This window comes from Calypte anna, chromosome 23 (assembly GCF_003957555.1).
Source record: "Calypte anna isolate BGI_N300 chromosome 23, bCalAnn1_v1.p, whole genome shotgun sequence".
NCBI lineage: Eukaryota > Metazoa > Chordata > Aves > Apodiformes > Trochilidae > Calypte > Calypte anna.
In genome coordinates this window covers 5,559,221-5,681,116 of record NC_044268.1, presented here as the reverse complement: position 1 = coordinate 5,681,116, position 121,896 = coordinate 5,559,221, and the positions used below count along the sequence as shown (strand labels likewise).

Genomic DNA, 121,896 nt, shown 5'->3' with positions numbered 1-121,896 from the left:
GGAAGGAGGGAGCCCAAGGCCGTTCCCCAGCGGGCTGTCCCTTTAACATGGAGGCTTCCCCTCAGAACTACCGCTCCCAGCCCGCACCGCCGGCGCCAGAGCGGAGCACGCCGGGGGCTGTAGTTCCCTCACGGCTTCGTGGGGAAGGGGAGTGGAAAAGGCGAGGGGGGGGACAACATGAAGGGTAAAACCCCCCCAAACTGTGCAGGGCTGGGAAAGGAGGCGGGGGGGAGGCAGAGCCGCTTCCACCGCGCTCTGGTGCGGGCCCCCGGGGCAGGGGGGCTGCAGGTGGGGTGCGGGGCTGCTTGGGTCAGACTGCGACTCAGCCCGATGCAGGCTGCGGATCGGTGATACCGGGCACGGCCTCTCGCCGCCGCGGTGCGGGGTCGTGGGGGAAGGGAAGGGAAGGGAAGGGAAGGCCCGGCCCGACCCGGGGAACGCGGCCCCGGCGCGGCTTGGAGCGGCCTCGCCTTCCCGGCGTGCAGCGCGGCGCCGTCCCCGCCGGGCCGCCATGTTGTCGGAGTGAAAGGCAGGGGGAGAGGCAGGCGGCGAGCGGCCTGGGGGGGGCCGAGATCCGTCTTCATCCTACCGCTCCGCCCGTGAGTATCGCCACCGGACCGGGCCCCAGGCGTGCCGCGCACCTCAGCGGAGCCACCGATGGGGCCATATTGGTAGGGGGAGCGGGCGGAGCGGCGTTAGGCCGCCCTGAAGGCCAGCGGCGGCGGGGCGCTGCGCTCGGCTCTCCCGCCCGGCTCCTTGTCGGCGCTCGGGTGCCGGGGCCTGGCGTCTATTGTTACCGGGGAGGGGGCGTGCGGCGGATCCCCCTTCCCGTGAGGGGCTCCCCGGCTGCTTTCTCTCCCCCCCCTCGCCGCCGGGTAGGGAGGTTGTGTTGTTGTGAGGGGGGGCCTTGGCCCATCCCGGTCGGGCGGTGGCTGCGCCCCCCGCCTGCACCCCCCGAGCCCGGCCCGGCGCGGGGGGACCCCCCGGGGCTCTCCCTTCTCCCGCGGGGGCACAGCCCGGCCCGCCGGGGAGGGTCGTCGAGGCTCCGCTTTGTTGCCCCGGGGAGCCCGGCCCTGGCTGGCCGTGGTGGGGGGGTGGTTGGGTGCCCCCCACCCCTGTTTTTTGGGGGGTCTCCGGCGCGGCTCGAGGTGGTGGTGTGGGGGGGGTTCGGTGTCTCTGGCAGGGGAGGGGACGGTGCTTGGCGGAGGGGAGGAAAAAGGAGACAATACTTTTAGATGTGCTGCGTGACCCCCTCGGGGTTTTGTGTTTGTGTGGGTTTTCCCCTTGTTTTTATCTCGTTTTCACGTAATAACAACGTTCGGCCCATTTTAATGGCAAACTTGTAATTTTCAGAGACTCTCTTGCCCCTACCTGAGAAATATTGATTTTTTTTTTTCCCCCTTCTTTTTGGTCAATGTTTAATAACTTTGCTCTGAACGGAGATTTTATTCGACAGATCATGAGTAAGGAATTTCCTTTATTAAGAGCAGGGGAGGTGGGGTACGGGACAGCATTTATTTATCTTACGATCTTTTAACGCTGGTTTAAGCAATCTGCTCCCTGATCCAATCACCCCCTTCCTGCTGCATCTCCCCAGGTTTTTCAGGAAAACACAAGGTTTAACGTGAAAAGTTCTTGTAGGCCACACAGCTCTGGAACAATGGCTGTGCTTTATTTTCCAGTATTAACTTTCAGAAAAAAAACAAACCAAACCAAACCAGAAACCCAAGCCGTTTCCCAAACCAACCCAAGCTCTGTTACAGTTCCTGACTGAACTTTTGGAAACGCTCATCTTGTCTGGGCATTATTTTTTAATATTGCCTGTTGTTTTTAGAGGTTATATTGAACCAGAGCAGGGAAGCTGGGGCCGTGGGGCTGTGCTGGAAGTGGATTAAAGCTGCTTTCTTCAGCGTTGTCCACACTTCTGCTTAAAACTTGCTCGGGGATGGCTCTCACGAAGTTTTATTTTTGTGTTGCTTGTGGAACGCCCCATAATCTAAAGCGTTTTGCTTGTACTGACAACACAGAGCAGTTTATTTACATCTGACTTTTTAGGATGGGAAAAAGAAAATGGTCCACTGTGAGCGCATTGTAGCAGTCTGGAAGCCTTTGTAAATATGTAACTCTTCCCAGCCAAGGGTTGCCCTGGGAAGAGTTGATGATGTGTATTTACTAAGAGTTTGGGAATGGAAAGGGTTGGAGTAGCCATGAGGAGCCTGGCAGCTGCCTCTTGGGTAATGAATGTGCCTTGTGTAGGTGACTTCACATATTTCTGATGCTCTGTGTGCTTTGAATGACAGGATTCAGCTGTCTGCTACATTTAACATGGCATTTCTATAAAAACACATCTTGGAACTAAACTTGAACTACCCAGAATGCTCCTTTCCCCTTTGCACCCTTTCAAAATGTCGCCTTTGCCAAGTTTTTCAGAGCTGCCTCAGCTCTGAGATGAAAGAGGAAGCTGCTGGGAGCAGGAGGCACTTGTGTGGATCTTCCTAGTACCTTGACTGAGGTTTTCTGCACCCTCTCAGCTTTTATAGAAATGCAGTTATTAACAATCTGACAGCAAATTAAACCAGAAATGGATTTGGAATTGTGTGTGTGTGTGTGTGTGTGTGTCCCCGCTTTTGTGAGCAAGGTGTCTGTGCAGACCTCCACTTGCAACGTTGTACCTTGTGCTGTTTACTGGAGCCCAGACCTGTCACTGCCTAAAGGATACTGGAAACTTTCTGTGGATTCATAGTATCTTGGTCAAGTTTTTTCAAAGCTTGGCGTCTGAGAGCTTGGAACATCTCTTTCAATAGAGGCTGCTCCAATTGCATTGTCTGCAATCAGTGTACACCTCAACTCGGTGATCTGTGAATTTCTTGCCCGTAATTACTGATTATTTGGTTTTCTTATTGCATAGAGGAGCTTTATTGCTTTATTTCATGTTGCTGAAGGAGCTGGATAATGTTTATTACAGGGAATGTAATGGGAAAATGCCATTAAATTGTAGCATTGTATTCATAAATATCAATAGAGGTTTAGAAATATCAGCTATTGTCACAGTATTTTATGAGTAGTTGGGGAAGGTTGGGATTTCCAGACTTTTTAAAAGGCAGAGAAGTTAGCTCTGCTGAATCTTACTGGTTCTTTAAGTTGTGAAGGTGTTTGAATGTATAAAAAGCCTTGTAGAGCTGCTTGTTTCCTGGCCATGGAGGCTGTGTGAGTCAACAAATGCATCTTGTAGGTGCAAGTAAAATCTTATCTTTGCTGTTCTCTTCTGAATCTCAGCACTGTTCTTAATTACTGGGACAAACTTGAGTAAGTTTCAAAGACAGGATTTGAATTTTTGCAATGTCAACTCTTTCCACTGTTAGAAAATTGTTCTTGGAAGTTACTTGGAGTAGTTGACTTGTTCAAAACTCCTGTGATGAGCAGAGAGGCAGCTGCCTTTCAGGCTGTCAGAGCTGCTGGCAGGATTAGGGCCAAGGTTTACAGCCACCAAGGTACACCAGTAAAAAGCATTCCAGTGCTGGTGTGCAGCTGTGCTGTGAGTCTGCACGGGCTGAACAGCCACCCCAGTTCCATCCTTGCAGCTCTGTGCTGTTTGTGGGGAGCCATGGGGGTGACTGAAGTCATCAACTAGCAATCTTTTAAGAGAAAGAATAATTCTGACTTTACTGTGCCCTTAAAACCAGATTTGGTCTGAGCACTGTGTAATGGGGGAAGGTGTTGTTCTGTGTGATGGCTCTGGTGCCCCCAGGAGCAGCTCATGGTGTTGTCTTAAAACAACAAACAGGGTTTGGGCTTGTGCTGCTGGGCTCCTGTCAGGATATCTGGGGGGACAGTGAGTTTGCCAGCCTAGTCTGTGGGTTGTCCTCCTGTGTGTAGATGATTTTGGGTGTATGCAAAGCATCTTCAGTGTTGGGCAGTTTCTGTGACTTGTGGAGGTTTCCCCTGGTGCTGTTGGCAGTGGGACTGGTGCTGCTGGCTGGTCTGGCTCTGGAAGGTTCTGCTGAGCTCCCAGACACCAAACTGTTCTTCCTCCAGGGAACCTCGTACAGAACATACTGCTGTGCTTTATCATCTCATGACCAGAGCCAGCTTTTGAGTTAGCAGAAAGTGCACCTTGTGTTTGTGACTTCCTTAACTGTACAAGATGAAACTCAGTATTTTAAGTTAGCAATTTAAAAAAAAAAAATAACCAAACCCAAACCCCAAACAACTGTTGCCTTGATGTTTTGCATGACTGAGTGAACACATCGTGGTGCAACGGGACTCGAGTCTTGATGGAAGATCTGCCTGTAGTTTGTAAGGTGTGAACAAGCACAGCAGGCACTCGTGGTGTTATTTGTGTTCCACTGGGGTTTTGGGAGGACTTTTTTTTTTTTTTTTTCTAGCAGTTTTCTGTGGCAGCACTCCAGTTGGGGTTTTGTCCATCACCTAAATTGTCATTCTGATTTCAGTGTAAGGGGCACCCGACAGGAGTCTTGCATATGCTAATATGTTATTGCATATGCTAATAACACTTTACAGCACAAAATATGGGTTTTTTTGGGTTCTTTTTGTTTTTTAGCTAGTGTGGCTTGTTAAATGATATTTAAGTGGTAGGTTAGCAGAGCAAATACCCATGCTGACAGGAGTTAGATCTGGCATGGTGATGCTTCCCTGCCAGTCACGAGAGGGGTGTGTTATTTACTATATAAAGCCGAAGCTGCAAGGATTTAATGTTTCCCTTCTCTCTTTCTCCCCATCTCTCCCCTTTTCCCCTCACCCCCCCCAGGTGTTGGTGGAATGAGCGTTGCGTGTGTGTTGAAGAGAAAAGCAGTACTCTGGCAGGACTCCTTCAGCCCCCACCTGAAACAGCACACTCAAGATACAGCTAATCCCACCATGCCTGTTGTACTGACATCTGGAACAGGGTCCCAGGCTCAGCCCCAGCCAGCTGCAAACCAAACCCTTGCAGCAGGGACACACTCCAGTCCTGTCCCTGGATCCATAGGAGTTGCAGGCCGCTCCCAGGACGACGCTATGGTGGATTACTTCTTCCAGAGGCAGCATGGTGAGCAGCTTGGGGGAGGAGGAAGTGGTGGAGGCGGCTATAATAACAGCAAACATCGCTGGCCTACTGGGGATAACATTCATGCAGAACATCAGGTAAAAAAAAAACAAAAACCAAACAAGTTCAATGTTTTCCAAACTCCACACGTGAATGCGTTGGCTTTATGATGGATGCTTTGAATGATGCTTTTTGAAGGCTTAAACTGCTGCTTGTGGGGTTGGAAGGGCAGCAGCCCTGCTTTGTGTTTTCTCTTTTTCAGGACTGCCATGCCTTGGTTGCTATAAGCTGAAATATTTCTGCTCTTGGGAGTATTGAAATCCCAGTCCACTCTCTGTGACAGTCAATGCATGTTTGTGAAATTCATTATTCCCTCTATTGATTTATTAATTTTTTTTTTTAATGCCTGGATCAGTGTAGCAGTGTCTGCTGCTGCTTTTCAAATCTGTTGCTGTAGTTAAATAATTCTTATGTAATGGTATTACAAAACTGCCAATGCATGTAGGTTGGGCTTTCACCATTCCCAATATTGAAAAACACAGGTCAGGAAGTTGCTGGTAATGCTTTTAACTGGGTTTCTTTGCTTGTTTGGTTTGGGTGGTGGGGTTTTTTTGGTTTTGTTTTTCATTGTAATTGGGAGGGGAAGGTGCTATTCATGTGCTTAGCTGAGCTGAGGGAAAAACAGCCTTAAGAATGTCATGAAACAGTGCTTTTATAAACTTCTTACAGTGACTTAAACATTTTTAAAAGGCTGTTGGGCCAAAATATATCTTGGTAGTAGTGTTTACTAGAAGTCTTTTTAGGAGTTGCATTTTCAGAGATTCTGGGAGTTAAATGAGTGCATGACTCACCCCAGCTTTCTGCCTCTGACCTGTAAGTAACTTGACAGAGAAGTGCTTCCTCTGCTAAAGGAGCAGAGCTTGTAAGCACATTTTTAATTCAAATGATTACCACAGATACTGTCAGGGCAGCAGACACAAAGCATTTGAAGCCTTTATGGAGATCTCCTGCCTCTTGGTTTTTCCAATAAAGTGGACAAACCCTTGTTCTTTTGCTCTGCCCACCCAGACCATTTAAAAGCAAACAGTGCAGTGGGTTTTGCAACCTCACTCTGTTAGTATGTAATCAACAAAGAAGTAAACACAAGTTCCCTGTGAACTACTGCGAAAGAAATCACGTAAAGCACTGTGGTGTGTACTGAGCAGCTAGAATAATATTGTAGTGGTTTCCTTATGTGGAAACACACTATTTAGTTTAAAAGCAATAACTGTGTTGAAATTAGATGAAATTTTTCTATTACCCAAGTTTTCAATCACTAAATTTCAGTCACTTGTTTCAGGGGACGTGGATGAAAGAGATTTTAGTGCTGAGTTGGGTAAGAAACAAAGTAACTATTTCTTACTGAAAGGCTGCAACTTCTAGGTTTTTCAAATAAAAAGCTGTGGTCTGGTGCAGAGCTAGTTGGGCAGGGACTTTTTTTTGTAGACATTTTGTGGCAAGATGACTTCATGAATTAAAATGAACATCATAAAATTATTCATCCCTATTTCCTCCAACTCATACTTTCATCATTCTTTTTCTGAAAATCCCTAAAGGCAAAGACAACAAAATCCACTGCAGACTGAGGAGGCAAGGGCCTGGACAACCAAACCCTGCAGTCATTACAAATGATGCTGCTTTTTGACCATTTTTAACCACGTTCTCTATTAACCAGAAGACTTAAACTTTCATTCAAACTAAAGAATCCTGCCTGATGGAGAGGCTTGCCCTCATGGCAGTAGCCATGTTGCTCTTCCCCAGCTTCAGTAACTCCTTGAAAGCTACTATTAATGGTTGTACCACTTAATGAAAGAAAAACTCATTAACTTATATTAGCTTGAATTAAATGTAAAAAAAATAATGCATGCACTCTTTGGAGTCAGGGCACTTCTGAAGCTGGATGGACAAAATGCACTCTCAGGATTCAGCTTGTTAGGTTCTGTGTGTTGCTTTCTCTGTTGTTTTCTTTGTGTTCTGTGATTTGAGGCTCAAGAAGTACCCACTGTAATGTAATTCATGTTGGAACCTTCTCTGCTCTACCTCCTGGTAGTTTGTACATCAGCTGTGGTGTGTCATGCAGTCCTGGTGTTGTATTCAGTGTGCTGCTGGAAACCAGTATTTGTTTCATTCCTTCCAAGCCAACTTTGAGATGGAGCAAGAAACCCTTCTGTTTTTATGTGTTTTATTTGCTACTGCAGACTCCAGTGGTGGCTGGGCAGTTTTATCTGTGTATTTCTTGCTCCAGCCTTTCTTGAGTGCCTCTTTTTCCATGGTGCTCTGTTTGCCTTGGGCTTTTACTCCTGGGAAGCAGAATGCAGGATGTATGTAATCCTAATACTGCCATTCCTTTTGACTTTCTGGTCACTTCTGCATCTGCTTCTTCACTTATAAATTCTTTGGTGCAAGATGATGCAAAATGATTTAATTCAGTTAGGGCATAGATGGAATAGAACAGAATTTGTCCTGCAGGAGTAAAAGTGGTACAAAGTGCTGGTACATGCAGAGAGGTGCGGAATCATTATGGATGGCTGCTAATTCCCTGTTTCTTACAGCTAGCTTTATGTTGCTGTACTTTTGGGTTTAGACTTTCAGAGACATTACAGAGGGGCCCTTGCTTTGTTGCCTTGAAGACTGGTTAGGAAACTCAGTAGCTGTAAGATCATGGAAAGTCAGACAAAATAATTATAGGGTAATCCAGGTTAATGCCTGCCTAGAGCTTGGGAGGTCGTAATTAAAGGTAGAGGGATTTTTTTAAATTGTTGAATCCCAGTTTCTTCTTTGATATAAATATACAGACAGGCATCTATCTCTGCTGATAATGCTCCAGTGATTTTTACCAAATGAGAGCATTTTTTCATGTGTTACTTAATACCTGGGAGTGCTGTGAGTCCAAACTTATTTATGGGATCCTTGCTTTTCATTTTTTATCATACTGGCTGTTCCTCCCTGCTGATGGTTCATGGACAGCAGCTCTGAATTGTTGAATGGCTTTAGTAGGGGTGACTTAGGACAAAGTTTCTGTGCTCCCAAGGAAATGGATAATGTCCTCTTGTTGTGAAGGGGAGGAAGATGCTGGTTCTCTTTATATATTACCTAGGAATTTTCTCTTCCCTTGGCATTTCCCCCTTTTCCAGAAGATGGGGTAAAATATGTTTTTGTTTAAAATCAAGTAATGAAAGATGCTACTGTCATTTTGCATATTTAGGTGTCAAAGATAAACCATCCCCACAAATAGTGCATATTATAGATTTCTCTTTGTTCTTGCAGACACTGAAGTAATGGTGAAATCAGACATTTTTTTCCTAGACTGGAATCATGGAACTCCTAAGCAACTTTCAGCTGTTTGCAGCTACAAATACTTAATCACCAAACTTCCTGCTACAGGGAAGACACTTCCATCAGTCAGGTTTGACTGCAAAACAGTCTTCTCTTTATTCACAAAGGCAGCAAGATGAGGTTAAATTACTCACCACCAGTAATTTAAAGGTTAAAACTGAAGAGGTTTAGGCTGTTGTTCATCTCTGGTGCTTGATAACTCTTAAAGCTGTTGGGGCACACAGTCATGCCAGCTGTACTAGAGGGAATTTTTGCTGTTTTTCCTGAAGAATATAGGTAGAGATCAGAGCCTTACTTGAAGTAGGTGAGTGAGGAGGTCTGAGATGGCTGCTGTGGAGTGTAATGGCCTAGGTTGGATTTGTCTTGGTTGTGAAAGGTTGTGTATCTGATTACAGATCCACACAGCCATCTACTGCTCCTGAGAGGAGTGAAAAGACAGTTGAGATATTCAGCTGGGGGAAATTATCAGCACTGAGCAGGCTTTTAGGAAAATTGGCTGGGTTCTCTTGGATTTGGTCTCCTGTGGCTTGTGCATGCAAGTATGTTCTTGAACTAGAGTGAAGGGAGTTTCTCTGGTGGTGGTCCCTCCTGAATCACACTGCATGCATATACTTAGACTGTCTGGATTGCAGTTAGGGTAATATGGGAGTTACTTAGTAGAACCAAATGATTTTAGGCATTTACTTTCTTTGAGAGCATGTTTAATTAATAATCAGAGACAATAGAACTCTGTGGGGATTGTCTTGTTGAATGTGGGGGATTTTTCACATATAGCTGGTGAAGAATAGTGAGAGCAACAGGGCTGAGGCTGTGTTTTGTGCTTTGATTTTGCCTTTTGGCAATGAGACCATGTTGCTTCTTAACTGGGAACTTGGATTTAACTGGAGACAGAAGGTAATTTTCCTGGCAGCTGCCCTTTCAGAGCACTGCCACTCAAACTGTGCTGCTTGATGCTGGGAAAGTGTCTGGATTTGAGGTTGTTTGACAGTGTTTGGTGCCTGCTGGCAAGCACTGTGACCAAGGCTTGCCTTGCAGTCATGGCAGGGGCCTCTATAAAGATCCTGGAAGGTGATGGAGCAGAAGCCCTAACATTTGTTATTCCAAAGTGCATTCCCAGTTAAGTGACAGCTCACTCTTCAGGACAGAGATTTCATGATCTGTCTGTGGAAAGCACCTGGTGTATGAGAGCCACTGTGGTCTAAATCATCTGACTTGTTGCCTGGGCTAGAGCTGAAGGCATGGAGCAAGTCCTTAATCACATACACCACCTGATACAACCCGTGGCTCTGTTCCTGGAGAGCATTTTCTGATGCAGCTTTCATTAAATCTGTTGAATTTTCATGGGTATTTCCTTGTGTCACAGGGAACTGGTTAGGGCTTTTCTCACGTTGACACTGAAATGGCTGTGCTAATATGATATCCTCATAATTTAGAACATAATACCAAGCTGAAATGTCTAGTTTGGCTGATTTGTTTTGCAGAGAATTTCTCTATAATAAGGCAGTATTTTGGGCAAGGGGAATTGGAACATTTAATTTAGTTTCTCTGCTTTGTGTTGCCCCTTGAAAATACCTCCTGAGATAGAAGGACCACAAATAGATTGGCCAAGCTGGATGTTTAAGGTTGTGTATTGGAAAATCCTTTTCTTGTACAGGGGAAAAAAACCCAAACACTTTGAAATCCTCAGAAAGTCAGCTTAACTCTGCTTCCTCTGAATCTGGGGTTTTGCTGTCCCTCACAGACTCTTGCAAGATATCTGGCCTTAGTTGGGATTGCACAAGCTACTTGATGTACTGGCTTTGGAACTTCTCTGTGGTGTATGTCCTCGGTGGACATACTACTTCCTTGTTCTGGTGCTTGTTCAGGACAGCAAAGATGTTTCCACACCATTGAGTTTGTGATTTTCAGTGCTTCAAGAAGACTTCCAAGTATTTCACTGTCCCCAGGTGTGGTTTGCATAGATTATTGGAGTGTAGCTTCTGCTTGTTTTCTTCCTTGCCTCTCCCCAACTATGCTTTCCCCTTTATCAGCTCTTTTGTGGCCTGCTGAGTTGGTGTGACCTATCTGTGCTGTTCAGAGCAGGTTGTGATGCTCACAGCATTTCTGTAAATGGCTGAAATTTCCCAGAAGATACAAATCACCCACCCCCAGTAGCCTCTTCCTTGCGAAGTGGCACCTCAGTTCATTTCCACTGCTGGTTGGAAATCCTCAACAAAGCTCTTCCAGAGCACTGAATTTAGTGTTGCTGTGTCCAAAAACTTGCTTGTAAGTGTGTGCTGTGGCAACTTCAAAGCTCTTGTCTCTGAATGATGAACAAACCCACCTTTGTGTGCAGATATCCTCTGGTGCTGTGCTCCTCCCATCAGCTGATCTGCTCTCAGGTGTCCTGTTCCTGCTCTGGCTTTGTTCTGGGTAACTTTTGTTCTGGGGCAGTTGTTGTTATTGGGAGCATCTGGACACATTGCTGACCCTGCACTGAAGCTGTGGTTTAGACCTTGATGCTTCTCTGGGGTGAAACTTGACTGGTATTTAACCCTCAAATGAGCCTTTGGCCCTGCTTGGGGCCACTTGCATCTGTTCCTGACAGGAGTACTGAGCTTGGCACTGGAGTGGGACATTGTGCAGCCCTTCTTACACCATTTTCCCTCTGAGTTTAAACCTCAGAGTATCAGAGGAGAGGTGGTAGTGACAGGAAGAGCTTTCCCAGGGGTCAGGCGAGCCAGATCTTAGTGTGTCCCTGAGTGCCTGCAGCAAAGCAGTGATCCACATACATGCTGCTGGGAAGCAGAGGATGGTTTTCCCAAGGCATTACAAGCTCCAGTGAGGCAAAATTCAGGTTGCTTCTTCTGTAAGCCAGTATTTTGGGAAGGCTGTACCCCAACAATATGTGCCCAAGGCATAGCAGAGTAACCTAAATTCTGCAGTAATGAAGCACTTCCCTCGGTGAAGGAAATCTAAAGGAAAACATAATTAGCAAAGTGATCTGAGTCCTTCTGAAAGGCTGCCTTTCTTGGGTTTATTTCTGTACCCTGAATCATTAATTATCTTGGCTAAATGCCACAGAAAGCATTAGCCAATCTGCAAGTTCAATAGCTTTTTGCTTAGAATCCAAATGGTAGTAGCAATTCTACTGATGAATCCTTTACTACTAAAATAGTGGCTAAACCACCTAATCCTGTCTAATACTTGTGACTTCACATTCTTTCTTTCCTGACTATTGTTATAGGAAGGCACTAAAAATGGTGCTGTAATCAGGTGGTGGAACAAGGTATTTTAACCCTGGATCTCGTTGTTGGTGGCCAGCCTGTTGCTGACAGTGTGCACTGCTTTTTTTACTCTCAGCTGGTAAATACTTTATTTGCTCTCCTGGATACTACATGTGTGTGGATCCTTTGTAAGTTACATTCTGTTTGAGCTGCTCCAAGGCAGACAAAGGCAGGCAGTCTCCCACAGCCAAGGAGCTGAAGTTTATAAACCTTTGGTTAATTTAAAAAGCCTTAACAACTTGTATATAAATGATCCAGCCCTTTTAATTTTTTCTCCTCTCCGTTCTAAGGTTGTTTTATTTAGGTTTTTTGTATTTGTGTTTTATTGCTTGATGACTGGTCTTATAGTAATGCTGACTTTTCTTTTTTTAAGGAATATTTTACTAGAGGATAAAAAGATTTTATTTTCTCTTTTTCCACTTCAAACTGATCAAGTATTAAAATGTGGAGAATGAATGGATGGAAACTTTACACATCACTTGCCTTTTCACACTTGCAGGGTGCAAGAGTTAAAAATAAACAAATATCCAAGTAATAACCATGTTCTCTAGTTAAGCACTTCTAATGTACCTGTGCAGCCAAGGAGAGGTTGTTCCATCCTATCTCTTGTCTTCTCAGAGAAACAAACAAATGCTGTTCAAGGAGCTGGGAAGTCAGAACATTTCAATCTCTCCCAACATGTAGAACATTAACACAGTTTCCTGCAGGGCTCTGCATGAGTAGGAAAGCACCTGGTAGCAGGGTGGTCCCATCATGCTGTGCAGGGCTGGAATTGTCAGCAGGATCCCTGTCAGCAGGATCAGGAGCTCAGGCAGCATCAGCAATGCCAGAGGATTGAGCTCTCCCTGTGGATTTGTGGTCCCAGCACCCAGCTCCTGTCTGGGCTTTGGTTTGCCAGGCTGGCAAATAAGTTCAGGGGGCTTTGGCCAGAATTCCTCCGTGGGATACCCTGGAGTTCATTTGCCTGGCTGGCAGGACTGAAGGCTGCAGTTGGCCCTTTACTTTACTGTAGATGAAAGAAATTCTGAAATGGGCTGTTTACATGTTCCAGCTTCCCCAAATCCTGGCTTTGCAGGGCTCCTCCTGCCTTGGGTGGGGCAGATGCTGTCCTGGGGGTTTTGCCTCCTGGTCAGGAGTTGAACTGGGGGAAAGAGGTAGTGGGAAAGTAAATGCCCTCATGTATGGAGGGTCAGCTGGGGGCTGGGTGGATGCTGGGGAAGGAAAAAAGCAGCTTTTGGAATGAGGCCTCTGTTAGAAAAAGGGGAAACAAAGATAGTGGAGAGCTGAGGGTTACAGAGGCAGCCCTCTAGTTTGCTTTGGTTACCCTGTTTGACATAACTAGCTTGATAGGAAGAGTTTAACTTCTCTTCAGTTGCTGTTACCACTAATAAGTGCAGGTATTTGATCTGTTTAATATTGTCCAACATCAACAAATAAAATAAGAATCATAAACCCTCAGGCTTCTTGGTGTGCTTTTTAGGGACTTTCTTTGGATCATCAGCTACAGTATTTCTCAGATGGTTATTTCTCAGCTTTTTTTTTTTTTTCTCCAAGGGACCTTCTAGTTTGTTTCTTTGATTGCTTTTTCTCCTGTGTCTGTCTTTTTTTTTGTTTTGTTTCTTTCCTCTGTTTAATTCTGCCTGTCCTTTTTTATCAAGAAGCATCACTTGTATAAGGAGGAAGCAAAAAATCCTTTGTGATTAAGAAAACCTTTGATACTTTTGCTGTGTGTCTGTCTAGGTGAATATAAATTCTACATAAAGGAGGATTCCTCAATGTATAAGGCTAGTGTACAATCCCCTGAGATCCCTGCAGATCATGAAATGTGATACAGCATTACACTTTGACTTTATAGGTAAAGGTCATATTAGCAACAGTATTTGCTTAATGTAAGGTGCAGTAATAACACTGATTGTTGACATTCATGTTTACTTAAAACTACAGTTCAGCCACTTTGCTGCTGGCTATCAGTTTGGTAGGAAAAAAAAAACCACCTTGGATTATTCTAGAACAAAATATGGTACTGGAAATCCAAAAGGTAAATACGCTGGAGCTCTCATGTTAATTTGTTAGATCCTTTTAATCCCTGTTCAGTAACCATCAGGACAGCTCAGGGCCCCAGTTCCTGGTCATTTCACTGACTGCAGAATTCCTTTTGACAAGTGCCACTTAGCCCTGTGGGCCTGGTTTGCTGGGTTAAATTAACTGGAGTTTGCAGTGCAGTGTTTCCTGCCAGGTGCTTGGGTTTGGTGCTTCTTTCTCTGGGCATGCTGATGCTTTTGCTGTTTCCCTGTTCATCCTTTGCTGCCCTGCAGCTTTTTAGCTCTGGGGACATCAGAGCCTGGCTGGGGATGGCTTGTTGGAGGGGTAACAGCAGAGGTTTGGTCCTGCTCTGTCTGGAAGTTGGTTCTCTGCTCTTGTCCTCTGATGGGGGATTCAGACCTTTGGGTCTTTGGTGCCTGGGATGATTGTCTGAGTCTGCTTTGCTCTTCTATGAGAAAAACCTTCTGAAACTTCTGAATACTGGCTGTATCTGCAACAGAAGATGTTTTGGGGAGGCAGGGAAAAGTGTCTTGCCTGGGTTTGTGGTGTGATAGGGGAGCAGCAGATCCAGTACCAAATGGTACCAGTGTATAGAACATCTGTAGCTGCTGAGTATTGTTCTTTCTGTTTCTGGTACAGCTGTATAGATTCAAAAGTGTTCTAGATACAGACAAGGATGGCTGGATGTGGTGATCTTAGAGCTCTGTTCCAACCATGACAGTCCTGTGATTCTGTGAAAGAGCTGGTATATGGACATGGTAGTGTATGTGAATTTGAGACCAGGAGAGCATTTGCTTCTGAGTTGCTGCCATTGGATTTTGCAGTGGTGAGGCCCTCTAACATTATCTAAAAATAATAAATAAATATAATAAATAAATAATAAAGTAATAAAAATAAAATAATAAAAAAAATAACTGTGACTGGCTACCTGACACTGAGCTTCTCATGGGGCTAGAAAATCCACAGTGAATATGTTAGATGTGAAGTCACTGAGGAGCTCTTCTGCTGCATGGGAAGAGGAGTTCTGAAAGTGGCCATTGACCTGGAGAGAGATTTGTTGGTGCTGATGCAGTCTGCAGCAGGGGAGAGCAGAAAGCACCTTGTGCTTGGATATTACTCTTCTTGAATGAGGTTCTCATCAGTTTTGCTGGGATTTACAGAATTTCTGAGTGCATGCAGTGTTAAACGTGAAGGGGAAGAACATTCTTATGCAGTGGAATTCCTGTGGAACTCATGCAGTAGTGGTGTTGCTGATGCACAGAGCCTTAATTGTGTTAAATAGACTTGAAAAGCAAGCATGTAGGTTTTCTGCTCTCTGGAGATGAAGGTTTGCTCTTGGTGGTTGGTGGGGGTGTCCATGCTGCGTTTTGCTTTGCAGTGGCAGCACACCTGGAAGAGGCTGACATGGTGCTGCTGGCTGAGAGCAGGAGTCAAGTTTTGTTGGGTCATTTAGGAGGTGTTTGGGACTAGAACTGACCTCTCTCCATGAGGTTCCTGAGGTTTCTTGAGATCACCTCTTCCTCCAAGCAGCCAGGTTGTCATGTCCTATCCAGATGTCAGGACATCACTTCCTCCTGCACCCAATTTATCTTGTTGTTGTTTTCTGGATTTTTTTCAAACCTTGGGTTCAGTGGTGAACCAGATTTTATGGGAATCAAATCTCATTGACATGAGCATTCATCTGTGAAGAAGTTCTCTCTCTTTGTGGACTTCTTGTTTCTAGTGTTTACACCACTGAGACTCTGCTCTGTGTCTCTGGGTTGGTTCTAGGTCAGAGCTACTTAACAGGAATAGATCCTCATCACGTGGTGGATCATCTGTATCAGGGAATAACCATCTGAGAGTACTGCCTGCCTTTTGGAATACAAAAGTGTAGGAAGTAAGGACTTTGACTCCATGTTCTGTTCTCTCAGAAACTATTTGTTCTTCTTGCCCAGGGAAATGAAGGAGCTCTGTGATGTTTGTGCAATCCCACGTAAGAAAATGAGGTGAAGAGGTGTTGTGATTTAATGTTATGGAGTGGGGAAATGAGAAGAGGACCTTCTGGGTACAGTCTTTGAAAACTGAATAATAACTGACCTGTGTTACAAATAAATATGCAGTGATCAGTGGAGAAAGGAATTATGCAACTAAGAGAGGGGAGCTCAGAATTGGTGGTTCTGTAAAGTCTGTACAGTGCCTGAAAGTCAGGCATGAAAACCTGAAACAGGAAATGTTTTTACCCATCATTGGTAGGATAGATGAAAAGGAGATGATTAGGGTTGTGACTTAAAGATCTGTAATGAATAATTTCTTGTTATCTGACCTCTGCTAGTGGATAGAGGAGCCAGTATTTTTTTCTGCTTTTGATAGTGACTGGAGTAGTGTATTTGAGAAGGAGCTGGAGGCTGCCCATTTCTACTGTGTGTGATTTAACTGGGAGGTTAGGATGACAATTTGCAATCCAAGACATGTTTGAAGAACAGCTTCCTTTAGACCCTTGAGAGGAGTAAAGATAATAATGCTGTGTTTGGTGTGCAGTTAAACCAGCCAGGTCTGAAAGAGCTGGAGTGTGTTTTGTTTTCATGTTTATCCTGTTTTTTTTTTGCTTTTTTACCATTCATCTTCTCTTGGTCTGTATCACCTCTGTGGTAATCAACTCTCATGGCATTGTCTGAAGACAAACAAGCTTTTCTGTGCTGGCAATGGACAACTGGTCCAGCCTGGGGAAAGCAGTGCAGGAATTGCTCAGTTTGGTTTCTGGTGGAGCACCATGAACTTGCATTGAAGGCTTTGGCCATGTTGGAAATTATACCCTTGTTAGTAGTTGCTCCAGCTCTAGCTTCTCCACCAAGAATTCAGGTCAGCATGACAGCACAGCTTCACACCAGGATGTAAATCACATTTTTTGGAGCTCATTTGTTGGGGGGCACACACTGAAGCAGCAGCCTCTGTTTCTGCACCAGCACTGTGCTGGCTCAGTGCCACCATGGCTGTAGCTTGCTGGGATATGGCTTTAGCAGTTAGAGTCATGAACATCACCTTCTGAATCTCTTGCTGTATCTTCTTTATTCTGCAGATGTCTCACTAAAAATAATAATTTGCTGCTGTTTAGCTTTTGTGGCTTAGAATGTGTCAGGGCTGCAGCACTTTCCATGAGTTCAGCTTGAAATGCTTCACGGAAGAATTTGGTGTATTTAACTTCTTGTCCCACATGAGTCAACTGAGAGATTTTGGCTGGCAGGGCAGTGATGGAGTTGACACTAAAGGAAAGTCTCTGGTGCTGTAGTGTCTGGAAGGTGGGATCCTGCTTTCACTCTCTGTGAGAAGTGTCACCATAGGAGGTGGCAAGGCTGAGGCATAACTGCAAATTACTTGGAGCTGAGATACAGTAATGAGAGGATACCTTATTTTTAAACTGTGTGACTGGCCACTGAGGATTTGTGAGTTAGATAAACATGTGTTAGATAAGTTAGCAGTTTGTTACCAATCTTTTGCAGAGTAGTGTTGTCACAGAATAGCAGAAGAATGATCTTTAAGGCCCCTGCCAACCTGAACCATTCTGTGATTTTATGACTTCAGACTGGAGAGGACTTCTGGAGGTTATGTGTGGTGCTTTGCTTACATCTGACATCCTTCAGTGGGATCTATTGAATCTTCTCTTTAAGTAGAAATAAATTGTAAACATAACAAAGTCTTAGTTCTGCTGGGAGTGGTGTATCAGAAACCAGGGTGGTCAGTGCTTTACAGCACCAGTTCCTGGCAGCATAGTAGTGCATTAGCATCCAAACCAGTTTTTGGTTCTGCTCTAGCAGAAAGGTGTGTGAGAGCTGTTGGGTTTTGTGTAAACATTGAGTAGGAGGTGTGTAGTATTGCCTATGTGCTATCCTAAGTGTTTGTGGCTGCTGGAATAAGTCCTGCTCTGGTACAGGTGTTAGAATACAGGGCAAGAATTCACTCTGAATCCCAGCACGTGGTTCAACCTCTGTGCTTTGTCCTCAAGTCCATAGTTGTGGTTTTATTCTTTGCTTCTGCTCACGTGCTCAGTGGCTGCAGCTGTAAGGACTTGCCTGGATGAGATACAGAAATGAGACTCAAGTGTTTTCTTGCATTTTCAACACCCAGTTTTAAATTGCTGCTTTTGATGTTCTAATTGAATCTGTTTTCATCAAACCATGATCCAAACAGCAAAAGGCACAGCTCTGAATTCCATCCTGTGCTGTCATGCAAGGCCACTGTCACCTCCAGGGGCTGCTCCCCTGCCCTGTGTGGCTTTTCTGAAGGTGTTTGTGATTCTGGGTTCCCACTTCCAGACATTGTTGTGGGGACAGTAACTAAAATAGGCAGCTGATCTCAAGGCATTGCTTTCTCCCTTTTCTTCATCCTCTTCCCCCCAACTTCAAGTGGCAGTTTTAAATGTAATTTGCTTTTGTTTCTACCACTGGGTTTTTCTCTTCCATATCAATGTAACTTGAATTTAACTTTTCCTGGTTTTATGCTAGGATTTTAACTTGATTTTCACCTGAATGGAAATGATGTTGATGTGCTTGCTTATTTATTGACTTCCTCACTAGAAATCATGCACCTCGCTGTGAAATATTGGTCTCTGCAATGTGCTTAGCAAAGGCAGTTGCATTAGATTTTGTGTGTCTTAAAAGTAATTGCTAGTTTTTCCTTTTTTATGCATGTGTAAATCTAACACTATGAATGTTTTAGCTTCTGGGACTCTTAAAGGTAAGTCATCTTTTGGAGCTCAGTGACCTTGTTATATGCTGTAATATGGAATGTAGCTCTCAGCTGCTATCAGAATAAATGCTATAAAGTATTATTAAGAGAAATCCAAGCATTTCCTCATGTGTTCTTCTTGCCCATCTGTAAACAGGTGCGTTCCATGGATGAACTGAATCATGATTTTCAAGCACTTGCTCTGGAAGGACGGGCTATGGGAGAGGTAAGGGAAAGGCCTATAGAAAAATAAATCTGTGTATTTGGGGGGGGAGGAGGAAAATAAAAGGTTTTGTGGCTGCTGGAGTGATTTTGGGCTTGAGTGTTCTCCATTATGACTGTGAAGTGTGTGTGTGTGTGTGTGTGTGCTTTAACAAAATCAAAACTTGCCAGGCTGGAATACATCTTAGTAGGAGGAACAGCTAAGCCCTCCACCTGTTGTATCACCAAACAGTAAAATGGTGGTTGTAAAAGAAGGGTTAGAAATCCATCTTGTGACAAGTGTTACAATACTTGTAGTGTGTTTATTTTGGGATCCAGTGATCTCAGACCCCATAGTATTGTGGGTTTAGCTGTTTGGCATTGCCTGCTGCCCTGTTTCCACTCCTGGCCACCTTTGGGCTTTTGTCAGAAAGCACAGGAGTGTGTTTAATGTATAAAGGAGCTGGGCAATGTAATCCAGGGCTGCAGAAGTGACAAGTGCTTTGGACAGGTCAAAAGGACCCCACAGAAGTTGCCAGATAACAGGTCCTTCAATTCTAGCTTGATAAAAACCTGAGGGAGGGTTATTTTGATCTCATAGGGTAGTAAGGATGTGCCAGATTTGTGGAAATGGTGGAAATGGTCAGTGGGCTGCTTTGAAAAAAAGAGAACTTACTTATTTTTAGAGTGACTTGAAAGGATAGCAAATTATTCTGTTAGGTTCCTGAAAGTTGGGATAGGAGACCCTTTTTTTCTTTGCCTCTTCCCTTTTCCTTTGTAGTCATTCCCTTTAGAGGCTGTGGAAGAACAGAGGTGAAAACATCATGTCTTGTAGGTGGATGTTAATGTAAGGCACAGCTTGATACAGGTCTGTTGTTTTGGAGAGCCTTCCTGTTTGCATTCCTGTCTGTCAAGTTCCAAGCTAGTTTATTTTCTTCACCTTTAGTCCATCTATCTCTGTTACCTAGTTTATGAGACAAGTTAAAAAAACAAAAATAAATCCCTAGAACCCGAAAATGATTGTTTTGTAGACAACAGCAAACTATTGTGTGGTGGGATTCATAAGCAGGTGCTCTGTCAGGTGGAAGACCTAGCTTCCCTTCTCACCTTCTTTCCTTACTTCTCTGGGATGATGGCAATATTGAGTTGCATTTTGATTTGACAGAGCTTGAGAGGCAAATCTCTGTTTCTCTGGGTTATATTAATCTACATTGAGCTTGTTGACTAAGTTGATGAAAATGCTGCACAGTGGAGAAAACATGCCATAAAACAATCCATCTGAAGCTGCTGAACAGTGTGCCTCCATGTGGAGCATGCCAGTGGAGTGGTGGGGGTGTGGATGTTCTCTGAATATTATTTTTAACACCTCACTGGGGCAAGACTTCATTTTCAGACACAGAGCATTCAAACTTTTTGAAAGCCTGGTAGGAGGAAGCACATCACTTGTTTGTACTTAACGTGCCATTAGGTCATCTTAGCTGCAGTGCCTCAAGGCATTCCTAAATATGCTGATTTTTACCAGCCCTACTTACCTGTCTCCTGAGAGAAGTGAATCCAGGTTTGTTTTTTGGAGGATGTGAGGTTTGCCTTCCAGTAATAACTTATCATAACCCCCACCCCTCTTTCTTGTAACTGGGATGCAGGTAGTTTTGGAGCTGGCACCCTTTTGTCACTGGCCTTTTCTTCTTACTAGAACATGCATGTTCTTCCAGGAAAGGTGAGGTTTCACCCTTCACTTTAAGTTAAGCCACTGTTTGTTGTTTCTCCTGGGGTTTTTCTCCCTCAGTTCCACCATTTCCTTTCTTTATCCACTGAATTATCTCTGTACTTCCCCAAGGTATTTTTCAACACAGATCCAGCTGGCTGATCTAAGGAACTATGTAAATTGAGATCCCCGAGGGATAATGTGTGTGTTGGCTTTTAAGACCCTGTTCTTCAACTACAGACTGATTTTGTGCAGCATGCCCAATCCTCCCCCTCTCCTGCTCCTGGAATGTGAAGGAAACTGAGGGAGAAAGTCAGTTTACTAAGAAAAAAAAAAGAGTCTGAAATAAATCAGGAAAAAAGCAAATTTGATTTGTATTGCTTGATTTTGTGTCTTCTGAGCCTTACCTGCAGAAAGGGTCAGTAATTTCACACTTGGAGTTGATAGTGAAAAACCTGGAGGAGAAAGATGAGGATGAGTCTGTATGCATTTAATGTATCTCTCTCTTCCTGTTTTCTTGCTTCTGAATAAGCAGCATTGTCACAATTTCAATGATTTAAGGAGTTTGTGCCTCTGAACACATCAGAGCTTTTTTTTTAGAGGGTGCTGTCAAGCAATTAAACCTCATCTGTGTTTTGACAGCATGAGAGATAATATTTGGTGTTGAGCAGATACCCTAATCTAGGAAAATTAGGAGTAGCTTGGAAAAAAACCCCAACACATTTACATCTTCCTTATGGCTATTTTCATCTTTGACATCCCTCCCTTCCTCACTGCAAGCAGCCCTCTAAGTCCCTAAATTTCAGTCTGAGTGGAAGTGCAATACTTCCTCAAGTGTGAGATGTGACAAAAGCCACAGAAACCCTTTTTCTCTTCTCTCAAATGGAAAGATGAGGGCTGTTGATAGAAGCATGGCTGATGATGTTGGAAGTAGCCTTCTAAAAGGGTTCTCCCCCTTTTTTTAGCACTTTGTCCAGGCTGTTAGCTGCAATGAAGGAAATAATGTTAGTGTAGTGTAGCTCCCAACTCTGGCCCAAAAGTGAAATTCCTACAGCCCCCATGTCTTTTTCTCTCAGAACCCCGAGCCATCCCAGCCTGAAGCAATAGGTATTCAACTTTTCCATGGTTTTGTCCCCTTGATGCAATGGGTTGGGTCCTAGATAAACCCCTGCCTCTCCCCTGCCCAGCCCTGCTTTTAATGCAGAGTGGTTGTGACACTGGGTCTGGACGTTCCTCTATCTGAATTAAAAAAACCCAAACAAAAAGCAACCAAAAAACCTCCCAAACCAACTTATAAAAGCTCCACATGACTGCTTGCCCTGCTAATGATATCTTTACTGTCTCCTCATAAATTTATGATTCGTTGGCTGCTGGGCTGGGCAGCATTGACAGTTTTGAATAATGCTTCTGTTCAGTGTTTTTTGGTTTAGTTGTCTGTTTGTTTTTCCCCCTTCAATTCATCTAGTGCTAGCAGGATTAGAAATGGGAGGATTGAAGCTGTGTTTGTGGAGCTTGATGGTGGCAGAGCAGCTACACTGCACATCAGGATGGTGCCAGGATGAGCTGAAGCTGGGCAGGAGCTGGGTAGGAACACACCAGGGATTGTTCAGTGGTCACTGGCAGCTTCAGAAGGGCTGCAGAGTCAGTGAAATGCAGCTAGACAGCTCAGCAGCTTGTTGTCTTTGCAGGATGGAGATTTACTAATTTATTAACCTGTCCTGCTCCTTTATTTTGTGCTCTCAGACCCTCCTAGCTCCCTGAGGCAGCAGAAAGCTGTCCTTGCTTCAGCAATCCAAGCTTGGATTGCTTGTTGTGTGCTCAGTCTCCTTATCTGGTTTGTTTTTTAGATGGCAACTTTTTTTTTTTTTTTTTAGGGTAGATAACATCTTAGTGTTTGTAAACTTGCAGTGCTGCCCCACTGTGACTTGTAAATACAGGCTCTGCCTTCTCCTACCTGTTGGGGCAGATAAACTCAATTCTCCAGCTGCACAGATGGCTTCTTCTATCTTCATATTTACTTTGTCTGAAGGGGATCAGTTTACTTAATTTGTCTAATTCCTAATCTCATCTCAGTGGGATCTGGAAGTGCAGGCTCTGGACTTGCTGGTTGTAGAATTGCTTTTGTTGATGTGTAAGTTGTCCCCTCTCCTCCTCCCTGCTCTGCTAAATTGGATATTGGCCTGAGTCTCTAAGTCCTCTGTAAGAGGGCCTAGCAGGATTATTTTCATACTGGATAGGGTCAATTTTAATAAAAACTGGGGAACAAATAAACAAGTCTGGTTATAAACCACTGCGTGTTCGTTTTTAATTTCCAACCTGAAGGAATGGGTGATGCTCACTTAAGATAATTAAGATAACAGTTGTTTGTATATTTTTTTCCTATTGCAACAAATGACTTCCCCTGAAGAAATGCTTGTTGTCTTGGCAGTCTGTTGCATAATTCAGGACAGATGATTCCTGCTTGATAAACCTCTAGTTCAGGTTGAAGCAGTGCTTGAAAGAACAAGGCCCCCCCATTGCCATCTCTTCATACTGTTTTGGGTATTCTCCTCCCTAATATCTGTAAATACATCCAGAATCTGTCTGTAAAATGAACAGTTCTGTTTCTTTTTGCTCATGGTACAAAGCTGCTGATTGGAAACTTTCTTCTTTTGGGAAGGAAGAGATTAGACTCTGGGAGACAAAGCTGCAGTTGTTTGTACAGTAAGGGTGTGTGTGTGCATGAGATAGTATTAGAAGTTGTTTTTAACCCTTCTCTGTGACTGTTAAACCATAGGAAGCTATTTGGGTGCAGTTCTTCAGGATCTTGCTGGAAAGTGGGTGTGCTTTGACCCTCAAGAAAAAGGTGAAAGAAGAAGAAACTGAATCAGTCTCCAGTTGCCCTCCAGCCAGAGGAAATGGTCTTGCCACCTCTTGCAGTAGTGACCTAATTTGTATGGTCAGGAAAACTGAAATATTTGTTTAAATGAGCAACCAGATTACAAATAAGAGCTTGGTCTGTGAATTCCCCTTCATAACACAGCTTTATGCTGTGGTTTATAAACACATACTGGGGTGAAGTGTTTATTTTCCTTATCTTTGGGTTAGGAGTGTACACCTGGACCAAGTGTCTGAACCTGGTGCCTCGTGTCTGGGGATGATCCTTTCCACATCTTTGTAGAATTTTGTTGTAATTGGGAGCTGAAAGGGTTTTGTGGGATGCAGCTGGCAGCACTGGTGACACGGGGGGGGGAAATATCTTTGCCTGGGGTTGCTGTTGAATCCAAGCAGGGTTTTAGTTGAGGAATCTTTCTGGTGCTGCTGGTTTGGAAATGTCATTAAAATTGTAAAAAGCTGGAAACAAATCTTACTCTGTTGCTGCTGTTTATATTGCATGAGAAAGTGAGTACCTCCAAGTACTAAAACCAAGCAGGGAGGCTGGGTGTGCAGATTTCCTCAGGAGAAGTAACTCCTGAGCCTTTATGCATGTTTGCTTCAGGTTTTAGGGTTGCTTTAAAAATGTTGAGGTTACCTATTGCTGTGACCATACTTGCCAGGCAGTTGCTGGGCTCTCTCCTGCCTTCCAGATGCAGATTTTCCCATAGGTTTGCATTATTTTTTTGCTTAATTTCCATTTTACCTAATACCTTGAAGTAGAAAATGTCATAAGTGTAGAATTCACTGTTGCCTTCTTGCATATATCAGGAAAACTTTTTAGCATTTTGGAAACTCAAGATCTTATGAAAGGAGTTGAATTTTCCTGTAGGCTAAAGATTGCTCTCCTTGAAAAGAAAATTATTCTGCTTGCTCTTAACCCATCTCCTTTTATCAAGCCTTTATTATCTGTATTTTCTCAAGCCTTTATAATCTCCTTTATTTGAGGTGTGACTGCAGGACACACTAAGGTATTGTCATAGGAAATAAGAAGTGTTTAGTTGCAGATAGAATCCTGTTTAAGGCGTTCATTATTCCTTCCTTATTCAAAATCCTTTAAGTGGAGTGAGGAGGAAAGTAGTGATTTTCCTGGGGTAGCAGCAGCAGGGGGGTAAAGCTGCAATAAAAGTAACATGGGAATGACAGAAGCTTGAAAAAATTGTCACACACCTGATGTGTTTATGTTTATAAATACCAGAGAGTACTGGTTTGACTTTTATCTCCTTAAAGTCACCCCATGGTGCAGATGGAGGAACAGGTTAAACTGTGTGTTCTGAAATAAGTTTTGCTGATGTCCTGACAATTTCCTTCAGTTGTTTTTGGAGTGCAGTGTGAGTCTCCCTGCATTAATCCTTCAGTTGGGAGACTCCTGAGCAATCCTGTGTTTTATTTATGATGCCAGGAGAAATCCTCAAGTCACAGGCACATTACCACAAAGCAAGTGGTGTAGCAGCATCTCACCGTGTTTCTTCTGGGTGCAGAAAAGCAGCAGCTGGGGAAAACACTTGAGTTTTCTATTCAGTGGTTTGAGAGTTAAAAGAACAAGTTGAGTCCTGTTCTCTCAGTAGGAAGAAGACAATAAAACTCCAGAGATAGCTTAGCACTGGGATTAAAATACTGACTTCAAAGTTTAACCTTGAGAGGTTTGGGTGGAAATGACTTGCTGAAAAAGATTGAAGTAGAATGGGGTACCTTATAGAGAAAATAGGCAATTAAATGGCCTTACATGGACAGACTGTGTGCAGGGTGCAGAGGTTGGAGGTGTGGATGATGTGCCTATTACTGAAGAATTGGGGAAAACAAAAGCTTGGTGTTTCTGTGCTGAAAAGTTTTGATACTCCAAGACAGTGCTTTGAATGAATATTTGACTAAGGAAAGGAAGGAGAAACTTCTTGGACTTAAGGAAAAGATTCTTTGGTGTGAGGATGCTGAGCCCCTGACCCAGGTTGTCTGGAGGAGCTGTGGCTGCCCCATCCCTGGCAGTCTCAGCCCAGGTTGGATGGGGCTTGGAGCAACCTGAAAGATGCTGAGATGATGTCCCTGCTCATCACTGGAGGAGGTGGATTAGGTGATCTTTGAAAGTCCCTTCCAACCCAAACCATTTGGTAATTCTAGACTCTGCCTCTGTAATGACTTGTGAGCAGGGTCCTGGGTGTCCCTGACACTTTCTCTACAGCTCTTTCACCTGCCCTGGGGCCAGCCCAGGTCCTGATGTCCATCCCTCTGCCTAGGGTTGAAGTGCATCTGCCTTTGCAGGGCTTTGGAGTAAACTGCACTGAGCTTGGGCATAGAAGGTTCATCTCATCCTTAGTTTGAAAATCAGTCAGAAGAGTTCTGCTTTTAGCTTAGCAGAAGGATCTTAGGAGTTGGAAGAGGAGGTTAAGGTGGGGAAGCAAGTTACACAAGTGTGTTCTTTGATCTGGAGGAAAACTGCAGTGCAGGTAAGCAAGAGGATTGGCCCCAAGAGGAGCATTCCTGGCACATGTTATCCTTAAATTGGACCTGTTCTGTGTTAGTTTGAGATGTTGAATCAACCTCTGTAGGCAAGGATTGCTTTGTTTTACATTCCTCTGTGCTTGTACAGACAACGTGCAGGGCTCTTGGAGGAGCTGGAACTGTGTTTCTGCTGCTCTCAACCTTGCACTTGTACAGCCCCAGGTCTGCCTGGGAGCCCCTCGAGAGACTTCTGCTGCTCCCAGGCCTGCCTTCCATCTCCTGCCTGTACAGGATTGTTTTTCCCAAAGGGATTGCATTCTTTTATTTATTTTCCCATGTAGCCTGACAGCCTGTTGAAGTCCTATTGATCTCCTGCTCTACTGATCTCCATGCAAAAACATGATTATTTTTCATCAACAGCAACTTGGGTGTTAGTGAAGTAGATGAATGTAATTGCTCCCTTACCTGTTGTGTTTGGGTTGCTTTTCCTGTTGAGGGGTTTTTATTTATTTTCTCCATTATTTATTTATTTTTATTAGAATTTGGAAGGAATTCTGCTTTTCAGAATACCTGTCTTCTCTGTAATCTCTCCAGTTATCCACATCCAGTTAAACCTCAGGTTTAACCTCATACCTCCAGACCTGCTTTGCAATACATTTGTGTCAACACAAAAAGCAAATGGTGAGCTTAAGTTTCTTGTCCTCAAGCAGAGTACACTGCAGGCTGGGAGCTCTTAAATCATCCTGTAAAGGAGTAGCCTATTTACTCTGTTATGCCATAGCCTTAAATATGCATGTCTAATGCTGGAGTACAGAGTTATCAGCACTTGTGGTGTAGAGGAGACACTGCTAAGCTGATGGTTCTTGCTTCCTCCATGGTAATTTCAAAACAGATGAAAGTACTTACTAATCTTCCTCTTCTTTTAGTTTTATTCCAACTTCAGCAGGCAAGGCTCATTTATTTTGTTAATTTGCTCTGAATGTGTTGTTGTTTCCTGTCTGGATTGCATCTCTCTTGTTCAGCCTGAAGATTTTCATTTGAAGATTGGCTGCTTGACCTCTGAGGCACTTGAGCAGGGCTCCAAATTCCCCTTCCAGCTCCCCATGCCACGCTGCAGGTGTTGCCTGGGTGAAGCTGGTGGTTCCAAACCCCATCTAAATAGGGCAGACTGTTCTTTCTGCTGTGTTCTCAACTTCAGAACAATCTTCCTTGGATTGATCCAAGCCAGGGATAACTTTGTCTCCTTCTCAGTAAGTGCAAAGCCTTTTTTTCTTCAGTCCTGCAGGAGCAGCACACGTGTGGCAGGTGCAGTGGCCCAAAGCCCTTGACTCTTGTTGATGTTTACAAATAACCTGGGTGGCATGGGGAGTCCTGCCCTCAGCAGTCATTAAAAAGTAAGAAACCAGAGCTCTTGGCACCTCTCTGCTCTGTTTTGTCCCTGCTGGCATCACCACCTCAGTATTTGAAGGCAAGGGTTTGTGCTGCCCGTGGTTTTCGAGGTATCCTCAGGGCTGAGGTGGAAGTGATGATAATGTTCTGATCAGAACAGGGGTTTTTCTGCTAGGATTTTTCTTTGCAGGTAGCCCTCGTGCTGAGAGGCTGGAGGATGCCAGGTCTGTGTGTGTGTGGTGACGTGTGTGGGGTTCCTAAAGCAGTTAAGAGTGTAAGAGGATTGCAGAGCCTGAGTCATTATCTGGGTTGCTGTGTGGCTTTCACCCTAGCAGTGTATAAATATGTTGATTATGGAGCATGTGTATCAGTTTGTTTTTAATGATTGATTCACGTTTAGAAAAGAGCTTATGGTTTATGTTTGCATTTTATACTTATTTTAATCATGCTTTGTATTTTTGTTTGTTTTGTTTTCTTTTTGTTGTGTTTTTTTTAATTGCAGCAGCTGTTGCCGGGTAAAAAGTTTTGGGAATCTGATGATTCCAGCAAAGATGGACCAAAAGGGATATTTCTGGGAGATCAGTGGAGAGACAGTGCTTGGGGAACATCAGGTAGCTCAATTATTTACTTAATTTAGTTGGGGGTTGAATACAGAATTGTGCAACTTACCTGCTCAACATCGCTGGCTGCTCTGGCTGACACAGCTTGTAAAAGGTTTTGAAAACCATCTGGGTTATTAATAGCAGACTAATAGAAAACCTCACACTGCTTTGTGGTAGAGCTAAAAGATGTCCATAGTTAGAAAAAGATTGTCTAATGGGAACAGGTGTACCCTTGTGTTTATCTGCTTAAAAAATGTTGATTTCCATTAAAATTTCAGTTTAAGCTTTCTGATGTCTTTTCTGTCTTGGGATGGATTTCTTGAAGTTTGGACAAATACTAGAGAACAAAATTATTAATAAAAACAACCCAAACCAAACAAAAAACCCACCCCACTATTTTTAAATACTAAACCAACCAAGCAAAACACAGCCACATTCAGTTTAAAGAAAGGAAAAAAATATGAAGTTTTGGGTTAGTAGTGTTGAAGTTTATCTGTCAAGAATATTGCTCCTTATCAGAGACCATCCCTTACTTGGAATTTGAGGGGAGAGTGTTCAGGTTGATTTTTAGTTAAATGTCAAAAGAAAATCACATGCATGTGCTGAATTTGAAATGCTAACCTTTTACTTTTTATTTTCTGTGCTTTCTACGTGTACTGAATATGGGCCTTGAACACTTGAGTATCTCCTGCAGCTTCCAAACAACTGCAGAGAACTCCAGCTCCAGGGGAGCTGTGATCCAGAGCACTTGCTCCTGTGTTTTGTTTCATTTTGGTTTTTTCCCCCTGCCAAAAATATCCATTATTAGAGTGAAGGTACTGAGATAATGGTAAGGGCATTTTTTATGATTTAAATGTCAAAACAGCTGTGAAAAAAAAAAAAGGGAATAAAGCTTCTCAAAATCTGATGGGCTGAACCTTGCTGAGTCTGGCTGGGTACTGGGGAGATTTTTGGGGAGGCTCCAGCTGTCTGTTAGCAGCAGTGCCCACATCCAGTCCTCAGCAGCAGTTAGTGCTGGTTTTACTGGTATAAACTGAAGCTGAGGGTGGATTAAAGGGCTGAGCCTCTGAATAGCAGCAGCTGAGGAAACTTTCTCCTCCTCTGCCTCTGTTGTTGGGCTGGTTACATCCAGCAGACAGGCAGGGCAGACATCTGGGGGAGGTAATCTCCTCCTCTGCCTGATCACAGATCTATCTCCATGAGTCAAAGCTCTTTGCCTCATCTCTTCCTTTGTTTATTCTCAATTATTCCTGTGCACCTTACAGCCTTTATTCCTCAGCATGGCCTGCACTGCTCCCTGGGACTAAGGGGAGGCACACTTTTCCCTTTTGCTCATCTAAAATGAAGAGCAGAGCAATGATTTAAGCAGTTTGCACAAGGTGGCTGCCCCAGGGCAAGGAGCACAACTTGGAGGTGGGGTGTGGAAGTGTCCTTGGCCGGAAGACTGGTTTGTTCCACAAACTGGGGAGCTAATAAAGCCTGGTTTTTGTAAGCTATCCTTTGCTCCATCCATTTCCCTTTCTCTCTGTGTCCACTCTATGCAGCACCCTCCTGGATGGCCTTGGCTCTTCACTGCTCTGCCTTCAAGTTGTAGTTTTAAAGCATTTAAAGCCACTACCACTAAAACAACCAGTCCTGTCTGCCACAAGCCACTGCTGCTTTCTTCCCCTCCTGCTGATACAAGCAGTTACACAGCAGTGCAGTGATACCTGCTAGGGAACTGAGCTGAGTCAAAACCAGTTTTTCTCTTTGCTTTGTTAACTTTATCCCCAGAAAAGGCTCCCCAGTCCACATCACTTTGTGGCTACAAAGATGCTTGTGCTGGCTTGAAGGAGAAGGCAGGAAAATGCAGCCAGGAGCAATGCCAGAATGACAGGAGAATGACAGGAGCTTGGACAGCTTATGCCTTCTTTCTAAGGAACCTACAGCAGCAATATCATTGCCTGTCCCTTCCAGCATCCCCTGCTCTTTCTGCTGCCTGTTGTTGGTGTCTCACTGGCTCTTCAGAGCAGGCAGGAGTGGAGAACTTCTTCCCTTGCTGGGGATGTAAGGTCTGCTGCTGCCCAGCCAGTGGTTTTTCCAGAGCCTTTTGCAGACATTCATCCCTGGTCTGTTCTGGTTGGATCTCAAACCCTCAGGCTGCAGGGATGATGAAGCACTGGGGCTGATGGAGGAGGACAGGGCATCAGGAAGAAGAAATGAAGTTCTCATGAACTTTTCTAGAGGAAATACCAGCCAAGAGAAACTCTGATCATGACATGAAAATGGCATTTCATGAGACCAATAAAATGTAGGTTGGTACAACAGCAGGATGGTGTTTTAAATGACAAACCCCGACTGATTGTTTTGCCACTGTACTAATGCAAGAGTTTTAGTAAAACCAAAAGCAGAACTTTTGGGTTTTTAAAATGTTAACCCTTACCTAGAGACTTAAATTTCTGGAATTTTATTATTTTAGATTTAAAATATAGTTGTCATTTCTGCTAATATTATAGTGTAGTATTTAAAAAATGAGGAAGACATCATCAGAGTCAAGAAGTTGTCACTTAGTACAATTGAGACCTTAGAGATTATGTATTTAATGGCTTCCTTCCTTTGATCAGTTGGATCTATTTGTAAGAATTACCCATGTTTTTGTTCCAGATCACTCTGTTTCCCAACCAATTATGGTTCAGAGAAGACCTGGTCAGGGGTTTCATGTGAATAGTGAAGTCAACTCAGTGCTTTCACCACGGTCAGAGAGTGGAGGACTTGGAGTTAGCATGGTGGAGTATGTGTTGAGCTCATCTCCTGGAGATTCCTGCCTAAGGAAAGGAGGATTTGTAAGTGTGCCCAATTCTGACCATTTGAGTTCCCATTATGTTCTTTTCTTCATTTGCTGCTTGGTTGGTTTGTTTGTTAATCCATTAGAGGCAACTGTTTCTTATTCTTTTTATTTATTTTTATTTTATTAAAGCTACCTTTAAAATGGGTCAGCTAGCAGTTCAACACTTCTTGATTTAGGGGATGCAGTCTGGGAGGTTCTGTAAAGGCAGCTGCCAGTCCCTGGTCCTTCACCCCCATCTGAGCTTGACTTTGCAGAAGTATTACAGATACACCTCAGGGTTTTTTGTGGCTGCTTTATTGCTGGCTAAGAAGAAAAAGCTCCATGGAATGATGCTAGGAACCTACCATAGCTCCAAAAGCCACTCCAGCTGGGGAATGCTTTGTGGGGTGGGGAGCAGAGTTGCTGCTGCCTCAGCTCTGAGGATGTGGTGTGAGGGGCATAATCAAAACCTCTCCCTGTAGTGGGGGGGAAAAGGGGGCTGCATCTCAGCTCTACCTCATCAGCCATGTGCTGGGTCAGGGATTGTTGAAAAGCATAAAAGTGTAGAGCAGGTTTGTTACTGTACAGCTGCTGTGCTCATCTCTTCAGGGAGCTGATTTGTGCTTTCCTTGATCCATCCTCTTATTTTTGTACCTCATTAGTGGGCATGGGATAACCTTGTTGAACCCTGAGAAAGATGATTTTTGAGGAATGAACAATCTGTGGAAGGGTCCAATTTATCATCCAAATTGGGGGTTAGAGAGGTGTCTGCTCTGCAGAATTCATCATCAGGATGCCAGTTGTGAAACGAAGGGGCTTGCTGGTGAATAGCACATTCTTTGGCTGAGGATTGGGCTCCAAATTTGTGTTTAGAATTAGCATTTCCAAGTCTGCTCTTCAGTATTAAGGAAGCATGACTTAACAAGAAGCATCAGAAAATTATTGCTTTCACGACTATGTATTTTAATCTAAATATGGGGGAAAATCCCCTCCCTCCAAATAGGGAGAATGGAAAAACAATTTAGTTGATAGAGGGTCCAAATGCCCTGTTTTGTGCAGAGCACTTTTCTCTCAAATGAAGCAGCAGACAGGGTCTGAATGTCTCTCTTTGTGACAGCACCAAAGCTGTCTGATAAATGTGTTTATATGCCCCTTGCTGTTTTTTATCATAAATTAAGTTGTTTTTCCTCTCCCTTTTGTTGTTCAAAACTCTGCCCCTGGCATAATCACCCTTTATTCTTCTCCCAAATGAAGTAAAATGAAAACATTAAGGGCAGGAATGCTGCAGATGTAATACCACTTGTAAAATGCTCAGCAGAACAGAAACTCTTTTTTATCTTTTCTTTCATTTCACCCCCCCCCCTCCCCTTAAAATGCTCTTTAGGATTATATGAACCAGTGATTGAGACAGTGATGGTTCTGAGTGCTCTGAAATGAGCTGGACCTTGGAATTTGCTGTACAAATCTCAGCAGTGCCCCCCAAAACTGAGGTGATTCTGTTCTGCTCAAATGCATCCACTTGTCTCATCAATTACTGCATCTTTGACACTGAGACAGAGGCCTTAGGAGGTTCATTTTAGACCTCTTCAGTACATGCTGTCTTATTTAAAAGTTCCTGAGTTAATTTTGAAGGGCTTAAGCCTTGTCTAGAAAGAGGATTTGAATTAAGTATTCTATAAAATGATTTTGGGGTGGGATTTCTAAAGAGCCTGTAGAAGCAGAGCCTGAATTACTAAGTGGAAGAAAAGTGAGTAAGTAGATAAAACCTCCCTTGGAAGAGTGAGAACTCATTTCTTTGGTTAGGATTGACTGTTTTGCTTTTTTACATTTTTATTTGTAAGCACTAATGTTTGCAAGTGAGTCACTTGATTGTGCCATGTTTCTTTGGTCTGTTACCATCTGGGAATAAAAGCAAAAGGGATCTGGGAGCTAAGCTTGTTAAAATAATGTCTCTTTTTGCCTAGGGGCCAAGGGATGCTGAGAATGATGAGAATGACAAAGGGGACAAGAAAAACAAGGGCACATTTGATGGTGATAAATTAGGAGATCTGAAGGAGGAGGGGGATGTGATGGATAAAACAAATGGTTTGCCAGTGCAGAATGGAATCGATGCAGATGTCAAAGACTTCAGGTATGTGCATGATTAGTTAATAATTAATCAGTGCCACACTTAACAGTTTTGGAAAGATATTCCATGCTGTTATGAAAAAACCCTTGACTCATTGCAGCAGTGTCACAAGGAGGTTGTAATGTGGCCAGGGAAGAACTGTTGAGAGAAGGTGAAGGGTGACATCTGACAGCTCTCATCTGTGCAGCTCTAGCTCTGTAGATTGTAATCTTGTTTTATTTTCATACCTGGTTTTAATTACTCTTTGGGATTCCTATGGAAATACCTCCTGAAGATATGGGCTCTGCTTATGCACACGTCCAATTTTAGTTGGGCTTTTGGAGTTTTCTTGTAGCTCTCAAGAGATGAAAGCTTTCTGAAATTGTGATTATTGATATAATCAATGTATTTGTGTTTCTTGGTAGTTTACCTGCTCATCCTGCTGACATGCAGGAAGACTGTAAAAGCAAAACAAATGTGCTGTGGGGCCTGTCCTGGCCCTTGCAGTGAAAGGAACCATTTCCCACTTGAGTCCAGTCCTGAATTAGGACATTATGGCAGCTATTTTAGGAAGGTTTCAAGTGAGATGCAGTGTCAGAGTGTTACCTGGTTAATAATTACCAAATAGCTTTATGAATAAATAAAATTACTGAAATCCTGTCTTGTTATGGTTGACTCTGCTCAGCTGAGGAGAAAAAATATAAATAGAAAATAAAAATGGACCGTGACATACTGCTATTGTAACAGGTCTTTGAGGTGAGGGGACTGAGGGTTTTGTGGATTATTTGGTGTGGGTTTTTTTTTTGTGTGTTAAACACACAGCATTGAGTACAATTCATTTAAGGAACTATTTCAGACCATTTTTTATTTTTTTTTTTTGTCTTCCTTTACAATGACATCTAGCAGCAGTTCTGGTGTGTGCTGGTGGCTGCTGGTGCTAAGCAGTGCTGTGTGACACAGTGCTGAGGGGACATTCTTGGTGACAAATGTCTTTTTCTTTCTCCACAGCCGTACCCCTGGTAACTGCCAGAACTCTGCCAGTGAAGTGGATCTTCTGGGTCCAAACCAGAATGGTTCAGAGGGCTTAGCCCAGCTGGCGAGTACTAACGGTGCCAAACCAGTGGAGGATTTCTCCAACATTGAATCCCAGAGTGTCCCCCTGGATCCCATGGAGCACGTGGGCATGGAGCCTCTTCAGTTTGATTATTCTGGCACTCAGGTACCCGTGGACTCAGCCGCAGCCACCGTGGGGCTCTTTGATTACAATTCCCAACAGCAGGTAAAGTGTCAGCCCTTGCTCCTACCTCACTGCTCTGCTGTGTCCAGGAGAGTCTTTTTGGGGTTAGCCTGAGCTCAGGCTCCTTTTGGGGAGGGGGATGAAGGCTTTGGAACAGTTTTCTCATCTCTCTGCCATCTCTAGAGTGCTGCATGTGTCCATCTCGTGAGCTCGAGGCAGCAGATCTGCTCCACATGGCCACACTTAACAGCAGTCTTGGGGACCTGTAATTAACAGCAGGTTTCTGGGTAGTGATCCTCTTTAGCTTGAGTAAATTTGCATTGGAGAAGAGCTTTAAAACCAGTAAAACTGCTAAACAAAAAACCAGCCATCCAAAGAGCAACCCATCCTTGAGCCCTTAAAATGATTTAAAGGTCAAAGGACTTTCCAGCCTCAGTGTTGCAGCCCTGCTTTGGGATCTCTGCCTTACCCAGCTGGAGCAAGAATCATGAGTTTAAACACAGACTTGTGCATGATTTCAGACCTGAGGTCAGAGTCCAACACTACAGAACTTGATCTCAGCCCAGTGGGTTTGACCTTTTTTCCCCACACAAGCAGCCCAAGTTTCTCCTCCTGGACAAGCCAGGCAAATCCTTGCTCTGCTCTTGGCTCCTGCTGAATGCTGGGCCCAGATCCAGCCATCAACTTGTAATCCACTCTTGTTCCTTCTAGTTTGGGCAGTGATTGTAAACTTTTATTGCCTTCCTTTTGTAACTATGATATCCCTGAAAGAAGAATAAAATCCTTTGTTGGAGCTGATTGCAGGAGTATAGAACTAGCCCTGGGCTTCCTGAAATACCTGATCTGTTTTTAGCAAGGTAGCCTGCTGGCACTCTGTGTTGAGGAAAGGCTGTTGCTAGGTTGGTGCTAAAAGCCCACAGTCAGAGTTATGATAGTCCTAAAAGCAGTGTAAATATCTGTGTTATAGCTTAATTGGTAGTTATGTTGTATGTTAGGGAGGTTAATGATGGACAGTTTTTTAATGATTAAACTAAAGAGCCCTCTCCAGTCATCTGTCAGAAGGAAAGAGGCCCTGAACCAAAGGATCTCATCTGGACAAGTGCCTTTCTCAGCCTGTTGGGAAGCAATGTGGGCTGGGGAGGGATTACTGCAGCTAAAAGCAATATTAAGAAGGGATGTGTAATCTGATTAGAGATGTCAGATGTTTATATTGCAGGGAAAAACTGGCTTATGGAGATGTCATCTTAGGATGGTCCCATAACTGCAGGGCACAGAGGGGATGCTCTGGGTGCTTCGAGTTCTCTCAGTCAAGCCTGGGTGCTGCAAATGATGCTTTAGTTGTGGGCATGTGTGGAAAGAGGTTTGTTTTTCTGTCATGTGGGGTGATCCTACTGAACTCCTCTGAAACTATGTCAGTAGTTCCTAGGTTTTCATTCTGGATGTGTTTCCTAACAGTTTAAATTGCTCCAGGCATAGATTTCTGTCATTTCAGCCTCACTTTGTAAATTCCAGTTCATATTTCCATTAAAGAGGTTTCTTTTCCTTTTCCCACTCACTGGAGCCCACAGTTCAGTACTGATAGACAGTTTAACCTTCTTTGCATATGCAGGAGGGTTCCAGATAAGATGACTGAAAGCTATAATGGAACATTTTTGCCTTTTGTTTCCTGGAACCCAGGCCTTTGCTGTCAGTAGATGGGGACAGTGTGTTGGGGCTTTATTAATGCAGAGTTATTAAATACACAGAAATGATGATTCCCAGAGCTCCTGTGGCATAGGGGGTAATCTGGCTAAGTAAAGCCTGAAGTTGTAATCATTTTTATTGGCTCTACTTCCTTTTATATGCTACAGGGAGTATGAAAGCAGCAGCTGCACAAAATCCTTCCTGCTTGCAATTTCTTCTCTGTAAGTTGAGTCTAGAGCTTGGGTTTGCAGCCTTGCAGAAACTGTCACTGAAAGCTGGCAGAGGGTGAGGCTGGTGGTTTGAATTGCTGCCTGGCTTTAGGTATCAGCCTTTTCCTGAGCTTTCTTTGGAGGGGAAACTCCATAGAGGTGTGAGAGGAGATCAGCTGCAGGTGGGAGCTGCTGGCGTGTGCTTGGGAAGCAGCTCAGGAATATTGACTGAGGGAGTGAGCTGGGGCTAAGTCTTCAGGAGTCTTTGACTTGAGGATGCAGATATACTCATCTGGAGGAGATGAAAGGACTTTGCCTAGCCTGCTCTTTATTCCTCCCTTCTGTCATACCAGGAGTATTAGGGAAGGGAGCATCTTTTCAGTCTCCCTCTGAGTCTGGAGGTGAGGTCTGGCAGCTGCTGACAGCAGCCATTTGCAGAGTGGTTTTGGTAGCATGGCTTGATTTCAGCAAAAGCAAAATGCACAAAGCTAGTGTGGGTCCTTGTGTGTCTGAAAGTCAAATTTAGCAGTCATCAGCTGTGCTCACAAGAGAGAGTGAGCAGACAAGAAAAAATACAACAGCAGCAGGTGAAATATTCATGCTTTGAGTAGCTGTGTATCTTTTGATAGTACTTCTAATTTAGAAATGAATCATTGGGATACGTTTGGGAGGTGTGGAAGTCATCACACATGTGAACTGGGCACAAGGAAAAAATATTTTCAGAGAAGATAAGTGCTTTTTTGCCCTCAAGACAGGCAACTAATAATCTAGCCTTTTCCTCTGCTCTTCAGCTTGACAGAATACACATTAACAGACTGGAAAAACAGATCCCAGGGATGCAAAACAGTGTGAAAATTAAAGGTTTTGGTGAAGTATTTGCAGCTGAAGAAAGAGAAACTATTGGGTTGCTGAACTCAATGCAAAAGCAGACCACAAACCCAAACAGAGCTGTTCTAGAGGTGTTTCTATCCAGCAGTTTAGGGGTTATAGAATTTCTTTTGGCCATATCTGCTGATGAGTGAACAAGATGCTGCTGGAGCCTCCTACAGAGCCAGTATTCCTCATTCCATTTTCTGTAGGTCACCTTGTCCACGGTGCCCTTGCTTTTTTTAAACTAGAAGATGTCAGTAGAGGATTTGATCCAGCTCCTAATGACAGATGGGATATTAACAAAGATTACACCCATTATAAACACTGAGCTTTGTGTAAGCATCAAGTATTGTTGAGTGACCTGGTCAAAAAAAGTAACAGAAGGTGTGGTCTGCATAAAGACTGCCAGGAATGTTGTAGGGCCCTCCTGATGTTAGGTCCAGGGAGGTGATAACATTACTGTGTGTGTGACTGTTGCTCCATAAGCAGTGTTATGATACACCTTGGATAGATGGAGGGGCCTCAAAGGGGGGAGCAGACTTTGGGAAAAGCAGTTGTGGGCAGGTTGCTGGCACATGGAGGATCAATTCTGGATCCTCTAAGTGCTGAGTTCCACATTTCAAATCTGATACTGAGCCCTGACATGTTTTTTTCCTCCTCCTTTTGAACTTGTGAAAAGACAAGAAAATAGAGGTAGGCTACCTGCCTTTTTTCCTATTTTCTGTCTAAATAGTGCAGTTGCTTGTCTGCTCTCAGGAGAACTGATTCCAATTTTTGCCTATAAAAATCACCCCTCATTTTCTAAATGATTCCATGCTTCATGATGGTTGGGAGTTTCTGCCAAAAATTTGGACAGAATTATTATTGCTGCTTCTGACAGCTCCAAGTGGCTCCCTTGTCTTGCCTGAAAGGAGGGCAGAGATAATAGGTGTGAAAATTGTATAGCATTTAGGACCAATTCTTTTTCCAAGTGAGTGGAGAGAGAAAACCTTTATCACAGTGGCTTGTGGAGTAGTTCACACCTCAGAAATGATCACTTTTGGAATTCAGCAGGGTGAACATTGCTCCTGCATAGTTTCAGAGTGGCTGCTCAGCTTGGGTACCCCTAAAGGTTTTAATTGGAATGAGGGATGGGCAGATAATGGATTGACTCAGGGAGGGTTTCACTCAGGTAGAAGCCTCTGCTGTGGCATAAGAAGCTGGGGAAGGAAACTTGAGAAGGACCTGGATGAATGGAAAGAAAAAAAGCAAAAATACTTTTTCTTCACAAATTAATTATTTATTGAGAAGGACTTCTCAGTGGCATTGCCCATTGCTCCCTAAGCACTGGTACATACTTTGGATGACTTAACCAAAACATCCCCAGCTCTGCTTTCTGTCTGGGGTCAAAGAAGAGTTCACACTCCTTGTCTGATGATCCTCTGTCTCACACAGGGGATGCTGGAGGTGGAAGGGAAGCATTTTATCCAGGGGTTGGGGAACTCCAGAGCCTGGCTGCCCATCTGATGACTCTTGGAGCCATCTCAGGAGCATCATTTCCCCGTGCCTTGCTCTGCAGCCTGCCTGCCACCCCCCTTCACCCCTGCAGTCCATCTGGGAGAGCCACACAGGTTGTTCACTGGTGCAACTGGGATTTCACTGGACACAGTGGTGGTCAAGAGTTGGGAGTGCTTGTGGCAGCTCCTGGTGATCCACAGGCTGCAGTTTGGGGCTGTTTGTGGAGGAGACAATGGCATCCAGGCATTGTTCAGAGAAAACCCTGGCTGGGGTTTAGCTGTGTTTCAGAAATAGTTTTTTTTTTTCCCTGTAATAGGTGGATTATCTCAGGCAATTGATTCTGTGGAGGTTTAGGGGTTTTTTTTTTCAGTTCCTTTTGAAACGCTTCCCTTGAAAGAGGAGTGTCTGTAACATGGATCTAGTGTCTGAAAATAAACCTAGTGTAAAGGAATTGCTTTAAAAGGAAGTAAGAGAATGCTTTTTCTGCATGAGTAAAGGCCCATATTTGTGCTTTTGTCCCTTTTAGCTGTTCCAAAGACCCAATGCACTTGCTGTGCAACAGCTGACAGCAGCCCAGCAGCAGCAGTATGCCCTGGCAGCTGCCCACCAGCCTCACATAGGTAAGTCTTGCATTTAATACCTTAGATTTACTGGAATTTAATACCTTAGATTTTACTGGTCTTCTGTTAGCCCTCAGAAATACATTGGGGAAAACAGCAGGGAGAAAGGCTTGGTAGGTTTTAGAGAATCCTAAATTGTGTGTTTGCAACTGGCAATCGACACGTAAGCAGAAGTGTGGTGTGTGAAGATCTGCTTGAAAAACTTTGGAGGTATCAGTTGCACACTTTCAAAGCTCTAGAGCTCTCATGTCTGGCAGGAATGACATTTCTCCCCTTCTTGAGAGTGCTGTTCAGTAATGAAAGCATTTTGAAGTACTTGCTCTGAGTGAGGCATGAATTGAGGTGAGCAGCACGGTGAAGGGAGGGAAAAATGCACAGTTGTGTATACAGCTGAACGTGCCTCCTGGGGTTCAGCTGCCTGAAGTCTGACTAAGTTAAAGATGTAATTTATGCAAACCCATGGTTCATATTATTGAACCAGTGTAGATTAACTTGGAAGGATACTTTATCCTGTGTGTACAAAACCAGATCTGTAGAAGGGCTACTTGGGGATGACTGGAGTTAAACTATTTTAAACATTTTTAGCACAATGAGCACTTTGAGTTGTAGTTCTGCCTACCCAAAGCCCACCACCAACATTCTGAGACTCTCCCAGCTCTGTGCAGTGCACTTGTGTCCTTACTGGAGTTCAGCAATGGACTTGAATTAAAATTATTTAGCTTTTTCACTAACTCCTCTCCACCTCCCCTGCTGCCCACACAGGGCAGTGGGAGTGCCCTGCCATGTTGCCTCTACACTCCTGAGCTCCTTCCAAACTAATGAATTGAAGTGTTAGTGTTGTGTAGTGGGCATGAACTCAGAGAGTAGGATAAACTAGTTCTTGATTAACTTCCCATAGGAAATATGGAATAGTAACAAGTGATAAAATAATGTTAATATCTAGCTGGTCACCTAAACAGCAAGGGTGTATCTGCACTGCAGAGATACCTGAGCCAGTCTGGGTGTTGTGTACAGACAATTTTACCACTTCAACTTCCCTTGGAATTAGCTTTCTTCTCTGGAGGATACATCCTGTAGGTTCTACAATCTACAACCCTGTAGATTGTTCTCTTAAGAGGCTGGGAAATGAAGTGGTTGCTCACTGCTGGGAGAAACCAACCTGCAAAAAGCTCAAAAAATACTTTTGTGTTCACCCCCTGGGTAGCCAGAGGTGTTTTTGGTAGGGCTTGAGTTCTAGTGAAGTTTGTTCTTACTGACAGGTATGTTTTCAGCAGGTTTAGCTCCTGCTGCCTTTGTCCCCAACCCATACATCATCAGTGCTGCACCTCCAGGAACGGATCCCTACGCAGCTGGACTCGCGGCCGCTGCCACGTTAGGTGAGATACTTCAGTTGTCTGCATTGCATTTGTGACCATTTTCTGTATCAAAACTGCTCTTTACCTTGTGCCTGGTGAAACTAAATAGCAGTACATTGTCATTTCTGGAGAGAGAGACTGGGGTGTCATTGAGTTGGGAGAGGATTTGTCTTGGAAATGTGATTTTCTGTGGATGAAATGTGATAATTAGTGTCTAACACTTGGGCTCCCTCTCTTTGGAGGATAAACAACAGGAACAAATCTGAAATGAAACACTTGCAGATGTAAAAGTTGATACCTTTGGGGTTTTTTTTGATAACTGACAGTAGCTAGAGAACTCTGAAATTAAACTACTTAGATGTGAGATGTGTTTTCCTGCCAGGACAGTTGTATCTCTTTGCTGATTTAGCTTGATTTTCTGTAGTGCACCAGAGCACTTGCCCTTTTGCTAGAGCCTGTTAGGAACTGATGCTTTTTAGGTTCTCTAGGTAAAACCACTGCCACTAGGCCTGCTGTGAGGCTTGGATTATGAACCTGCAGTTTTCCAGATGGCAAACAAGGATGGTGACTCTGACAAGCCATGCAAGGCCTTTCTCTGGATGTTCATATCATGGAATCATAGAACTGGCTGGGTTGTAAGGGAGCTCAGAGATCATCAAGTCCAACCCTTGATCCACTCCTGCTGCAGTTCCCAGCCCATGGCACTCAGTGCCACATCCAGGCTCTTTGGAAAGATCTCCAGACACGGAGAATCCACTACTTCCCTGGGCAGCCCATTCCAATGCCTGATCATCCTCTCCAGAAAGAAATTCTTTCTAATCTCCAACCTAAACCTCCCCTGGCACAACTTGAGACCCTGCCCTGACTGTCCTAGCCAAAACTGTTGTTTCTTGACATGCCAGCTTGGTACAACAGCTTATCAGGCAGTGTGAAGAACACATTGTACATTGAACTTCTGCTGTGTGTGCCATGAAGTCCATGCCTAAGCATTGAGGGCAAAAGAAGAATGTACTTTTATAATATTTTTATAGCCATCCTCTTCTTTCTGGAAGCCACCAGGAGAGGAAACCACCTCCATTTGAAATAAAAACTGATTTTTAGTGGAGCCTGCGTGCTGTTTCCACACTCCACTTCCAACTGGGATACCCATTGAAGATCTCTTTCATTGTGGGATAGTTTGTACCAAATCAAAACCATAAAACATTGGTTGTAGGTGAATACAGAGCTCTGCCAGAGGCTGCTGTGGTTTGGTACATGGCTTTATGGCATGTTGAACAGCTCTTGCATAACTCCTGCTTAGCTTTTAAGCTTTGAGGCCAGTATCAGGTCAAGGTCTGAAATGAGATTTCAGCAACTGTTACCCAGTTGGATGGTGTTTTTTGTGGATCATATGGAAATATGTAAAGAATCAAGATTATATGGGCTTTGGATTTAGTGGCTTTTTGTGAATTTTGTGCACTGATTGCATAAGAACAAGGCAAGATTAAGGTAACAGCATATTGTTGGCAAACAAATGATGCTGTGATTAAATGGAAGACAGCCAAGAGCTAGAGTACAAGGATATTTCTAATAGTCCAGAAGTTGATAAACTATCATGTGATGATGAATGTGTGGCAGTGAATGAATGACCTGAACTCTTGCTGGCAGATAGAAGTAGGAAGCTTCAGGCAGGACTTAGTTGGGGAAGATTAGCAAGTCCAGTCAGGAGAGGGGCTTTGTAAACAAATGCTACACAAAGAGGATTCTGGTTGGCCTTTTTGTATCACCTCAGTGCTTCTACACCCAGTGCTCATTCTTCAGTAACACTGATATTTAGTGGAGCAGGAGGTCAGTGTCTTGGTTTTGTAGAAAGATGCAACTGCTGCCACGTTCTGAGGAAACAGCAAACCTGTTTGCCACAGCTTTACTTTTTCTAAGCAATATTGAAGCTGCAGCTGCTTGAATATTTGAACCTTATGGTTTGAAGTAGGAAATAACACACCCCAGGATACCTCAAAGCATCCCAAAATTGGCATCAAGGTCTTGACTTCAGAAAATTTTTAAACTTTGGCTCTTGAAAGCAAAACAGCAGAAGGTGTAATGTGCTGCAGTGTAGTGTTACACCACTGAGAACCAGGAGTCACTTCATCTGTCTCATTGGGCTTTGGACCCTAGAAATGGCAATACAACAAACTTCACTCCTTGCTGATGTTTGCTTTAGGAAAAGCACCTTTTCTGTCTAGACCTGAGTGGTTTTGTCTCTTCAGTGACTGTAGCAGTGAAGGGGTGTGGGGCAGTTCAGATGTTCAGAGTTCTGTATAAAGTCAGAAAGTCCTCCCTGATGTGTATGGGAGTATGGGGAGGGCTTGGAGAAATGTATGAGATGGAAGAAATGAGCTTAGAGTTGTTGCCAGTTTATTCCTTGCAGTTACTCTTGGAATGGAGAGGAAACTTTGTGTGTTTCAGTGGCGATAATTCTGTCAGTTAATATTCTGCCATTCTGGCAGCTTTTTCATGACTGTAAGCCTGCCAGCCCTGTGATGGTCCTCTCTTCTACCCAGCAACAGTAGGGATTTGAAGAACAAATCTGAACGCAATGGGAAGGGTTTCTGAGACTCAAGAAGGGACAAGTTGGGACGTGTTGATGCCCTCTGAGGTCCTGTGTTTCAGGTAGAAATGTGGTTTTGTTCCTTGTAGAGAAGTGGATACTGGAATAATCTGCAGGAAGGAGGAACACAGTGCTCCTGCACTGAAGGTGGAACAGGTTTGGCTGTGTTTGCACTCTGCTTCTCAAGCCTGGGGTTCTTAGAAGCCTCTTTCACTGGGTGCTGCCTTGTGTCCTGTGCAGAGTGGGCTCAGAGCTGGCAGCAGGTATGGGTACATGCACATCATCCCCAGGCCTGGCTGTGGGGAGCCCCTGGGGCTGGCTGTACCCCAGCCAGGGGCAGGATGCTGGGCAGGGCTGCCCCCTCCCTGTGCTCCCCCCTGTGCTGTGCTCTGCAGCAGGGTTTTTGCATGGGGTTTGCAGCAGAGCTGGTTCAGTTCAGATGTTTCTCACCCTCATCCTTACAAATCAGCACTTCTCAGGTATCTGCAGTTCCCATGAGGCTGCTGGGAAGGGGTCAGCTCACCAGGAGCTGGTAACTGGTGAAGCTGCTGTTTGCAGTGCTGGTCAGAGCTGAGCTTCTGGAGGTTGGCTAACCCACTGGTCACTGAGCCCTCATCCTTGGCAGGAGGGAGTGGCTCTCCCTGCAGAGAGCTGGCCCAGCTTCTGCTTACAGAGATTTGAGTCTGAACGCTGAGATTAAACCCAAAAAACTTGGTTCTGAACACACTTACACGTGGTCTTCCTAATATTTCTTGAAAGGAAGGTTTGGGGGTGTCTGTGGCCAATGTGTGAGACACAGTCGTGGGAATACTTGATTTCAAAGGCAGTGGAGTGAATTTATTTTCTGGTGTGTAAGTTAATAAGTGTAAAAGCAGGTGCAATATCTCCTGAAGTAAAGAAACACTCTGCCTCTTTCTTTCTGAGTCTGGCAATGATGACACACTTGCCCTCACTGAGAGCACAGCTCAATAATGAGCCTCACCATGTGCGCAATGAGCTGAGCCAGACTCGCAGCTCTTTTAAACCCAGCTGCCTGCTAACTTCAAAGGCTTTGTGTCTCTTCTTTCAAATACCTTAGGCTTCTTGCAGATCTCATGAGCAACCCCTAACTAGGAAAAAAACCCAACAAACCAACCATCTAGACTATGCTTGTTTGATAATTAGCACGGAGATTAAAATAACCCAGAGAAATACCCAAATTTTTGCCTGGATAAAGGGGGTTGCAGCAACTTCCTGATAGGCTGAGGGCAAACACTGACTAATTACTTGCATAAAATGGAGCAGTTGCAACTATTTTCCTGTTGGGTGCAGGAGCAGTCTCACAGTTGGCATCTGGTCTGCACTGACTGCATATGAAGAGGTTTTAATGCCCCAGTTAGCTTTGTGTCTGTAACCAGTTAGTCCAGGGCAGGCAGTACCACTGTGGCACTGCTTAATCTTCTGCAGGGTTTTAAATATTACCTACAGCTGCTCATGAGTTTCCAGGTTGGAAGGTAAGAAACAAACAAGTGGTTGGTGCTCCAAGGCTAATCTGAGCCAAGACAGACAAGGTACCTGCTCTGATGGATGGCACAGAGGAAATCCTGCAAGGCTGGAGGTGGCAGAGCTTGAGTGGGAGATGGAAATCCAGCTGCTCAGCATTTATTGCTCAAATCCATGCTGGGAGACACCAGGCTGCTGGGATCATCTCCTGCTGAACTGGGCAGGTGGGGTAATGGTGAAACACAACGTTTGGAGAGAATGCAGTGGTTACAGGAAATAATAAAGGAGAGTAATGATTACACTTTTGAAATATGAATTAAATACTAAATTAATCTCCTAAGTGCTGCTGAATCTCCTGAGTCCTCAGTATTGCTTGTGGGAGTCTCAGCCAGGCTGAAGTGCAGACCTGGTGCACAGTGAATTGTTGTGTTTGACTTCATCTGAGGCAGACACGTGTTACTGTATAAAAACCAAACCAAACCAAAACCCCACAACCAAACAAAAAAAACACCCAAAAAAACCCCCTAAAAACCAAACTAACCAACAACAAAAAAACAAAACCAAAAAACCAACCAAAACCCCAAAGAAACAAACACTTCTGAATTTTTCCCTCTTTGTCATACCCAAGCTCATGCTCAGCAGTGTCTTTTTGCAGCTCCCTTTTTTACTGTCATCCCTCAGTTTTGGGGGAATAGTTTTTAAGTCTCTTGGGACAAACACTCATGTCCTTCCTGTGCATGGCACTTCTTCTCTTTTTAGTGTCTCACTGAGATGTAACTCACGTCAGTTCTGAAGTGACTTGGTTAGAAATACCATCTCTTGAGTAGGAAGTAAAAATAACTTCTATTTTAAGAACAAGGGTGTGGTTCAAATTAATTCAAGCCCTGTTTATTCCCCACACATGGCTGGGGCACTTTACCTGAAAAAAGCCACGAGTTACTGTGGGGAGGAGCCCACTGTGATAGGTGATGGATTTGAAAGGCAAAGGAAATATTTCTCCTTTTCTTCTGACCTTTCCACAAGATATAGAACAGGCATATTAAAAATATTATTGAATTCACCTAGGTATTGCTGGGTGGGAGGGACTCCCCCAGTCAGTGCAGAGCACTTGCTGCTTCCTCAGCATTATGCCAGCTGGAATTCTCTCAGGATGTGGGCTGCCATTCTGCTAGCACCAGATTAAATGTGTGGTGTCCTGAGACTTGATAAAACACAATGGATCCTCAAATGGAAAGCTTTTTTTTTTTTTTTTTTTCCTGGTGCTCTCCAAGATTTGCTTTTTTTTTTTTTCTTTTTAAAGCCTCAAGTTGGAGGGGGAGGGAGTGTGAAAAGACACAGGATCATACAGCCTCTTCTGGTGACAAAACAGGACTGAGTGGCTAGAAAAATAACATTAAACACTTGAGAATTGATGCTTTGCAGATGCAAAGAGGTTTTAATGATAGAGATAAATCACAGCTGTTACTGAGCTGTGGATGTCTAGATTAGAAGGGACCTGGTTTGCTCTGTTTAAACCAAGTTACCTTCTTCTCTTTAGTTAAAGTTTCAGTCCTTCACAATAAAATTAGGACACAGCAATAAAAGAAATTTACCTCCTCCAATAAGGCAAAAGCAACTCAAGAGGATACTTCAGGTCTGACTTCAAAGCTTTTATAAAATGAAGAGCACAAATGCCAGAACCCCTTTGTGTTTGCAAAAGACTCAAAGCAGATCACCTTGTGATAGGATTTGCCAAACCAACCCTGAGGAGCAGGTACTTTTGGTGACTGTGTGCTGTGTAACTCGTGTCCTGCTCCAGCAGCTGACTGCCTGATCCCCTTTGCATTTCAGGCCCAGCAGTGGTTCCTCACCAGTACTATGGAGTTACTCCCTGGGGAGTTTATCCTGCCAGCCTCTTCCAGCAGCAAGCGGCCGCCGCTGCCGCTGCAACAAATTCTGCAAATCAGCAGACAACTCAGCAAACCCAGCAGGGCCAGCAGCAGGTAAGGGAGAGGATCCTTTGTACATCAGATCATTTACAGGGAAGCTTGGGATTTGGTGTTTTTTTTTTTCTTTTTGTTTCAGTGACCACTCCTGAGCAGCCCCAGGCTCAGACACTCCCTGGGCTGCAGAGTTCACATTGAGGTGTTGGCAGTGACAGCAAACTCAGGGATGCAAATCTCATTTTTTTAACTTCAGGATCCTAACCCAATCTCTCGGTGCTCAGAGCCATTATTGCCTTGTACTGACTTTCTCAGCTGACACACACACACACACTGGTGCTTTTGGTCACCAGGCATGCTGGGTACCAAAGGACAGCTTGTTTAATTAGCTGACCTCTCTCCTGGGTGCAGGCTCTTGCATCACCACTTGGAGTAAAAAGGCTTTTGCAAACAAAGCCCATCACAGGTAATTACAGGAAAGGTCAGGCTGCCATCTTCCCTTTGCAGAGCAACCAAGGCATGTTTAAACCACAAGAGTCCCATGTTAAAGGAGATGTGTGATCTTGGGTCATTATTTCCAGTGAGTCAGTGTCATGTCACTGGGTCACTGTTTTCTATGAGGGCTGGCTTGGAAAAACCTACATCACCTTGTGTCTTCAGCCCCCAGCTCCCTAGGTGGGTTTTTAAGGCTTCTGGTCAAGTGGGATTTCAGTGATGTTTTTGAGGCTGTGACCAAGTGTTAGCTGGGATGGAGCAGGTGGTTTGCCAGCACTCCTTACAGAGGATGAGTACTGAAGGAACATCAAGAAATGAGAGAGTTCAGGTGATGAAGGGCTTCCAGATCATGCTCAGGAGGCCTGAGATGTATTGATTAAATGCAGTCTTCTGCATTTGTTTGTGGTAGCAGTGTGAGGCTTGTGGTGGCAGAGGCAGCTCTGCCCTGGGTTAAGAGGTGAGGATGTCACACACCAGTGATGCAAGAACTGCAGCTGAATCACTGCTGATTCTCCTGCAGGTGTCTGATGCTCGTGGCTTGCTCCTGGGTCCCAAAAATAAACAGATCCATCTTCTTCTCTCTTCCAGGTTCTCCGTGGAGGAGCCAGTCAGCGTCCTTTGACCCCAAACCAGAACCAGCAGGGACAGCAGACTGATCCACTGGTGGCTGCTGCAGCTGTCAACTCTGCCCTTGCCTTTGGACAAGGGCTGGCAGCAGGGATGCCAGGTAGGGATTCCAGGGGAGCTGCAACATCTCCAGTGCCCAGGGAGGTCTGCAGAAAGTCTGCCCTGTGTCTCTGTGTGGTGTCACATTTACCTGGTGTTCAGCAGTGGTTTAATTGTTTTGCAGTTTTAGTCTGTGGCTGTACAAGGCCTTTTCAGCTATTAGATGTGAACCTAACTGCCCGTGCAGCATTTAAGTTAAATCAGGGTTTAGGTCCCTGTGCCACGGGTGAAAGGGAATTTTATTACCTGTATTGCTGTAGAGATGCATTAGTTGCTTGTTTACTCAAAAGAGGTGATGTCTCTGCTTGCAAACTGCCTCAGATTTTTCTGTGGATTATGCTGGCTTATGTGATCTTTAATTTAAAACCTCAGAGATATCTTAGTCCCATTAATTAGCATTAGCTCTCTATCCCTGCCACGTGCTTGGCTCCACCAGATAGAGACTTCCCCTTCATGACTTCTTCCAGGCAAATACTAGGAGCTTAAAAATAAGAAACAAGGCTGTGTAGTACAAATGCTTTTGACATTCAGTTGTACAGAATATTATTGCAATGGCAAAGGGCAAACTGAAGTATTTTTTTAATAATGTGCAAGAATCTCTCACTGGTCCAGTAACAGGGTTATTGTGATCTCAGGTCTCCCCAGTAGAAGTGTCACACAGTTGCTATGTAGGGTTTTTAATGGCTTAAGTTACAAATAATGTGTGTTTCCAAGCAATCCATCAGCATTATTGATGCTTTGAGGTTAGATTTGCAGAAGTATTATATTTTAAAGCTACATTTGCCAAGCAGGTATTCACAGGGAACATTCTGTTTGTGACCCCAACATGGGGAATCACTTCCCTTCTTTCCTGAAAGTTTTATTTCACCTAAACAGTGATACTATGATGCTGAAAGTTTGTTGCTTTGTGTATCACCAGCATGCTTAAGAGGTTTTATTTATATATATTAAAGAATGCTTAATGGTACATAGCTTCAAAAATACATAACCTTAAGTTTTTTCTTGTTTGCATGAGTCTGCACACCAAACAGGATGGAAAAGAAAAATAGTGCTTTTGTATTCTAAGACCTTTTTGTATCAGTATAACTGAATTAACTCAGGGCAACGTGCATATAGCAGGTTTGGGAAAAAGAAATTTTCTCTACCTGAAAGTCTTGCTAAAGATTTTCATAGCCTGTTAAAATGAGTTTTAATTCTCCTTCAGGAGAGGCAGAGCTGTTGCTGCGTTTCCTTTTTCCCATTCAGATTTTCCTTTCAAAATCCTATTGCACTGCACTGAGGGTGATTGATCCTCTGGGTGCTGGGTTTCTTGTTTCCCTTACCTCTTCACCCATCATTTTTCCCTCTTCAGGTTACCCAGTGCTGGCTCCTGCTGCTTACTATGACCAAACTGGTGCTCTGGTGGTGAATGCAGGGGCCAGGAATGGCCTGGGGGCTCCTGTCCGCCTGGTGGCTCCTGCTCCTGTCATCATCAGCTCCTCTGCAGCTCAAGCAGGTGAGTCCTGGTCCTGGCAAGTGAAAAATCTGCTCCATCCCCAGCAGAAAGTGGAGCTGAGAACCTCTGGGCTCTGCTGGCAATGATGACACACTTGCCCTCACTGAGATCCATTGCAGGGATTGTTGTAGAGAACATCCCCTATATGCTCATAGGGCTGAGCCTCCAGAGCAGCCTCACAGAGGGACCATTACACAAACTTTCTTCTCTAACAGGGTTTCATTTTATTTAAATTTAGCTGCTGGCATCTAGTTTCTCATGTAATAAAGGGGTTTTAGCCTGTGAAGAACTCCCAGTTGATCACCTTGTAGAAAATGTTACATGCCTGGCCTCTGCTAGGAGTTGTTTTGGCTTTTATTGAGGTTCTTTGGTAGTTCAAGGCTTTGAAAGGGTTTTTTTGTTTTTTGGGGGGTTTTTTTGGTTTTTTATAGCCAAAATCTGTGCATGTACATAGTCCTTGCCAGTGTTAGTAACAGATTATGAAATGGGCTATTTACTTATTGCCTTGTAGCTCCTGTTTATTTTGCTTTTACTTTGGAACTGGATGAAAACCAACAAGTACTTACTTGGTGTTCACAGCACAGGATTGCATCTCGTGCAGTAAAAGACAATTTTACTTGTTTCAAAACTTGTGTTTCTTAATGGGACATTGCTGAGCGTGTGGCTGTATTGATTTGAGTCACATCTTAGGAGAAAGGGAACATGTTTGTGGGACTGATCTATGTAGCTCTAATAATACAAGCAGTAGTAGTAACTTAAGCCCTGTTGGTGCTCAGTGACTGTGCAGGACTGGAGCTGGGATACGAAGGGACTGAAGGGACTTTGTGCAGAGTTTGATGCAAAGAGAAATTTTCATCCTGTAAGAAAAAGTAATCTGTGGTAAATAAAAGGAACCTGCTAAGTTTTGACTATGCTATGAAACACATTTCTTACCCTCTGTGCCTCCACTTCCTCTCTCTCCAGCAGTTGCAGCAGCTGCAGCTTCGGCCAACGGCGCAGCGGGCGGCCTGGCAGGAACCACAAATGGACCATTTCGCCCTCTAGGAACTCAGCAGCCCCAACCCCAGCCCCAGCAGCAGCCCACCAACAACCTGGCATCCAGCTCGTTTTATGGCAACTCTCTCAGCAGCAATTCCCAGAGCAGCTCCCTCTTTTCTCAGGGCTCTGCCCAGCCTGCCAACACCTCCCTGGGGTTCGGGAGCAGCAGCTCTCTCGGTGCCACGCTGGGCTCTGCACTGGGAGGATTTGGGACAGCAGGTAAGAGCAGCAGCTGCTGGATGAGGACAGAGGAGAGGAGCAGATGGCTCTGAATGAGGGTGGTGGGGTTGGAGCTGGCTCTAGTGACTGAGCTGCTGAGCCCTCCTCTCCATCCCTCTCAGGTTAAGTGGAAATTGTCCTTTAGGGACGACTGTGGCTTTCAAAAGCTACAGTGCTTTCTGATGAAAATTAATCTAGTTAAGTGCTTCATTAGAAGTAACAGAGTAATGAATCTGGCTTGTTACACCAATTATCAGTCAGCCCCTTGTTGCTGCAGATGAAGTTTTTAAACAGCTTTGGATTCCCTTGCCTTTACCTGCATGTGTTCAGGTAAGGTAGTGCACTAGCAGGAACTGGCTCCAGAGTGGTGTCTGTCTGTGTGATCTTACCTCAGAATAAAGCCTTAATAACTTTCTGTGATCTTAAAAAAAGTTGATCTGAGGGAGGGTTTCCTTTTTTTCTGGGAACTGTTTCTATAATACACCAAAAAAAGTAGTTTACTGTGGCTGCAAGAAATGTTGCCTACCTGGTTTGCTTTCATTTGCTTGTTAGGCAGTTAGAGACACAAGTATTTTTTTCTTTTTTTTTTTTGCAAAATAAAACCAAACTAGAAAATGTTAGTGGGCTCTTTTTTTTTCCTTAGGTTTTGGGTTTTTTTTTTTTTTGAAGTAGAACAATTATTTTAATTACTGCTTAGTCTCAGAGGTAGTAGTTATGTCCTGTACTTGCCTGCTTTCATCAGTGCAAAGGGCAAGTTAAAACATGCCTTTTGAGCCTGCTCCATCAGAAAAGACTGAGGGACATACTCAGTGAGTCAAATCACAGTGGGAAGTAAAAGTTATTCTAAATATTTTTTCTAAACCCAGCCTCAGAATCTGAACCATCTCGGATTCAGGTAAACACAGCATTTTTTTCTTTCACTTCTGTTTATTTAAGTAATTGAATTCAATTACTAGTTTGCTCAATGCCAAGATGCTCAAATATGTTTTCCCTCACTGTGGAATGGGCTGGAACTTGTGTACTATCATGAAAAATGATTAGTTCAATACAGTTAGCAATATCACTATTTGTTAAACAAGATTTTAATGCAAAATTGATTTTTTCCCCCCTCAAGTTGACAGTGCCTTTAAAGAGTTTGTATTTGACTATTGAGAAAACTCTTAAAAACATTGGGGTTTTGTGTTAAATTGAATTTCTGATTTCCATCTCTATAAAGCTTGGTGCAAACAGGAGCTGTTTTCTAATATAATGAAAGTGAGCACAAGGATTTCAAGTAAATGTACACGGAGCTGCACATGCTGCTAAGTAAACAAGAACAGAGAAAATCTCATGTTGGGTTAGTTTTAGTCCTAATGGACAAAGAGTACATACGAGGCAATGCTTGTAGGGTGATGTAATATCTTCTGTTAAAAGTTATGTGCTTGGGGGAAAAGCTGTGAAGAACACAAATCTTCTTGAGAAGGTTCAGGAGCAAAGCTTTGGGTCTGCCCAAAAGCCACCACCACAGTCACTGTGATTTCCTTCTTTTTATCTTTCACTTGCTTTTTATCTTCTTGATTTCTATCAGAACTACACAGATTTTTATCTTCTTGATTTCTCTGCTTATAGATTTCTGGAGCTGTATTTCTTGATGTGTTCTGCTGGTATAAAAACTACAGAACCATAAATTCAAACACTGGATTCCAGCTAATTTTTTTCATCAGGGTTTTCTGCCTGACGATTAGCAGCATGGCATTAATAGATGCGTTTAATTTGGGCACATGCAACACCCTTAGAAAAAAACCAACCTGATGCAGTGAAGTTGCATTGTAGGTGTCATTGTAGTGGCTCTCCAGCTCTCTGGTTGTCTTGGGCAGCTTGTTGACATCACACAACTTTCCTCTTTTTCCTTTGCAGTCGCTAACTCCAACACGGGCAGCGGCTCCCGACGAGACTCCCTTACAGGGAGCAGTGACCTGTACAAGAGGACATCCAGCAGTTTGACACCTATAGGACACAGTTTTTATAATGGCCTTGGGTTTTCCTCCTCTCCTGGACCTGTGGGAATGCCTCTGCCCAGCCAAGGACCTGGCCACTCCCAGACTCCACCACCTTCCTTATCTTCACATGGATCGTCTTCAAGTTTAAACCTGGGTAAGAGCCCCAGTGGCACTGTCAGGGAATCACAGAATTTGTTGGAAAAGACCTTTAAGATCATTAAGGCTAATGATAACCTAACTTTAACAGCTGTAACCTAATTCTACCAAGTCCAGTGCTAAACCATGTCCCTCAGCACCACATCTACGTGGCTTTGAAACGCCTCCAGGTGTGGTGATTCAGCCACCTCCCTGGGCAGCCTGAGCCAGTGTTTGATAACTCAGTGAAGAATTTTGGTCCTAGTATCCAATCTTAACCTCCCCTGGCACAACTTGAGGCTTTTTCCCCTTGTCCTGAAGTGCAGGTTGCTGCTCTGCTCTCCCGTGGTGCAGAGCTGGACACCCAGCTGTGGGTGGGGGAGGTACCTGCTGTCTCCTTGCTGCTCTGGCTCCTGTGGCAGGATCTCAGCTTTTCCAGAAGTCGTAGCTGAAACACTGAGGCAGGAACTGTAGCACTTCATGTTCTGTGTTTCTCTCTCACAGCACTTCAGCTGTCAGACAGGAAGGTTTCTGTATTGCCTCTTTGTTTCCTTATCTAAATTATGGGTAACATTCACAAATGTTTGAAAAACAAACTGGTTTTCTCACATCTCAGCAACAAGACCAGTTGTTTGGTATCCTTGAGTTAAATGGTTAGATAAAGGTAATCCTTAAACTCCTCAAAGGTTTTAAAATACCCATTATGTTTTAAATAATAAATTAATGATCTCACAACACAGTTTCTTTCAACCAAAGCATGCAACTTATCTAAAGTACTGCTTAGCTTTTAGCTGAGGACTTTGTTTGCTTTTGAAAACTTCCATCAGTGTGTCTTTATCAAAAGCACATCAGTGCTTTCTTCATTTTGATAAGATGCATTACTTCATACAAGCTACATCTTCTGGAAGACCTCTTAGTTGGCCCAGAGCTCTTAAATACAGTAAAGTAAATCTTAAAAAAACCCTAAAAATTAAGCAAATATTAAATAAATAAATGCAATGGTCATCTGAACTTCCTGAAGTGTTGGTTTCCAGGCCTCAAACAAAGGAGAGAGGTTACTCATTGTATCTATACCAGGTAATTTAGTACCTGCTCAAAAAACCCACTTTGTTTCTGTTGTCAGCTGTCTGACTAGATTGACAAAACCTTTGGCTATGAGAACAGCCTTCCATGCATATAAACACTCCTCAAATACTGTATTTATTATAGTTATTACATACATGTGTGGTAAATTTGATGGTGGCTAAAAGTTAGCATGAAATAATAATAACTGATTTCTCAAGACCAAATGAAGATTTACCAGCTTTCTTGGTTCAGAGCTGTAATAGAATGGGATGGATTTTCAGCTCTATTTATGCAGCTGACAGTTAAATAGCTACAATAAGTAACTGCTGAAGACTAACCAAATTCCACACTAGAAAAAGGTCTGTTGCCTACAGGCAAACAGAAGAATGAATCTTTAAAAACTACATCAGAGAAAGGCTAATCTGTTTGAGAATAAACTCTGGAAAGAAAGCAGTGTTACCATTTACATCACTGGGTTGTGTCCCAGAGCACTTGGCATGGGTCTCCCCATCTTGACAAAATGTTCCTCTCCTTGTGGCCAGGTTTCCTTTGTGGCTGACTAAAGGCTTGGTAATCCTGGAAGAAAAATCTTTTATGGAATAGCTCTGCATTTGTGTGGTTTTCACCTTGAAATCCTTGAATTTTTTTTTTTTTTTTTTAAGTTTCTCTTTCATGTGTGGTGGAAGACAGCATTAATTTACAACTGTAGCTTCCTGTGATTATCAAATAAGTTTTAATGCTATAAACCCAGCACAGGCAGTGTTTTTCATTATGAGAAGCTTGAAGCACACTCCTTTTATGTTTGGGAGTGTTATCAGTGCTTTGGGATAAAGAGGACAAGGAGTATTTCTACATATCTGACAAGTAAAGGCCAGAGGGGAACACCCAAACGTGGGGTTTGCAAAAAGGGAAATTAAAGCTGCTGAGTTTTGAGCCACATCCTGCATTATGTGTGTGTGGGGGACACAACCTGGGGGAGTCACATCAAGTAATTTTGCTTTCAGGGTTACACAATGACATAAGAAGTTGGCATTGAATCTGACTTGGAGTCAGCAAATCTCTGGTTGGGTGCAGTGTAAGTTGTGGGTTTGACTTTGTCACGTCCTGTGGCTGCACAAAAGTCAATCCTGGGTTGGGTTGGTGGTGTGGAAAGCTCCAGCTCTGACTCTTCTGGCTTGCTGAAAGCTCATTGCTGTGAAAAATGGGGTGTATTTATCAAGCTGGGCTTTTTTCCTGGTGTTGTAAAGTGACCTTGGGAAGTGTCTGGGCCATCACAAATACCTGAAATAACCACCCAGCCAGTCCTTAACAGAAATTGCTGCAGGAGGAGGAAGGTTGATCTAAAACATGCTTTAAACTCCAGGGGGTATGAACATGTGCAGCTGTGCATATTAAGGAGAAAGCAACTGTAAAAGCAGCTGCCCAGAGGCAGCAGGGGCTCTTCTTCCCCAGTACTGATCAGAATGATAGAATTATAAATTACTTAGATACATCTTTTATTTTTTTTTTTCATTATAAAATTTAACTTTAGCCAGCTGCATTTCCCATCAGTTCATGAAGCCCCACAAGCAGTTTTGGTAGCCCTTGTGTGCAGCTAGTGTGGTCCTAACAGAAACATTTATCACCCTGCAGCCTGGGGCTGAGTGTGTCCAGCTCTGGGTTTTCCCAGTTTGGACTGGGGATCAGGATTTGCAGCAGATGAGTAATTATTTTAATTATAGAATACACTTAGATGAGCTGCTTGGGAAAGAGCTGCCCCATACTGTGTCAGCTGGTGGTTTAAAAGGCAGGATCTGTGTCAGGAAGCTGATACAGCCATGGGAGGATTGAATTTATTAGAGATTTTTGGGGCAAAACTGCCAGAGGGGTTGATAATCAAATGGCTGTGACCAACTGGGAGGGCTGTGGGGTGCAACTGGTGGCACTGGGCTGCATGAGGTGACAGGTTGGTGAGTGACACTGGGGGTATATTGGGGATGTCTTAGAGGTGGCTGACTCCTGCCATTCCCAGCCCTGGGGAGGTGCTGTGTGGGGGTCCCCTTGGCAATTTGGGGGTCCCCTGGTGGGTGCTGCCCAGTGCCTCTGTGTGGAGCCCTGGGGAGGGCAGGGCAGTGGGGATGTCTCCTCCCCCTGCTTGCTCCCAGAGCCAGCTTTTCATCTTCCTTTCTTTCCAGTTGTTCTGGCAGTTCTCCTACTGGGAACTCCACTTTGTGGAGCAATGTGAGTGCGTTATAAAAGCCCCCTGGAAGCTTGCTAAAGAAGTGCTTTGTTTTCAGACAGCATCCTTTGTGTTTTCTTCCCCTGAGGTTTCTTTTTGACTCATCATTTCATTGTCCTTGTTCCCCCTCCCCCTGGAATCAGTAATTCTTTCAGGTCAGTGTCCATCTCGAGTGTCTCAGCAAGCACCAAGAAGATGCCTGACCATTCCCAAGTAGGAAACACCACAGTGTGAAGTCTGAGTGACTCAGCAGCCTCTGAGTCCCCAGGGAAGAGTCAGTGCTCTTTGCCCACCCCAGATAAAGATTTTTTCCTGACATATCCCAGACACTTTTAAGAAAATATGGTCACTCTCTGGTGACAGAGCCACACCACAGCTGTCCCTTCTGTAAAGCTTCCAGTCCTGCAGCACTGGTTGGTTGTTGTGTGGGTGCTGAGGGCTTTGCCTAGAAGCATGGTGGGTTTAGCACCCACCACATGGTTTGCAGACCCCTTCTCAAGTTTGTTGTGGCTGAGGATGCAGGAGAAACTGTCAGTCCTGTCCCTTCTTTGGAGTTTTTGCCCTTGTATTCTAGCCCAGTGTCTCTGAGAGATCCAGGAGCTTCCAGCCTCCATGTACTTGGAATCTACTTGGCAAAGTCTTCTCAGCCATCCATTGGCATGAAGGAGCTTGAGGTGCTCCAAGGTTTCAGGCCTTTGCTGGTTGGCAGGTGGGTTGCAGAAGTGGTTGCTTGACTTAAGAAATCTGTCCCCTACATGGTCCTTTCAGTCCCAGTGTGATGTTGGACATCTCAGGGTGACCTACACTCAGCTTCTCCATTGGCAGACAGACAGACAGACAGAAAGGTAGAAGAATGTGGAGTAGTTCGTGGTTTATTTGAAAATTCCCAAAAGATCAGAAAGTTTTTCTCAGAAAACCTCTGACAGAGAAGCTTGCACAAACTGTGCTTTCCTGCATACCTAAGAGATAAGGCAGCAGTGATAGCAGGGGGAGTGCTCAGCCCTTTCTTCTTGCAGATCAGGAACTGTGACTCTGATTTCCTCCAGGCTGGTGATTCTGAGCTCTTTGAGTTTGCTTTCCCTGAGAGGTGATTACTGTTGTTTGAATATCCTGAATATCCCTCCAGCAGTAAGGAACATCACTCTTTGGAGCTCTTGCTCAATTAGGGAGTCAGGTAGATAGAGATGCTGGCCCCACACCATTGGCAAGGCAACAGAAGAAAGATGTGAGCAAGAAGCTCTCCTCAAGGTTTGGCACCGGTTCTGGAGAAGTCAGAACACGTTTGCCCAGCACAGAGACAGGGGAACTTAATTATCAGCTATTTAATTCTCAGGGTTTCCTGCATGGGAGCTTCCTTCAGGCATTGATGGCAGAGGAGTGCAGTTCACTCTCTTTTTTTCTTTCATTTATTGTTTTTATTTCAGACACTGTCATTTGCACATCTGCCAGGAGAAAATCTGCTCTTTTTGCAGACAGCCCTACTGATGTTTGCCTTCAAGGTTTTCTTCCTTCCCAAAGACTTCCTGTAGCTGGTTTGTTGGTTTTTTTTCAGGTGCTTTCTTCATGTTGGCCTTACAGGTGCCAGGTTCCTGTGTAATAACATTTTTCTGGACAGGGTTTTGTCCCACCCCGGAAAACCTCTGCTCATTCATTGTGCAGCCTCTCACCAGCAGAGGGATCCCCAGCCCTGCAAGAGAGGGAAGAGTCCTCTGGCAGAGCTGAAGCAAATGTCAGAAAATTATAGACAAGGAAACAGTGGATGAAGCTTTAAGTGCTTATGGCTTGGTAACTGCACTACCTGTTACTGGAGAACCCAAATGCAGATGAAAATCTCCAGAGAATCTGGGAAAGCACAGCATTTTTTTAGATATATATTTGCAGTTTTGAGTTTCTTGTTAATTATTTAATAGTGATTTTATATTTTTAAAATCTGTATACTTGCTTCTTGCTGCCTTTTTCTTGTCTAATAGCATCTTAATTCTGTCCCCACACCCACTGTGTTTCTTTTCAATCTGTCCTTCACGTGGCAGCAGGATAGGGGAAAAAAAACCAGAGGATAAAGTAATTACAACCAGCAAGTTAGCAAGTGGGCTTGACAGTTTGTCTGGTTTAGACAGCTCTGAGATAGAGTGAGGACCAGAAGTTGTTACAGGCTGTTCTTTACTGAAGTCTGGAGCTGTTCCCCTCTCTGTACAACAGCACCATGCTAAGGAACAATGCTTGAACACATCCCCACCAAAATTATTTTGGAGGCAGTTCATTTAGTTTAGTTTAGTTCAAAGCCATCACTGAAACCTTTAATAACCTTTTCTCGTTCTGCCTGGCAGGAGGGCTCACAAATGGGAGTGGACGGTACATCTCTGCTGCCCCTGGAGCTGAAGCCAAGTACCGCAGTGCCAGCAGTGCCTCCAGCCTCTTCAGCCCCAGCAGCACCCTCTTCCCCTCCTCCCGCCTGCGCTATGGGATGTCGGATGTGATGCCCTCGGGCCGCAGCCGCCTGCTGGAGGATTTCCGTAACAACCGCTACCCCAACCTGCAGCTGCGGGAGATCGCGGGGCACATCATGGAGTTCTCCCAAGATCAGCACGGATCCAGGTGGGATGAAAAAAAAACCAACCTAACAACCCCGTGCCCTTGGGACAAAAGCTGTTCTCTGCTTCAGTTGTTAGCATCACATCCTAGAATCATAGAATGGGATTCTGTCTCAAGGATCATCTGGTCCAACCCTTCTCATACTGTTGTTGATGTGAGGTGACTCAGCACCCCATTGAGCTGAGACTTCCAGCTATCCCAGGTGGGGTAATCCACCACTTCCTCTGGGAGACCATTCCCATGGTCTGTCCTCAGAGTGAAAAGTTTTCCTCTGGTGTCCAATGGGAATCTCCCCAGGAGCACCTTGTGCCCATTGCCTCTTGTCTTGTCTGTGGGATTCCTTGGAAATCAGGAGTCTCCATCTGCTTTGTAGCCTCCCTTTAAGTACTGAAACATCTTGAAGCAAAGAGGTAGAATAGGGAAAAGGAGGGAACAGGGAAAAGCCAAGCAGTGTAGTTGTAACAATCACTCTGAGCCACCTTCTTGAAGATTATTGGGATACAGGTGCTGGGAACAGGAGTTCTTCCTGTAACAAGGAACTTGCTCATAATTTGCTTGCCAGTCCCATGGGTGTAGATTAACTCATTGTAAAGAGCCTTCTGGAAATACTTTGTATTTCTCTGCTTTGTTTGGAATTGAGGAGATTTTTGGGATATTGACAATGATGTGTGACCATGGATCTCATGGCAACAACCACCTTGAGGTTTCAGATCACTGGGTAGGGTAACTGTGTCTCAAAAAATGTATAAGAATGGAATGTATGAGGCTTTTGAATGGATTTGTTTTAACAAATGTGGTGAGGGTGGGGGTATGTGCCAGTGCCATCACACCAGCCCTGTTTTCCAGGTTTATTCAGCTGAAACTGGAACGTGCTACCCCAGCAGAACGTCAGCTTGTGTTCAATGAGATCCTCCAGGCAGCCTATCAGTTGATGGTTGATGTATTTGGAAATTATGTCATCCAGAAGTTCTTTGAAGTAAGTCTGCATTCCCCCACAACTTGTGCTCTCCTGGAGTGTTGGACGAGCTTGTAGAAACCCTGCTCTTTGGCTAGAATGTTGGGTTTCTGTCAACACTGATGTCATCTCCTCTCCACAGGCTGTTGCATTATTCCTGTTGGAGTGACTGAGGTGTGGGACTCGTAAAGATTCATCTGAAAAGTAAAAAAGTGCTAGAAAAAGTGTAGGAATAAATAGCAGCATATCCAGGAGATGGAAGTCCAACCAGACTTCTCTAGGATGCTGTGTGAGCTGACAGTACTCATGTATTTAGGAACAAAAGTGAAACTTTTTCAGTAAACAGCATCTGCTGGAATCAAGTGTTGTGTTTTCATACCAGGAGGCTGGGCAGATGCCCATCTCTTGAACCTGCTCTGTTCCTTCTCCACCAAACCTTGGTGGTTCTTGTATCTGGTAATTTTATAGCAACCTTGTCAAGGGTCAGTGAGTGGGCATGTGGGCCCCTGGTGGCTCCAGCACCTTTGAAGTTTTGGACACGTGTCTGACAGGCAGAGAGCAGACACCTGGCTTCTGCTTCTTCACATCTCTTGAGGTGTGGTTGGTAATTTTCAGTAGAATCATCATTAAGGTCAGAAAAGACATTTAGGACATCATGTCCAACCACCAGAACCTTTTTTAACAATTTGTTTACCACCTCAGTGTGATGGTGTGGGAGAGCTGCTGTGTCACTTGGCCACCAGAGAGGGGTTTGGGCTTGTAGTGACTGGTTTTTATCTTCCCAGTTTGGCAGCCTGGAACAGAAGTTAGCTCTGGCAGAACGTATCCGTGGCCATGTTCTGTCCCTGGCTCTGCAGATGTATGGCTGTAGGGTGATCCAGAAGGCCCTTGAGTTTATTCCCCCAGACCAGCAGGTAATTGTAAGTTTCAATTTTAACTTTCTTCTTGATGTTTAACGTTCCTTGCTGTTTGGTGACCTGGACTTCGACCTTCTGTTCCTCTTGTGGCTGCTGTTCTTTTGGTTTGGTTTGGTTTATGGCATGTCTGCTGTGTTTTATGTGCATGATAAGTCTGTGAACACCATTGCTGGGTCTTGTCCTCTCTTTGTTCCACTTAATTGGTAGTGGTCTTGGTTCTTTGTTAATTCCCTAAAATCAGGTTGTCTGTGTTAAGGAAACTGAGAATGATGGTGAATTAAAAGGTATTTTTAAATCCCTGGAACAAAGCAGTGCTGGAGTTTTGCCTTTAATATTTGCTAAGATATCATTGCTTTGATATGTGGGTCAATATTCTGCTTTCCTCCTAGTAAAGCCAAGCCTGGCACTGGGGAGATGTGGATGATAGCCAGAGTCCCACACAAAGCTCATTAATAAAGCACTTTCTCAAGGGTTTTATTAACAATGAATTGAGATGAAAAATACACTCGTCAGGCTAGCTATTAAAGGTGCTTGGAATACAAGAGTCTCAATGTAGGTTATTAAATTAAAAAACTGAGAGGCTTTAGGAATGTTTGTTCCCTTTAGGCTGAGCCTGAGCTGAGCTGCAGACTCAGTGTGTCAGCAGGGTGGAGCCCAAGCTCCAGCACTGCTGCTCCAAGCATTTATTGTCTTCCTCCAGAAGGGCATTTTTCAGCACACTCTCATCCTGAAATGCCTGTTTTTTCTACCAATTCCACAACTGAACTCACCCAGTTTTGTAGTAATCTTAAAATCCCTGAAACTGTCATTCTCTGTTTTCTGGTGGTGAAGCTTTTATCCTGCCCATGTGGTACAAGATTCACATCTGAGCTTTGTCTGTTGGGGGTCCTTAATTATCACACAGTATTTACCTTGCTTCTGTAAATTAGTAGCAAGTTCCTGTCCTGCTGCTGCCCCAAAATGTTTGTGAAGTTTGGGCATTTTAGATTTCTTTCACTTTGAGGGAAGTAGAGGAAGAAATAGGGCATGCACAGTGATGTTGCTGATCACAAAAATTCCTTAAATTTGGATAGTTGTAAAAGGACACTCAGGTTTAATGTAAGGAGTGCTGCTTTTTGTCACAGTAAGATTTTTCTTGCTGGTTTCTGTAGCACTGCAAGCTTCCTCTCTGCACTTGGCCACTGGAAAACTCCCAGTTTGGAATACAGAGATGCATCCTTCATCTCTTTCATATCCTTAACACATTTAGCAGTGAAAACTTTGCCTTTGTGAGCCATGGAGCCTGGTGGTGCTTTCTGTTTGTCTTTTTCTCCCCCTAATAGAATGAGATGGTAAGGGAGTTGGATGGCCACGTCCTCAAGTGTGTGAAAGACCAGAATGGGAACCATGTGGTGCAGAAGTGCATTGAGTGTGTGCAGCCTCAGTCCCTGCAGTTCATCATTGATGCATTTAAGGGCCAGGTAAGTCCTTGACCAAGATACTGACTCTCATTCTTCATCTTCTTGTATGTTGCCTTGAATGGGAGACTCCCTGGTCATGTCTCTGGTACTGGGTCTGTGCAGGTGTTTCACAGTAAAGCATCCTTACAGATGTGTTCTCCTGGAACATCAAGTATTTTTTGACTGGTGGAGGGAAAACCAAGCCTCTCACTAATCCATCTTCACAGGTCTGTGATGGGTGTAGTCACCTTTGATTGTCATCCCTGCCTGTCAGGATGGTTTCCTCAGACCATGGGAAGAACCTGAGTTGCATTTAGAAGGGGGCAGTTACATGTGCTTCATTCCCCACCACCACCTTTTTTTTCTTTTTTTTTTCTTGGTATCCCCTCCTGAATTGATGTCCTGGATATTAATTGTGTAGCTGGCTTTATTCTGCCCATAGTCAGCATGTCTTCCATTTCAGCAGTGCTGGTTTGGGCATTTTCAGCTTCAACTTAATTGGCTTTGGATGAGGACTTTGAAGTATTGAGGGGTTTACCACAGGGATGTGAGGATAGCCCCAGGGTTATTAGAGCAGGAACCAGGCTACAGGAGTTTGGCTGCTCCTGGAACAGCTTTGAAAGTGGGGACTTGCTTGGCTGTGTCAAAACATGCAGGATTCTAGCTGGAAACTCACTCAGCAGATCTGCTGGATCAAGTTTTGCTTTGGAACTTTCACTAGGGAGTTAGGCTGGGCAGAAATACTTCTGAGGGACTTGGGTGGTGACACTGATGTGTATTTGACCAGCCAGCCCACTTTCATCTGAACTCTCATATAGAAGATTAAATTTACCACCTCGACTGTTTTTTCTGCACTTAATTGCACTTCAAGTCTTGTTTTCCTGCACAGTTTACTCAACAGTTATTAAAATTTTGTATGCTGTCAATTAAACTGCAGTGCTGGGATTTGCTACTTAGTTAATTGTAAGCAACCAAATAGGACTTTGTGCTTTAGAGAGAAAAATGTGCAGCAATAATAAAAAGGTGTCATGTTCCTAGCAACAGATTTGGTAATGCGTTAAAAATGAGCAAGAAGCTTCTTTTGTTGTCACTTCTCCTGAGTGCAGTTAAGGCTTTGAAACAAATCCAAATAGTTGAGAAAAATCCTTTGCTGAGCACTTTGAACCTTCCTGGTTTGTACTGTTTCTTACACAGCTTCAAACAGAGCTGGCAAACAGGAGGTTGGGTTTTTTTTCTTTTGAAACAGTTTTTTAAAACAGCTTTCTAAGAAGGCTTGGCTGTCCTGGTGTTCTTTTTATTGATCAATTGGCTTTGCCATTTCTTTTCCTCTTTCCTGAATGGAGAAGCTGAAGCCTGAGCAGGGATGTGAGGTGCTTCCCACCCCCTGTGGCAGTGGGGAGCAGATGGTTCCAGTTTCACCTCACGCTCTCTGGAGCTGCTGTGCTGCAACCTGACATTCCCTGCCATGCCTGAGAAAAGCCACCATGTGTTCATTGAGTTCCAGAAGTTTTCTGGGTTTCCCAAAGGCTAACTAACAGATTTTTTGCTGCCTGTGCTTTCCTCTCTTGGTCACGTGCAGGTTTTTGCATTGTCTACACATCCCTATGGCTGTCGTGTGATCCAGAGGATCCTTGAACACTGTCTTCCTGAGCAGACCCTTCCCATCTTGGAGGAACTTCACCAGCACACTGAGCAGCTGGTTCAGGTCTGTCTGGGAAGGGGGAATTTGGGTGCTGGGTGGTGCTTTCTCAGTTACTGCTTTGTGTTAGCAGAGCTTTTGGGAAGTGGGACTGCAGCTATAGTGCTGCTGGGGTCCTGTGAACACAGGGACTGCATTTTTGAGGAGGAATGGGGAAAAAGCATGCAGACAAGAACCCATCACCACTAATTGGTTGGGCTATGTGCAAACATCAAAACTGTAGTTACTTCCTTTTTGAAAAGGCTTTTAAGGACTGAGTAGGTGGACATCCTAATATTTCACTGCAGAATCATTTTGGTTAGAAAAGACCTTTAAGATCATCAAGTCCAACCTTTAACCCAGCATTGCCAAGTAAGATCTTAAAGGAGTTGATGCAAAGAGCTGATTAACTTCTAGGAAAAGAAAATGCCAAGTAATTTGGGTTCTTAAAATGTGGTGGTTTTATGCACACCCCTTTCCTGGCTTCCTTTGCTCTTCCTTGGAGTCCTTCTGAGGGCTTGTTTTGCTAGGCCTCTGGGACTGGGGCACAAATAAACCCTGTCCTGTGTGCTCCTGTTTTTAGCACATGGAAAGTGGGAAGAGGTTGGCCATGGAGGTGAGACCTTGGGTCATGCCTCTGATGTTGTGAACTGGGAAAATAAGTATCTTGTAAATATAAACACATTCAGAATATGAGCATTCATACAGGCTGTCTCCCAGAGCCCTAGAGGACTTGTGATTTGGTACATTTGAACCTGGAGAAAGCAAAGAAACTTGAAATAAGCAGAATATTGTTGTTTCATGTTCAAGGCAATTGCTTTGAGTTTTCTGATTGGTACAAAAATGTAGCATTTTACCTCCTGGTGAGACTCCAGAATGCACATTTCTGTAGAAGTGGAAAGTATTTACATGGTGTATTCAGTAGGTATTTTACTTAAGTGTTCAGTTCAAGCTTTGAGTGTTAATAATGCACATTGGGAACTAGTTGGATATTAATGGTTCCTGTCCATGTTTTGTCACCCACTTCTGCTGTCTCTCAAACAGGATCAGTATGGGAACTATGTTATCCAGCATGTACTAGAACATGGTCGACCTGAGGATAAAAGTAAGATTGTAGCAGAAATCAGAGGCAACGTGCTGGTGTTGAGTCAACATAAATTTGCTAGGTATGAATTTGTTCCTTCAGTTGCAGTAGAGTTAAGGGTGGGGGGTAGGCAGGTGACCAGAGCTGAAAAACTTTTTGCTTAACACCAGAATGCTGTTTATAACTGCTTGTAACCTGGAAGGAGTGACTGGCAAGGTAAGTTTACCTTGTCATAAAGGAGAATGAAGATGTGGAAGGTCCAAATTCCTGAATTTGACCAAGAGGTTTTGTATATATTGGGTGTTTTGGGGGTTTTAAGTGGTTTCTATCCCTTGGTTAATGAATAACATGCCATAGGAGCATTCCACTGCCTCTGGGATACTGGGCGAATCAAATCTAGGGGCAAAATTCTTTTTCATCTCACTTTTCACAGAAAAACCTGTGATTTTTTTATATGCTAAACCTGACAGTCCTTTTTGAGGCATGTACATAGTGATACCCTCTTAGGGAAGCTGCAGCAGTCCCAGACTGTTAGCCCAGGTGCTACAGAGCATGGGTGGAAGTAAAATCCAGGCACCTCAATGGTTGTCAAGATGAAGCTGTATTTCCCACCTTTGTAAATTCCTTTTGTGTGTGGTTTTTAGCCATTTGAACATGAAGGCTGAGCTCTTCAAAGGCTCAATATTTCTCCTTTTTATGATTAATAAAATAGTGCTTTAATACTTCTGGACACAAGGGGAGTGTAACATTAACAAGAATTAGAAGAGCCTGGTCTTTAATGTTGTTATTTCAGATTCTTCTTTCCTGACTTGTCTTACTCTTTTTTCTTTTTTTTTTTTCAAACTTCTTTCCAGATGGAGTGTTAATTAGTGTGGGATGTCCCCTGGGCTGAGCACTAGCTGTGGCAAACCACTTGGTGATTTTCTGATTCAGTCAGGGAGGCAGAAGTTAAGGCTAGCAGAATTCTCCATCTCCTTTTTAGAGCTCCTGTCTAACTTGGCTCCCTGCAGAGCAGAGCCTGGGGTCAGCTCATGTAATCAGGAATTTTGGAAGTTCTCTATGTTTGAGAAGATTTTTCCTTCCTAAATAAATGTTTCCCTGTTGTTGTCACCTCAGACCTTCTTCTGGTGAGCTCCAGTAGTGAGGAAACCAAAGAACAACTCATCTGCTTCTCTAGTGGGCAGGCTCTGAATTGTCATCTCAAAGAAAACTTGGTGATTTTCTGATTCAGTCAGGGAGGCAGAAATTAAGGCTAGCAGAATTCTCCATCTCCTTTTTAGAGCTCTTAACTTGGCTCCCTGCAGAGCAGAGCCTGGGGTCAGCTCGTGTATTCAGGAATTTTGGAAGCTCTCTACGTTTTGAGGTTTTCCCTTCCTGTTTCTCTGTTGTTGTCACCTCAGACCTTCTTCTGGTGAGCTCCAATAGTGAGGAAACCAAAGAACAACTCATCTGCTTCTCTGGTGAAGCAGCCACAGCTCAAATTGTCATCCCAAAGAAAACCTGCACTGCACCTTTACCCGAATTCCCACTCAACTCCCAGCTCCCTTCATTTTCACATCGCTGAACTCTGCCAGCCTGTATGTCCCTCCTCAGTGGTCTTACCCTTGCTAGAAGCAGCAGAGATGACCTCAGGGTTGAAGGCAAAGCCCAGCAGATGTTGCCTGCTCACAACTTGTCCTTTCTGGTTGCAGCAACGTGGTGGAGAAGTGTGTGACCCACGCGTCCCGCACCGAGCGGGCCATGCTGATCGATGAGGTGTGCACTATGAATGATGGCCCTCACAGTGCCTTATACACCATGATGAAGGATCAGTATGCCAACTACGTGGTGCAGAAGATGATTGATGTGGCAGAGCCTGCGCAGAGGAAGATTGTCATGCACAAGGTAAGAGCAGCTGCCACCCGTGGGTGCAGACGGGAGGTTTGTCACAGCCACACCGAGCCCAGAGAGAAAAAAAAAAAAGAAGGCTGAGGTGATTGGTTTGCATAGAATCACAGAATGTCAGGCTGGAAGGGACCTCAAGGGTCGTCTGGTCCAACCCCTCTGATATTATTGTTCCAAACCTTCTCATATTATTGGTGATGTGAGACATCCCAGCACCCCGTTGTGCTGAGACTGAAAACTTTCCAAAGTGGGGGAATCCACCACTTCCCCTGGGAGACCATTGCAGTGGCTGACTGTCCTCAGTCAGATATTTTTGCCATCAAAATTCCCTAGTGAGAGAAGTATTTCAAAGTTGAGTATTTCAGGAGTAGCTGAAATAGGAAAAATGTGAAATAATGAGATGCCAGTTGGACTTAAAACAAGCTGATTGCTTTGAGCCATCTCTTCTGACCTAGTAACCTAGTTCTGCATTTGTAGCATAGCAAACTGCTGCAAAAGCACCAGGGCTGTGACTGCAGCAGTGCCACGGGGTGGGTGCTGTGCCAGGGTCCCCTGAAGGTCTGGCAGTGACAACACACTGAGCCCTCACTGAGCTCAGAGTTCCCTGATGAGAGCAGCAAAATGTGCTCAGTGGATCCCAGCCAGCCCCCCACACACCTGCAGCCCCAGCACCCACCCCCTGCTGCCTCTCTTGTCACCTAAGTCCCTGCTTCACAGCCCTGGGGAGGACAGCAGAGGTGGCAGAGGTGACACCATGCCAACAGGGCTTGTGCTGCTGGAGGCATCAATCAAATTCTCAGTTCTCAGTGTGGTTTTGCTGAGAAGCTCCCACGGTTTAGAGCATTGAGCTGTGGTGTTGGAGTCTGTAACCATTTCAGGATGTGATATTTGTCAAAAATAAAGACATTTTGGAATTGAAAATAAAGACATTTTGGAATTAGATACATGCTCCTGCCAATATTACCTCACCAGGCTGGATGCTTGCTGCCCCAGGGGAAGGAGACTCTAAAGATCAGCCAATGTCTCCATTTCCCTGCTTTCAGAGGTCACATTTGTGAGTCTTTAGAACTCTAATGAATGGGGAAAAATGGCTTTTAAGTGTGGAGTGGAACTGAGATTATTTGCTTCAGTCACATGGGTTTAGGGGCTGTTTGTGCAAAATACCAGCTAGATCCAGACCTCTTACTGGAAATGAAATCCTGACACACACTGGCTTGGAAAACCTGATTTTATTTTTTTTTTCTTTATAAGAGGAGCTGTGAAGTGTCAGGTATTGAAGTCCCAATGAGATCAAGTGTATTTAAGAATCCTTGAGTAAAATGGAGCAATTGATTTTTCTGTAAAAAGAAGTGGGTGTCTGTGCAAAGGTTCTGATTTTTACCTACACAGGACAGTGGAGTGGTTTACCAACAATACACCTGCAGCTGAAATAATCTTCAGGGAGGTGAATTCTCAGGTTTAGGAATCACTCAGAGTAGTTCTTTTAAACCAAAATCTCCGTTAGTCCAAAATATATTATAAAGATGATTAAATAAAACTGTGTGGCAAGGGCTGTGTGCAGTTTAACTGTAGCAGAATGACCTGGAGCTTTGCTAATCTAAGTATAGAGAGAGATTAAAAATCAAGAATGATCTTTACTGACATGTTCTTTCTCCTTAGCAGAATGATCTGTAGCTTTGCTAATATAAATATATATATATATATTTAAAAAAGCAAATCAAGAATGATCTTTACTGACTTGTTCTTTCTCTTGTCAAGTGAAGTTTTTAAAATAATAATAAAATGCTGATCAGCTTTTCAGTGTGGTTGTCAGAAGTGGGATGAGAGCTAAGTAGGACTGGCTGAAGATGAAGATCCCAGCTACATTATTATCAAGCTGAATGGAAGCCTGGGAAAGCTGAGGGTATCAACAGTTGGGTTGGGTTGGGAAAGTTTGTGTGATTGCTGAAGTCAGCACTTTTAATTAAAAGAAATAGAATAACAAAAAGGAATATTAACAGTTCTGTTAGGGAAAAAAAATCAAAAAGTCTTAAAAATGGAGAAAGAACAAAGTGTTGGAGCTGGGATTTCTCCTTAGCCTCTGAGCAGTAGTCAGACCTTCTGAGATAGGGGTGTGTGGAGAGCCAAGGCATCACTCTGTGATCCTGACGAGCTGATCCTTGGGGTGCAATTGGGATTTAAAGGGTTAGAGGCTGAGCTGCTGCCATCAGGTGAGGTTGGGATGGATTTGGTGTCAGGGTCATTCCTGGCTGAGGCAGGTGATGGATCTCCTGAGGAGCAGGGAAGGCTGGACAGCATCTTCAGGTTGGTTTGTCCCACCACAGCACTACAGATCCATTGGATTTGTGTTCTGGATGCCAGGGGTAATGAAAATGAGTTGTGTCTCGTTCCTCTGAAGCTGTCTGGGAGAACTTCAGCAGCATAATGATGTTACAGCAGCAACAGGAGCTTTGGCTACAGTCCCTACAGGGGTGGTGAGACTGAAATAGTTGTGAGTGGGTGAAGTTGGCCTCCAGACTTCTCTCCTCTGCTTAAAATAAAGATTTGAATGGTCGGGTTCAGAAATGAAACTGCTGTTCAGCCCGGGGACACTGCTTGCATCTCCTGGTAGCTGTTCAGAAGATCCTGATGAAATTCAGCAGCTTCTTGGGGCTTTTGGCAGTCCTGAGGGTCACCTGAAGCCTGGGGGAGGCTGAAGATCCTGCTGGTGTTCAGCTCAGATCCTTGAGGCCCTTCTGATGCCTTCTCTGTGTTCACCCCTAGCTGGGGGCAGAGTCAGGGCACCCCTGGGCAGCTCCAGCACCCAGGCTCGTGTCTTCCAGCCTCCTCTTGTGGGACAGAGCCTTGTAACCATCCACAGTCTTGGATCCAACTGGATTCCACTAATAGGGCTCAAGGTGATGATGCCACCTGATTGACCAGAAGTTCCTCCTAAAAATACCATCAGGGAAGGGTGAAACCTGAACTTGATTCACAGGAATTGAGGTGATAATGCAAACGGCACTTTGGGTATTTTGGGTACTTTGAGTATTTGTGAGACAGAGCCTTGTAACCATCCACAATCTTGGATCTAACTGGACTCCAGTAGTTGGGCTCAAGGTGATGATGATGCCACCTGCTTGACCAGATCCTCCTAAAAATACCATCAGGGAAGGATGAAAACCTGACCTTGATTCACAGGAATTGAGCTGATTACGCAAGCAGCACTTTGGGTATTTCAGGTGTTTTTGTGATTTTCTGCTCTTCTGCTGGTGGCCACCACTGACTGCACGATGCCAGGAGCTCCCTCAGGATGGTTGTGACCTTAAATTTGGGTTCCTGAGCTTCACTCACTGTTTTGTTTTGTTTTTTTCTCTCCTAGATCCGGCCTCACATCGCTACCCTGCGTAAATACACCTATGGCAAACACATCTTGGCCAAGCTGGAGAAGTACTACATGAAGAATGGGGTGGACCTTGGGCCCATCTGTGGCCCCCCAAATGGTATCATTTGAGGCACATGCTGGGGAGGAGCTCACTGGCCAGCAGCACCCAGAGCCAGCAACCCACAAAATCCCAGTATACAGCTCAAAAAGGTTTTGTGGTTGCTGAGCAGCTGAGAAGCAAACAAAAAGACAAAAACAAAACAAAGGAAAAAAAAACAGAAAAGCTTTTGTAAATTTCTTTAATTTTATTATGCATAACATGTACTAATTATTTTTTTTAATTAACTAATTGCCCTGCTGTTTTACTGGTGTATAGAATACTTGTACATAGGTATCAAATGTACATGGAAGGCCACATTTTTGTTCACTGTTGTATCTATATTCCAAGTATGGAAACTTTCAGGGTGGTTGGTTTGAAGAAAACAAACAAACAAAAACAACCCAAAAACCTGTTTTTAATTCATCTTGCCTCGCAGGCAACTTCTTTTGCAAATAATCTGCTCCTTCTCCTTTTAGCCCAAAAAATCAGCGAGAAGTTGGGATTTTAGTTCAAGAGCACAGAGGAGGCACTGAATGCTGGTTAGAAACCTAAACCCAAAATTCAACTTGCTAAAGCTTCAGTTTCAAAAAACAACAACAACAAAAAGAGAAGTTTTTGAAACTTTTTAATTGCTTTTTTAATTATTTTTCTTTTTTTTTTTTTTTTAGTCTAACATGCTAAAGAAGGTGGCTTGGCTGTCCTGTCCTTTTTTGGGGTAGAAAAACGTATACACCTGGAAAGATTTTAAAGCAAGGGGGTGGGAGGTGGGTGGACTTGTTTACTGCCTACTCAGTTGGTTTTGTTCACATGCAGAGACACAATTTGATTATTTAGCATGAGGAAAAAAAAAAATCCAACTCGGCTTTGGTCTTGCTTCTATAAATATATAGTGTATACTTGGTGTAGACTTTACATATATAAAAATTTGTAGTATTTTCTTGTTTTGATGTCTGATCTGTATCTATAATGTACCCTAGTAGTGGAACATACTTCTGACTGTACAATTGTACATTTGTAAACCTCTGTAATGTAAATGTGGAGAAGTTTGAATCGACATAAACCCGTTTTTTGGTAAGAAAAAAAAAAAAAGAATTAGCAAAACCTGTGCATTTCAGTGTATATTCACACCTTTTATGGTCGTAGCATATAGTGTTGTATATTGTAAATTGTAATTTCAACCAGAAGTAAATTTTTTCTTTTGAAGGAAATGTTCTCTTTATACAGCCTAGTTAATGTTTAAACAAAATAAAAATAATTGCTTGGTTTTATTTGTCACCTAGTTGAACAGTAGCAATCCTTTCTAAATGTTATACAAAGATGATTCAGTTCAAAATAGTGTTTTTTTGAATCTTAAAAAGTAATGTTTTGCTTATTTTGTGACAGTAAGAAACAAAAAGTGCAAAAGTACAGAACTCCCCTAGTTTTCCTTACAATCAGAGTCCCTTTTCACCTTGTAAAGTGTGAATCACCTCCCCTTTTTGTACAGAAGATGAACTGTATTTTGCATTTTGTCTACTTGTAAGTGAATGTAACATACTGTCAATTTTCCTTGTTTGAATATAGAATTGTAACACTACACGGTGTACATTTACAGAGCCTTGTGTATATTTCCAATGAACTTTTTTGCAAGCACACTTGTAACCATATGTGTATAATTAACAAACCTGTGTATGCTTATGCCTGGGCGACTATTTTTTGTAACTCTTGTGTAGATTGTCTCTAAACAACGTGTGATCTTTATTTTGAAAAATACAGAACTTTGGAATCTGCCTCGGCCTTTTTTGAACCATTTCTGCAACTTTTAACCTCTTTTTTCTTTATTTGAAAGCAGCTTTGCCACGAGCAGCCCTGTCCTCATCGAGCAGCAGCTGCACCAGGACAGCATAGAGCAGAATGACCACGGATGGGTACCTGCACCCCAGTGCTGGGAATTTGGGGGGGGGGTTTCCTCTTTGGACACATAAAATCACAATCCCAGACTGGTTTGGGTTGGAATAAACCTTAAAGCCCCCACCAGTGCCCCCCCTGCCATGGTCAGGGACACCTCCCCCAGCCCAGGGTGCTCCAAGCCCCATCCAACCTTGGACACTGCCAGGGATGGGGCAGCCACAGCTTCTGGGGGAACCTGGGGCTCAGCACCCTCACCCCAAAGAATTTCTTATGTCCAACCTGAACACTGAAAGGGGGATTCTGGGTTCAGCTTCTCTGGGTTGGGTTCACCCAATCTCAGCCTCTTCAGAGCCCAAACTCGTAGCACCACGTTCTCATCCTCTGCCAGGGAGCTGGAGCTGAGCAACCCCCAGGGCTCTCTGGGTCCCTTTAAGCACTTGCAGAGAGGGGTGGGGAAGAACTTCCCCGGGACCTCTCAGCTGCTCCTGCTTTCCTCTGCTGCTCTGTCCCCTCTCTGCAGAAGGGGCCTGGGGGGCTGCAGAGCTGCTGGTTGTGCAGAACCTGGTTTGTGTCCTCATCCTCCTCTGGGCGTTTTGGGTTCTGGGGAGGCAGAGAGACCTCATCACTCTCTCCAACTCCCTGAAAGGAGGTTGGAGCCAGGGGGGGGGTTGGGCTCTTTTCCCAGGCAACTCTCAGCAAGACAAGAGGGCACAAAAGGTCTCAAGTTGTGCCAGGGGAGGTTTAGGTTGGAGATGAGAAAGAATTTCTTTCTGGAGAGGGTGATCAGGCATTGGAATGGGCTGCCCAGGGAAGTAGTGGATTCTCCGTGTCTGGAGATCTTTCCAAAGAGCCTGGATGTGGCACTGAGTGCCATGGGCTGGGAACTGCAGTGGGAGTGGATCAAGGGTTGGAGCTGATGATCCCTGAGGTCCCTTCCAGCCCAGCCCATTCTAGGATTCTATGAAAAGGGCAGGGTGGGGGCTGAGCAGCTGCACCCATCAGTCTTGGTGGGGATGTCCCAGCAATTTTGAGAGCTGGGATGTTTCCTGGTGCCAGGAGAACTGCTGGAAAAGCGAGAGCAAGCACTGAGCATGTGTTTCCATGGAGACTTTGCCCTTTCCTCTCCTTCCCAAGAGGTGAAGTTCAGCTCTGAGCTGGTGCTGTGACCAAATTTAGGACACTGCTCACCCGTGTCACCTCCTGCTCCATGTTCATATTTGTCTGGACCCTATTCCTGTGCATCTCCTCAGTCTGCCTTTGTCCTCCTGTCCCCCACTCCCCATCTGGGGGAAGCTCCAGCTCTGGATTCATCCCCTGTGCTGCTGACCAGACTCCCTTGTGTGGGGAGAAAAATCACCCTCGTTTTACACCCCATCTTTCCCCATTTCCCTGTGCTCAATCAAGACCTCCGTGTGTGTACCCTGCACCTTGGCAGCTGTTGGCTTTAAAGACTTTTCTGAATCTTTTGGGAAATCCCAGTAAGCTGGAGCCCTGGTGCCAGCAGGTGGATGGGTGGTAAATTGATGGAGGGGAAGCTGCTTCCTCATCTTGCAGGAAATCAGATTTTTGTCTCAGCTCATTAAAAGGTTCGATTTTGGTGCGTGTGTGAAACGACTTCTCCTGCCCATGCTGCCACTTTGTTCTTCTCACTCATGAGCAAATCCCAACACCCCTGTGACAGCAGTGCCTTTAATCACTTTTCACACCCTCTGTTGTTCTATTCAAGGAGGGAGCTGCCCTGTCCTTGCTGACACCTTTTCTTTTGCCCCGGGTTTGAAGCCTCGCTGAGCCCTGGGGGTTACAGGAGCCCTTGGGTCCCACCTGCTGCAGCATCTGGTGCTCTTGGAGCAATTTTAAGGCTTTGTTTCACCCATGGTGGCTGCAGATTTGGGGCAGGACATGGTGAAAGCAAGGGATAATAGTAATAATAGTAATAATAGTAATAATAATAATAGTAATAATAATAATAATATTGGGGGGGTGTGGTTTAAGTTTATTTCAGTGTTGAGCATGTATCTCAGGTGTGAGGTTGGAAACTGGGGTGAGAGTATGCTCAGGTCTGTGTTTCTTCTTCTGGACACCCAGGGTCCATCGTGGCACCCAGGGTCCATCCCATCAGCTGGGAACCATCAGTACAAACAGGTTCCATCACAATATCCAGGGTCCATCGTGACACCCGGGGTCCATCGTGACACTCGGGGTCCATCGTGGCACCCAGGGTCCATCCCATCAGCTGGGAACCATCACCCCACCAGGTTCCATCACGACACCCAGGGTCCATCGTGACACCCCGGGTCCAGCCCATCAGCCGGGATCCCTCCCGCTCACCTTCACCCAACAACTCCTCCCAATTCCAACCGAGCAGACAAGGACCCGGTGGCAGCCGGGCCCCCTCCGTCCCCCCCTTTGCGGGGTGTCCCCCCCCTTTGTGGGTGCTCCCGCCTCCGCCCCTGCAGTTGTGGCCGCGGCCACGGGGGGGCGATGCAGCCCCAGAAATGGCTCCGGAGCGGAGCCCCCGGGACCCTCTCCGGTCCCCTCCGTGCCCCAGGGTCCCCTCCACTGCTTCATGGACCCCCCAGCACCCCCCCTGCCCCACGATCCCTTCCCTGCCCCATGCTCCAGAGACACCCCCCCCTCCCACTGCCCAGCAGATCATTCTCCTGCCCCACAGACCCCTCCCCTGACCCAGGAACCCCCCCATGCTTTAGAAACCCCCCCTCTCCCCACCGGCCTCTTTTCTGCCCCATGGAAACCCCCCCCCTGCCCTGGAAACCTCTTTCCTGCCCCATAGACCCCTCTCTCCTACCCGACAGACCCCCCACTGCCCTAGGGACACCCCTCCCCTTCCTCCCAGGACCCTCATCCATCCCTCTGTCTTTCCACCCAAAACTTCACCCAGGGTTTTACCACCAGCTTCTTGCTGGTGAGAGCAATACACTTTAAAAAATGATTATTAATAATTTAGATCCTGCTAATTAAAACGCCATTAAAACGGAGAGAAGCAGCAGGACCCCGAGGCAGAGCCCCCCCACCCTCTGCTCCCGGAATGGGGAGTGTGGGGGGGGATGCTCTGCTGTGTTCTGTGTCCCATCTCCCCCCAGCCAGAGGCTGCATCCCAATTTTGAGCTGGATTTGGCTGTTTTCCCTTCCTGAATTGCTGGGAGGGCAGTGCCCTTTATTCTATTAATCCCCCTTTGCCTCCCCTCCTGGTGTAAACTTCGCATTCAGAGGAGGGGGTTTAGCAGCATCCCAGTATATTTTTAGGTTTTTTCACAGCAAACGTGTGAAAGCCATTAGGAGGAATCACACGTGTGTGAGGAACGACTCATTTATAGCCCAGCCCGTCTGTTCCCAGCTCACCCGCAGCTTCCACCTCCCAGGAACCACACTCCCAAATTCGGAGCAAAGTCACCCAAGGGTCACCCATCAGCCACACGGAAGCCACTGTCACTCCAGGGACTTCTCTGTCCTCTGCTCCCGCTGTTACCCCCTCTTTTTTGTTTGTTTGCTTTTTGTTTTTTGTTTCTTTAAAACGGGGAAACTGAGGCACGCTGCTGTGGGGCTGCTTGAGCTGCTGGAGGTCCAGGGCTGGGAACAAGTCCCGGTTCTGCCCGTAGAATTTTCCCCTCCCCGGGGGTGGGCCCAGCACCCATCCAGAGGTGACCGAGGGTCCCATGGAGAGGAGGTGAAGGTAATGGGGGTCCCACCCTGGCAGCAGGTCCCAGGGCCCCCATCTGCCCCTGGTTCATCTCCCTCATCCACCCTGAGAGACCCCAATCAGCCCCAGGACCTTCTCCTGCCCCCTCCCCCATTTTCTCAGCACCTCCTCCTTTACCTCTGAGTCCCCTCAATCTGTCTCAGCTCACCCCCTATCTACTCCTGGATCTCTTCAATCTGCCCCAGGTTCCCCCCATCTATTCCCTGTCCCTCCCATGTACCCCGTGTACCTCTGGATCCCCTCAATCTGCCCCAGATTCCCCCCTAAATCTCCCCCAGTGTCCCCCAATCTGCCCCAGTGTCTCCCCAATCTGCCGCAAGGACCCCCAATCTGCCCCAGTCCCCCCCATCTACCCCAGGGTCCCCCCATCTGCCCCAGGCCCCTCAATTTACCCCTGGATCCCCTCAATCTGCCCCAGATCCCCCCCTAAATCTCCCTCAGTGTCTCCCCAATCTGCCCCAAGCTCCCCCCATCTGCCCCCGTCCCCCCATCTACCCCAAGGTCCTCCCAATCTGCTCCAGATCCCCCCTTATAACCACCCCTTGGTTCCCACATCTGCCCCAAGCCCCTCCATTTACCCCTGGATTCCCTCAATCTGCCCCAGATTCCCCCCTAAATCTCCCCTAGTGTCCCCCCATCTGCCCCAATAGCCCCCATCTACCCCAGGCTCCTTCCAATCTGCCCCAGGGTCCTCCCAGTCCTCCCAGTCCGCCCCAGACCTCCCTCTACATCTCCCCCAGTGTCCCCCCGGTCCTTCCCAGAACCTCTCTACCCTCTCCCCTTCCCCCCTGCCCTATTTCGGGGGTGCCCCCAAGGGGCGGGGCAGTCGGACGGATTTTTGGGGGGGGGGAGGGATGGGGATGCCGGGCTCGGGGTCACGGTGATGGGGGGGGGGGGAGAAGGGGTGGGCGACTCCGTCCCGTCGCTTCCTACGGAGGGAGGAGGCGGGAGGGGGGGGCGATGTCTCGGCGGGGAGGGCGGCCCCGTCCCCGCACCCGCACCCACCTCCTCCCGCCTCCCGCGGGCGGCGGCAACAAAGGCCGGGACCGCCCCCGCCGCTCCCGCCCCCGCCGCTCCCGCCGCCGCTGCAGCCGCCGCCGTCTTTGCGGCAGGAAGATGCCCGGGGAGGTGCCGCCAACGGCGCCCCGGGGGCTGCGGAGCCTCTCGGTGCTGCCGCTGCTGCTGCTGCTGCTCAGCCCCCGCCCCGCACTGGTGAGTGGGGGCGGCCCCGTTCCGGGCGGGGGGCACGGGAGGGGGGGGGAAGCGGTACCGGGTGGGGGGGGCGAGAGGGGACTGGTATTGGGTGGGTGGGATCGGTACGGGTTTGGGGGCGAGAGGGATGGTACCGGGTGGGGGGATCGGTACCGGGTAGGGGGGTTCGGTACTGGGCCGCGGACGAGTTGGGGGACCGGTACTGGACTGGGGGAACCGGTACTGGGTAGGGAGGAGCAGTATGCTGGGTGGAGGGAGCGGCACCGGCAGCCAGAGGGGGAGGGAGTGGGGGTCGGCACCGGCACTGGGAGGGGGGTGTGGGGGGAACCGGCACCGGTAAGGGGATCACCCCGGCTGGGGGTACACAGGGGACCGGTAAGGGGTGGGAGGCACCGGCATTTTGCACGGACTAGACCCGAGCTGGGGGTGGGCCCGGTATCGGTGTCGTGCGTGGACCGGCGGCAAATGGGGGGTGGGTGGGAAGGAGGTGAGAGCGGCGACGTGGATCGCCTGTCCCCGGGGAAGGGGGATCGGTACTGGGATGGATTGGGAGGGGGAACGTAGGACCAGCCCTGGCACGGGAGGGGATCCGGGGAGGGGAACCGGCTGGATGGGCTGGTACCGGACTAGGGGGCTGGGACCGGCATCGGTATCGTGTGCGGTCCGGCAGGTAGCGGGAGGGACCCCCGTGCTGGGGGGCTCTGGGACTCCGCCGCCCGTTCTGGGGCTCGCACCCTGTTGGGGGTCATGGGGGGCACCCCCTCCCCTCCTGCAACCCCCCCCCCGGATCCGCAGACCCCCACGGGCAGGAACTGGTTCCCCTTGGGGTGCCCCCTCCCCTGCGCAGCCCCCGGGGGTGCAGGCAGGGCTGGGCAAGGCTGGGAGGAGGGGAGGGGGGGGGCCCTGCCGTGTGCGTGGGGAGGGGGCTGCGGGCGGATGCGGTTTGAAGGTCGTTAGGAAAAGATGCCTTGAAAATAGCCTGAGGGGTGGGGAGAGGGAGGAAAGGTGGAAAAACCCCTTCTGCCCGGTGTCTGCAGGATCCTGGGGAGAGGGGGGTGTTGTCTTGTCCCTACAGACATCGAGACCTCTCTGCCCCCCAGGGTCTCTCCTGCACCTCCAGCCCTGTCAGCACTGGCATTGTCCCTGGATATCCCCCTCCCCATTGCCCCTCACTGTGTCTCCCCCCATCCTTTCCAAGGGGCTTTTCCCAGCCCAGCTCACGGGTGGGGGTTTCCACCTTGGCAGAGGGAAGGGCTGAGGTCTGGTGACACTTCCAAAGCCCCTTCCCCCACCTCTCGCTCAGAAATCCCCCACCGGAGCCCCCCCTGCCCTGCCTGCCCCCTGCCTGGTCCTTCCTCTTCCATGAGCCTCTTACAGGAGTTTTGGGGGCTCAGGGGTGGCTTGGGGTGATGCTCTAGAGGAAGGATCCTCCTACAACCAGGAGATGCTTTTCCTACGCAATCCAAGCTCGAGAGAAAGGGGGGAGTGTGGGAAGGAGGAAGGCTTCCTCCTCCTCCTCCTCCCTTTAAGAGAGGAAGAAGTCCCCAGGCCTGGCCGCTTGCCAGCCTGGGACCTGCTGCGTGGAATAACCCCGAGCCCTTCCCCATCCTCTTGAGGTTCTGGTTGGGGGGTTAGGGGCTGGCACCCCGATTTCTGGGGGCGGGGGAGCAGTGGGGGTGTGCGGGGCGTTCACCCAACATTCCCGGCACCGCTTGTTCCGTTCCCCCTCCCCAAGAGCCAGATGCAACTTCGGGATTTCCGAGGAGGCTGCAGAGCTGCTCTTGGTACCATCAGGTGTGTGGTTTGCTCCCCCCAGCAGTGATAAACAGCGATAAATACCCTGGCTCCCGGCCGTGGATCCCGGGGCAGTTTATTCAGCCAAATATTCCACTTTGCCATTGAAGCAGGGAACCCCGGGCCAGCTCCTCTCCACCCTGGTGTCTGTGGCCGTGCTGGTGTCCCCAGCACCCGTGGTGGGCTTGGGGTTGGCTGTGTGGGTGCTTGTTCCCTTCCCAGCCACCTTTTTCCCTTTCCTCATGTGTGGAGTTGGAGTTGTCAGCTGGTGGATGGTGCTGCAGGTGGCTGCTGGCATTTGCTGAAGATAATGAGGCAGGAAAGGTCAGGAATTTGTTAAATGCCAGGATGGGAGGTGAGGGGATGCTCCAGGGGAGGCTCTTCCTCCCATGAGGGATGTTCCCGGAGACACTGGGCATCCTCTCCTGGAGGAAACTGAGGCCTCACCTCTGCCCTGAGGCTTTTAAATCACTCGGTGGCCTTGCCCAAAGTCTTGGCTTCTCCCTGGGGTTGCCAGGATGGAGAAAGCCACGGCTTAGAGCAGCTCTGGCTGCCGTGCCAATGGGATGGGACTGCTGTTCCCCTGGAGCAGCATCTGGAAACTTAATTCAGATTAATTGCAGAGAGCAGACAAATCACTCTGGCTGCTGCTGGCACCGAGGCCACCAGCTCCCTGGGCTGGGCCAGTGCTGTGTCCTCCTGTCCCCAGCCTCAGCACAGGGACCTGGGGTCACTGAAGTGTTTGGGAAATGTAATGGGTCTCCTGGGACCCAGTGCTTCCCTTTGAGCTCCTGGTGGCTCTGATCCCTTCTTGGCCTGGGCTTTGAGGAAGCTGAGATCCATCCCCCTGGGATTGGTCCCTTCTTTAACCCTTTCTGTGCCTTTGTGGGAGCGAGCCCAGATCCTGGAGGTGGGTTTTCCCAGCAGTGTTATGGACACACAGGTTTGGTTTTGGCTGGGATTCCCCAGGGCTCTGAAGCTTGTGAGCTCACCCGGTCCATCCATGCTGACTTCCATCTCCTCCTTCGTCACTTTGGAGCTGGCTACAGGGAGTGGATAAGGTCTGGACCCCTGCTCAGCCCCTTATTAGACACCTGAGAATCCAAGAGGTTGCTGTTTCCTGTGCCTCTGGCAGAGCTGGCTGCTCTGCTCCCCCCACCCTGCAGACCACACACAGCTTGGGGGATCACTCCTTCCTCCTCCTCTTTCTCCTCTGTGCAGGAGCTGGGATGCTGGCAGTGAGCAGGGACTGGCTGGGGACAGAGTGGGCAGCACCAGGCACCACTGATTAGGTTCACCCTAATTAAGTGCAGGCAAAGCAGGGGCTGCTGAGCTTTAATCAACAGGGGTGACCCCAGTGCTGGGCTGGGTGAGATGAGTGGGAGCTTCCAGCCAGCCCCATGGGACCCCCCCAGTGCAGGGACCCCAAGTCCCCCGGTGCTGGAGGGAAGGTGCTGAGCCCTGGCTGGCTGAGCCACCAGCTTAGGGATCAACTCCTCACCTTAATTACTGCCAGTGCTGATGAGCTGTAACCTTTCTGGTCCCTGTCACTTGTACCCAGTGTTCCCAGAGCTGGAGCTCTGCCTGGGTGGGCTGCGTGGTTGGCCCCATCCTGCTCCTCTCTGCTGGCTCCTGGGAGGTGATTTGGATGTAGTGCTGAGCAGGTTCCTGGGGGTTTCACTGGCCAGGGTCAGGGTGGGACCCCCTAGCACCCCTCCCTCTCTGCCAGCCCTTCAATCCACCCTGGGCTCAATCCAGAGGGATGATGTGGGACCCAAAGGTGTCCCATGGCCCTGCAGAGGATTGAGGTGAAGCTTCTGCCTCTTTCTGCAGAGCTCTGGGACCCCCCAGCACCCCTGGGGGAGCTTCAGGACCCCCGTGTTCCCATGATGTTTTCCAGTGGTCCAAAGTTGGCAGCTCCTGGCATCGTGGCCATGGGACAGAGGGGAAGGGTCTTCCCCTTCTGAGGTTTGTGGGTGCTCTGGGGGCTGCTGTGTAACCTGTAGTAGGTAAGGAGTCGGGCAGCACTCAGCCTGGCTCCCCAGGGGATGGGATTTGAGCTCCCTGGTGTGAGCCTGGGTGAGGACATCCCAGCTCTCCCTGTCCAGCTGTGCTCAGCACCCTGCTCCTTCCTGTGATGAGCGAGAGGTGAAGCAAGCTCATGGAGAGAAAAATCATAATGATATGTGTAATAAAATCATAGGAAAAATCCTTTGGGGTGAGGGTGCTGAGCCCCAGGTTCCCCCAGAAGCTGTGGCTGCCCCATCCCTGGCAGTGTCCAAGGTTGGATGGGGCTTGGAGCACCCTGGGCTGGGGGAGGTGTCCCTGCCCATGGCAGGAGGGTTGGAAGGAGGTGACCTTTGAGGTCCTTTCCAGCCCCAGCCATTCTATGGTTTTATGATAATTTTTGTTATCCTGTTATCCTTATTGTTATTATTTAAAAAAAAAAAAAAAAAGGTCCCAGAATTTCTCCAGGGGTGCAGGGTCTGCCAGCTGCCAGCACCTCCTGTCCCTGTCCCTGTCCCTGTCACTGCATGGTGTGGAAAAAGTTGGGGTAAAGTCCCCAAGTGTCCCCGAGGCCCCTTTTCCTCTCGGAAGAGCAGTGAGAGGTGGGAGCCCTGGGAGATGGGAGCAGGGCTGGGGGAATGTCCAGCCCAGAGGGACGTGAGCTGAGTACCAAGCCCAGCTGGGAAGACACAAGACCCAGGCTGGGGCTGGCAGGCAGGGTCTGTCCTCCTCCTCACCTTGAAAGATTTCAAAATAGTTTCATTTTGGGGTGTTCATCCTGTGCCTGCACCCCCTGAGCCTTCCCCATGCTGGGAGCAGGGCAGGGCAGTGGGGTCTGGGGGGGATCCTCACACCCTGGGGCTGTTTTTGTGCTTTTATTCTGCTCCTTGAGGCAAGAATCAGGCACTGGGCAGCTCTGCAAACCCAGCTGAGGTGCTCAGAAGAGGGGGAGCAGTTATTTGGGGGGAAAAAACCCCATTAACCCATTCAGCAAGTGGCTTGGTAGCCCCTGGGAGCAGCAGGCAGGTACTGCTGCTGGAGCTGTGCTCCCCAGCATCCTCTTCTTCCCCCCAGCAAGACCCCCCCATATTTCCCCTCCCTCCCCCATATTTCCCCTCCATCATCTTGATTTCCCCCTCTCCCCAGCATAATTTCCCCTTCTCCCTGGCATATTTCTCCCCCCCCATCCAGCTTATTCCCTCCAACCATATTTCATACACCCCCTCAGCACCCCCACCCCAAAAATACCCCCAAGCATCCTCCCAGCATCCCCACTCCTCTTCCCCCCTGCACACAGCTCCCTCAACCCCATTCCCTGGGGAGCTGCTGGACCAGGACTGATCCAACAAACCCCCTGATGCCTTTGGGGCTCTGGGGTCAGAGGGGGGAATTTGGGGTGGGGGCTGTGTGTGCTTTGCACCCCAGGGGGGGTCAGCAAGAAGGTGCTGGTCCCCGTGTCCCCTATAGAGGGGTTTCCCTGGCTTTTCCAGCCTCGAGTTCTGCTTTTCCCTTGATGCTGAGATTTAAAGAAGGGGAGAAATATTTGGAACCCATCACCCCCCCAGCCCCCTGGCTCTCACTTGCCCTGCTGCCCGGCTCTGGGGGTGGAACAGAGAGTTTCTTGTGGCATCCCCTGCATCCTTCCCACTTCATCCAGCTGACATTTACCCCGAGCTTCTCGTGCAAAGTTCCTCAGCATTTCAGTGACCTTCGTGTGCCCAGTGTGGGGCAAATCCCCCCCCCCCCGTGGGCCCATCTCCGTGGGACAGGAGCGTGGCTGCTGGGAGGGAAGGATTTGCCCAGATCCAGGCTCCCTGGGGGCAGGATCTGCCCCCCTAAACCCTGTTTTTTGGGGTCTTGCTGTGGTTGGGAAGGGGTGGGATTGCACTCTGCTGCTTCGTGGTGTCACCAAAGTGAAAGCATTTGTAGGGCTGGTTCTTTCGAGGCTTTTTTTTGGTTAAAATTCATCCCAGAATCCCAGACTGGTTTGGGTTGGAAAGGACCTTAAAGCCCCCCCAGTGCCCCCCCTGCCATGGGCAGGGACACCTCCCCCAGCCCAGGGTGCTCCAAGCCCCATCCAACCTTGGACACTGCCAGGGATGGGGCAGCCACAGCTTCTGGGGGAACCTGGGGCTCAGCACCCTCACCCCAAACAATTTCTTCCTGATTTTCCAACCTCAGTTTCCCCTCTGCCAGTTTCAATCCATCCCCCCTCATCCCATCCCTCCAGCCCCTTGTCCCAAGTCCCTCCCCAGCTTTCCTGGAGCCCCTTCAGGCACTGGAAGGTTCTCTGAGCTCTCCCCTTGCACCATCCCAACTTCTCAAACCTCTCCAGTTGCCTCAAATTCTTCCTTCTGGTCCTGGTACCATTCTGGTACCAATTTCTGCCCCAGCTTCAGAGGTGCCCACGGTGCCACGAGGGGACAACATTGATTTTGGGGGGCCACAGCCACGGGTACCCCTCCTGCCCGACCCCAGGGATGCTCCCCGAGCTCTGCATCCCCTTTTTCCACCCGGAACAGGTGATCCCAGCCCTGGGGGGATCTGCCTGGGGCTGGTGGCTCTGGGCTGGCCTCCCGTGTTTACATCCCTGCAGCCACCATTGTGAGGCAGCTCCCTCCCTCGGGACAGCTTGGCCGGGGCTCAAAATATTTATTTCAAGATAAAAATAACAGCAGCAGCCTCAGGGCTGCTCCCTTTTTTATTTTTTTCCTTCCTTCCTTTTTTTTTTTTTTTTCTTTCTCTTTTCTTTCTCTTTTCTTTCTCTTTTCTTTCTCTTTTCTTTCTCTTTTCTTTCTCTTTTCTTTCTCTTTTCTTTCTCTTTTCTTTCTCTTTTCTTTCTCTTTTCTTTCTCTTTCTTTCTCTTTTCTTTCTCTTTCTTTCTCTTTTCTTTCTCTTTTCTTTCTCTTTTCTTTCTCTTCTCTTCTCTTCTCTTTCTCTTTTCTTTCTCTTTTCTTTCTCTTTTCTTTCTCTTTTCTTTCTCTTCTTTCTCTTCTCTTTCTCTTCTCTTTCTCTTCTCTTTCTCTTCTCTTTCTCTTCTCTTTCTCTTCTCTTTCTCTTCTCTTTCTCTTCTCTTTCTCTTTCTCTTCTCTCTCTTCTCTTTCTCTTCTCTTTCTCTTCTCTTTCTCTTCTCTTTCTCTTCTCTTTCTCTTCTCTTTCTCTTCTCTTTCTCTTCTCTTTCTCTTCTCTTTCTCTTCTCTTTCTCTTCTCTTTCTCTTCTCTTTCTCTTCTCTTTCTCTTCTCTTTCTCTTTCTCTTTCTCTTCTCTTTCTCTTTCTCTTTCTCTCTTTTCTCTTCCTCTTCTCTTTCTCTTCTCTTCCTCTTCTCTTACTCTTTTCCTTCTTTTCTCTTTCTCTTCTCTTTCTTTTCTTTTTTCTTTCTCTTTTCCTTCTCTTCTCCTTCTTTTTTTTTTCCTTATTTTTTTTCTCAGCTTGGGGCAAAACAAGGATTATTTTATCAAAAGGAGGGAAAAAAACCCAAAAAACCCCCACCAAACCCAGTGTGAGCCCCAAACTGGAACTGTGGAGAAGCACACGGGGGCTCGGGCAAAACAAGTGGATTTGCCCGAAGTGTTTTCCGGAGGCAGAGGAGGAGGGGAATGAAGTTATTTCATCAGAACACTGAACACAGCCCGGAGGGGGGGCGGGACCGGGACCGGGTTCGGCTCCGGGTGTCGGTGATGTAGAAAACCCAAACAAGCCGAGGGCTGCGCTTTGGGGGAAGAGAGTGGGAGTTTCGGTCCGAAATGGGCACTTAAAAAAAATCATCTTACTGCTTGGTGGGTTTTTCTTTGGGTGTGGGTTCTGTTGTTTGTTTTTTTCTTTTTCTTCTTTTTCCCCCCTTTTTTTCCTTTTTTTTTTTCCTTTCTCTTTTCCTTTCTCTTTCTTTTCTTTTTTTTTTTTCCTTTTTTTCCTTTTTTTCCTGTTTCCCAAGGAAGGCTTGAAGGGAGCAGAAATCCTCCCCCCCAGCCCACAGCAGTTTTCCAGGGCTGGCACAGAGCATGCAAAGACCTTTCTGCCCCAAGCCCCCCCATTTTCACCTCATTTCAGCCAAATTCAGGTCCTCCAGACTCCTAAGAACTTTTCCAGGTGTGGGGTGCTTCTCGTGTCCCCATCTCACCCTGTAAAGCCGAAGGGATGGAGTTGGAATAATTCATTTCCCCCCCCTTTTTTAGAGGCTTTTTGGCCCAAAGCAGCATCCAACCTTTCCTTTTCCAGCATTTTCGTGCCTCGGGTTGTTTGGGAGAGTTGTCCTGGGAATCTCCTGCCAAAGGAATGAGGGTACTGAAGAGCAGGAGCTGATTGTCACCAGAGATGTCACTTAAGGGAACGTGGGGGGGGGACCAAGACTCCTCCTTGGCTCCAGCCCAGTGGAAAAACTGGGAGCTGCCAGGGGTTTGTTGCTGAGATGGGATGAATCCCTGCAGCTCCAGGGATGCTTCACCCCAGAGGCTGCTCCCAGTGCCAGGTTCCCTTTTTAGGATGTGCTGGGTGGGATGGCCACCACATCCCTGTGGTTTTGGGGTGCTCTACTTCTCACCCCCTTCCTCTCCCCCCCTTTTCCACCTTCTCCTGTGGGATAAATAATTCAGAATATAACAAACCAGCTTTGCAGGGCTCTCCCACCCCCCAGCTGAGCCTGACAAGCTTGGTGCACCCCAGGCATTGTGTTTGGGTGCTGTGACCTGGAGACCCCATGGCACTGATGGGTGCTAATGAAGCCTTCATTAACCACGGGTGGGTGCAAGTGGGTGCCTGGCTCAGGCTCTGCCATCCAATTGCAGACCCGGCTGGGATCCTGGGGTTCATTAGCTCAGGGTTAATTAGGGAGTGTGCCAAGGTCTATCTGTGTATGGGGTGTGAAATGGGGACCTGGGAGGCATCAAGTGTAGTTGAGGTCTCATCCCTGGAGATGTTCAAGTGAGGCTTGAGGATGCTCTGAGCACCCTGAGCTGGGTGAGGGTGTCCCTGAGACTGCAGGGCTGGGACTGGGGGACCTGGAGAGGTCCCTTCCCACCCAAACCATTCTGTGAGTCTGTGGCTCCATGACCTGAGCCCTAAACAACAATTTCATTCCTGAAAGCCAAGTGAGGGGAGGGGATCCTCGAAATCCCTGTGTGGGGGCTGATCACACAGGGAGGATGGCACAGAGGAGACTCTGTCAGGGTGCTCAGCTGCAGGATTCAGCACCCAGCCCTCCCATTACCTCCACTTCCAGCTGGGATGCTCATCCCAGCTCCTGCTTCCCAGCTGCAGCAGGGGCCTGATCCTGCCTCTCCTGATGCAATTCCAGCTGCTCCCAGTGAGCAGTCAGGAGTTTGCCTCCAGCTATAAATATCAGAGAGCAGCAAAAGCCCCCAAAGGGCTGGGGCACTAAATATAGAATTTCTGCAGCAGAAAGGCAGCTTGCACAGGGGCCAGGAGGGGGGATCTCCTGCTTCCTTCTAGGAATGGGGGGAAGGAGAGGACACAAGGAAGGAAGAGGATGATTTTCCATGAGGATAGGGAGCTGGATCCTCTCCCTGCAGTCTTGCAGCACCCAGCTGCTCCATTCCAAGCCTTGCTTCCCCTGAGCATCAGCTGAAGTTGCTGCTGGAGCGTAAAGGAAAGGGACATAAAACATTTAGAGCCCTTGAAAATCATCAAGGAAGTGTCTGACTTGGTTAAAACAGCAAGAGCAATTAGAAGGGAAAAAACAAAACCCAACCAACCCAGTTTGTGTTATTCCATCTTTTTTCCAAGTTCTTTCCACCCTCAGAGGGGGCTGCAGGCTCCTGCCTCCTGCTCTCCTATCTCGGTGGCTTTGGGGGATGGGGCAGGGTCTGACCCCTCCCTCCCATGACCAGGAGAGATGCTCCCCCCCCCCTCCCTGTTCCCCCTACAAACTGCTGCATCTTCACCAAGCTCAGCATCTCCCTCCCCATCCATCACCATTTCCATGACAACTGGGGGAAGGTGGGCAGAGCCTCCTGTGTTCTGGGAGCTCACATCCCCCTCCTGTCCTATTGCTGGGGCCAGCAAAGCACCACCTTGGATTAATTAATCCTAATTAAAGGTCAGAAAGCAAAGGGCTGCCTGGGAAAAGGGCCCAGGCACCCCCTCCACCCCCTTCAGTTTTTTCCCTTCATTTTTCCCCCTTTATTTTCCCTCCCTTCATATCCCCTCCTTCATTTCCCCACCTCCTTTTTCCCCCCTCCCCAGTGGTCCCCTTGTGCTTGTGGAAGGAGGTGATGTGGTAGTGGCCCTGTGGCCATGGCAGGAGGTGACACAGTGGTCACTTTGTGCCCCTGGAAGGAGGTGACAGCCTGGTGACCTCAGAGCAGGGGGATTTCTGCCTCCTGAGTCACCCTGGCTGCTCTGGCTGGCAAGGGCATCACATGCCTGAAAGCAGAAGAGCTTTTTCAGCCTGGTTGGTGGCTCCTGGGCTGTGTCCCCTTGTCCCCAGATGGCCATCCCCCATCACTGCCATCTCCCCAGCCTGGCAGAACCTTCCCTGGATGGAACTGGGGAGAGAAAACCAGGGTTTTTTATTTTTTTTTTTAATCCATGGTGGGGACTGTGGGAGGAAGGAGCCAACCCTGCTGCCTCCCAGGCTCTGCCAGCAGCTCCCATCCCCTGCTTTGCCAGCCCAAAGCAAGTTTTATTGGGATGTGCCCTGGATGGTGGGGTCTGAGCCTAGAAAGGACTTCACAGTCCTCAAGCCTGAGGGTTTCCTACAGCTTCTCCAAGCTCAGAGGCTGTTTATCCTTTGAAGGATGGTGAGTGGGTGGCCAGAGCCTGCTGTGGCCTCTGTATGGAGGAGGAGCAACCAGCAATGGGCAAGCAGGGCTGGAGATGTGCCCAGGGCAGCACCAGGAGGGGCTGGAACCTGGATTTGCTGCAGCTCCTTCCCAAATCTTGCTTGTCACATCATTGCACAGCCAGGGGATTAACACACATCCCCCCCAGCCTGTCCCCATCCCAAAGTGCCCCTGTTTCTGTGCTGTCCCTTGCTTTGGGACCTTCTGCTCCACGAGGTCCCAGGCCTCTCCTTGTCCCCACCAGGCAGGATTAGGCTCCCTCAGCCATCTGGACCCTAGCTCAGCTCCCTGCAAGCCCTGAGCCTCCTGCACCCCTGGACCCATGCTGGGACAGCCCCCCCTGAGCACCCATCCTGGAGACACCCAGTGAGGGGCTCCCCAACTTGGGGACAGTGACCCTGGGCACCTCCTGGTGTCTCAGAAGGGTCTCAATGTGCATGGCTTGGGGCAAACACCTTGTTTGGAGAGCTCTGGGATGGTGGCAGGGCTGGATGTCACCCTCAGGGGCTGAGTTTGGATCCAGGCAGGGATGTGGTCATGGAAAAACACCCCATGGGAATATCCTACCTGTGTTTAGGGAAGTTTTGGACCAGACCTGTGCCCCGTGACTGGGAGGGAGATGGAGAATCAGAATCACAGAATACTTTGGGTTGGAAGAGATCAGCTAGGATCTCTAGCTGAGATCCCAGCACCCTGGCTGCCAGGAGGGAGGTGGGGCAGGGATCTCCAGCCCAGACTTTATTCGGGGAGCTCAAAAATGTCACCAGCACCACCCCAGCACTGGCACCCATCACCATCTGAGCCCAGCCCAGCTTGGGGCTGCCCTGGGTCATCCAGACCCACCCAGTCAAGTCCCCTGCCCATCCAGTTAAGTCCCAGCAGGCTCCCAGTTCGAATTACAAGACCCCCAGTGTCTCCTTTCCCCCCTCTCTCCCTTCCTTCCCTCCTCCTCTCCCTGGGGCTTTATCTCCCCTAAGCCGATTGCCGGGGCCGTGCGTGGGGACCGTCCCGAGTGCCACCGGCTCCACAGCGCCAGGTGAAGCAGGTGGCACTTTGAGGGTGACAGCAGGAGCCGGGCAGCCAGGATTAGAGGGAATTACAACCCCGGCTTCAGGGACAGAGGGAAGGAACCGATGTGTCACCCCAGAGCGGTCCCCAAGGCCAGAGCTCCCGGAGGGTGCAGGGAGAGGGGTCCCTCCCCTTCTTGTCACCTGGATTGACAGCATGAGAAGGACACAAGTCCAAAGGCCACAAGGGTTATCAGAGAGCTGGACCTCCACTGTCGTCACCTCCCCTGGCTCCATCTGGGAGAAAGGAGAAGATGGGAGCAGGGGACAAGGACCAAAGGGTGGTTCCTGTCTCCAGCAGCTCTCAGGTGGCCAGAGGACTTTCTACAAGGTCATGGTAGTGATAGGATGAGGGGGGACAGCTTTTAAATTGGCAGAGGAGAGATTGAGGTTGGACATTAGGAAGAACAAGGCTACAAGGGTGTCAGAGGGCTGGAGCAGCTCTGGGGCCAGGGGGAGAGAACTGGGGGTGTTCAGGCTGGAGAAGAGAAGGATCCAGGGAGACCTTGGAGCACCTTCCAGTGCCTGAAGGGGCTCCAGGAAAGCTGGGGAGGGACTTGGGACAAGGGGCTGGAGTGAGGGACAAGGATGAGAGCTTCAAACTGGCAGAGAGGAGAAATAATTTGGACATGAGGAAGAATTCTTTGGGGTGAGGGTGCTGAGCCCAGGTTCCCCCAGAAGCTGTGGCTGCCCCATCCCTGGCAGTGTCCAAGGTTGGATGGGGCTTGGAGCACCCTGGGCTGTGGGAGGTGTCCCTGACCATGGCAGGGGGGCACTGGGGGAGCTTTAAAGTTTCTTCCAACCCAACCCAGTCTGGGATTCTGTGATCCTCCTCTTCTCCACAGCAGCAAGGTGTAAATTCCTAATTCCCAGTTTCCTCACCTGGGTTTTATTCCAGCTGCCTGGACCTTTGCCTCCCCCTGACCCTGGGCCTGATGCCCCTCTCCAGAAAACTTGTCCCTGGCAATGCCACAGGTAGCAGTGGCATTAACCAGAGGTTAATGATGCAAGGTGCTAAAAATAGGGCTTTTATCTCCAGACACGTGTTCTCTGCATTTTGGAAGTGGGCAGGAGGAAAAGGCAGAGGCAGAGATGGTATGAGCGTGAGCTCCAGGCGTGCTGGGTGCAATGTGGGGGCTTGGGTGCCCTTGGGGTTCTCTTTGGGTGCTTAGGGGTGCTGATGCTTGTGGCTGTGGGAAAAGCAAGGGAGATTCCTGCTCATTTCTGGAGTCTGTTGTGGTGAAATCGATGGGAGAACTGACTGACAGCCATGCTGGGGATTTGCTCCGTGACTCAGTTTCCCCGTGGGTGAAAAGGGGGTGGAGGTGCCTTGCTGAGCTACTCAGTGACTGGTGGAAGGTTATAAATCCCTGGGGGAAAAAAGTGTCCCTTTGGTCAGAGGAGGATTGCTCACCCATGGGAGCTTTGCAATGGATGTCACCCCAGGGCCACCTCCTTGGTGTCATTCTAGGTAAATCCTCCATTTTATTCCACCATTAAAAAACAAAACAAAAAAACATCAAATGCAAAGACAGGAGGTTTTATGCTGCCCTTCCCCCCCAGCACAGGCAATCTGCTGGGATCTGAGCTCCCACTGAGGGCTCTGGGTAATCCCCTCTGCTCTCCCATCCTTAATCCTCACCCTGTCCCTTGCTGAACTGCAGGCAGGGCAGGGGACATGAGAACAGGGTAGGGGACACGAGAACAGGGCAGGGGACATGAGCACAGGGCAGGGGACATGAGCATGGGGGGTTGGAGCTGGGTGCGTGTCCCACTGCTCTCCTTGCAGAAGAGAAGGCTGGAAGTGTCACCAACCACTGCTGTCCCTGTGTCCTGGGAGAGCTCTCCTGGAGTTGGAGGCTCTGAGAGCCTGGATTGTGGGAATATCACTATTTCAGCCTGGAATTTGGGGACTGGGCATGCAGGGAGGGCTGGGCTGTGGGGTCACAGTCAGGATCCATCACAGAATCATGGAATTGTTTGAGTTTTAAAAGGGTCTTGAAGAACATCTGAGCCCAACCCTTCCCCCATCCCTGCCCAGGCCACCCCCACCCCATGTCCCTCATCCCCGCATCCTCAGGGCTCTGAAACCCCTCCAGGGATGATGGGGACTCCAGCCCTGCCCTGGGACAACCCTTTCCAGGCAGAAATTGTTCCTAAATTTTAACCTAAACCTCCCTGGCACAGCTTGAGGCCAAAAGTTCCTCTTGTCCCATCCCTTCTTCCTTGGAGCAGAGCCCGACCCCCCCTGGCTCCAACCTCCTCTCAGGGGGTTGCAGAGAGCCACAAGGTCTCCCCTCAGCCTCCTCTGCTCCAGGATCAGCACCCCCAGGGCCCTCAGCTGCTCCTGGGCAGATTTCTGCTCCAGACCCTTTCCCCATCCTGCATCCCAGTGTTCTGCTCCCTCACCCCTGCTCTGAGCACCCAGCTCTGCCTCCTCACCTTTCCCCACCCCCAGCAGGACCCAGGGGACCTTCACCCCAGGATGGTCTCTGCCCTCCCTTTCCCTTTCCCACCTTCCTTGCTGCTTCCTTTGCATTCAAACCCTCTCCTGGGGCTGTTTCTGCACCATTTCTGGTGCTGGGTGGAGGCACCCAGGGTTTCTAAGGAGCCCTGTGCAAGGCTGGGAAGGTGGTGGGAAGCTCATCCCTACCTGCAGAAAGAACTATGGAGAAGGAGGCAGAGTTCTGAACACAAATTCTTGCTTTTTATTATTTTTTTTTTGAGAACTAAGCAGCAGCTGAGTGAGCTGTGACCTTGTGGCTCTTCCACTGAGTGACAGCAGCTGGGGAGCTGGCTGCTCATTCCAGTCTGTGGTGTTGGTTGTAGGAGAACCCTGTGGTGGTTGTAGGGTTGGAAGTGTGTGAGTTGCAGGGTGGGAGCACGAGGAGGTTGGCAGGGAGAAGCTGCAGCTTTTATTAGAGCAACTGGGGAAAAAAAACTCCAAAGCAGATAAGCTTTTGGGCTCACAGGTCCTTATTCAGGTCCTAAATAGAAACAGCTAAAGGCAGATCACTGGCTTTATTTTAATCAATTTTAAATCTGAAAAAAAAAAAAAAAAAGGGGCTGCTGAGCTGAAAATCTGGTGTTTCACTTTTCCTGGTGTTATTTGTTTCTCCCTTTTCTTTCTTTGCTTTTGGAGTCCTAGGATGGAACCTGCCAGGGGAGATGCTGGGTCAGGCCATGGCCTCACCTACCCCAAACACACTGATTTTTGGCTGTCCCCATCCCAGGAGAGCTTGTGTCTGACAGAGTCCAGGACTCCTGGAGTTTCTCCCAGGCTATTGTGGGACATGCTGCCCAATTGCTTTGTGACTCAGTTTCCCCACCTGAATGGCAGAGAGGATGCTCCCTGTCCCTACACCTTACAGCTGCCCTTCTGAGGTCCATGCAGGAGCAGCCCCACCCCAGGATGGTTTGAGGTCCCCAGGCTGGAGCTGCTCAGCTCCCTGATTTCCCTTCAGCCATTCCCAGGATTCACCCATCCGTGGTGGTCACCATCACCTCTGGCTTCTGCCTCCAGCTGCTGGAGATCTCCTCTCCTTGGGAAACCCAACATCTCCTCCCCATGGAAGCAGGGAATTGCTGCTGGGTGTCTGTCCCTCCTGGTGATGGACCCAGCACCCATGGGGCACAAGCACCACCTCATCTCTGCTGGGGGCACAGTGATGCTCTGGCTCTTCTGAGTGTTTAGGGTGGAAATAAATCCACCCTGCTGCCCCCCTGGCTTATCTGCAAACTGTGAGGTGCTGGAGGAGGAGAAAGGGATTTGAGTCAGGGGGGATGGAAATAGGATGGAGCGAGGACTTGGAGCTGCTCTCTGCTGGCAGCCCCAGGCACTGGGATGTCCTGCCCTTACTGGATCAGCTGTAGTGCTGGTGGGAAAGGCAGGAGTGGAGATGGCTTCTTTGGTTACATTTCATGGAGAGGACTTCAGCTGGGGGTGGGGAACAAGGAACCTCAGACTCCAGCACTATTTGAACAACTCACTCCAGCCAAATCCCCCCCGTGGCTCATGCACCCACCACCTGTGTGCAGGATGCCCTGAAACATGCAAAACATCCCCAGATCCCCTGTTCCTGGGCTAGGGGGGGTGTTTGGCTGGTGGCAGAAGCTTTGCTCATTGCATAGAATCATGGAATGGTTTGGGTTGGAGGGACCCTAAAGCTCCCCCAGTGCCCCCTCTGCCATGGGCAGGGACACCTCCCCCAGCCCAGGGTGCTCCAAGCCCCATCCAACCTTGGACACTGCCAGGGACGGGGCAGCCACAGCTTCTGGGGGAACCTGGGCCAGGATCTTACCATCTATCTTCACAGCAAGGAATTTTTTTCTAATGTCCAACCTCAATCTCCCCTCTTCAAGTTTTAACCCATCTCCCCCTGTCCTCTCCCTACAAACCCGTGCCCAAAGCCCTCCCCCAGCTTTCTTGTAGATACTGGAAGGCTGCTGTGAGGTCACCTCGGAGCCTTCTCTTCTCCAGGCTGAACAACCCCAATTTTTTGTCTTTCTAAGGTTTGGAACCTGCAGTTGTTTTATTTTCTGGGAAAGCTGATCCCAGAGGGGCTGCTGGGCAGGGCTCAGTAACCAGAGCTGGGCACCGTCTGGGGCAGGGCTCTGATTGCTGCCACATGAGACATCTCCTTTCATCTCAAAACCTCTGCTTTGCTGGGGCAGTGCAGAGCCTGAGCACCTCCAGATGGGACACATCAGGTCCCCCTCTCCCAGTGGTGGTTGTGTTTGGGGTGACCCCATAGCTGGGGACTGTCCCCATGCAGCCAGTGAGTCCCCTGGGGCCACTTCTCCTTTGCACAAAGCATCCAAAAAAAAAAAAAAAAAAAAAAGCAGAATGTGACCAAACGAGCTGCCCCATGCAGGGAAAATTGGGATTTATATTTCAATAGAAATGGAATTATTATTTTTATTTGTTACACTTCAGGTGTGAGGGTTTAATGCCTGGGGGTGGGGAGGGGAGGTGCCATTGAAAGGGAGATTGATTCCATTCCAGACAAATAACTGTGGGAGATAAAGTTCAGGGCAGATAACCAGAGGCTGAGGGCTCTTTGTGTGCAGACTAGAAAGAGAAAATACTTTCCCTTTTTTTCACTTTGTGGTTTTTTTTCCCTAAATCAAGGCACTCCCTGGTGATGTGCCAGAGGTGGGAAGCAATGCCGTGCTCCTGAGCACCTTTGGGCTGGTGGTGGCAAGGTGGATTTGATTTGGCAAGGTGGAAAGTGAAGAAGAAATGAATTTTGTGGGCTGGCCAACTCCTGTCTGGCTCTGAGGGGCTGGGGAGAGCAACCTGATCTAGTGGGAGGTGTCTCTGGCCATGCAGGGGGTTTGGAACTGGAGGGGATTTCAGGTTCCCTTGGAACCAAACCATTCTGTGACTCTGTAAATCCATGAGGATGCAGCCCCAGGCTGGCTGTTGGTCTGTCTCTGCTTCCTGGCATCACCTGGGCACAGGCAGGCTGGGGGGAACTCTTCACCCTGATCTTATTCTTGTTGGCAAGGTGAGTGATGAGGCAAGACAGCAGAAATTGGGTTACTTGGTGGTGAGAAACGTTCCCAGCACTTGCAGGGAGCCTGAGCTGGGGCTTTTGCACCTGGATACTTTGAATCTCCATCACCCGGCCTGATCTATTTTTAAGGTGCAAAAAATATGAGTATTTCAGTGCCCAGCAAGCCAGGCTTGGCATTTGCACATCTTTCAAGTGGTGATTGATTAAATCTGGCTGACATCCAGCTCCTTCCTCCAGTGAGGGGCACAGCAGCCCCAGGAATCCCTGGAAACCTCACTGGGAAGCAGCACTTCTCCAGGCCTGGGAAGAAAAAGCTTAGGGGAGACATTATTCCCATTTTCCAGTACTTAAAGGGGGGCTACAAAGCAGATGGAGACTCCTGATTTCCAAGGAATCCCATGGACAAGACAAGGGGCAATGGGCACAAGGTGCTCCTGGGGAGATTCCCATTGGACACCAGAGGAAAACTTTTCACTCTGGGAACAGTCAGACCTTGGGATGGTCTCCCAGGGACAGGGGTGGATTCCCCCACTTGGGAAAGTTTGGAGTCTCAGCTCGATGGGTGCTGGGACAGCTCAGATCAACAGGAATATCAGAAGGGTTGGAGCAGGGGATCCTTAAGTTCCCTTCTCACCTGACATTCTAGGATTTGATGATTCCAGCCACTCCAGGCATTCCTCCTGCAGCCCTTCTGGAGTTTTGCTTTGGACTTTTATCCTCATGATGATCTCAACCAGGATTAACCCCCTTGCTGGAGTCCCTCGTCACTTAAGGACTTGCACTAAATGGAGGAAACAGGAGTACAGAGCATGGGAAACTTTCCTCCAGCCCTGCCTTGCTTTTAAGGCCCTGGACATTGAAATGTGGCTTCTCAGGGACTGGTACCACTGGTACCACTGGGATGTTTTGCTGGTGCTGGTTCCTGTTTCCTCTGGGAGCTGGGAAACCTGAGCTGGGAGGCAGCAGGATTAGGTTTCCAGCATGGCTGAGAGAGAACAAGGGCTCCAGTGTCCTCAGCACCAGGCATCCAACCATCCCAGTATCTGCTTTATTTTCTCCCATTTGTTCCCTCCAGGTTGGAGGGAATTCTCACCAGGTTGGAGGGAATTCTCACCAGGTTGGATGGGGCTTGGCCAGACATTAAGAAGAAATTCTTTGGGGTGAGGGTGCTGAGCCCCAGGTTGCCCCGAGGCTGCCCCATCCCTGGCAGTGTCTCAGGGGTTGGGATGAGATGAGCTTGGAGATCTCTCCCAACCCAAACCATTCCTTGGCTACTGAGGCTGAAAGTGGAGAGACCTGATTGATCCATGGGCATGGGGTGCAGAATGGTGGCTTTGCTCTGGCTGTAGTGTCCATCCTTCCCTGGCCAAGAAGGAAGGCTTTCCATTGGCAGCAAATAGGGTGGAAAGGGGAAAAAAATGTTCTTTCCTTTTCTGAGGCTGGAGAGCAAATACTGAAGTCTTTTCTCCTTGCTGGTGGCCTGTGGGCAGGCTGGAGTTGGCCTCAGGTGACCTGGGGAGTGCCATCAGCCCAGCCATCTGCTGGGGAGCTTTGGGTGGGTGGAGGAGCTCAAGCTGTCACCAAAACCCACCCAGCTCTCAGCTTGGTGAGGAGGGAGTGAGGATGAAGAGTGGTGAAGCACTGGAAGATGCTGCCCAGGGAGGTGGTGGAGTCCCCATCCCTGGGGGTGTTCCCAGACCAGGCAGATGTGGTGCTGGGGGAGGTGATTGAGTGGTCAGGGTGGTGTAGGACTGATGGTTGGACTCCATGGAGCTTGAAGGTCCTTTCCAGCCATGAGGATTCCATAAAGTCCTGTTTTGCAGCTTGGTTGAGAGGGAGGGAGCTCTGTGGGGCCTTTGTGGAAGGTGAGAAAAGCTGGAGCCAGTTTGGCATCTTAAGCTGCAATAGGATTATGGAGCAGAGCAAATTAAATCAGTTCTGTAATGAGATGGGGGGGGGGAAATCTTCCTCCTTCAGGCTGAAGCTCCTGAAGGAAATGGGGGATGGAGCTGGGGGGGGGGCTGAGACCCACCCTGAGCATCCATGGGTGGTGGCCTGGGGTCTTGGTGATGGATTTTCCATGGGCTGCTGCAGTCTCCATGGCAATGGCTGATGCCATGGGAATTAATGAGGCTGGAGCACAGCAGGAATCCTTCAGGGTGGAAAAAAATCAGCCTGGGCAGGTGGAGTGGGGAGGAAAAGGGCAGGTGGCAGAGGTGGCAGAGGTGGGGACATCCCTGCCTGTCCCTGCCTGCCAGCTCCGTCCTGCAGGGGTTGGCTCTGGGGTCAGCAGGATGCTCCTGGGGGATGGAGGGCATTGAAAACTTGGGATTTTTTGAGCAGAGGGTATCTCCCCACTCCTGGGTGTCAAGGGGATTTGCCCCTGCACCAGCTCACCCAGGCTGGGGGAAGGAACCCCCTACCCTGCTCCTGCTCCTGCTCCTGCTCCTGCTCCTGCTCCTGCCTGGAGCATCCTTCCCAGCCAGGTGCTCTCCCAGCTCCCACCCAACCAGAATCACAGACTCAGCTTGGTTGGAAAAAACCCTCCAAGCTCATGGAGTCCAACCAGAACAGAAGCCATGGGGCAAAGTCCCACACTCAGTCCCACTGCTGGTGCAGCAGCACCCTGCTGGCTCCAGGGGTGCTCTGGGGGCCCTGCCACCCAAAGGGAGTCCCCAGAAACCACCTCAAGCACCTGATGCAATCCCAGTGGCAGAGCCAGGCTCCTCTGTGCCTCTCCAGCTGGTGTTTCTGGTGTAGCAGGAGAGGAGTGACACTTGTGTTTGTGTTTTGTTGGCTTTTATTTTCTCCTCCATCCCCCCAGAGGTAAAAACTCCCAGCGTGCTGGGAGCTGAGGTGTTGGCAACAATTTCCATCAGGGGGTTTGCTGTTTTTCCTGCCAGCCCTGGCTCAGGGATCTTTATTGTGTAGTGGGGTGGGAGCTGGCAGTGATCCATTGAAAAACTGGGATAAAAAATGCCCCTGGGAGCAGATGAGCTGAGGAGGAGGAGGAGGTTAAAGAGCTGAGCCCAGTCCAGGCTACCTGCACCTGGGGATCCATTGAATTCACTAAAAGATGATGAACCAGTGATGGGTGCCTGGGTCTGCAGGCAGGTTTGGGGGGACTGAGCCTGTCTGGGGTGTCTGGACCTTCTGGTCCCTTATATTCCACAAGAGGTGAGGAACCACTGAGGATTGAACACATCCCAGGGCAGGGTTTGGGCAGCCCAGCCCCACTCCTCCCAGTGCTGCAGGGTTGGCAGGGGAGGATGGAGCCAAAGCCAGAATAATTGCTGCTCTTTGGGAAATGGTAATGATTGTTTTACTTGCATCAAATAAGAGGCCTATTAAAAAACAAACCAAACAAACAACCTAAAAAAAAACCAAAAAACCACCCCAAAATGCTGGGGTTTAGGCAGATGTTATTCAGGGGTTGAATTAATCTGGGAAAGGATGAAGTTACAGGAACTGAGCAGCTGCTGCTCCCCCCCAGCTCACACCACATCTGGAGAGTGGGATTTCTGCTGGCAGTGAGCAGCAGCTCAGCTTCCAGCCTGGAGAAGATTCCAGGGGAACCTTAGAGCTGCCCCCCAATCCCTGAAGGAAGCCTCCAGGAAGGCTGGGGAGGGACCTTCCATCTGTGTCCAGTGATAGGAGAAGGGGAAATGGTTTTAAATAGAGGGAGAAGAGGTTTAGACTGGATCTTAGGAAGAATTTCTTCATGAGGAGGGTGCTGAGACTCTGGAACAGATTGCCCAGAGAAGCTGTGGCTGCCCCATCCCTGGAGGGGTTCAGGGCCAGCTTGGATGAGGCTTGGAGCAACTTTGGATGAGAAGTTGGAGGAGATGAGCTCTGAGGTCCCTTCCAACCTCAGCCATTCTATAATTCTGACTGTATGACCATCCCCCTGGTTGGGAGCATCATCCCCCTGGTTTTCAGCATCATCCCCCTGGTTTTCAGCATCATCTCCTTGGTTTTCAGCATCATCCCCCTGGTTTTCAGCACCATCCCTCTGGTTTCCACCACCTCCTGCATCCCCACTGCCTTCCAGCCCAACCTCCTTAGCTTTGCCAGGGACATTTTCAGCTTGTGCAGCTTTGGGGATCTCCAGCATCAGTTCTCAGGCAAAACTGTGTCCGTGGCTCTCCATGCTGGGACATTAAGGTCTTTTCCCAAAGCAGCAGGTCCTGGTGACACTGAGATGCTGTCTGGAGCAGCTTTCCAACAGATTTATTTTTAACTCACAGCCTTGGATTGAAGAGGAGAAATTCAGTGATTTTTTTGTGAGGAAAGAACTGTGGAGTATTTTAGGTTCAGAAACAATGTTTTCCCTCCAACTTTATGTGCTAATATGGTATTATTACAACTGCTTACAGTATCACTGAATCACCTGCTGGGGTGAGTTATGGATATTTTCTATAGAAAAGAAAATGCTTCCAAGGGGGGATTAAATGAAAATATCCTCTGGAAAATATCATTGAAATAACCATTTTTTTTCTGTGATATGTTCTCAGTTTAAATGTGTTTTCCTGGAGAAAATGCCTTCCAGCCCCTGATAAATTCCTGACCCTGAGCTTTCCATCTCCCTTGAAGGACAGACCCTGAGTCACTGTCACCTTCCCCTCTGCCACTGCCACCTCCATGGCATGGGATGGGAAGCTGTACCAACCCCTCCTGTTCTGGCTGCTTTCACACTGATTCCATCTCCCTTTTCCTCCTTTAACTGCCCTCATGTTGGGATGTGGAGCATCCTGTGGTCCCCTGCTCTCCCTCTGGGTCCCTTCCCTGCTCTGGCCCTGTCCTGTGTCCCAGCACGGTGATGGGGGCTGCTGGATGGGATGAAATTGCCTCCATCCCTTCCAGGTCCCCCAAAGTGGGGACTTGTTGAGCTTCTCCCATGTGCCAGGGGAAGGGTCTCACCACCTCACCTTGTGTCTGGGATGTGGGCATGATCCCAGGCTGTGCCCTGGCTGCCCTAAACCCACCAGATTTCAGATTTTTATTATTATTATTATTTTTATTTTATTTTTTAATTCCTTTTCTGTTCCCCCAGGGAAAACTCACAAGCTCCTGTCCCCAGTCAGGAGGGCTGGAATCATCCCCAGCCTCCAGTCACTCCCACCACCTAAACTGAGCTGGAGAACTTCCCAGCCAGGACTTCTGGAGCATGGGGAAAAGCTCTGACCCTCCCCAGAATCCCCCAGGAAGCAAACACAGGGACTTAACATGGGATTTCTCCTCCATGCTCTCGGGATGGCTCTTTTCCTTCTCTTCCCTCCTCAGCCCACCCCAGGGGGCTGTTTAATCCCCCCTTTCCCCAGGATCCCAGATTCAGTCCGGGTGGATGCACTGGAGGCCACCACCCATTGCCCTGCACCACCGATGGCTGCGTTGCCATGGAGGAAGTGGTTTCCATGGCGACCGTTGCCATGCCGATGGCGAAGGGCCTGAGAGCATCTTGGGGAGGTTCTCCAGCCTCTCCCCTGCCTAGGGATGGATTGGTTTGCAGGGCTCCCTCCCCTGTACAAACTGGACACCCCCCAGGGGATGTTGGGCTTTGCCAGGGCTGCAGCTTTGGGGTTTTTTTTGGGGGGGGGAAGATGTGGGGAATTTGAAAAGTCTCCACCCAAACCCTGCTGTGGCCTGGGGACACCCCAAAAACACAGCATCCCTCCTCCTCCCTGCATCAGGAAGGGGTGATGGGCAAGGAAGAGAGAGCAGGGAATTTAAGGAGAGGTGAACCAGCTGGTCCTGTCCCCCAGGACCTGTCCAAAGATGTTGAGGGGTCTGTAGGGGAATGTGACGGGCAGGTCCCCTCTGTCACTTGGTTTCTGCATCTTTTAAGTGCTCAGATTTGCCAGGGGAGGTTTAGGTTGGAGCTGGGGAACAATTTCTGCCTGGAAAGGGTTGTCCCAGGGCAGGGCTGGAGTCCCCATCATCCCTGGAGGGGTTTCAGAGCCCTGGAGATGTGGGGATGAGGGACATGGGGTGGCCTGGGCAGGGATGGGGGAAGGGTTGGACTGGGATGCTCTGAGAAGTCTTTTCCAACCACAATTATCCCATGTTTCTAAGAAATCCTCTGTTGCACCTGAGGAGCTCTGTGCTGGGGAGGGCTGAGTGTGTCTGTGGGACTTGAGTTTTGCATTTTGAACCTGTAAATAGGTGTCTGTCACCTGATAAAGGAGGAGGAGGAGGGATGGTGCATCCCCTCTGCTGGGCTGGGGGGGTTGGATGGATGATGGGGAGGAACTGAAGCCTCTGTAATCTCCCTGCTCAGCTCTGCTGATGCTGGGCCAAAGGGCAGGAGCTCTTGTTGTCTTTCCAAGGCTCTTAGCAGAGGATTTGGGTGTGATCTCTGCTGCTCCAGCCCCTTGGCTGCTGATCCTGCCTGCTCCAGCCAAGCTGTGGAGCAGAGACATGATAAAGAAGAGGGACAGCAAGCAGCTGGGGGGTGTCTCAGCCCCAGGGTGGCTGTGGGAGCAGAAGGGTCCTTTGGGATCAAGTGGGTGGTGTGGGGTTTTGGTTTTTTTTTTTGATGTAGTGGTCACATCACCTCCAACCCAAACCAGTCTGGGATTCCATGAGTCCTGTGTGCAGCTCACCCTCATCCTGGCCATGGGAGAAGGTTGGTCCAAGGTGCAGATGTGACCTGTGTGACTCCCAGCTCCATGCAGGGAAGTCAATTCCTGCCATGGGAAACCCTCTCCTGGGGCTGGCAGCCCCCAGGGCTTCCCAGGGCTTCCCAGCCCCATCCCTCCTGCAGCAGGGTCAGGGCATCCCTGGTACCATCCCTGTACCAGGGGCTGTGAAGGGTGGATCCAGAAGAGCTCCTGCCTGCTGGATCTCTTGGATCTTTTTGGGAGGAGCAGATGGAGTCTGCTGGAACAGGGATCAAGTCTGGGGAAGTTTCTGGTTTGGGGCAAATCACAGAATCCCAGTCTGGTTTGGGTTGGAAAGGACCTTAAAGCCCCTCCAGTGCCCCCCCTGCCATGGGCAGGGACACCTCCCCCAGCCCAGGGTGCTCCAAGCCCCATCCAACCTTGGACACTGCCAGGGATGGAGCAGCCACAGCTTCCCTGGATGATCCCCAGCTCTCAGAGTCCTTGCTGGGAGATGGGGAGGTGGCAGCTGCAGGTTGGGAGGTGGGAGCTGCATTTCCCAGCCTGGCAAAATGCTCATTCCTCTCCTCTTCATCCTGGCTAGTTCTGATGAAACTCTGCACCCTGTGGATGGATGGATGGCTGGATGGATGGGGGATGGATGGATGGATGGATGGATGGGGGATGGATGGATGGGTGGATGGATGGGGGATGGATGGATGGGGGATGGATGGGGGATGGATGGATGGATGGATGGATGGGGGATGGATGGATGGGGGATGGATGGATGGGGGATGGTGTGACATGCTGGAGCCACGTGCTTTCATTTTCACTTCCTGATGCAAGCAGAGGGAGTAGGTGGTTGAAGCTTCCTCATCTGGTTCCAGTTTATGGGAGCAATGGGCTGGATGGAGCTGGGCCATGTGGCTCCCAGGTCACACATGGAGAATCCAGTGAGGGGTGGTCTGGGGAGCTCCTGTGCAGTGGAGGCCTCAATATACTGACCCAGCCCCTGCATGTACCCTGGGATCTCCTGGCTTCCCTGTGCTGCTCACAGGGACAGAGAAGTCCTGGATGGGACTTTTCACCAGGAGGGATGTTTCCCCATGGTGAAACCAATGGGGACTTGGGGAGGTCTTGGACTTCTGTCCACTGCCTTCCCCTGGGCTGCAGCAGCTCTCACGTGTGCATCTTCTTATTTATTTAGCATTTGATTTCTTTACATGCATCACTCATTTAGCAGCATCCCTTCCCATCTCCTTTCCAGGAGTTGGAGCCTGGATCAGGGCACAGAATGAGCTGAAATCATTTCCCAGTCCCTGGGACTCCCACATCCAGACCAGACCCAGGCTGACAAAGCTCAGCAGCCCTTTCAGGACTGACAGACACTTAGAAACCCAACTGAGATTTATGTCCCCAGGAATGTACTCACGTTGTCACCAGGGGTGTGTGGCACAATTGGACCCCAGTGAGGGTTTGGGTACCAGACATCTCCTTGGCTTGTGGCAGCAATCAGCTCACAGCCTCTGGGATGTATCCTCAAGCCCTGACTGAGCATCTCTCCCTTGGATGGGCTCCAGAAAAGGAGATGTGAGGCTGAAATGTGAGTTTACTCTCCTATTTCTATGTCGTGGGACCTTCTGACTTCTCAAAACTCTTTCTTGTTCCAACCTGGAGTGAAAAGAAAGAAACAAACCTGAGGCTGTTGTCAGGGGGCAAAATGCTCTAATAGGTGGAGGGGACCCTTCAACCTTTTTATTTTACTTTTAAGCACTGAGCTGGCTTGTAACATCTTGAAACATCTGATGCTATCTTGCAGATCAAAGCCTCCTTGTTTGGGTTGTAATGAAGTGTCAAACTGTTTCCTTGCAACACAAACAGGAGACACTTTGATCTGCAAAACAAGATGTGTAAGAGCCCTCCTAGCAAGGGCTCTCCAAGTTCTGGCAGTGCTGTGTAGCACTGGAGTATTTGAAGTCTGATAATGTTTCATATTGAGGCTTTCCAAGTTCTGACAGCAGCTTGTGTGTGTTCCTGTCCCCCCTGAGCCAGAAATCACTGGAAAATCACCTAAAGTGAGCTGGAGAACCAAACTGGTTGTTTTTCCAGTGGTTTCCATAAGCAGTTGTTGGGTTTTTTCCCCTTTTCCATGGGAAATCAGAGAATCCCAGACTGGGTTGGACTGGAAGCGACCTTGGAGAACATCCAAGTGCCATGGGCAGGGACACCTCCCCCAGCCCAGGGTGCTCCAAGCCCCATCCAACCTTGGACACTGCCAGGGATGGGGCAGCCACAGCTTCTGGGGGCACCCTGGGGCTCAGCACCCTCACCCCAAACAATTTCTTCCTAAGGTCTCACCTCAATCTCTCCTCTGCCAGATTAAACCCATCACCCCTCATCCTATCAGACTCAACATGAGCTCTCCACAAAATATCAGCTTGTCTGAAAGATTTACAGCAGTAAATCCTTTGGGGGGAACCAACCCCCCCCCCCCCCCCACACAAACAATTCTGGATGCTTTTACCTGGCGAGCTCTACCTGTCCTCCTTGGTCTTGCATTTCCCTGTCCCATTTCACCTCCTCACAGTCCTCTGGGGGTGTCTGGGGGGATCTTCATGGGCAGGTGGCTCAGTCTGGGGGGGCTGGGGCTCCTCACCTGTCTCCTGTCTTGGCTGCAGGCTCAGCGCTGGCGCCACGAGAACTACGAGCGTCCCGTGGACCTGGAGGGCTCTGGGGATGATGATCCTTTTGGGGATGATGAACTGGATGATTTCTACTCAGGCTCTGGCTCGGGATGTAAGTAGCTGCTGGGGTCCTGGGGAAGGCAGGGTCCCAAGGGAGTCTGGTTTTGGTGGGACTGGAGAGGGGCTTGCCATGGGGATCATCCCATCCATCTCCAGAGCTGCCCTCCTGCCCTCTCCTAGAGAAAAGCAAAGGGAACTGTCCCAAAGGCTGAGTCTGAGTTACTCCATCTCCCAGTTCAGTCTCCAACCCTCCAGAGCAGGATCAGTCCTTCCCCAGCACCACGTGCCATGTTCTTGAGGTTTTATTCACCCCAGAGAGGGGCTTTGGCCACCACATGGGAATCTGCAGCCCTTGGTTTCTGCTGAGCTGGGAACCACTCCATGCTCTTGGTTATTCTGGGATAAGACCCAATGCATGGCAGCCCTGGGAGGTGCTGGGAGCTTCACCCTTCTCTCTTTTCTCTCCTTCACCCTTCCCTCTTTCTTCTTCTTCACCCTTCCCTCTTTTTTCTTCCTCACCCTTCCCTCTTTCCTTCTCTTTCAGATTTCGAGCAGGAGTCTGGGCTGGAGACATCAGTGACCCTCACCACGGACACCTCCATCACTGTCCCCACCACGGTGGCCGTGCTGCCCGTCACCTCTGTGCAGCCCGTGGCAACTCCCTTTGAACCCTTCCCTGAGGCTGAGGACACCACCCCCGAGCAGACACCCAGCATCTTGGACATCCCCAGGATGACAGAGGCACCAGTGATCCCCACTTGGAAAGCAACCACCACCAGCACCACTACCACTGACCCCCCTACCACCACCACCACCACTGCAGCCACCACCACCAGCACCACCAGCACCACCAGCACCACCATGGCCACTCCCAAACCCACCACGGGCCGAAGGTTCCTGCCCCCCTTTGTCACCAAAGCAGCCACCACCCGGGCCACCACCCTGGAGACCCCCACCACGTCCCTGCTGCAGACCAGCACACCCACAGAGGTGGCTCCCACGCCACTTGTTCCCACCAGCACAGCCAAGCCCAGGTCCCTGCCAAAACCAACCCCTTCCAGGACTGCAGACCCCACAGACAAAACCTCTGCCTTGCCATCGACTCCTGCCACGCTGCCACCCACAGAAGCCCCCCAGGTAGGAGGCAGGAGCCCTTCTCACCTGCTGAGGGGCTGGGGGGCCATGCTGGAAGCCAAGTGATGGGAAAGCTTGGAGGTTGCTCCATCCTGAGCCACTTGCTCTGAAGGAGGTCAAGCCAGGTTGGGCTCTTCCCAGCAGAACATTTGGAGGGATGGAGAGGGGAGCTGGAAGGGTGGGGGGGTCTAGGAGGGGCAGAGCAGGGTGATGGGGCTGGTGTCTGTCCATCTGTCCCCCATCAGGGCAATGCCATCTGTCCCTGGTGTCCTCAGCTTGGCCATGCCTGCTCCAGAGCATCTTGCCCAGGGAAGAGGGAGCAGGGCCAGGGATTCCTCTGCTCTCCTCCAGTTTTGGGGTCTGGGCTCAGCCTCCCAGCTCCCAATTCCCAGCCAGTCAGCAGGAGACCCAAATGCTCCTATGAGAACTTGATGGTGCATTTCCAGCCTGTGGGGTGTCCTGAGCAGGGGATTTAATCTGCTGATCCATCTTGTCATTGCAAACCCCTCAGGGGCCATTTGAGAACCTCTTTGAGTGAAAGATGGAGTGATTTGTCTAAACGAGTCCCTCTTCTCTGCTACCTACACTTATTTACAGCCCTCTGGGCTCTCCCTGACCTTCAGTTAATCTCTGTCACAAAAATGCTGTTGGTGGGAAGCAGTCAGCCATGTGCTGGCCCTGGGGCCTGCAGGACGTGGAGAGGGTTCCCACTCACCCAGCCCAGCTTCAGCTCATCCAGCTCAGTGCTCATCCCAGTCTCCTGCATCCCCATGATCCTGGGGAGGTTTTGCTCAGGGGTGCTCAGTGCTGGTCCAGCTCAGTGTGAGGACACAGAATCCCAGAATCCCAGCATGGGGGGTGGGAAAGGACCTCTGGAGATCATCTGGTCCAACCTCCCTACAAGGGCAGGTCACCCAGAGCAGGTGGCACAGGATGGCATCCAGGGGTTTGGAAAGTCTCCGGAGATGGAGGCTCCACCACCTCTCTGGGCAGCCTGGGCCAGGGCTCTGCCACCATCAGAGCTCCTCCTCATGTTTAGATGGAAGATGTTCCTCTGTTTGTGCCTCCTACCTCTTGTCCTGTCACTGTGACCACAGAGAAAAAGACTAGAAAGCCTGACCCCATCCTCCTGACAGCCACCCTTGAAGCATCAGATCAGGCTGCTGGGACTGGGGGACAATCAGGGGGATTTGGGAGGGAGGTGCAGGTTTGGGATGCACAGGAGGCAGTGGGGAGGTCGGGGTTGGGCTGGAGGAGGATGGAGCATCTTATCTGTCCATGGTTGGTCTTCAGGCTGGGGTCACCTCCCTGCTGAGGGGGATTGGGCAGGGACCATGGCAGGGAGCAGGGCTGGCTCCATGTCCTGGTGAGAAGGACCCCATATTCTGGGTGAGGAGATTCCTGCTTGTGCCTCGTGCCCCCAGAAGGGAAGATTGACAAGAGAAAAGGGAGAGGGAAGGGACCCCTGGGGATCATCTGATGACATCCAATCCTTCCACTTGCTACGGGGCTGGAGCACAAGGGGTTCCATCACTCCAAGTCTAACCAGGAGGCAGCTGTGAGATGTTTCAGCCATTGGTCTACACTGGGGCCAGAGAGCCCAGGTGTGGGGTGGGGGTGTGGGGTTCTCTCTAGGGGAAGCTACAGGGAAGAGGGGAGAATCTGTGCATCTTGAGGACACCTGGGTTGGGTCAGACAGCTCCAGCTCCATCGTGGTGGCCTCAGCCTTTTGGGCACCATCACGATGTGGGGTCATGTTGCTTGCTGCAATATAACCACCCACTTTGGTGACCCAGGGAAAGGACATCCCAGTGTTACCCCCCATGCTGCCTGCTGAGAGAGCCACCCTGTCACTAGTTCTGTGATCTGCCTGTCATAGAATCACAGAATCCCAGACTGGTTTGGGTTGGGAGGGATCTTAAAGCCCCCCCAGTGCCCCCCCTGCCATGGTCAGGGACACCTCCCCCAGCCCAGGGTGCTCCAAGCCCCATCCAACCTTGGACACTGCCAGGGATGGGGCAGCCACAGCTTCTGGGGGAACCTGGGGCTCAGCACCCTCACCCCAAAGAATTTCTTCCTCATGTCCAAGTTATTCTCCTCTCTTCCAGTTTGAAGCTCTCATCCCTTGTCCCTTCACTACAGCCCCTTGTCCCAAGTCCCTCCCCAGCTTTCCTGGAGCCCCTTCAGGCACTGGAAGGTGCTCCAAGGTCTCCCTGGATCCTTCTCTTCTCCAGGCTGAACACCCCCAGTTCTCTGCCCCTGGCCCCAGAGCTGCTCCAGCCCTCTGACAACCCTTGTAGCCTTTTCTTCCTAATGTCCAACCTCAATCTCTCCTCTGCCAATTTAAAGCTGTCCCCCCTCATCCTATCACTCCCATGACCTTGTAGAAAGTCCTCTGGCCACCTGAGAGCTGCTGGAGACAGGAACCACCCTTTGGTCCTTGTCCCCTGCTCCATCTTCTCCTTTCTCCCAGATGGAGCCAGGGGAGGTGACGACAGCCCTCGACAAGGAGCTGGAGGTCCCGGTCAGCAGCGGCCCCAGTGGGGATTTTGAGATCCAGGAGGAGGAAGAGACAACTCGTCCTGAGCTTGGCAACGAGGTGATGGCAGTGGTGACACCACCAGCAGGACCCGGGCTGGGCAAGAATGTGGAATCTGGGCTGATTGACAACACCATAGACTCTGGGAACTCAGCAGCTCAGCTCCCCCAGAAAAACATCCTGGAGAGGAAAGAAGTGTTGATAGGTGAGAGCAGAGGCTGTGGGGGAAGAGCTGGTGTGGCTGGGGAGGACACAACAGGGCTGTCCATGTCCCAGGAGAGGGTTGGTCTTTGGCAGGGCTTTGGGGTAGTGGGGAGCCTGGGATAATCCATGCTGGGGTTGCCAGGGGGTCTTCATGGCTCTACCAGGAGAGTGCAGAGCTGGGCACTTCTTGCTTTTGCTAAGATGGGTTTCCAGGAAAAAAAATAGGATGTTAATTGGGTGATGCTGGTGATGAACACCACCCAGGCACCTCTGATGGCAGGAGAGGTGACCTGAGCAGGCCACTTGTCCCAGCCAGAGGGACATCAGAGCAGCTAAAGGGAGCTGGAAGGCAGCTGCTTTGTGGTGGTCTCCAGATGAGTGTTTTGGGTACCAGCAGGCATCCAATGAGCAGCTCTTTGGGGGACTTTATGCACTCTCCTTGCACAAGAACACATCCTGTGGATGGCTTCCTGTGCCCGAGCTGCCTCCTGCCAGTCCCTCACCCACCATGGAGCTGTAGAGTCAAAGCCTTTCAGCTCTACCCACCCTTCAGCATCCCTGCACTTGGCAGCTTCTGGAAGCTCCAGGGATCAGGTGATTGCTTTAGCCCCTCACCTTCATTTTCAGCTGGCTTAAATCCCAGCTTGCAAATCCCAAACCCCATCTGGAAGGCCAAATGATCCCCCCATCCTCTTCCAAATCCTTTCTGCTGATGGCCAGGCCCCCTCTCTTGTCTTGCAGCGGTGATCGTGGGCGGTGTGGTGGGAGCCCTTTTTGCTGCCTTCCTGGTCATGTTGCTCATCTACCGGATGAAGAAGAAGGATGAGGGCAGCTACACCCTGGAGGAGCCCAAACAAGCCAACGTGACATACCAGAAGCCTGACAAGCAGGAGGAATTTTACGCATAGAAGGAGAACCCAGCGTGCCTCGTGCTCCCTCCCTCCCAGCTCCAAACTTTCCTTCCACCTCCTCTACTCCATCCTGTCTCTCTTTGGTTTGTTTTTTTTCTCTATCTCTTTTTTTTGTTTTGTTTTTTTTTTTTGATCAGACTGTGAATTTTTAAAACAGCAAAACCCTCAAAAGCTGAAGGAAAAAAACCATGTCTTGGGCATGATGGAAAATCAAGAGCCCAAAGCATCGCCCTGGCTGCAGTGGGAGGGATGGGGCAAGAAGCAAGGAACCCGAGTCCTGGTCAGGCTGCTGGAGGTCACTGGGCTTCTCCCACCTACACGATGGGTTCTGGGATCTGGACACCTTCTACCAGCCCTGGGGAGCAGGGGGTTTGGTTTGGATTCATCTTCCTTTGGTTTTTTTGTTGTTATGGGTTTTTTTTTGGTTTTTTTTTTTCCCACTTTGGAAAAGAGGGAGGTTTCTTTCCCTCTCACTTCTTTTTTAGTTTTTAGTTTTCTTTTTTGAATGGGGTTGGTTGCCCTGCAGGAACTCCCTTGCTCCCTGCTTCTGGTTGAAGAGAGGAGGCGACCTCTCCAACATGCTCCGAACCTTGGGAAAAAGAAAGCACAAGGGGCTGGAATACCTGGTGCCCCGGGGTTTGCCCTTGGGAAAAAAACCAAAAACCAAACAAAATTAAATACAACCACGGCCAGTATGCTGGGAATGATCTCTTAAACTTCATGGAGCAGCAAGAAGCTGCCTTGGTGGCTGCTCCCCTCCTGCCACCACCTTGGACCTGAGACCTTGGATGCAGAGACACAACATGTGGCCACTCCCTGAGGGGTTTGGCTGTGGTGGGACCTTCCTTCTGCTGGGTTTTCCCTGCCCTTCCTTCTGCTGGGTGTTCACTGTGACCAATAAAAACTCAGCTGACCCAGAGCACCCGACAGCTCTGGGGTGGGATGGAAGCGGGACCTCGCTTGGTGGGGAGAAGAGGCTGGAGATGGAGAAGCTGAATCCTCTCCTCAGCTCCTCCCAAGGGGATAACAACGCTCTGCCAGGCTTGAGAGGCAGCCTGAGGAAAGAAATGCAAAGAGGAGGCAATTCTGGGTCCTCCCAGGGTCAGGCAGAAGAAGAACCCACCAGCCCCCAGGAGGTGAGGAAGCTGTGGCTTTCCCAAGGTCAGCTCCAGGCCAGACTGGCTGCTACATCTCTTTAGCAAGACTCAGGCTTGATGGTTTGGGTTTCTTTTGATGTTGCTTAAATCCCAGTAGAACCCCCCCAAGGGCACCCAGGAGTTTGAGTGTAAAAGATCCTGGAAGCCACCAGAGCCCATGTGCAGCCCATTCCCCTCTGAGGCCACCCAAGGTGCAGAGCAAGCAGGACCCAACTGTGCCTTCCAGAAAGGCTAGAGGGTATTTTGGGTTTTGTTGTTGTGGTTTTTTTTTGGTTTTTTTGTTTGGTTTTTTTTTAACAAGCTCTTTGCACAGAAAAGTCAATTAGATATTTCAATGACTTGGCTTTTAATTTGCTGAAGTGCTGTTTGCCATGCAGTCGAGGAGCTTTGTTTGCAGGATGGTTGTGATCCTGAGGGTGTCCTGGGGAGACCTGGGGGCGTTTGCTCTTAGAGCAACTTAAACATGAGGGTTGGGGGGGATGGCTGGGGGTCTGGAGGGACGGGAAATTGGTTGCTTTGACTCCATTGCATCAAGAATTAACCTGCACAGACACAGAGACACTTTGTCCCCTCAGGGTGTTAGTGGATGTAGGGATTTAGGACCCTGGTGGAGGCTACAAGAGAGCAGAACTTCTTTATGGTAGGAATTGCAGAGGCCAAAAACGTATTTTAAATATATATATATATCTTCACATACATACACAGTTATATATATATATATATATGGGATGAAATCCCTGGAAATTGTCATTGCACTGCACGGGGGGGCTGGATTGGTGGCTGGGAAGACCCAAGGTTTGGGCTCTGCTCCCTTGGGATGTGAAACAATGGGGACAGCATCAGTTTGGGTCTTCTAGGTGGGAGAAGATGGACCTGTGGGATGGCTTGGGTGGTGGAAAGCAGATGGTGAAGAAAGAGAGAGCAGGGGAATGTGTGTGTGTGTCCACCTTCTGGGTCCATTCTCATCTTGCAGATGAAGGGGAGGCCACACACCTGATGCCAAGAGTTACTTTCTCTGACCTGCTCAAAGAGAAGAGTTGAAACTCCTGGGTTTGATGGGCTTGGGGTTGTTTTTTTTTGGTCCTCCTGGGGGTCTGAGCTGTTGGGGAGGGGCAGAAATCAAATATGTTCATGATTTAATGAGCCAGGCAAAGCAGGTATCAGGGCCACCCAAAATCTCCATCTTTTGGAAAACCATGGTCTTAATCTTTTGAGCTTGCATTAAAGAACCCTCCCAGCTTAAGCTTTTAAATGCTGCTTTTCTTAGCTGATTCCCTAATCTTCTTCGTTCCATTTAGGTTCCCCCCCCCTCTCCCATTTAATAGTCTGGAGTTTTATAATGCAATTTTTTTATTCACTCAAGATTAACCTCGGTTCTCTCAGCTGGTGTTAAGTTGTAATCCCAGCACTTAAATCCTTTACAGTTTCAAAAGTGAGGAAGTCTGGAAATGGGAGGGTGAGAAGAAGGTGAGAAGAGGCTGGGCAGCTCTTTCTCCTGCAGCAATTAAGATTAGGAGATATTTTTTTTTTTTTTTTAAAGGTGAAGGCAATGAAAGTGGGAACCAGAACTGACCAAAGTCTGAATTAATGATTTGTCTGCTGCTTCCACACGTTTCTTCTATGGCTCTCTGCCTGGAGAAGGCTTGTGAGCTCACAAGGACTCTGGTTTGGGCTTGGAGCCCACCTTTTTCTGGTGATAAATTATGCCCAAGTTTTTCCTGGGGCCTCAGGCATCCCAAATCCATTGTTGGAGCTGAAGCTTGGAAGAAAAAAAGAAATCCTGGTACTGCTGGAGGATGGCTGATCTTCTGGCATCCCTGGCTAATGGGATGGGGCTGGGCGTAGGCTGTGGGGTTTTTGGGGGTTTTTTTAGAAAGCCCAGCTCCAAAAAAACCTGTGCAGGTGATGTGTGGTGGCTCTTGGTCATGCTGAGGATGGTGGGAGGCAGATGGTGGGCACTGGGATGCAGGTGATGCCTCCAGCAGGTCCTGCATGGCCACGCTGCTCACCTGGAGCTCTTGAGGGATTCCAGGTGTGCAGATGGATGGGGAATTGGGAAGAAAGCACAGGCTATAGGGGGATGAAAACATCTTTTCTCAGCTGATTGGGACACAGAGCAAGTGGTTTGGTTTGGAAAGTTCACTCCTGTGGTTGCCTGAAGCATCTCCTGCATCACCCCCTCCCAAAGCAGCGATTCCACACTGTCCCCCTCTGCCAAACTCAGAGAATCACTCAGAGAATTTCTTGGCTTGGAAGAGACCTTCAAGATCAGTCAGTCCAACTTTTGAACCTCCAGCCCCTTCCCCAGCCTCACAGCCCCAGCTCCTGCCTGCCCAGATGTGTTTTCTGTCCAGCTGTGCACCCTGAGGATGTGGGCAGCCCAGAGGAAGGCTTTGCCATCAGCTCTTCTCTTTCTTTGCTCTGTGGGATACCTGGGGCTGAAGGAAGACTTTGCTGTGCTATTTGTGTCATTTTTGGAGAGCTGAGGCCCAAGGTGTGAGCTGGTTTTTTGGTTTTTTGGGGTTCTTTTGTGGGTGGGCTCCTTGCCCAGCTGGGCTGCTCTTCCAGCTCTTCTTTTCCTGTGCTTTGCAGCAGCCGATGCCTCAGAGGAAAGGAATCAACTCAGCAGTGACTCCTGGGCCACATAAATACAGAGGAGGCAGGAAGGGGGACAAAGGGACCAGAAAAAACATCTGCAAGAGCTCAGATGAAGGGCTGGAAGTGACAAGAGGGGAAGGGGAGGGGATGGAGGTGGCCTCAGCCAGGTCTCGCAGGGTTGGGACCAAGCTGCCCCTTTTCTTCCCAAAAAATCTCCTTGATTTTGGACCTTTCAAAAATAAGCAGCAAGACCTTTTGCACTGGAGTGGGAAACCTCCTGCTGCAGGGAAGGTGGTGGTGCTGGGCTGGGTGCTGGGCTGCTTTATTTCTTCATTTCCCAGTTCCTGGAAACGAATCCAGAAGCTCCCTGGCCAGGAGCTGCTCTGCTCCACACAACCCTTGGCTCCTGCTGCTGCCCAGACTCATCATTCAGAGCTCTCCAACCCTGTCACCCTCCTTCACCCCAGCAGGCTGTAACGGGAATAAACCCCTTAGCTAGCAACAGGAATGGATTTATTATTATTATTATTTTTTTGGTCATAATTTTCTTTCCTCCCCCCACCCCTCCTGAACCCCCTTTTTATGATTATAAATGGTTCTGGGCTGGGTTTTGGCAGCTCCTGAAGTGCCACTGAGGTTTCACCACTGAGAGGGTCCTTAGAAGCACCCCTGGGGCAGCCAGGGGTGGGGGTGAGGTGTGTGTGTGTATATATATATGTGTATGTAATTAATATATATGTATATATGTATATACGCCTGGCTTCCCTGGAAACTCTGCCTCTGAGGAGGATGAGGAGGGGGTTTGGTCAGCATGGGCTGGATTCAGCAGCCCCCAGACCCCTTCCTGGGCCAGGGGCTGCAGGATTCAGCCCCACGTTGCCCTCCCCATCCTTCCCTCCCCCTCTTTGTCCCCATCCTGGGGCCACAGAGCCCTTGGTGGAGCCCAAGGTGCTGGGTCCCAGCTGAAGCTCCATCACCTGCCCTGTGCCTGCAGCTCTGTGGGTATCCCCAAAGCAGAGAAATCTCAGTCTGGAGTGTACAAACTTTTAATTTAATTTTTTGGGGGGAAAAATAATAAAAAAAAGTCACCCCAGGTGATGCCCACGTGATGCCCAGGTGGCTTGGGTTGGGTTTTATTTTGGTTTTTTTTTTCACCCCACACTCCAGGCAGCTCATCCACTGCATCTCCAAAGACCTCAAGGGCCCCGGTGACTTGATGTGCATCAACCAGCCCTGGTTTGGGTCCCTCCTGGTCTCAGTCATGACAATTCAGCTGACAATCAGAACCCAACAGAACTGCTGGCTTAGGGAAAGAGCTGACTCGTTGCAGTTTGATAAAAGGACTTTTTACCTGCTTCTCTCTCACTAACACTCACCACCACCTCTCCAAACCACCACCCATTGGTTCTTCTGTAAATAAACATGAAACATTCTTGTGTAAAGTAAAATTTAAAAAAAAAAAGAATTAAAAAGTAGAAAAAAAAAAAGTAAAAAAAAAAAAATAAAAATCCATTGATAAATGTCCCAAAAAAGAACAGCCCTTTCCAAAAGGTTGAAATGATTCAAAGGAAAAGAAAAACCCAACCAAGTGAGCCCCACTTTGCTTTTTCTTTGGAACTGGTTTAAATTCCCAATAGGAGAATAAAAAAAAATCTTTACCAACAGAAGGAACTACAAGTGTTCCACCTGAATGTGGGAGGGGGGAAGATGCATGTAAATATTTTTAATAGGAAACATACCTTAAACAGAAGTTTTTTTTGTATGTACATAACTCTTCTAGAGTTTAGTACTGAAATTGCTTCATAGTGTCTGTTAAAAAAATACAAAACAAAAGAAAAAAAGAAAAGAAAATGTTTGTTAATTGTTTTTGTTCTTACTCAATGGCCAAAACTTTAAAAAGAATTACAAAAAAAGACTATAAAAATAATCTTTGCCAATGGATCTAGCACTGTAATGGTACTGTCTATTTTTTTTAATTATTTCTGTGCTGTGCCCATTTATAAAAGGAGGAAAAAAAATAAAAATAAAGTCATTTAAACATTGTCTGCCCAGGGCTTCACCTCCTTTCTTGCTCCTGTGGGCCCCTGGCTTTCTGCTGTGCTGGTGATGAGGGTGAAGAGGAGAAGATCTGAGTTGTTCCTGGGGCTGGATAAGGCCAGGAGAGGGATGATGGGTGATTTATGGTTTCCATGGCAACGCTGCAGAGATGCTGAGGAGCTGCCTGGACCACCCAGCAGAGCACAGACTGGGTTGGAGCATGGAGGAGATGCAGGGGATGCAGATGTGTCCAAGCAAGGAAAACCACCCAGCACTTTGCTGGAGCCACTGTGACCCCACAGATGTCACCAGAGAGATGGAAAAAGATGTCCAAGGTGCTGGAAGTGGCAGTAGCCTGGTCCTGGCTGGGGGTCCTGCTCTCCCAGTTCCCCTTCCCAAAGTGATTCCTGGAAGTGAATGTGGTGAGGATGCTGTCGGGTTCCACGAGGAGAAGCTTGGGTGTGTTTAAGCTCACTGCAGAGCTCAGACCTTCCTGGATGGCTCCCAATAAATTTCCCTGGTTTCCTGAGGGTCAGTCATGCCCAGGGATGCTGTGGGCCCAGAGGTTCCCAGCAGCATCACCCCAGCCCCCTGGCTGCCCATGCTCCATGTCGTGTGCCAGCAAATCCCCAGCCAGCCCCAGGGACCCTCAAATCACAGAATTATTGTGGCTGGAAAAAGCCCTTTGAGCTCACTGGGTCCAACCATTAATCCAGCACTGTCAAAGCCACCACGAACCCATGGCCCTCAGCACCAGAAAAGCACAAAGTGATGCTGCACTGCTGCCACCAGGTTCAGGGCATCACTTTTTTTTTTTTGGGGGGGGGGGGGGCACAATTTTTGAGGTGTTGCTGGGTTTTCTGACCAACCTGGACCCTGCCTCACTTCTAAATCTCTGCTTGAAGGTTCTCAGGCTCCATCAACTAGAAAATCATTCAAGAGCTGAGCTTTTACCAAGGCCACCAACCCCTGTCCTGCCTCTGGGGGCCAGCAGCACCTTCCTGGGTGATGGGTGCAGGTAGAGCCCCCAAACCTCCTTTTTCACCCTTTTTCCCCCATCACTCCCAGCCCCTCCGTACCCCCAGCCTCACTCCAGGAGCTCTCACTGCCCACAGAAGCATCTCAGGTGTCCAGGCTCACCCAGTCAGGTTCCCAAACTGGTCCCAGTAACAATGCTTCCCCTGTGCTGGGGGTCAGGATCCCCCCAGGCTTGGCCAAGCTGCTGTCACCAGCAGGGTGAATAACAGCTTGCAGGGAGGTGTTGGTATTTGTAGAGAGACATTGTCAACCAGGTGCCTCGAGTTGCCAGTGAGTGGGTGTGAGTCCACCTGTGCCTGGTTAGGACAGGTCCCTATTGGGCATGAGCAAGGCCAGGGGGCCAATAAAGGTGGGACACACACCCACAGAAGGCACCTCAGCTCACTCTGGTGTGAGGCATGGAGAGGCCAGCAGCTCGTTGAGCCTCTGGAGCAAGAAAGGCTCTTCCTGCTACACTTCTACCCTGGAAGTGCTGTATGGTGGCTGGAGTCCTGGAAGAGACCAGCAGCTCGTCGAGCTTCAGGAGCAAGAATGGCTCCTCCTGCTACAGGTATTCAGGTTGGAAACAGCCTCTGATTGTAGCCCCAGCTCCATTTCTTCTATATTCCCCTCCCCAACAGCTCTTCTGGGGATGTTCCCACTGTATCTCCTCAGGATTTGCCAGGATAACCCCCAGTTGCCCAAGTATCCCCTGGCCACCCACTATCCAAAGCCACCCCCATACTGGTGTCCCAGGTTCCAGGGACATTGGAAGCAGAGGTTGAACATCCTGGCAGCTCCCAGATCCAAAGCAGGCTCCCCAGGGTATCCAAATTCTGGAGGATTTTATGGGGTTCAATGGCAGGGGGACTGCCAGTGTTGGGGAGGAAGCAGGACAGGAAGAGCTCCATCCCTCTGCCAGGGGTCTGCCAGGACCAGAAACCCCCCAAAGCCTTCAGGGATTGAAGAAGGAGGTCAGGCTGTAACACCTTGCATGGCTTCAGCCCCAGCCCCAGCCCTGGTGTTGTCAGCAGTGCTGGAACCACCTCCTGGGAGACCCACAGAGGGTTACAGAACCTTCCTGAGCTTTCCTGCACACTCCCAATAAACAGTGCTTACCAGAGAGCCAGCAGTGAATCTTGCTGCAGTAAATAAACAACCCCCCCACATCCTCATTCCCGTTTTTTCCCCATTTTTCTGAGGCCCCTCCCAGCCAGCTTATCTCTGCACCTCAACAAACCCCACACCCAAGTGTCCTTCCTGTGTTCCCTCCACTACCACCAGCTTTTCACAGAGGAATAGGAGAATCCCAGACTGGTTTGGGTTGGAATAAACCTTAAAGCCCCCCCAGTGCCCCCCCTGCCATGGTCAGGGACACCTCCCCCAGCCCAGGGGGCTCCAAGCCCCATCCAACCTTGGACACTGCCAGGGATGGGGCAGCCACAGCTTCTGGGGGAACCTGGGGCTCAGCACCCTCACCCCAAACAATTTCTCCCTTATGTCCAACCTGAACACTGAAAGGGGGATTCTGGGTTCAGCTTCTCTGGGTTGGGTTCACCCAATCTCAGCCTCTTCAGAGCCCAAACAAACTCATAGCACCACGTTCCCCATCCTCTGCCAGGGAGCTGGAGCTGAGCAACCCCCAGGGCTCTCTGGGTCCCTTTAAGCACTTGCAGAGAGGGGTGGGGAAGAACTTCCCTGGGACCTCTCAGCTGCTCCTGCTTTCCTCTGCTGCTCTGTCCCCTCTCTGCAGAAGGGGCCTGGGGGGCTGCAGAGCTGCTGGTTGTGCAGAACCTGGTTTGTGTCCTCATCCTCCTCTGGGCTTTTTGGGGTGTGGGGAGGCAAAGGGGCAGGGTGGGAGCTGGGGAGCTGCACCCTCACACCAAAGAATTCTTTTCCAGTGCCTAACAAATCTTTTCCCTGACAGTTTTAACCCATTTCCCCTCTCCTCTCCCTACCTCCCCATGTCTCAAGCCCTCCCCCAGCTTTCTTGTAGCCCCTTCAGATATTGGAGGTTGCTCTGAGCTTACCCCAGAGTCTCCTCTTCTCCAGGCTGAACAACCCCAGTCCCTCAGCCTGGCTTCTCCAGCCTGGAGAGACATTTTAGTGGCTCTCCTCTGGACATGTCCCAGGAGCTCTGTGTCCTTCTGATGCTGGGGGCTCCAGAACTGGACACAGAACTCCAGGTGGGATCTCACAAGAGCAGAGTAGAGGGGGAGAATCACCCCTTCTTGTTGTACCTCCTGGCCTCTTTGCCTTGCTTTCCAAGGGCAGGAAATCCTCTATAAAAATAAAATAAAAATTAATAAAAAATAAAAAATCCCAGAAGAGAGGGGCTGGATAAAAGTCCTTGTCCTGGCCTGCAGTGCAGGAGTGCCTGGTAGGAGGGATATCTGGATATCTGGGCACGGCGGACGCTGGTGGCTCCAGGATGCCGCCTGGGAGTGTTTCTGGTCTATTGTACAGGACTGGAGGCAAAGAGCAGCTTATTCCTGCTCCCGGGGTCAACATTTCCTGAGCTTCAGCAGATATTAATAGGCAGCTACGACAGCAGTCAAACATTTCCCATTATTTACCTGCTCCAAGAAAATTGGCAGCTGGGTCGATAAATATTCCTCGGGGACTCGCACGAATCCCTCACCTCCTCCCAGCCCCTGTTTTTCCTCTCCTCTCCAAACCAGGAGTTGTTTTCCTGAGGTTGGTCCCATCCTTTGTGATGGGTGGGTAGGACACTTTACTCTGTGTCCTGGAGCTTGGAGGACAGAGAAATCCCTGGGGAGAGATTTGCCCCCTTTAGAAAGGTTGGGAAAACTCAGCAGGCTGGAGCCTGGAGGTTTGGTGCCTGGGTTTTGCATTCAGGGAGAACTTCTGAGGGCTGACAATCTGTGTTCAATCTAATGAGGAACAAAGCCAATTAAAAAGAATAGGGACCCTGTGCTACAGCCTGTAGCAGAACAATAGTAGTAATAATAATAAAGGCTACATCAATTAAAGTGTCCCATTTAGATAAAATCCAAACATTCCAATCTGATTCTGCCTTTCTCATTATTATTTTTTTTTTTTCCTGTAATCCTCTCTCATCAGCACTAAGTCTTGGGGAATGGAGAACTGGAACAGCTGGTTCTGCTAAAACTCAGCCCAAATTTCATCCCTGGCAATGGCTTCCAGAGGAGAAGAAGAGCAGCTCCACTTCTCCCACAACCCAGGGTGATTCCTGGTGGCTCATCCAGCTGTAGGAAGCCTCCCCAGCTTCCACAATGGGATTACTGGGGAAAGGGTTGGGTCAGAGGTAGAAGGCACCACCAGAACCAGAACCTAAAGCTGGGGGAGGGCTTTTTGCATGTAGTGAGAGGACAAGTGGTTTAAACCTTGAAGAGGGGAAATTTAAATGAGATCTTAGAAGGAAATTCTTTGGGGTGAGGGTGCTGAGCCCCAGGTTGCCCCCAAGGTTGTCCCCTGGGGACAGACATTGTCCCCACCATCTCCCTGCCAGCAGCAGAAGTCTGGAGCAGAGGAGGGCTTGCACAGGGCACTCACTCAGACCTGACCTGACTGAGGCTTTGTGAAATGTGGTGGTTTTTTGTTTTTTTTATTTTATTTATTCCCTCACCCATGTCTTCTACAGACATCCCTGGCTCTGTTACCTCTTTTTGAATGCTGGGAGTTAACACTTTTATTGGCATTGTTCTTCCATTTGGGCTGGGCTAAAAGTGATTTCAGGGTCACTTGGCTCTTTTCAGCCAAGGCTGAGCCAAGTCTCCATCCCTGGGTCACTGGAGAGGCCATCACCAGGGTGCTGGCACCCAGGGATGCTCTCCAGGTCCCTGCAAGGCTCTGGGGTCCCCGAAGGAGCTGCTGTGGGTGAGGGAGAGGATGGACTGGAGGAGGACAGGTTTTTTTTTTTCCTGGCAAGATCCTAAAATCATAATCCATGTCCTCAGACCAGGGGAGTTTCTGAGTTTCAGGGTTTTTGGCTGAATTGTTTCTTTAGCTCCCTCATGGAGCAGAATCCCAGAGGCACTTTGGTTGGAAAAGACCTTTAAGATCCTTGAGTCCAACCCTTTCCCCATCCCTACCCAGGCCACCCCCACCCCATGTCCCTCATCCCCACGGCTCTGAAACCCCTCCAGGCATGATGGGGACTCCAGCCCTGCCCTGGGCAGCCTGGGCCAGGCCCTGACAACCCTTTCCAGGGAAAAATTCTTCCCCAGCTCCAACCTAAACCTCCCCTGGCACAACTTGAGGCCCAAGGTTCCTCTTGTCCCATCCCTTGTTCCTTGGGAGCAGAGCCCGACCGCCCCTGGATCCAACCTCAGCCTCCTCTGCTCCTTCTTAGCCACATACAAAGGAAACTGAGCCCCAGGCAATGATTTCTCTCCCATCTCTTTTATCCAATAGTGTCAAACAGTGTCAGCTGAGGATGGAAATTATTCCTCCTGCTGCTCCATGAAAGTTCCTTCCTGGCTGTGGATGGTGAGGAGTTAATTCCTGCTCAGACACATGAGGCTTTGTGCCCAGTCTGGGGCTCAGGTTTCAGTCTGGCTCCATATTACTGTACCCCAGGGCACTTCCTCTTGTAATAACCCCAGAATGGTTTGGGTGGGAAGGGACCTCTCCAGGTCCCCCCAGTCCCAGCCCTGCAGTCTCAGGGACACCCTCACCCAGCTCAGGGTGCTCAGAGCATCCTCAAGCCTCACCTTGAACATCTCCAGAGATGAGACCTCAACCCCCTCCCTGGGCAGCCTGAGCCATGGTTCCACTGCCCTCCTGGGAAAGAACTTTTTCCTCACATCCAATCTAAATCTGCTCCTCTCTGATTTAAAACTGAAAACCTTAAGCTCTAGTTCTCTGTATTTTGTGGTCAGAAACAAAGCTGGTGCAGAGAGCATCCACCCTTCCAGCCCTGACCCCCCCTTTCCTTCCCCTCTCCCTTGCAGGGAAGCAAAGCAAAGCTCTGGAGAAACTGCTGCTCTCCAGATCCCTTTGAACCCCCTTGCTCTGTGTGAGCTGGGCAGGTTTCAATAGACATGAGCCTAAGCAGACACTGAAGGAGAAAGAAAGAAAATAAATACAAATCCCAAACCACAAACATCTGGGTGAGTTCTTGGGAGAAAAAAACCAAAACAAACCAAACCAGTCTCTTCCTTTAATTTTTTCTTTTTTCTTTTTGGACACAAAATTACCACCAGCAACACAACATCAAAAAAACAAACAAAAAAAACCCCAACAAAACCCCCACAACCTTTCAAGTCTTTTTTCAGACACGTGTCTGAGATTTCTGCCTCTGACAGAGGATGCTTTGCTCAGGGTGCCTGGTGGTGAGCTGGGCTCCTTCTCAGATGTTTCCACAACAACAGATGCTTGTAAAACAAGAGCAATAATGCCAGCCCTGCCTGATCCTGCTTTGCCTTAAGAATCTGACTTGCAAGACATTCCTGGCTGCTCTGCTTCATGGGAGATGGAGGAGTGAAGGCTCTGCCTGCTGGGATGGCAGGGATGGGCTCCTGGCCATGGTGGGTGAAGCCTGGATTTAACCCACACCAACAAAGATGCTCTGGCACAGCCTTGGAATAAATCCCTTCAGAATGAGCTGCATCTTCTCAGACTTTTGCTCCAGGACCTGAAGCTCAGCCCTGCCACCCATGTGCAGTTCCTCTCGTTGCTGGCCAGGATCCTGGAGAAGGAATAACTTTGAACATCAGGCTCTGAAACTGGGGTTTTGCATGGCAAGCCTTGGGAAGGGTTTGGCTCTGGAGTTTGCTGCTGAAATCCTGCAGAAGATGCCTGCCAGCTCCTCCCTGTGCTTCCCTACATTGCAAGCAGAGTCAGCAGCAGATGAACCACAGGCCAGGTGCAATTCCCCAGTTTCTCCAGGAGCTCTAAACTGCTCTACCCAAGGGTGTTCTGTGAGCACCCTGTGCAGGAGGATGCTGACATCAGAAGATCTGTGTGATGAGGTCCTACCCTGCCTGGCCTCCCTCCTAGAAACCCCCTGTCATGCAGAAAAAAATCATAAAAATATCAACAACATCCCCCAGAAGAGCCTGTGTTCCTCCTCCCCCAGCACCATGTTCCCTCCCCATGGAGCTGAGGAGGGCTCAGCTCCTTCAGGGGATTTTACAGGAAGCTGGAGAGGTCCAAGGGGAGGTCTGTGGCCTGCTGGAAAAGGAATCTGTGTGGGAGAAGGTGGGTGGAAGGCTTGGGGTAGTGGGGAGGTGAAGGGTGCTGGAGCTCAAGGGATGTCTGCCTCGGGGTGTTGGAATAAAGATGGGTTGGATGGGATGGAAGGGAATGGTTTCAAACTGGAAAGAGGGAGATTTAGATTGGTTTTTAGAAAGAAATTCTTTGGGGTGAGGGTGCTGAGCCCCAGGTTCCCCCAGAAGCTGTGGCTGCCCCATCCCTGGCAGTGTCCAAGGTTGGATGGGGCTTGGAGCACCCTGGGCTGGGGGAGGTGTCCCTGCCCATGGCAGGGGGGGCACTGGGGGGGCTTTAAGGTTTATTCCAACCCAACCCAGTCTGGGATTCTGTGGTTTTATGAATAAGAGGAGCTCAGAAATAGGGATTCCTCAATTCTGAGGTTTGAAATGTTCAGGAGGGAGAAGGGAAAGCAGCAGAGGAACACTGCAGGTTGCAAAATACCTGCTGGGGGGGGCTGGGCACCTCTCCCAGTGCTTGGAGACCCCAAACCCTCTCCCACAGGGTTCCCAGTTCCCCTTAGGATCTCCCGTGTCAGACAGGCTCAATCAGATGAATCCCTCCCTTTTTTTTTTTGGGAGACCAAGGGCAGGAGGCAGCATGGAGCTGAGCCCCAAGGGTTAACCCCCCCCCAAGTCAGCTCCAGCAGATCAAAGCCACCACTCTCCCCAAGCCCTCTCTTTGCCCATATGCTCTGTGGTGACTCCATTGTGTTCCCACCACAATGAGAGCTCTGTGGTGGCCGGGAAAAGCCCAGCACATCCTCACCCAGAGCCTGGGGGGCTGGCGAGGGGTTTGCCCTGCACTGGGGGGCATGGATGGGGGAGTCACGCAAGGGACCCCACGGCTCCATTTGATGTCTCTGGCAGAATGAGCTGCAGCAGGGAGGGTCTGGGAGTGCTTGATGCTGCTGGGAGGAGGGGGGGGGTTCTCCAGGATGTTTTCTCCAGGATTTTGTCTTTCAAGCTCTGTGCCTGGTGGCTGATGCTGGGGCTCAGCACTGTGGCTCCCAGCTGGAGGGCTCAGAGCTTGCAGGATGGGAAGAGGAAGGGGCTGGTCCCAGCCTGGGCAGGGGGGTGGTGACAGGGACAGCACCAAGAGTTCTGATTCCCACTCCTGGGTTTATGCCACTGGGAAATGGTGTTTTAGCACAGGGGCAGCTGGTTGAGGAGCTCTGTTTGTCAGATGTCATCTGGAGCATGGGCAGTGACACCTGGAATCAGAGAATCTGCCAAGTTGGAAGGGACCCATCAGGATCATCCAGTCCAACTCCTGTCCCTGTGTAGGGCACCCCCAGGATCACCCCATGGGCCTGAGAGC

General features: G+C 48.3%; 2 protein-coding genes and 2 non-coding genes across 15 annotated transcripts; all 4 read left to right on the top strand.

Moving 5' to 3' along the window:
- Positions 1-484: 484 nt before the first annotated feature.
- Positions 485-71,206, top strand: PUM1 (pumilio RNA binding family member 1). Of its 12 annotated transcripts, none has more exons than XM_030464231.1 (22): positions 485-599; positions 4,769-5,142; positions 18,590-18,658; positions 27,579-27,687; positions 30,322-30,500; positions 32,449-32,615; positions 33,600-33,870; positions 38,614-38,707; positions 39,982-40,083; positions 45,962-46,113; positions 47,137-47,275; positions 48,626-48,769; positions 49,733-50,026; positions 51,923-52,159; positions 57,751-58,018; positions 58,862-58,991; positions 59,756-59,890; positions 61,210-61,347; positions 62,906-63,031; positions 64,049-64,170; positions 65,780-65,972; positions 69,334-71,206. In XM_030464231.1, exons 2-22 carry the CDS (start codon positions 4,780-4,782, stop codon positions 69,463-69,465), a joined length of 3,564 nt encoding a protein of 1,187 aa, XP_030320091.1. In that variant the 5' UTR covers positions 485-599; positions 4,769-4,779; the 3' UTR covers positions 69,466-71,206. The 12 variants fall into 12 exon arrangements, with proteins under 12 accessions (XP_030320091.1, XP_030320092.1, XP_030320095.1 ...); XM_030464232.1 differs by having other exon boundaries at positions 501-599; positions 27,582-27,687; XM_030464235.1 differs by having other exon boundaries at positions 501-599; positions 27,582-27,687; positions 39,967-40,083; positions 59,756-59,884.
- Positions 43,574-43,656, top strand: LOC115599595. Its single transcript, XR_003988521.1, has one exon. It is a non-coding gene; the product is annotated as a small nucleolar RNA SNORD103/SNORD85 (small nucleolar RNA).
- Positions 66,532-66,618, top strand: LOC115599596. Its single transcript, XR_003988522.1, has one exon. It is a non-coding gene; the product is annotated as a small nucleolar RNA SNORD103/SNORD85 (small nucleolar RNA).
- A 4,910-nt stretch (positions 71,207-76,116) lies between the features above and the next one.
- On the top strand, positions 76,117-113,367 carry SDC3 (syndecan 3). The gene is made up of 5 exons (XM_030464378.1): positions 76,117-76,256; positions 102,719-102,836; positions 103,329-103,921; positions 106,392-106,662; positions 107,403-113,367. The coding sequence occupies exons 1-5, from the start codon at positions 76,161-76,163 to the stop codon at positions 107,567-107,569; spliced, it is 1,245 nt and encodes a 414-aa protein (XP_030320238.1). The 5' UTR covers positions 76,117-76,160; the 3' UTR covers positions 107,570-113,367.
- The last annotated feature ends 8,529 nt before the right edge of the window (positions 113,368-121,896 follow it).

Excerpts from the sequence above, each read along its gene's own strand:
- PUM1 (XM_030464223.1), top strand. The coding sequence starts at position 4,780 with ATGAGCGTTGCGTGTGTGTTGAAGAGAAAAGCAGTACTCTGGCAGGAC. Across the intron at positions 30,501-32,448 it reads GCCTAAGGAAAGGAGGATTT|GGGCCAAGGGATGCTGAGAA; the intron begins GTAAGTGTGCCC and ends CTTTTTGCCTAG. Across the intron at positions 58,019-58,861 it reads CAAGATCAGCACGGATCCAG|GTTTATTCAGCTGAAACTGG; the intron begins GTGGGATGAAAA and ends CCTGTTTTCCAG.
- SDC3 (XM_030464378.1), top strand. The coding sequence starts at position 76,161 with ATGCCCGGGGAGGTGCCGCCAACGGCGCCCCGGGGGCTGCGGAGCCTC. Across the intron at positions 76,257-102,718 it reads TCAGCCCCCGCCCCGCACTG|GCTCAGCGCTGGCGCCACGA; the intron begins GTGAGTGGGGGC and ends TCTTGGCTGCAG. Across the intron at positions 102,837-103,328 it reads CTCAGGCTCTGGCTCGGGAT|ATTTCGAGCAGGAGTCTGGG; the intron begins GTAAGTAGCTGC and ends CTTCTCTTTCAG.